Genomic DNA, 142,499 nt, shown 5'->3' with positions numbered 1-142,499 from the left:
AAACTCATTAAAAAAAAAAATGAACTCTAGAACTAAAAAATATAACTGAAATTAAGAGCTCAATAGATGGATTTAACAGGAGATACAACAGACTAAGAAGTAAGTGAACTGGAAGACAAGTCAATAAAAAAAATTCAAACTAAAGCACAGAAACAAAAGAAGGGAAGCAACAAAAAACAGTGTAAGAAACATGTGAAAAGGTCCAAAATATGTGTAATTGGAGGCCCAGAAAGAGAAGAAAGAATCGGACAGAGCAGTTAACAATATGGTGTTGTGCATGTCAAAACTTAAGAACACTCAACATGAGATCTACCCTCTTATCACAGAAACAAAAACACGAAGACATAAGAAATCTTGTGAAGGTGATTTGTTACCTCCATGATCTGTTTATTATTGGAGGTAATATGTTTATTACCTTGATTGTTGTGACGGTATCACAGGTCTGTGTATATGTCCAAACTCAAAAAAATTTATAAATTAAATATGTATAATTTTTGTACATAAAATATACCTCCATAGAGCTGGTGGGGGGGATGGATATTGACTATTAAATGTGAATTGGAGCATGGAAGAAGTCCCAGGATTTCAGCTTCAAAGGGAAGCCTTAGGTGAGCAGAGAAAGTAAATGCAGAGAAAAAAATATTAAAAATATAACAAAAACAAAAGAAAACAAAAAAACCCACACATATACACGTACATAAAATGGAATGCTAAACGTGATATTCACTGGCAGTGAACTTGAAAGTAAAATAAAATGCCAATAATTAAAAAATAAAACTAGACAGAAGTAATATCTGGAGAAAACAGCTGTGTATTTTCTAAAAGTGATGCAAGACTTCTACACACAGAATCAAGAAGCTCAGGGAGGGGCCGGCCCCATGGCTTAGTGGTTAGGTGCGTGCGCTCCGCTGCTGGCAGCCCGGGTTGGGATCCCGGGCGCGCACCGACGCACCGCCTCTCCGGCCATGCTGAGGCCACATCCCACATACAGCAACTGGAAGGATGTGCAGCTATGACATACAACTATCTACTGGGGCTTTGGAAAAAAAATAAATAAATAAAATTAAAAAAAAAATAGGAGAAAAGTGAAATAATAAAAAGTTTTAAACGAATCCCTAAGAAGGCAAGAACAGAAAAAAAAGATATGAATTGGAAAAATCAAACAGAAAACCGAGCAATGATGTATATATCAACTCAAATGCATTAAATACTGGGCAATGAAAAGACTAAGATCATCAGACTGGATTTACAAAACACACACACTAAATATATGCTGTACAAAGGGACCCACCTTCAGTAAAAGCATAGAAATGTTAAGGGTAAAATAGTGGAAGAAGATATACTAACCAAAAGAAAGCTGGTGTAGCTAGACTAAAATCAGATAAAGATTTCATCTCTAATAATGCTACTGCCTTGAATAGACCTATTTCATAATGATAAAGGGTCAATCTATAAGGAAGATATAATAATTCTAAATCTAAATACAGGGCCGGCCCCGTGGCTTGGTGGTTAAGTGTGCGCGCTCCGATGCTGGTGGCCCGGGGTTCGGATCCTGGGCGTGCACCGAGGCACCACTTCTCTGTCCATCCTGAGGCCGAGTTCCACATACAGCAACTAGAAGGATGTGCAGCTATGACATACAACTATCTACTGGGGCTTTGGGGGGGGAAATAAATAAATAAAATCTTAAATCTAAATACATCCAATAATTAAGTTTCAAATATATAAAGTAAAAATTGATTGAACTAAAAGGGCAAATCCATAACAATAGTAACATCCTTTGTACAATAAGTAATAAAACAAGCAGACAAAAACTTTAAAAGGATATAGAAAATCTGAACACATCTAACAAATTAGACCTAATTGATATATTAGAATACACCCAACAATGACAAATTATACCTCTTTTTCATACGCACAGAACACATTTACCAAAATTCACCACATGCTGGGTAAAAGCAAGCCTCAACAAATCTCAAAGGACAGAAATCAAAGTATGTTCTCTGACCACAGCAGTATTACGCTGGAAATCAGTAAAAAGATAACTAGAAAATTCTCAACTATTTGGATATTGAGTAAATATCCAAATAACTCTGGAGTCAGGTAAGAAATCACAAAAGAAATTAGAAAATATTTTGACTGGAATGAAATCAGCATATGACATAGAACAGACGGGACAAATTAGAAACCACAAAATAAGATGGTAGATTTAAACCCAAATATTTCAGTAATTATGTTAAACATAAACAGACTACATGCTCCAGTTAAGACCAATATTGTCAACTGGATTAAAAAAAAAAAAAGAGTCCAAGTATATGCTGTTTTTGTAAGATAAACATCTAGAATAAGGATACATCAAGAAGTCAAGATGGCGGCGTAAGCAGACTCTGAACTCACCTCCTCCTGCAGACACAGCCAATTTACAACTACTCGTGGAAAAATTACCCCTGAGACAGAACTAAAACTGGATAAGAGGAACTCCTGCAACAAAGGACAATCCTAATTGAGGTGGAAGAGGCAGAAACTCCCTTCTGGAGAGGAAAAATGCCGCCTCCACAAGCCACCAGCTTCACAGCCGCCTGGGGGGAGCCCAAAGGTACACAGCCCTCCCTGGAGGAGCGGGGCCCTGAGCTAGGGAGCGCCCCCGCTGTGGGCATTTTGTGGACCCAGCACAATCGAGACGAGTGGCATAATATCTGACTTTGCCTGCTACTAAAACATTGGGGAATACCCCCAGAAAACCTGGTTCACAAAGAAATTAAAACCGGCTCTTAAAGGGCCCGCACGCAAACTCACCCGTTTCAGAAAGCATCCTAAAATCACCAGAAAGAAAGGTGCATAGTGCTTTGGTGAAAAGAGACTCACCTGATAGGCCCTGAGTCCATCTGGGTAAGAGGTGAGACCTCTCCAGGGACTGGGACATTGGCGGCAGCCATTGTTGTGGCCTGGTGTGGGCCGGCTGACACAGATGCCATTGAAGTTCTCCCTGGGGCCTGCTAGCCCAGGTCTGCCCCACCCAATAGAGCACCGATTTAATCCAGCTCAGCCAGGGCGGGCAGCCCACCCTAGATACTGGCCCCACCCAACAACAAGCCCTCAGGCAACTTGTGGGCCTGCACAGACTGGTGACTGGATTCTCTGCAACCTGGCAACTGAGCCCACTTCAGTGGGGCAGGGCATGTACAAGGAGCGGGTGGAGAGTGTGGGGCAGTGGTGGAGTGTGTGGGGCTCCCACCGTGGAGAGACTGGGTCCACTCTGGGAGGTCGGGGGGCACACACGGGGCAGGACTGTGTTGACTGTGTGTGTGGACCTGTGGGTGGCAGGGCTTGTCAGCTGCAGAAGACATGTGCTTCTCAAAGACCCACATAGGGGGTTTGCCCCACCTTCCAAAGTCTGAAACAACTGGGTGCTCCTGTGCCTGAGGCTAGCCCCACCCAGCTGCAATCCTCAGAGAGCTGACAAGAGACCTAAAGGCTGGAGGCTTATAGCAATTGTAAGCCCCTGAGCCTAACAACCTGCCACTCTGGGGGCCTACTCACTTAAAAGAAATACTGCAACACAAATGTGGTATTAGAACTTGCAGCCAACTGTGCTGGGGCTCCCCACACCTGATAAAGAGACTGAAGGGCCCACAACAACTACAAACAGCTGAGCATTACAACAGCTGACCAGGAGCATAACTCGGCCTACCTGGGCGCATACAGGGAGAGCAAACAGGCCACAACAGGAGGACACACGTAGCCCACATAGGGGTCACCCCTGGAACATTGAGAACTGAGGGAAGCACACTGCAGGACTCCTAAGGCATCACTTGTATAAGGTCACCTATCCAAGAGCAGGAGATGTAGCTGACCTACCTAATACGTAGACACAAGCACAGGGAAAGAGGCAAAATGAGGAGGCAAAGGAATACATTCCAAGTAAGAGAACAGGACAAAACTCCAGAAAAGGAACTAAGTGAAACAGAAATGAGCAACCTACCCGACAGAGTTCAAACTAAGAGTGTTAAGGATGCTCACTGATGTGGGGAGAAGAATAGATGAACTCAGTGAGAACGTCAACAAAGAAATGGAAGATATAAAAAAGAACAAATCAGAAATGAAGAATACGATACTGGAAATGAAAAATTCGCTAGAGGGGCTCAAAAGAGAAAAGAATTAAAAAGAGTGAGGACAGTCTAAGGGACCTCTGGGACAACATCAAGCGCACTAACATCCATGTTATAGGTGTCCCGAAAGGAGAAGAGCGAGACAAAGGGGCAGGGAATCTATCTCAAGAAATAATAGAAATAATAGATGAAAACTTCCCTAACCTAAGGAAGGAAACAGACATCCAGGTACAGGAAGCACAGAGAGCCCCAAACAAGATAAACCCAAAGAGGCCCACACCAAGACACATCATAATCAAAATGTCTAGAATTAAAGATAAAGAGAGAATCCTAAAAGCTGCCAGAGAAAGACAAGTTACATACAAAGGAAATCCCATAAGGCTATCAGCTGACTTCTCAGCAGAAACCTTACAGGCTAGAAGAGAGTGGCACGATATATTTAAAGTGCTAAAAGGAAAAAACTTACAGCCAAGAATACTCTACCCAGCAAGATTATCATTCAAAATGGAAGGAGAGATCAAAAATTTCCCAGATAAGAAAAATTAAAGGAGTTTGTCACCAAGAAACCAGTGCTACAAGAAATGTTAAAGGGACTGATTTAAGGGGAAAAGAGAAGACCACAAATAGGAAAAATTATCTATTTCCATGATAAGAGGGCAATGGATACAAATGCACAAAAAAGGTTAGATATGGTATCAAAAACATAAAATGAGGGAGGAGGGGAGTTAAAGAGTAGAGCTTTCAGACAGAGGTCAAACTAAAGAGACCATCAATTCAGTGTAGAAGGAGAAAGGAACAGAGAAGGACTACTAAAACACTGAGAAAAAAAGTTAAAAAATGGCAGTAAGTACATACTTATCAATAGCTACTTTATTTTTTTTTTTAAATAATTTTATTTATTTATTTTTTTCCCCCAAAGCCCCAGTAGATAGTTGTATGTCATAGCTGCACATCCTTCTAGTTGCTGTATGTGGGACGCGGCCTCAGCATGGCCGGAGAAGCGGTGTGTTGGTGTGCGCCCGGGATCGAACCCGGACCGCCAGCAGCGGAGCACGAGCACTTAACCGCTAAGCCATGGGGCCGGCCCTCAATAGCTACTTTAAACGTCTATGGACTAAATGCCCCAATTAAAAGGCATAGGGTGGCTGATTGGATAAAACACCAAGACCCATATATATGCTGCATACAAGAGACACACTTCACACCTAAAGACACTCACAAACTGAAAGTGAAGGGATGGAAAAAGATACTCCACGCAAATGGCAATGAAAAGAAAGCTGGGGTAGCAGTACTCATATCAGACAAAATAGACTTTAAAACAAAAACTGTAAAAAGAGACAAAGAAGGGCATTACATAATGATCAAGGGAACAATCCAACAAGAGGATATAACACTTGTAAATATCTACGCACCCAATGTAGATGCACCTAAATATATAAAGCAATTATTAACAGACATAAAAAGAGAAATAGACAGTAACACAATAATAGTAGGGGACTTTAACACTCCACTTACACCAATGGATAGATCATCCAAACAGAAAATCAATAAGGAAACATTCGCCTTAAATGACACACTAGAACAGATGGACCTAGTAGATACAGACAGAGCATTCCATCCAAAAACTGAAGAATACACGTTCTTTTCAAATGCACATGGAACATTCTCCAGGATTGATCACATATTAGGCCACAAAACGAGTCTCCATAAATTTAAGAAGATTGAAATAATACCAAGCATCTTTTCTGACCACAACGGTATAAAACTGGAAATCAACTATAGGAAGAAAATCAGAAAAGCCACAAATACGTGGAGATTAAACAAAATGCTACTGAACAACAACTGGGTCAATGAAGAAATCAAAAAAGAAACCAAAAAATACCTGGAGACAAAGGAAAATGAAAATACGACATGCCAGAATTTATGGGATACAGCAAAAGCGGTTCTAACAGGGAAGTTTATAGCAATACAGGCCTATCTCAACAAACAAGAAAAATCTCAAATAAACAATCTAACAATGCACCTAAAAGAACTGGAAAAAGAAGAACAAACAAAGCCCAAAATCAGTAGAAGAAAGGAAATAATAAAAATCAGAGCAGAAATAAATGAAATAGAGACTAAAAAAACAATAGAAAAAATTAATAAAACCAAGAGCTGGTTCTTTGAAAAGATCAACAAAATTGACAAACCTTTAGCTAGACTCACCAAGAAAAAAAGGGAGAAGACACAAATAAGTAAAATCAGAAATGAAAGAGGAGAAATTACAACAGACACCTCAGAAATACAAACGGTTATAAGAGAATACTATGAAAAGCTATATGCCAACCAATTTGACAATCTGGAAGAAATGGATAAATTCTTAGAATCATACAACCTTTCAAAACTGGATCAAGAAGAAGTAGAGAATTTGAATAGACCAATCACCAGTAAGGAGATTGAAACAGTAATCAAAAACCTCCCCAAAAATAAAAGTCCAGGACCAGACAGCTTCCCTGGAATTCTACCAAACATTCAAAGAAGACTTAATACCTATCCTTCTCAAACTCTTCCAAAAAATTGAGGAGGGGGGGAAGCTCCCTAACTCATTCTACAAAGCCAACATTACCCTGATACCAAAACCAGACAAGGACAACACAAAAACAGAAAATTACAGGCCAGTATCACTGATGAACATCAATGCAAAAATCCTCAACAAAATACTAGCAAATCGCATACAACAATACGTTAAAAAGATTATTCACCATGATCAAGTGGGATTTATTCCAGGTATGCAGGGATGGTTCAACATTTGCAAATCAATCAATGTAATACACCACATTAATAAAATGAAGAATAAAAATCACAAGATTATCTCAACAGATGCAGAGAAAGCATTTGACAAGATCCAGCATCCATTTATGATAAAAACTCTGAATAAAATGGAGATAGAAGGAAAGTACCTCAAAATAATAAAGGCCATATATGACAAACTCACAGCTAATATCATCCTCAATGGTGAAAAACTGCAAGCTATCCATCTAAGAACAGGAACCAGACAAGGATGCCCACTGTCACCACTCCTATTTAACATAGTACTGGAAGTCCTAGCCAGAGCAATCAGGCAAGAAAAAGAAATAAAAGGGATCCAAATTGGAAAGGAAGAAGTGAAACTGTCACTATTTGCAGATGACATGATTTTATATATAGAAAACCCTAAAGAATCCACCAGAAAACTTTTAGAAGTAATAAACGAATATGGTCAAGTTGCAGGATACAAAATCAACATACAAAAATCAGTTGCATTTCTATACACTAACAACGAAGTAGCAGAAAGAGAAATTAAGAATACAACCCCATTTACAATTGCAACAAAAAGAATAAAATACCTAGGAATAAACTTAAACAAAGAGGTGAAAGATCTGTACACCGAAAACTATAAAACATTGCTGAAAGAAATTGAAGAAGACACAAAGAAATGGAAAGATATTCCATGCTCTTGGATTGGAAGAATTAACATAGTTAAGATGTCCATACTTCCTAAAGCAATCTATAGATTCAATGCAATCCCTATCAAAGTTCCAACAACATTTTTCACAGAAATATAACAAAGAATCCTAAAATTTTTATGGAACAACAAAAGACCTCGAATAGCTAAAGGAATCCTGAGGAAAAAGAACAAAGCTGGAGGTATCACACACCCTGATTTCGAAAGATACTACAAAGCTATAGTAACCAAAACAGCATGGTACTGGCACAAAAACAGACACACAGATCAATGGAATAGAATCGAAAGCCCAGAAATAAACCCACACATTTATGGACAGCTAATCTTTGACAAAGGAGCCAAGAACATACAATGGAGAAAAGAAAATCTCTTCAACAAATGGTGTTGGGAAAACTGGATAGCCACATGCAAAAAAATGAAAGTAGACCCTTACCTTACACCATACACAAAAATTAACTCCAAATGGATTAAAGACTTGAATGTAAGACCTGAAACTATGAAACTTCTAGAAGAAAACATAGGCAGTACGCTCTTCGACATCGGTCTTAGCAACATATTTTCAAGCACCATGTCTGACTGGGCAAGAGAAACAATAGAAAAAATAAACAAATGGGACTACATCAAACTAAAAAGCTTCTGCACAGCAAAGGAAACCATCAACAAAACGAAAAGACAACCTAACAATTGGGAGAAGATATTTGCAAACCATACATCTGATAAGGGCTTTATCTCCAAAATATATAAAGAACTCATGCATCTCAACAACAAAAAAACTAACAACCCAATTAAAAAATGGGCAGAAGACCTGAACAGACATTTCTCCAAAGAAGATATACAGATGGCCAACAGACACATGAAAAGATGTTCAAAATCATTAACTATCAGGGAAATGCAAATCAAAACTACAATGAGATATCACCTCACGCCTGTCAGAATGGCTATAATTAACAAGACAGGAAACAACATGTGTTGGAGAGGATGTGGAGAGAAGGGAACTCTCACACACTGCTGGTGGGAGTGCAAAATGGTGCAGCCACTAGGGAAAACAGTATGGAGATTCCTCAAAAAAATCAAGGATAGAACTACCATATGATCCAGCTATTCCACTGCTGGGTATTTATCCAAAGAACTTGAAAACACCAATGTGTAAAGATACATGCACCCCTGTGTTCATTGCAGCGTTATTCACAATAGCCAAGACTTGGAAGTAACCTAAGTGCCCATCAAGGGACGAATGGATAAAGAAGATGTGGTATATATACACAATGCAATACTACTCAGCCATAAGAAACGATGAAATCCAGCCATTTGTGACAACGTGGATGGACATTGAGAGTGTTATGCAAAGTGAAACAAGTCAGAGGGAGAAGGTCAAATACCGTATGATTTCCTTCATTAAGTAGTAGATAATAACAACAATAAACAAACACATAGAGAGACAGATTGGATTGGTGGTTACCAGAGGGGAAGGGGGGAGGGAGGAGGGCGAAAGGGATAATTCGGCACATGTGTGTGGTGATGGGTTGTAATTAGTATTTGGGTGGTGAACATGATGTAATCTATGCAGAAATAGTATGCAGAAATAGAAGTATAACGATGTACACCTGAAATTTATACAATGTTATAAACCAGTGTTACTGCAATAAACAAAAAACTAACAAAATAAATAAATATATACAGAAAAAAAAAAAAGAATAAGGATACAGAAAGAATGAAAAGTATAAAGTTATACCAGGCAAGTTGTAACTAAAAGAAAGTTGATAAAGTCACAGTAACATTAGACTAAATAGTCTTTTACGCAGCATTACAGTGGATAAACAGTGACACAGTATAACGATAAAAGTTTTAGTTCAGCGGTAAAATACAAGAATTTTGAATTTGTACGTACCTGACATTATATATTAAGATATATAAAGCACCAAAAATGTATAATCTGAATCTAATCACAAGGACACATTAGACAAATCCAAACTGAGGGACATTCCACAAACTAACTGCTCTGTACTCTTCAAAAATATCAAGGTCATGAAAGTTAAAGACTGAGGAACTGTATTGAGGAGTCTGACTCCATTTTTGTTTTTTCAACCATTAAAGAGAATGGCAGGGATTTTTGGGTTTTTGCTAGGAAAGATTTGCCCTGAGCTAACATCTGTTGCGAATCTTCCTCTCTTTTTTTTTTTTTCCCTCCCCAAAGCCCCAGTACATAGTTATATATTCTAGTTGTGAGTCCTGCTAGTACTTGTATGTGAGCCACCGCCACAGCATGGCTACTGACAGATGAGTGATATGGTTCCACAACTGGGAACCAAACCTGGGCTGCCGAAGTGGAGTTCACAGAACTTTAACCACTGGCCATCAGGCCAGGCTTGAGACTCCTTTTTTTTTTTTGGTGAGGAAGATCAGCCCTGAGCTAATATCGGATGCCAATCCTCCTCTTTTTTGCTGAGGAAGATTGGCCCTGGACTAACATCTGTACCCATCTTCCTCTACTTTATATGGGGTGCCACCACAGCATGGCTTGATAAACGGTGCGTTGGTACATGCCCGGGATCCGAACCTGCAAACCCCGGGGCGCCACAGTGGAGCATGTGCACTTAACCGCTGTGCCACCAGGCCAGCCCGAGACTCCGTTTTTTGATGTTTGACTGTTGACAGCTGTTAAGTCCCACCTCTCCCATTTCCCCTTGTGCACCACATCTGGGAAGTTAATATGAAAGTCTCAGCACTCCTCCTTTAGTGCTGGCAGGAGATTCAAACTATGCAAGGTCCTGCCCTTGTGCAGCAACTCTCACCCTGGCCTCATCCCCTAACCACAATAAAAACCCAGGCCAGTCTCCTTTCCTTGTCCTCTGAAACCATTTCAAACCTGTTTGAGAGGACTGCCCTGCTCTTCTCAGAGACCTAAATACGTAAGTTAACAAACCTTTTCAAAGCCTCTTGGTGTGTGTGGGATGTCATCAATCTTGACATCCAAACCAATTGAGAAGGGGTCCACCTGCCTTTGCAGGTGACTGTAACAGGAAATAGTCCCAATTAAAGACTACAGGACAAGTGAATGCAACGCATGATCCAGGCTTTTTCCTATAAAAGCCATTATCGTGGCAAGTGATATAATCTGAAGGTCATTTTAAATAACAGTATTACATTAATATTAATTTTCTAATTTTGATCATTGTACTGTGCTTATGGACCTGTTATTAGGAAATGCACACAAAAAGATAGAGGCACCATGTCTGTAACTTACCTTCAAATGGTTCAGAAAAAAATGATTCACAGGGCCGGCCCCGTGGCTTAGCGGTTAAGTGCACACGCTCCACTACTGGCGGCCCGGGTTCGGATCCCAGGCGCGCACCGATGCACCGCTTGTCTGGCCATGCTGAGGCCGCGTCCCACATACAGCAACTAGAAGGATGTGCAACTATGACATATAACTATCTACTGGGGCTTTGGGGGGAAAAAACAAAAAAAAGGAGGAGGATTGGCAATAGATGTTAGCTCAGAGCCGGTCTTCCTCAGCCAAAAGAGGAGGATTAGCATGGATGTTAGCTCAGGGCTGATCTTCCTCACAAAAAAAAAAAGAAAAGATTCACATACACATACACACACACACACACACACATATAGATACATACATACAAGGAGAGTGTGGGGGACCAGAATTGGCCACCCTAAAATGTGTTTCTTTGGCTTGATTATTTTTAAGAACAAAAGATTCTGAAAGAAACTCTGACCTTTCCACTAACTGCCTAAAAGAATTTAAGATAGAAGGCCTGTCCCCAGGACAGACCATCACTACAGATAACTCTGGGTATGACAGACTGGGAGGATCCTTGCTAAGCCCATTTTTATCAAAGTTCTCTCTCAGCTCACATTCTCTATAGATGGCCCAGCAAACACTTGGTTATCAAACATTTGCTTTTCCATCTCCATGTGAATTGCCTTCCTCCCCTTTGAAGTCCCAAAAAACTACCCCCGATATCTTCCTTTGTCTTTAGCTGAAGATGGTATTTAAGACGAGGGCTTTGGCCATTGTGGCAAGTTACTGATTTCCTGGGTTCCTCCCATGTAAACATGTTATTTAACTTTGTTTGATTTTCTCCTGTTATTCCGTCTTATGTCAATTTAATTCTTAGACCAGCCAGAAGGACCTAGACGGTAGAGGAATAGTTCTTCCTCCCCTTTGAGAGAGAGAAGAATAAGGCAAATGTGGCAAGATGTTAACATCTCAGGAATGTGGTGAAGTAGGTGCAGGAAATTTTTTGCATTATTCTAGCAACTTTTCCATAAGTCTGAAATTATGTTGGTATAAAAAATTAAAAGAAAAAATATAAAGTAAAAATTGACAGAATTACAATGCTAAATCCACAAAGTGACATGTTTTAACTACTTCTCTCAGTAACTGACAAAACAGCAAACAAAAAAGTAAGGGTACAGAAAATTTAAACAACACAATTCACAAACAGGAACTAATAGAGATATACAGAACACTTCCTGCAACTGAAAAACACATACATGCAATTGAGTGATGTCAGCATCACGGCAGAGTGAGCTCTTCCCTTAGACTTCTCCCCTAAGATACAATGAAAACGACACTCATAAACCAACAGAGAGAAGAGGATAGTCACACAACACAATAGACGCCTGAGAGATCCACGCAGCCATATGTCTGAAGGTAGGTGTGGACCCCCTGGGAGGCAGTGGAAGGAGGTAACAGGTAACAGGATCTCCTCTCCCTCCCCAAATGGCAGCAACCTAGGGTGCAGGACTGTGTGGTTCTAGGAGGAGAGGGGGTGCAGGAAGGCCTTCGCTTTCAGAGTTGCCTCCCAGCCTGTGGGAAAGCTCCAAACTGAGTAGGCTAAGCAATCGTGGTGCTTATTCACCAACCTGAGCAACCCAGGAGGACAGCGAGGGCAGAGCAGGAGTGCCCCCGGGATTGCACATGTGGAAAAAAGTGCTCCCCCGCACCTGGTGCACCAGCTTGGCCTGTCGGCCAGAGCAAGGGACCCCTGCCACAGTGCCTGCGCACACCTGTGTAAAGCAGCAGCAGCCAGTGGGCAAACGCAGACAGGCTCAGTCAGCATAGCTGTCAAAGGACAGGCACGGCTGTGAGGGACCGTGGCGGGCTCAGAATATACAGCTCCTGCCTACCCCCCAGTGGTGGCAAATGGAATCTGCGACCAGATACTAACACTATGCGAAGGCACAAATCCACTCCATCAAATAGTATGAAGAGGTATATTAACACTCCAGACCTGAAGGAAAACAAGAAGCACCCAGAAATCAATCCTGAAGGCACAGAAATTTACGATCTAAATGACAGAGAACTCAAAATAGCTACAATAAAAAAACTTAAGTTACAAGAAAACTCAGAAAGACAGTTCAATGAAATCAGGAATAAGATTAATGAACAAAGGGAATTCTTCACAAAAGAGTGAAACCATGAAAAAAAATCAGAAATCTTGGAGATGAAAAACACAATGAATGAGATAAAGAAAAATCTGGAGTTCTAAATAACAAAGCTGATATTATGGAGGACAGAATTAGCAATTTAGAGCACAGATATATAGAAATGCTTCAGATGGAGGAGGAGAGAGAACTAAGACTAAAAAGAAATGAAGAAATTCTCCGAGAAATATCCAACTCAATTAGGAAATGCAACATAAGGATTATAAGTATTCCAGAGGGAGAAAAGAGAAAGAAAGGAGTAGAGAGCCTGTTCAAAGAAATAATAGCTGAGAACTTCAAAACCCTAGGGAAAGAGCTGAAATTACAAGTAAAGAAGCTAATAGAACTCCTAATTACCTCAATGTAAAAAGACCTCCTCCAAGGCATATATTAGTAAAACTGGCAAAAGTCAATGACAAAGAAAAAATATTAAGGGCAGCAAGGCAGAATAAAATAACCTACAAAGGAATCCCTATGCAGCTTTCAGCAGATTTCTCAGCAGAAACCTTACAGGCCAGGAGACAGTGGAATGATATATTCAAAATTCTGACAGACAAAAACTTTCAGCCAAGAATACTTTATCAAGTGAAAATATCCTTCAGATACGATGGAGAAATAAAAACTTTCCCAGATAAACAAAAGCTGAAGGAGTTCATCGCCACAAAACCCCCTGTACAGGAAATGATCAAGAAGGCCCTCATACCTGAAAAAAAAAGAAAAGGTTTACAAAGCCTTGAGCAATGAGATAAATAGGCAGACAAAATCAAAAAACTGTAGCTCTCTATCAGAACAGGTTAGCAAATACTTAATTATAACATTAAAGATAAAGGTAAGGAAAACACCAAAAATAACTATAATCACTTCATTTTAACCACAAACTCACAACACAAAATGGAATAAGTTGTGACAACAATAACTTAGACAGGGAAGAAGAATGGGACGGAACCTGTTTAGACTAAGGAAATAAGAAGCTATCAGAAAATGGACTATCTCACTTACGAGATCTTTTATACAAACGTCACGGTAACCACTAAACAAACAATCAGAACAGAGACACAAATGTTAGAGAGAAAACCACCATAGAGAACCACCAAACTGAACTGCAGTCTGAAATACACAGGACAAGAAACAAGGGAAATACAGAACAACCAGAAAACAAGTGATAAAATGGCAGCATTAAGCCCTCATTTATCAATAATCACTCTAAATGTAAATGGATTGAATTCTCCAATCAAAAGACACAGAGTGGCGGGATGCATTAAAAAACAAGACCCAACAATATGTTGCCTCCAGGAAACACATCTCAGCTCTAAAGACAAACACAGGCTCAGAGTGAAGGGATGGAAGACAATACTCCAAGCTAATGGCAAACAAAAGAGAGCAGGTGCTGCCATACTTATATCAGGCAAAGTGGACTTCAAGATAAAAAAGGCAGTGAGAGACAAAGAGGGGCACCATATAATGACAAAAGGGAAACTCCACCAAGAGGACATAAAACTTATAAACATATATGCACCTATCACAGGAGCACCAAAGTACATAAAACAACTACTAACAGACCTAAGAGGAGATATTAACAGCAACACAATAATAGTAGGGGAACTTAACACCCCACTTACATCAATGGATAGATCATCCAGACAGAAAGTCAACAAAGAAATAGTGGAATTAAACTAAAAACTAGACCAGATGGACTTAATAGATATATAGAACACTCCACCCCAAAACAACAGAATACACATTCTTCTCAAGTGCACACGGAACATTCTCAAAGAAAGACCATATGTTGGGAAACAAGGCAAGCCTCAATAAATTTAAGAAGATTGAAATTATATCAAGCATCTTTTCCAACCATAATGCTATGAAACTAGAAATCAACTACAAGAAAAAAGCTGAGAAAGTGACAAATATGTGGAGACTAAACAACATGCTACTGAACAAGCAACGGATCATTGATGAAATTAAAGGAGAAATCGAAAAATATCTGGAGACAAATGAAAATGAAAATACACCATACCAACTCATATTGGATGCAGCAAAAGCAGCCCTAAGAGGGAAATTCATAGCAATACAGGCCCACCTTAACAAACAAGAAAAATATCAAATAAGCCATCTTAAACTACACCTAACAGAACTAGAAAAAGAAGAACAAACAAAGCTCAAAGTCAGTAGAAGGAGGGAAATAATAAAAATTAGAGCAGGAATAAATGAAATAGAAACCAAAAATACAGTAGAAAGGATCAATGAAACTAAGAGCTGGTTCTTTGAGAAGATAAACAAAATTGACAAACCCTTACCAGACTCACCAAGAAAAAAAGAGAGAAGGCTCAAATAAATAAAATTAGAAATGAAAGAGGAGAAATTACAATACACACCACAGAAATACAAAGGATTATAAGAGAATACCATGAAAATCCATATGCCAACAAATTGGACCATCTAGAAGAAATGGATGAATTCTTAGACTCGTACAACCTCCAAAAACGGAATCAAGAAGAAACAGAGAATCTGAATAGCCCATTCAACAAGAGATTTAAAAAGTAATTAAAAACCTCCCCAAAAATAAAAGTTCAGGACTAGATGGATTCTCTGGAGAATCCAAATACTCAACGAAGATTTAATACCTATCCTTCTCAAACTATTCCAAAAAATAGAGGAAGATGGAACACTTCCTAACATATTCTACGAGGCCAACATCACTCTGATACCAAAGCCAGATAAGTACAATACAAAGAAGGAAAATTACAGACCAATATCGCTGATGAACATAGATGCAAAAATCGTCAACAAAATATTGGCAAACCGAATACAGCAATACATTAAAAGGATCATACACCATGATCAAGTGGGATTTACATGAGGGACACAGGGATGGTTCAACATCCCCAAATTAATCAATGTGATACACCACATTAACAAAACAAGGAATAAAAACCACATGATCATCTCAATAGATACAGAAAAAGCATTTGACAAGATCTAACATCCATTTATGATTAAAAAAACTCTCAATAAAACGGGTATAGAAGGAAAGTATCTCAACATAATACAGGCCATATATGACAAACCCACAGCCAACATCATACTCAACGGGGAAAAACTGAAAGCCATCCCTCTGAGAACAGGAACAAGAGAAAGGCGCCCACTCCCACCACTCTTATTCAACATAGTACTGGAAGTTTTGGTCAGAGCAATTAGGCAAGAAAAAGAAATAAAAGGTATTCAATTTGTCAACGAAGAAGTGAAACTCTTGCTGTTTGCAGACAACATGATTTTATATATAGAAAACCCTAAAGAATCTATTGGAAAACTATTAGAAATAATCAACAACTACAGCAAAGTTGCAGAGTACAAAATCAACTTACAAAAATCAGTTGCATTTCTAAACTATAGTAACGAACTAACAGAAAGAAAACTCAAGAATATGATCCCATTTATAATCACAACGAAAAGAATAAAATATCTAGGAATAAATTTAACCAAGGAGGTGAAACCAACCAGTGAAAACTATAAGACACTACGGAAAGAAATCAATGACGACATAAAGAAATGGAAAGATATTCCATGCACACGGATTGGAATAATAAACACAGTTAAAAGGTCCATACTACCTAAAGTAATCTACAGATTCAATGCAATCCCAATCAGAATCCCAATGACATTCTTCATGGAAATAGAACAAAGAATCCTGGGCCGGCCCCGTGGCTTAGTGGTTGGGTGCGCACGCTGTGCTGCTGGTGGCCCGGGTTCGGATCCTGGGCACACACCGATGCACGGCTTCTCCGGCCATGCTGAGGCCGCATCCCACATACAGCAACTAGAAGGATGTGCAGCTATGACATACAACTATCTACTGGGGCTTTGGGGGGAAAAAATAAATAAATAAAATCTTTAAAAAAAAAAAAAAAAAAAGAACAAAGAATCCTAAAATTCATATGGGGCAACAAAAGACCCCAATTAGCTAAAACAATCCTGAGAAAAAAGAACAAAGCTGTAGGCATCACAATCCCTGACTTCAAAATATACTACAAAGCTATCATAATCAAAACAGCATGGTACCGGTACAAAAACAGACACACAGATCAATGGAACAGAACTGAAAGCCCAGAATAAAACCACACATCTACGGACAGCTAATCTTCTACAAAGGAGCGAAGAACATACAATGGAGAAAGGAAAGTCTCTTCAATAAATGGTATTGGGAAAACTGGACAGCCACATGCAAAAGAATGAAAGTAGACCATTATCTTTCACCATACACAAAAATTAACTCAAAATGGATTAAAGACTTGAACATAAGACATGAAACCATAAAACTCCTAGAAGAAAATACAGGCAGTAGACTCTTTGACATCTGTCTTCGAAGGATCTTTTTTAATACCATGTCTACTTGGGAAGGGAAACAAAAGAAAAAATAAACAAATGGGACTACATCAGACTAAGGAGCTTCTGCAAGGCAAAGGAAACCAGGAGCAAAATGAAAGGACAACCCACCAACTGGGAGAAAATATTTGCAAATCTTACACCTGACAAGGGGTTAATCTCTAAAATATACAAAGAACTCATACAACTCAACAATAAAAAAACAAACAACCTGATCACAAAATGGGCAGAGGATACGAACAGACATTTTTCCAAAGAAGATATACAGATGGCCAACAGGCACATGAAAAGATGTCCAACACCACTAATCATTAGGGAAATGCAAATCAAAACTACAATGAGGTATCACCTTACACCTGTTAGAATGGCTATAATTACCAAGACAAAAAACAACAAATGTTGGAAAAGGTATGGAGAAAAGGGAACCCTCATAAACTGCTGGTGGGAATGCAAACTGGTGCAGCCACTGTGGAAAATAGTACGGAGATTTCTCAAAAAATTAAAAATAGAAATACCATACAATCCAGCTATCCCACTACTGGGCATTTATCCAAAGAACTTGAAATCAACAATTCAAAGAGACGTATGCACCCCTATGTTCATTGCAGTATTATTCGCAATAGCCAAGATGCAGAAGCAAGCCAAGTGCCCAATGACTGATGAATGGATAAAGAAGATGTGGAATATATACACAACGGAATACTACTCAGCCATAAAAAAAAGATAAAATCCTCCCATTTGCAACAACATGGATGGACCTTGAGGGTATTATGTTAAGCGACATAAGCCAGACAGAGAAAGACAAACACCGTATGATTTCACTCATATGTGGAAGATAAACTAACACATGGACAAAAAGAACACATTAGTGGTTATCAGAGGAGAAGGGGGTTGGCAGGTGGGCATAAGGGGTAAAGGGGCACATATATATGATGACTGACAAATAGTAATGTACAACGTAAATTTCACAGTTATAAACTATTATGACCTCAATAAAATAGAAAAAAATTTTTAAAAAAACACATGCTTTTCAAGTGCATTACAACACTTAACAATATTCAGAGCCATACGGAAAACCATAAATTTCTAAAGATTGAGATCACAAGAGCATTGACCAAAATGCAATTAGCTAGAAATTAATAAGAAATAAAAAAAATCCTGAAAACTCACTGTGCTGGATAGAATAATAGTCCTCCAAAGATATCCACATCCTAATTCCTAGAACCTGGGAATAACAACGTTACATACAAAAGGTACATTGCAGGTGTGATAAAGTTAAGGATCTTCAGATGAGAGGATTATTCCGGATTATCTGTATGGGTCCAATGTAATTACAAGGATCCTTATAAGAGGGAGGCAGGAAGGTCACAGGCAGAGAAGAGATGTGATAACAGAAGCAGACAGAAAGGAAGAGAGGGAGAGGGAGAGAAAAAGAGAGGGAGAGGGAGAGAGAGAGGGAAAGATGCTATGCTGATGACTTTCAAGATGAAGGGGCCATAAGCCAAGGAATGCAGGCAGCCTCTAGAAGTTGGAGAAGGCAAGGAAATGGATTCTCACCTATAACCTCCAAAGGGAACACAGCTCTGTTAAGAGCTTGATTTTAAGACTGTGGCCTCCAAATAAATCTGTATTGCTTTAAGTCACTAAATTTGTAATTTGTTATAGTAGCAATAGAAAATTAACTCACTCCACACATTTGGAAATTATGTACTTCTAAATAACCCTAGAAAAGAAATCATAATGGAAATCAGAAAATTTATTGGACTGAATAATAAAAATGCTTCCTGTTATGGGCTGAACTGTGCTCTCCCTAAATTCATATTTTGAAGTCCTAACCTTCAGTACCTCAGAATGTGACCATATTTGGAGATAGGGTCTTTTTGTGTTTTTTAATTGATGTCTTAATAGTTTATAACGTTGTGAAATTTTAGTTGTACATTATTGTTTGTCAGTCACCATATAAATGCCTTCCTTCACCCCATGTGCCCACTCCCTAACCCCCTTGCCCCTGGTAACCACCAAACAGTTCTCTCTGTCCGTGTGTTAGTTTTGGAGATAGGGTCTTTAAAGAGGTGATTAAGTTAAAAGGAGGCCGTTAGGGTGGGCCCTGATTCAATCTGACTGGCATCCTTATAAGAGGAAATTTGGACACACAAGGAGACACCAGAAATGCGTGCACAGAAGAAAAAACCATGTGAAGACACAGTGAAAAGGCAGCCATGTGCAAGCCAAGGAAAAACACCCAGAAGAAACCAAGCCTGGTGAGACCTTCATCTAGGACTTCTAGCCTTCAGAACTGTGAGAAATAAATTTCTGTTGTTTAAGCCACCTAGTCTGTGGTACTCTGTTATGGCAGCCCTAACAAGCTAAGTTGCTTCCTACCAAAACTTAAGAGATCCACCTAAAACAACAGTTTAAATGGAAACTTATGATCTCAAATACATATATGAAAAAAAGAGACTGAAAACAAATGAGTTAAGCACCGATTTCAAGAAATTAGAAAAAGAACAGTAAAATAAACCCTAAAGAAAATTTTTCAAAGCAAATATAGATAAGAGCAGCAATTAATGAAATCTATAACAGAGGAGGTTAACAAAGTTCTTTTTTAAAGACTAGTAAATTCAACACACCTCTGGTGAGATTGATCAGTATTTAAAAACAAGAGAGAGATTAGGCAATGTTGGAACAAAAAATAGGACTGAAATAAATATGCTTCAGGCATTAAAATGAATAATTTCACACAAAATATATGTGCGAATTTAGATTAAATGGACAAATTTCTAGAAAAATATAACTTACCAAAACTGACTCAACAAAAAACCTGAACAGTCCCTATAACTATGAAAGATATTAAATTGGTAGTCAAAAATCTCCTAGGAAACCGAGATAACTTTGCCAGCCAATTATTTCAAACATTCAAGGAATAAATAATTCCTCTAATCTCATATAAAAATTCTTCCATAGTATAGAAAAAGGAAATATTCCTCAACTCATGTTACGAGGCTAGCATAATCTTAATTACCAAAATGTGAAAGGACAGCATCCAAAAAACTCACAGGTTACTTTCACTCATAAACATAGGGACAAAATTCCTAAACAAAATACTAGCAAACTGAATTAAGCAATACAAAATAAAAAAGACAATAGATCAGGCCCAAGTTGCATTTATTTTAGGAATGCAAAATTAGAAGCCAATTAATATGCTTCAAAACAATTACAGATAAAAGGAGAAAAATTATATGATAATCTTAACAGTACAAAAAGCACTTGTCCAAATTCAATACCCATTCATGACATATACTCTTAGCAAACTAGGCAGAGAAGAGAATGTCCTTAATTTGACAGAGGATATTTACCAAAGCTAAAGGGAAAAACCACACTTAACAGTAAAATGTTGAAAACTCTCTCTTGAAAATTAGGAACAAGAGGAGGAGATTCATTATCATCACTTCACGCAACAACAGTGGTTGGAGGTCTGAGCCAGTGCAGTAAGGCAAGAAAAAGAAACAAAAATTCTAAGGATTAGAAAGGAAGAAATTTGGGGCCGGCCCGGGTGGCGCAAGCAGTTAAGTGTGTGTGCTCCACTGCAGCGTCCCGGGGTTCGCTAGTTCAGACCCCGGGCATGCACCGACGCACCCCTTGGCAAGCCATGCTGTGGCAGTGTCCCATATAAAGTGGAGGAAGATGGGCACGGATGTTAGCTCAGGGCCAGTCTTCCTCAGCAAAAAAAAAAAAAGAGGAGGATTGGCACATGTTAGCACAGGGCTGATCTCCTCACAAAAAAAAAAGGAAAGGAAGAAATTTGAAGATGATGATTGACAACATAAAAAAATCCAAAAGAATCTATAAATTATGAGCAAACCAAAAGTGAAATAAAAAATATCATATGAAAATTGGAAGTATCTAAGAATAAACTTAATAAAAGCTGTGTGAGATTTCTATGGAGAAACAATATAACTTTACTGAAAAACATTAAAAATGATGTGAATACAGATTTATAGATTCATAGATTAAAAGACTTGATGATGCTAAGATCGTAATTCTTACCAGATTGACTTACAGAGTCCGTAGAATAAAAATCACAACGGGTTTCTTTTTTTTAAGTTGAGAAGCTGATTCTAAAATTTATATGAAAATACAAAGGGCCAAGAAGAGCTAGGACATTCTTGAAAAAGCAGCAAAAGTTAGGAGGTATGAATACATATTATAAAGCTATAATAATCAAGACTGTGTGGTATTGACATTGGAAAAGACAAAATGATCAACAGAAGAGTCCAGAAAACAGACCCATGCATAAAAGAGCACTTGATATAACAGACTGGGCATGTCAGATGATTGGGAAAAGGACAGACTTCTCAAGAAACCAGACTGGAACTAACTGTGCATATTATCACATCTAAAAAAAAAAAAAAAAAAAGAAATTGTATCCATATGTAAATAAATCAATTACGAGTCAATTAAAAACCTTAATGTGAAAACTATAGGATTAATTATCTTGATGACTAAAAGATTTCTTAAACAAGACACAATACGCGTTAATTATAAAGGAAAAGACTGATAAATCTAAGCACTTTACATAAAGAACTTCTGTTCATCAAGACACTATAAAAAAAATGAATAGACAAGCCACAGATTTAGAGAAGATGTTTGTGATACACTTAAGTGACAAAGGATTAATATCTAGAATATATAAGGAATTCCTTTTGTTTGGAATATCACCATTTTGCAACCCTAATGAACTAACAGATTTACGCACTGAGAATCGACAGCAGCTAACACCACAGAAGGAAACCATATATTACATGCCTTCTGAAGAGGAACCTAACATCTATTATGAAAAAGTCTTGGCAAAAGACAAACAAATGGAGGCTGATTCTGATTAAGCCTCTAGATCCAATTACCAACTGACAGCAAACACAGGGAACAGAAACATACAAATTACACGATGGGAATACTATCACAAAATCAGTATTATGGGAAGCTCCACAGGACAAATGACATAATTTTTCCATCAAATAAATTTCAAGGAAAAGAAAGAGAAAGAGGAAAAACCTACAATTAAAAGAGACAAAGAAGACATTTAAAAACACGGGCAAAACTAAACTATAGTGTTCAGGAATATAACCTTGGGTGATAAAACTTAAAAAAAAATCAAGTGATTACCATCCCAGTCAGGATAATGGTTTCTCCTAGAGAGGAAGGGGCACATGGAGGTTCCTAGGGGCCTCCTGGAAAGTTTCTATCTCCTGACGTGGTGTTTCAAAGGTATTCACCTTATAATCATTCACTAAGTTGTCCATCTGTTCTATGTAGCTTTCTGTATTTTTGTTATATTTAACAATAAAAAGTGTAAATATTAAAAGAAGACCTAAAAATCAGATGATAATAATTTGGAAGAGAGGAAAGGGAGGGGTAGTAATATAAGTATCAACATCCACGCTCTTATAGCAGGGAGACAATAGATAAAATCTTCAATTTATAAATCAAGAAAAAGAGGCAAAAGCACAGTATTTAAGTATTACTATACAACAGAGAACATCAATGATGCTGATAAAAACTTTAAAAAAAAGAAAGGTTTAATATTCCAGGTAAGGGATGAAGGCATGGCCTAAGATTATGGTAGGGCTGGAGACAGACAGAAATAGGTGGGTTTGACAATTATCTAATAAAAAGAATCAAAGAGGCTTGGTATAAACAAATACTGAACTTTAGTTAGTAGATTGGTTTCAAAGCGGTATGAGTTAACAATGAGGTAGAAAGTATTTAATATGTATCATAGGAGTAAAAACAAGTAAAAAATACGCTGTGGATAACAGGAGCCAGGTAAAAGGAATCTGTGGTGTTAAAAGTCAGGATAGTGGTTACTCTGGGTCAGGGTGGGATGAGTAAGGGATCAATTGTAATTGAAAGTGGGTACAAGGAGTTCCCAAGTTTTAGGAATGTTCTGTTTCTTGCTGTGGGTATTGATTACATAGATGTAAACTTCATTTTTAATTCTGTGAAAATTCATTGACCCATACACATATGATTTGTATACTTCAACCTGAAATAAAGAGAAAAAGATAGACACACACCCCTCTGATTACAACAATATAAATGTATATATACAGTATAGGCAAATACAAGGGAAGATGGACAAATTAAACGTTTGTTAATATAGTGAGATAATATAACTGTGTGTCAATTTTTAAAACTGTCACCCACCAGGGAACTGTGAGAAAGGCACTACAGGCATGAGTCTGGACACCGCCTCTATTTCTTATCCGTAGATAGCCGGCCCTGGTTCAGCTTAGACACTAGGTTGGGGGAGGGAGGGACCCCACAGACAAGCAGCAGTAACGATAAACAGTCAAAATGTAGAACCCATAAGATACTCCCATTAGCAGCCTTCCCAGCTCTGTTATAGGAATGGTACATTAATTCAGAATACAATTATTATAGCACTTAACATATTTATAAAAAATGACAAGGGCTGAGTCATTTCAGTTTATAGAATTATGTGAAACTCAGAAGAGACAAAAACAGAAGTGGGTACAGACAGCACCTTAGCACAGAGCGAAGGAGGAGAATTTTATTTGCAAATGGTTGTGACTCTCTGCTGCCAACAGCAGAAAAGAGGCCCTTAATCACTCAGCTGACTCTGGTAAAAAAGCATGTCAGTGCCAGGTCTATGTTTCTAGCTGCTGCAACCCTGACCCCTCGGCAGACTGTAAGCACTTTTGCTAACGGGAACTACAGCTTCCACACTGGCACACAACCTAGTCTCCAAGGACCAGACTTAATGAGTGCCCTGCCAGCCCTGCCAAAAAGTCAGACCCTGCAACTTCCCTTCTGTAACCTGTGTTCTTCCCAGGAGCAAGGGAATAGACTGCCTGCTGTGGCTGCTTCAAGTCCGAGTCACTGACCCACTTCAGAAGGGGGAGAAAGAGCATCAAGCAAGAGCTCTCACTTCATCATCTGCATCTAAGTCAATCTCAAGAATAATCTCCAAAAAGGTCACGGTGGGGAAGAGTGGGGATGTGATAATGCTGAAGCCATGAAAGAATTTTCAAACGTGCCTGCGCCCAACACAACATTATATTTTTTCTTTCTGTAAAATGGTTTATGAAGTGCTGCTAATTCATTAAGTCTGATCAGGGAGAAAGGTTGCCACTGAAGCAAAAAGAAAGTGGTTGGAAGACAAGCTGAGGATCTGGAATCCCCCTAGGGATGCAGCTATTACACAGCACATAAATCTGCTGTCCCAAAGCTTAAAAGCTCTCCTTTAATTCCTAGGAAAGAGCATGGTGCACTTCGACCATGTTGCTTGTTGAGAGCAGTCTGCAAACTTTCCTAAAGACTTTGGGTAACAGGCTATCATGTCAGAAGAAACATGCCACTTTCCGAGTAAGAGACTCCATCCAGGCCTTTCTCCCTCTGAAGGTTGCAGAGCATTGCCCCTTCATTTCCTCTCTGGGGAAATCCTAAAGATGGGAGGCTCTGCTTTAATGAAGAGTCTTCTCAGTTCCAACCTGAGAGATCCTCCCTCCTGCCTTAAGAAATTAAGTCTATAAACAAATTGCAAGATAAAAAAATGAGAGACACTGCAAGCTCAACCCTGCAGACATCAACCAATTGCAACGTACAGACTTAGTTGGCTCTGATTCAGATGAATGAACTATAAAAAAAAAAATACTGTAAGATAATTTCAGAAACTTAAACACTGACTGGATATCTGATGATAATGAATTTTTTAGATGTGATAATAGCAATATAATTCTTTTTTAAAAAGTCCTTATTTTTTGGTACACATTCTGAACTACTTAAGGATTAAATATGACTAACGAGGGTATACTTTTAAATAACTGGGTGGCAAGGAAGAGGTTAATGCAGGTAGATGAAACAAGATTGGCCGTGAGTTTTTTTTTTCTTTTTTAAGTCGGATTGTTTCCCTGGAGTCATTAAGACATCTGATTCTCCTCACAACAACTGAGTGAAAAGGGTACATTTTTTTCTTAGCTGATCCTATAAGGGAGAATACCACCCTAAACATCTCTGTCATAAAAACCACCTAAACTCAGGCTTAGATTCTCCACCAGGCAGAGGGGGTGCCCTGCCTGCTGTATCAAAGCTAGCACCCTGTCATTGTTAGTAGGTGTCCAGTAGCCAAACACCACTTTGTTCTTTGCTCAGCTGGCAGGGACCTGCTGCATCAACTGCTGAGGATGCAGGCAGCCTGCAGCAAGGTAACTCCCTGATGAACAAGTGCTGAGTAAAGGAGTCTGTGGCTGCGCCTCAGCCTGTCTCACTCCCTCCCCCAGACAGGCTCCTCCCTTGCCGAACTCTTTTTTCCTGCGTCACAAACACAAAATGGAGTTAGCTGGGAGCAAAAACAATCTGTCTAAAATGGCTGAATGCAGTAGGGAGTGCCAGGCAATAAAGCAAAGGGAGAGGGCACCCCCTGCTGTCCAACAGAGGGACCCAATTTTTCTTTCTTCACTATTTTTGCATGTATCAGAACAATCAATCTTCCAGAGTCCAAGCTAATTTTTTCACGAATCTTTATACCTATGTTGAATTCTAAAATTCAGAGAATAGAAACCGAGGCACAAGAAGAGAAAATAATTCTCAGTCTCTGAATACAGAGAACAGTCAAGGCACAGAGTCAGTAGCCCCATGTCTGTTATTGCTTGGTTCTGGTTAGTAACGGAGTTTCTAAGGGCCCACAGAAGGGAAAGGAGGTCTGCCTACAGCACAGTATTCCCCAACTTTGGTAATGAGCTAATGGCCTGGAGTCCCGCAGCTATAGCCATAACTTCCCCAGGAATTCCTGTTGCAGGCTTCTCTCAATGAAGACCACAAACAGGAAATGGAGGAGTGGGGAGTTGCCTGACATCCTGGAAACTAAGTTCTTAAGAATGCAGGTGGGAGTGAGTAAGTGGGGTAAGAAGAGGGACTTGGGGAAAATACTGTTGAGAACATAGACTGGCTCTAAAGCCAGTTACATCTGCAGGGCTGAAAGATTCAGGCTGAGCTCTAAAGCAACTCCACCTAACCTTAATTCTCACTCACTGACTCAGGATCACACACCACTTGCTCTGCCCAAGATGAAGCCTGTGGCATTTGTCCCTATTCTACAGGGAACACCCTCTATAATCTTACGCTGCACCTCCGTTGAGTAAGCCAAGTACTTTATGACTAAAAGAGAATACATGAGAAAGGTGGAAAAAGTGGAAACATGGTGAAAAATCTGCAGATCCAAGTCACCAATGGTTTCCACTACTTAAATGAGGTAGCACAAACGTGTGAGTTTATCCAACGTCCATGAAGTGAGATAATGGGGGTACATGCAACTCATATGAGCATAGAATCGTAATAGGAAGTTAAAAAAAAAAGTGGACTCTGGTACCACTATGGTTCTCTCTGAAGAAACAGGGTCTTTGTGGAAGAGTCTTAGATCTCCCTAGCATATCTGAAAGATTAGAATACTTAGTAAGATCCCTAGGAAACAAAACAAACTTTCTGTGAGGATAACATAGCTATAGAATCACCAAGTCCATCCAGCATACAATAAACCATGTCCACTAAGCTCTACACAGACTCTCTGATTCTGGGAAGAGGACAGAGCAAGAGGGTCCTATCATGTGCTATCACGTAAGAAGCTGCCCATGTGGAGGAATTCTACTATATATTCCTCACAGCTGTAATATATATGGGTGAAAAATTCAGCACCTCAAAGCCCTTCATAGGTATACACCACAGGGGGAAAACAGATAAACAGCATGCCAAGTGAACAACTGCTATTCTTGATCAAAGGTAATCAGATTCCCATCACTACCTCTTGGCCAAAACAAATATTTATCTGCTAAATCCCACAAAACTAGACTGTCACGGATGTGCAAGGTGTAAGGACAGATGGAACAAACTGGCAGAAACGGATAAACCTGAAGGACAAGAACAAAGCCAGACAGAATTCCAAAGCTATAAGAACCTAGTGCTGAGAATTAGGAAGAAGGGGGCAAGTGGAAGTCTCAAAGGGTGGCAGAAAAGAAATATTAGATATCTGGCACTTCACAAAGCATTTGATCATTCAGACAATATACTCATTGAGTTTAACAGACACTTTCCCAGCACACCCAGGATGGTGACTCAATAAGGGAGTGCTAAGGAAGAGATCAGCTTCAGAGATGTGCATGGGTGGGGACTAGAAGGAGAGGCACTGCCCCAAGCAAGTCAGCAAAGGGGTAGGGCAGGTTTATGCAAGGGAACCGCAGGGCTAGAGGGCAGGTGAAAAGGGCAAAATCAGGTGCTAGGAATAAAGCTTTTTCTTTTCTTAAAAAGTGAATCTAAATAAGGTCCATTCATTGCAACTGGTTAATGTATTTTTAAATTCTCTCTTAACCTTATATGTTCCCCTCCATCTCATTTTTCCCCTTGAGATTTGTTGAAGAAATCAGGACACTGGTCACTGGTGAAAAGCAAAGGGCACTAGCACAGTGCCATGGCGGTCCTAGAAGCAGGCAGCTCAGGTTTCTGTGACCATGCCTGCCTTCTTGCCACTTCCCTACACTAAATGCTGGATTCTGAGCCCAACAACTCTGGGGTCAAATTCTGGCTTGGTATTTACTTGCTTTGAGATCTTAATAAGCAAAAGATATATTAATTCTGTACTCGGTTATAAAATGAAAATAATATCTATTAGACAGCATTGTTTTAATAATTAGAAATAATAGGTGATAAGCCCCTATCACAGTATCTGACATTAAATAGGTATTCTTGAATAAAATGGAATAAGAAGGCAAAATACCTTCATCTTTTTCTAGATGCTTAGAGCAGTTTTAATTTCTGCTCTGTCTCACCCACATGTACCTAAATACTGAGTGAACTGCAGATTTCTAATTCATTCTCTGTAACAAAGGATCCTAGAAATACCCTCCATTTTATTCAGGGCACTGGGAGGGGAAGTAACAGGGTAAAAGCATAACAAAGAGAACAGATGGAATAAACACCCAGCCCCCAGCCTGAGTCCGCAGAGGCAGCTGCTGGTTTTCGTCATACTGCTGTTTTTTTCCCTTCTTTGTTCCTAAGGTGGAAGCCAGGAAATGGTGGGGAGAGAGGGGGGAGACAGGGTGGGGATGAGGGCAGGACCGTCATCACTGTTACCGAAAGTCACCTGATATTCTCCTCCAATCCCTGGTCTCTGACCTCACAATCTGGAACCTGAGCCAAAATAGCTCAACTGCGCTCCCTCCGTGGCTGAAAAGAAAAATGCAAGCAGAACGGGAATGCAAGCAGAATAGGAAAAGGGGAATATTCCTCTTGAAAGGATTTTAGCAGTTTTAATTGCCAAGAGGAAATTTAAACAGACACACACCAGAGTGTCTTATATTCTAATCTAAAAGGTCCAAAAGAAAAAATCACTGACTCTATTATTAGAACAGAGTAGGGATTACTGTAGGATCAGGAGGGAAGAATGATTCCATCCCACCTTGCAGACATGGGGTTATCAATGCCCTTCTGTTGCATAACTGGGGTTCCTTTACCCAAGGGAGCTGAGAGAAGAACAAATAGCTTTTTAAATTGGAATCTGACTTTTCAAAGAGAAGCAGGCTAGGATCAATGTGGAGAGTGAAGTAAAAGATGCTGTTATCTGCTCTGTAGAACTGGATATTAGCACTCTGCTTTGCAGAGATTAATTTATCAGGGCCAAGTACTTCTAGAAACCCCTTTTCCAAGCATCTTGGACACTAGCAAATTTCCTTCTCAACCCTTTTGTCTCTCCTATTATAAAAATAAAATGACTACATTATAGAAAAATTGAAGGAAAAAAATCTAGCATCATAACAAAATGAGGATAGATTACCTCATTACTACATTTTTGTTTTATCCTAGTGCTTATTATAAAAGCAATGCCTGCTTATGGAAAATTCAGATTTTTTTTTTTAAATGAGAAAGATCTCTATTTACTGACATGAAAAATCTTCAGGATATAGAAGCAAAGTATAACAGTATGTTACTTTTTGGTAAGGGGAGGGAGGATAAGATCTATATTAGTATTTGCTTATAATTGCATTTTTTAAAAACACTGAAAAGATAATCAAGAAACTAATAAAAATAGTTACTTCTAGAGAGTGCAGGAGGAAAGGATGGAATGGATGAATACTGGGTGGGAATGAGACTTTTTTATATTGTCTTGACTTCTGAAATATGTATAATACCTATGTGAAAAACAGATAATCGAAAAGCAGAAAGAAAAGCCCCAGAGGAAATATTCTGTGGTGTAGATATCCTTAGTACTCCCTGAAAACTAGTCTGTCTACAGTCATATGTTTATAATTTTTTTTTTATTATTCATTTATTTTTTCCCCCAAAGCCCCAGTAGATAGTTGTATGTCATAGCTGCACATCCTTCTAGTTGCTGTATGTGGGACGCAGCCTCAGCATGGCCGGAGAAGCAGTGAATCGGTACGCGCCCGGGATCCGAACCCGGGCCGCCAGCAGCGGAGCGCCCACACTTAACCGCTAAGCCATGGGGCCGGCCCTACAGTCATATGTTTAGAGAGAGATTTGTCCCATATCAGCAGAAAAGATCTAACAATTCCCAAAGAATGTAAGGGATCCTCAGAACAGTGCTTTTTCCTTGAGGCAGCAGTTTTGGGCTCCAGAATGTAGCCAAACAGCACTGGATCACTCTTCTGCTTATCCCAAAGCCCAGCTCTGCTCTGACGTTTCCTGGAGATCCCAGTCCTCCTCCTAAACACACCTCTGATCCCTACCAACTCCAGGTCTCCGTGGTGAGGGAATAACCACACCGGAACAAGAGTCATGTCTGCACAGCTGCAACAAATTGTGATCTGTACTTCCTCCAGTTTCTCACAACTCCATCTTTTTGTACAAGCCTGAGAGACCTCTAATCATCTGTCCTCCATCCATCCTCTCTAGCCTAGTTAGTCTCTAAGTGGTCTGCAGCTACTTCACTGACCCCAGAGAACTTCTTCAAAACATCCTTCTAAGATGCCTATTGAGACCTGGCTGGGAGGATGGCAAGAAAAGAATTTTGTAAAAACAAGTTCCCCTGAAGTAGCACCTCCAAAATGTTAGCAGTCAATAGAAAATGTCAAATTGTTTCTTAATTAAACTTGTTTGACCTCCATAAAAAAAAGGATAATACTTTTACAATGACCTACTCTGACAGAGACATCAAAATGTTATCATGAGAAAAAGTAGAGAACAGCTTCTAGACTATGGCAGAGAGTGGGAAGACAGCAAGTAGAAAATGGAAAAAGAAACACTGAAGCAGATCAAGCCAGATTAGTATATCTTTAACAAAAATACATAGGGTGCTTGTTAAAAATGTTCTCTTCTACAGTCCTTGTAACTTGGACTCTCTGGAGGTAAAGTCCAGGAATTTACACCTTTAACAAGCTCCTCATGTAATCCCTATGCACACTAAAGTTTGGGAATTACTGGGAGAAACAGACATTTAAGTATGGGGACTGACTGCACCAAGAGGAGAGAAGTTTAGGCAATGTGATTCCCCTACAAGATGGTCTAAGTCTGAGACAATGTCATTTAAAAGGACATTTTGTCAGAAATCAAATCTGGAATCTGCAGATAATGGCGGATGGTATCTTGGGTTTAAAAGATACAGTTTCAGTCTATATATGTCTAGAATAGTAATACAGGTACACACTAGAGTTTGAATAGCTAGAAAGAGGCTCTAAAACTGGGATTATCTTGGGATAATTAGGAGTTAACAAATGACACAGAAGGGTTGACTATAAAAAACTTTCTGCACAAGCAAATTCGACCCAAAGTAGGCCAGAGGAATTCCCTGAAGGAAATGAATTCAGTATAGTATCTCTGGGAAGTTATCAGTATATAATCAGTGTGTAGTTTTATTATGTGCTTCAAGCAGCTATTTAGTAGAAACTGAGACAGAGATGGGATTATGAATGTGTATATGATGGGGTTACAAATATGTATATAATGTATATAATTCTACCAAGGTAGTAAAATACAATCCTCTCTTTAAGCCCTCTGAAAGGAAAGTTATGCCTTCATGAAGCTATCATACAAAAACAAAACCAAAAACCTTCTCCAGCTTCTGAGACCTCCAAAGGAAACTAATGTTGCTCCTATTAAAAATACCAGTTGCAATGCAACAAGATCCTTTTGTAAAAGGGCAAGCTACAGCTTCTTGGCCTAATTTTACTGATCAGTCCTCCAAATGAATTTCCTGACAGGTAGAGGGCAGCATACCAAGCAGTTTGTATTTGAAAACAAGAGAGGTTGCCTCTCTCCAACGTGACTACATCACTAGCGGACGTAACAATGACATATCTAAAATAGAAGAGATCCATGTGCCATCTGGTGGCAAAAAGGAGAAGAGCACACTGCAGATACAATATATCAAATTCCTCCAGTTTAGAAGGAATTAAAGTTTAATTATCTTTATCTGATGACACCCTCCATAAATCTCCACCAGTAAGTCTTCCATGGAAACTACATCAGCAGCCTTCATGCAAAAGTTTTAAAGCTTTGCACTATTTTAGCTCTACACCCTCAAATACTGGTTGTAAGCAAGCAGCAACTCCTAGTGCCTGACCCCAGTGCACAGAAAAAGGAGAATGAAACTCAGACCAAGACAAACAAAACAACACAAGAACTTACTTATTTAGCAAGCTGTCAAAACAAAAGAAGAGTTTGAGATGATGACAGATAACACCCAACACAGCTTATGCAAGAAAAAAGAAGAAAAAAAGATAGTAACAGAATCAGAAGTTTACAACTGAAAGGTATCTTTAGGTTCATTTATCTCATTTTACAGATGAGGAAAGAGTCAAAGTATAAAGGAAAATCTCTGATGCAGTCTCATTGTGGTCAGATTAAAACAAGATATCACTTTTCCCCTATCAGACGTTAGGATAAATAACTTATTTTTGGTGGAAATGTTAAATTGGTACGATCCTATACCTAGCAATTTGGGCCCAGAAATTTTATTTTTAAGAATTTACTGTGGGGCCAGCCCTGCGGCTTAGCGGTTAAGTGCGCGCGCTCCGCTGCTGGCGGCCCGGGTTCGGATCCCGGGTGCGCACCAAGGCACCGCTTCTCTGGCCATGCTGAGGCCGTGTCCCACATACAGCAACTAGAAGGATGTGCAACTATGACATACAACTATCTACTGGGGCTTTGGGGGAAAAATTTTTTTAAAAATTAAAAAAAAAAAAAAAAAGAATTTACTGTGGAGTGGGCCAGCCCCGTGGCTTAGCGGTTAAGTGCGCACGCTCCACTGCTGGCGGCCCAGGTTCGGATCCCTGGAGCGCACCGACACACCCCTTCTCCAGCCACGCTGAGGCCGCGTCCCACATACAGCAACTAGAAGGATGTGCAGCTATGACATACAACTATCTACTGGGGCTTTGGGGGAAAAAAATAAATAAATAAAATAATTAAAAAAAAGAACTTACTGTGGAGAAACACAAGTATACAGAGATAAATATAAAATGCTGTTTCCTGCAGCATTGCTTGTAATATAAAAATTGGTAACTTAAATTCTCAGTAAGGGATCAGTTATATATATTCGTATTACTCATCTGACAAAATTCAACTATCCATTAGAAATAATGAGGCAGATCTATATGTAATGACATCAGAGATGCTGAAACATGTTAAGCAAAATGCAGAACACTATATACCATATGGGATCACACAGACTACATTTAAAAATGTGTATACCCTCACATTTCTATAATTTTATGTTTTAATTTTCCTGTCCCTTAATTTTCCAGTAAGGTTCTATTTGAAAATTTCCCAAATTTTCTCACATGAACTAAAGGAGAAAAGGATCTTGCCCATTCCTTTATTAGAACAATATATGCATATGAAAGGTATGGTTAACCATGGTCACTCTGAGGGGAGAGAGGTAGATTTTATATTTTCAGTGTATTCTATACATTTGTTGAAATGAGGATATCACATTATTCAGGAACTGGTTTCAGACAAGTCACAGAAAGAGGGTAAAATAATGGTAGAAGTCTATGAAGTTCCTCTTCTGCTTGAATTTTCTCAGTGAAGTAGAAAGAAAACATCCTCAACTGAGAATGAAGATGAGGGAGATGTTGCACCTTTTGAGGAGAGAAAAGGTGTGAAATAATCATTTAGGAGAGTAAGGAATTGAATGGACTAGAAATGTCTAACATCTGATTGCCTGGCAGCATCAAGGGCCAAGCAACACTGCAAATTGAACTGAGAGAGCCAGAGAAAGAATAGCCAGTGAGTGGGCCAGCCCCGTGGCTGAGCCGTTAAGTGCGCGCGCTCCGCTGCTGGCGGCCCAGGTTCGGATCCCGGGCGCGCACCGATGCACCGCTTCTCCGGCCATGCTGAGGCCGCGTCCCACATACAGCAACTAGAAGGATGTGCAGCTATGACATACAACTATCTACTGGGGCTTCGGGGGAAAAAAAATAAATAAATAAAATTAAAAAAAAAAAAAAGACTAGCCAGTGAGGTAGAAGAAAGAGTAAGAGCATCTGCTGTCCTGAAAGCCAAGTGAAGAAAGTGTATCAAGGAGGGCCAGCTGCATGTTTTTCTCCAGCCATGTTCACTTGCACAGCAACAGGTATAGGGTGGATAGAGATGGAATTAACCAGGACTGCGGTCTTGCCAATCACGTATGATGATGTGAGAGACAAGTAATAGAAGGAAAAAAAACAAGGGAGTGATTATTACAATGATTAACCATGGAATCTTAGCTGAGGAGGAGAGTGAAGTCATCGAGGGGACAAAGGACAGTGAAAAGGTGGTAAGACAAATGGACTGGAAGTCTCAGAGGGGCTGGAGGATTGCTGGGGTCAGAGAGCGAGGTAAAAAGACAGAACGTGGGTGATGTGAAATTCAGACTGTGGAAGGGCTGCAGTTATTGGTGATGACCATAGGAGGGAACAGGTGAAATAGGGTAGAGGACAAGATCACCAGAAAAATAGAATTCAAGGACTTGCGAGGCTAGAATATTGGTAGGATCATGACCCTTTTGCATAGAAATCACTAAGAAATAAGATAAGAGTGGTATTGGAGTACTGCAAAGAGTGGCCAGGAGCTAACTGGTTGAGACAGGAGGAGTGACTTGGGATATTAGTAGACGATAGCACAAAGACAGGAAATGGGTGATATAATTTGATGTTGTAAGAGTCAAAATTATGGGTTTTTAGGAAAGAGAAAGGTAGAATGACCTGAAAGTGGCAATGAAGAACAAAGAGGACATCTACCCCATCTCCAGGTCCATAGGGGTGACATTTATGGGAGGAAAAAAACAACCACATAAGATGGCAAGAGGGAAAGCGGTGTTGAGAGAAAGCCAAGTTTCTGGTAAAGCTGATGACACTGGAGATTTTGCTAGTAAGGGAACATGAATTCCAGAGGGCACGGTGGACAGGCTTCCAGAGTTCAGGTGGGATGAGAGGAAAAGACAAAATAGGAGATACACAGAACCTTACGGGGATTCGAGTATGGGAGATGAGGATAACCCGGTCTGGGGCCTCCTGTGGTTGAGTGACATAAACCAAGATAAAGGGCATAACATCAGATCCAGTGGATTCAAAGCAAATAGTGATGGCAAGGCTGGGAGTACAGAAGAGTATGTGAGGGGGTAGCTGAGGTTCTTCTTTTACACTACTGATGACGGGGAGATGACAACCCAGGAGGTGTGTACTTATTAAATGTGCAGCACTCCTCGTAACCCAGGTGATAGGGATAGATTTATGTTTTAAATCATAAGGGAGTACTATCTGATAGTATGGAACTTCCCAACTGCTTTGTGCTAATAGTCTAACCCTACTCAAAACCCAAGAGAAGTTAGTAATTAAAAGACAACAATCCCAACAAATGTTCACTTGAATAGAACCTAATCTTATACACTTAAGAGGAGTAAGGAACTGACAGAACAGACCCCTTTCTGACAAGAGACTCACTGAATAAGGTGGGGCATGTTGCACCCTTACCAAAATCTTATGTCTAGAGGTTAAAGTTGCAGAAGCTGTAAAGATTCACTAGGACATTTCCTGATAAAGATTCAACCGGGTGGATGCCACCTAGCAGACAGAAGAGGATCACAGGGAAAAGGAAAAAGACCCTTAGATCCCTTTTGGGAAAGAGGGGATTGCTTCCCCACCACAGGCTCCTGTTAAAGCCTGAACCAAGAAGGTTTTGGGAGAGGAGCAGATAGCTAAACCCACTCATTGCTGCCAACAGTTCTCACTTGTGAGACAAGAGCACAAACCTTGGGATTGGGACCCACACAGTCAAACCCTAACTAGAATACTGTTATTGTTTATGAAATTCTCAGCTCTTGGTCAAGATCTTAGTTTTTAGCAAGAGTTCTTTCTAAATTACTGCCACTAACTACTTGGAGAACTGTTCTGATGCTCACAGTTCCCATAATGCACCTCACACTTTAACAGGGAGAGGGTCTAATGCTACATATTGTCCATTGCACACCTACTAAGGGTGATTAGCTTGTGGATCTGGAGTCCAAAAGGTTTTTGGAAGGAAGGAATAAACCTAAAAAGAAAAACATCACTCTACTTAGGACATTAGTTATCACCATGTTTCAAGAGAGATTTTTAATGGGATCATGTCATCAACAAAAGAGAGTAAGAGTTAGAAGGAAAGCAGAATGAAAAACTAGTTATCTTGCACATATAAATAATGACCTGAGGTCACCACAGTGATAGAAATGCTCCCTAGGAGAAGATGAAAAAAAAAAATTTAACTACTGAACATGTTCCCAAAGAATTCAAGAAGCAGAGTCAACAAGGAGACCACGATAAACGACTCCTTGCTGAGCACCATAAGGAAAGTGAGAAAGTGAACAAGGACTAGAAGTTTTATAGCACTGTCTATCAAATCAATAGAAAACATTCCCTGGCAAAGAATAAATCAACTAAGTAAATTCCTAATTTATAGGAAGTCAAGAGTTCAGAAACAAGAGACTAATCCTTAAGAGAGAAAAATGTGTAAGAGAAGCTGTAATGTAAATCTCAGGACCAGTTCCTCTCTCTTAGCTCTTCTCTTAGTAAAAAGGCACACATCTTCCTGAACCTTAACGACGCAGTGGTTGGAGACCTTTGACTATAGGAGGCAGATGTAAAGAGTGAGGCGGGGGCCGACCCCGTGGCTTAGCGGTTAAGTGCGTGCGCTCTGCTGCTGGCGGCCCGAGTTCGGATCCTGCGTGTGCACCGACGCACCGCATCCCTGGTCATGCTGAGGCCGTGTCCCACGTACAGCAACTAGAAGAATGTGCATCTATGACATACAACTATCTACTGGGGCCTTGAAGGAAAGATAAATAAATAAAATTAAAAAAGAAAAGAGTGAGGCGGATATTTTCTTTAATGTACATTCCTGGAGGAGCCAGTAGGTATATGAGAGGTTTCAGGTATCAGTAAAATATAAGGGGAATACAGCCACGTTTAACAAAGAGCAGGGACTTGTGTTTAGCAAGTGAGGGAGGAAATACTGCAATATTATGAAAACCTAGTGTCCAAATAACTTCCTTATCAAGACTGGCAACTACTGGCCTGAAATCATCTAAGCAGGATTTCTACTGTACCAGATAAGCATGCCTGCTATCTCCAACTTGATAAGTTTTGCTACAGTTGAATGTGCCATAACCAGAACATTCCTCTGCTTCTTCAACCCTAAATATCCAGTATCTCACTTACTTTCCCTAATCTAATGTGTTCCTTTTTTGTACTCCTAAGAGTCACTGTCAATTCAAGGACATTTGTGCCTGAATGAATGAAGTGGTTGCAGAAGCCAGCATACACCTTCTTCCAGCTTTTTTCTGGATCTAAGCTCTCAGGGTGGGGACATACACTTCTGGAAAGCAGAGGGCTAGAGCATGGACTTCGGAGTCACGCAGTCTGGAGTCTGAACCTTGGCTCTGGCACTTACTATATAGCCTTGAAAAAGTTATCTAACCCATGTCTCTACTTCTAACATTTACAGAGCAGTCATGAGTATTTATTATTTAATTATATCATCAATATTAAGACTATGAATGAGAGACTTGGTAACAAACTGGTAACCTACTTGAAAAAAGGATTAAAGGAGAAGGTATTCTGAAATGTTACACTAGAGATGATTAAAGCAAACTGGAAGCAAAGTAAACCTTGCTTTCATACTGATAAGATCTGGGTCCTCTGAATCCTTACCTTTGAAGTTTCTAGAGCTTGAAATTCCTTATCTGATAAAAACCTAAACTCTAAGAAGCCCAAAGTCTTTTTCACTGAAGTATTCTTTCGGGGGCATGTTGTGAGGGGACCACTTGGGAACAGTCTGTATTGAGTTTGCCAGCCTGAGCACCAAGAGAGGGAGGGTCAAAATCGCATCTGGAAAGGCAGGGCAAGTTAGTCACCCAGTCACAGTGGGTGTTATACAAGGCATTGGGTCCATATGCAGCACTTCCATCTGCTACTTGATGCTCATACACACAATATCAAAGCAATTACTTGTCTCGAAGAAACACACATTAAAACAAGCCCTAACCGTCAAATACTGCTTGCATCACCACAGATTTACAGAGGAACTCGCAGGGAAAAAAGATAAGAAAATGTAGAAGAAAAAAATTAATCAGGCAACACTAAAGTCAGTAAAACATTGAAAATGCAAAGAAGAAATAATTTTTTAAAAGGGGATGTGTTTGTTCCTTGAGGGGAAATGACTAAAAACATACAGATGTAGCATGTGTGATGAGAAGCAGGAAGGTTTTGCTGCATCTGAGTGTTGCAGATAACTGTTAGAGTTGGGTGAACAGTAAGTACTTATGACTAGATTTGACAAGAAAAAAAGTCTCTTCCAGAAATTTTTTAAAATGATTAAGATTTAGGATGTCTAAAAAATTGCTCATGATTTAATAATTTTTGAGAACACCTCCTCCAGTGTCTCCTAATGGAAAGACTGGGAAATTAAGACAGTGTGCCAATTTAACACTTGAAGGTCCTAACTAAAACTAAGGATAAAGACTAGCTAGAAATTTCCTGCATCAAAATAGCAGCAATCTACTAGTGATGATTATTGCTACATGAAAATCAATACTGCCACTAAACTAAACTGACTAATTTATACATATTCTTTTTAGATTAAGATACAGAGATTTCTAAGAATAATTTAAGGAAAAAAACCCCAAAGCTATAGGAAGTTAGAACCTTCAATGAATAGAAAGTAATTTCCAGGGCAGAAATTGAGCTGAAGGAGCATTAAAAAGTTTGGTTACACTGCTGAAAATAACAAAAGATGAGAAAAGGTCTTGCCTGGGTATTTTAAAAATACTATATACTAATTCATAGCGGGAATATAATGCCAAGGAAGACTACTAAACTGCAGAAGACCCCACTACAATCAATAGTAACACAAAGGTACAGGATAAAAGAAGGATGGGGACATAACCAGGGAGGAAAAGGGCCCAATCCCTGTACAACTGCAGTGGCACTCAGAGCACAGCCACAAGAAAGGGATCTATCCCAGAGGCCAACACAGGGATAGATTCCATGAACTTACAAATTAGGAAATCATTTGATTTTGATTTTCATTGTTAACTAGTCTGTTGATATACTAGAGTAGTATAAGTTATCATTATCACAGTATTTTTAAGTAAGAGGGTGGAAGTAATCCCCTGGGCTGGACTTTAGTTCAGAAGGTGACAGTCTTCTTAAGAGCAAAAGGCCACTTTGCCCTGAATGCTAGGGCAACGGGACAGGCCTGAACACTGTGATCTTACACTCCTACATACACTCACGTAACTAGGGGCCACACAAAGCACCTAGCAATCTGTTAGGCTCCTTATTAGAACAAAGTGCAGCCTGGTTCCACGAGATCACTTAAGGAGAAAAATAATAATTGTCTTTAAAAATGCTTATTTAGGGCCGGCCCCGTGGCTTGGCAGTTAAGTGCGCGCGCTCCGCTGCTGGCGGCCCGGGTTCGGATCCCGGGCGCGCACCGGCACACCGCTTGTCCGGCCACGCTGAGGCCGGGTCCCACATACAGCAACTAGAAGGATGTGCAGCTATGACATACAACTATCTACTGGGGCTTTGGGGGAAAACATAAATAAATAAAATTATTTTAAAAAATTTTTTTAAAATGTTATTAAAAATGCTTATTTACTAGGTTGAAGATGGAGAGGGGAAATGCTCCAAAGTTACACTTAATTTTCGTCATAATAAATCTACAAATAAACAAAAAAGCTGGAAGTAGATGGAAATACAAAATTATTGGGCAATGATTGTCATTAAGTACATGACAAGATCTTTCAAATACTGTATCCCTCAGGGGAAATAACTACAAGTGTTCCATCATAATGCAGCACAAAACCACAAGAATTAGGTAGTGAAGAAAGAAGAGGGCAGAACAGATCAGATCTCCTAAAATGAAGGGGAAGATATGAAGGTGAAGAAGAAAAGCAAGAATTTATATTAAAAAAAATGGATCAAATTTCAAGATCCCTGGATCTGGTCATATAACCTTGGGCAAGCTACCTAACTGTTCAGTCTATATATGCTACAGAAGGGAGATAATACGCATCCTGCCTATCTCATAAGGTTTCTTTGCGTGTCAAAGAGGGCAACAGAAGTTAAAGCACTTTGAAAATGGTAAAACACAACCCAAATGTAAGGTAATGATTATTATTACTTAAGTTGTCCCTCACCTTCCAAAGAAAGAACAAGTATATGGTAGCTTCAACTTAAAATAATTTTCTTCCCTGTCAGTTAACATCACAGCTACCAGTCTTACTGGACTCTAAAAAAAACTAGCAAAAGAGAAATCAACCCCAATCTCTGGTCTCAGTTTTCTAAAGAGAAATTCCTTTATATCTGTTTCATTTTTACTCTAATATTCAAAAGACCCAACTAACAGGCTCTTCTGTATTCTTACCTTTCGAAGCTGCAGAAGCAAAGGGCCAGGAAGTTCCGAGAAACCATCAGATATTGGAAAGAAATGGAAGAAACAAAAGGAATCACACATGGTTCTTTGTTACTGTAGACAGTTGCTCAACCACAAGACCTATTGAGGACTCTGCCCAACCCTTGTCAATTAAGTATGTAGGTCTAGAGATGGCACCTTAAGGTAGTACCACTTAAGAGTATCATCAAAATGGGCCCAGACTGAGCTTCTGTCACTTTAATCTAATATCCCCACAAGTTACATTAACACATAATACCTACATGCAACAAACAGTTCTCTTTCCCAACCCCAGCATCCCCAGAATACAAAAATATATGATTTTCTTCTGAATGGGAAAACGCATCTCTCTTCAACCCTCACCCAGGGAAGGGAAAGGAGTGGGAAACCCATTTAAAGGATATTCTAAGTCCTACACTGACCCTTTGCATGAAACAGGAAGGGACTCACTCTTGGTCTGGGCAGAGAAGGTAAGGGTAAGTTTGGCAAAAAGTTCATTGTTCTCAAAGCGGTCCTCTTTCACCTTTGTCCAGAAGCAGTCCTGGGAAAGGTCCTCAGCAACAAACTGTGGATACAGGCAGGGTATCAAGAGTTAACTAAGCTGAACTCTGTACTTTCCATCCTAGAAAACTGATTACGATGCAAAAGAGGTGGCTGGCTGGTTATTAGCAATGTCATACTAGAACAAGACTAACCTGAGACACAGAGAACAGCTGTGTTCCTTGTGGTGGGATCAGGAGATGATGCTTCCTGTTTATTTATTGGTGATTATTCAAGAACTAGATTCAGTTATGCTACTTCTCCTTCCAACCCCAAATCCTCTAGTTTTAGAAGCATTAGGGATTTCACATCTTCCCTTGTCTTACATTACATTTATCCCGTCAATGTGGCTGTGTGCCAAATTTATTCATTTTATGAACAAATCCCTAAGCTCCTTTAACTTGATTTCTGTAAGCAAAAGCCTGGCACAGAATCATAGGGGTCTCAAACACACAGTGGGAGAGTGGAAGTAATTCCCTCTAACACACAGTGTGCCATGGAAACATATCCTGTGTAGCTCATTTACTGCGGGGTGGGGAAGGAGCTATATCCATAAATCCACAACTTTTGGATCAGCACAATTATCAGTAGGCTGCAGATTGGTGAAATGGCTATTATCAAACTGTGTTTCCATGGTACTCAGATCCTCAGAGAAAAGGCAAAAAACTAACTTAAAGCTAAGTTTAGGTTTTATAGCAGAGTACAGGGCTCAAAGAACTCTCCATGGTCATGTATGGCATAGGAGATGCCTCATATATGCTGAACAAACATAAGCATTAGTAGAACTTTAAGACAGACAGATGTGAGCCATAAGAAAGGGAAACCCACCCATGCACAAATGCAAAGTAGGAAACTGAAGTGATTTTTTAAGATCTACTGCTGAAATGGACAGAAATTCTCACCTTGGACCAGTTTGGCCTCCGGAGCTGCACCTCTGGCTTATAAAGCTTCTTTGGGGTTAATCCAAATGGCAGAACTGGGGCCACAGGAACTCCAAATCCAAAAGGGGGAGGTGGAGGCATACCCATTCCTGGTGGAGGTGGAGGAATGCCAGGGCCTCCAGGAAATGGAGGGGGTGGAGGGATTCCAGGACCACCAGGAAGAGGGGGGGGGGGAGGAGGCATTCCTGGTCCTCCAGGCAAGGGAGGAGGGGGTGGGGCGATGCAAGCACCCCCAGGCAAAGGAGGGGTGGGGATGCTAGCACCCCCAGGCAAAGGAGGGGTGGGGGATACTAGCACCCCCAGGCAAAGGAGGGGTGGGGGATGCTAGCACCCCCAGGCAAAGGAGGGGGTGGGGGGATGCTAGCACCCCCAGGCAAAGGAGGGGGTGGGGGGATGCTAGCACTCTCAGGCAAAGGGGGAGGTGGGGGGATGGCAGCACCCCCGGGCAAAGGGGCAGGTTGGGGGATGCCAGCACCTTCAGGCAAAAGACAGACTAGGGGGATGTCAGCACCCCCAGGCAAAGGAGGGGGTGCGGGGATACAAACATCCCCAGGCAAAGGAGAGGATGAGGAGATGCAAACCTTCCCAGATAAGACAAGGGGAGGTGGGGGAGGTGGGGGAGAAGGAATGGTATCACCCCCAGGAAGAGGAGGTGGGGGTGGTATGCTAACCTCTCCTGGTAAAGGAGGGGCTGGGGGTGGAATAGCAGTGCCAGAGTCACCAGGCAAAGGAGGGGCAGGGGAAACAGTAGCACTGCCGGAAGGGGCTACAGCAGTAACTGCGGTGGAAAGAGAAGCCATTTCTTTCTTGGCATCTTCCAGTTCCTTGGACAGCTTGGCAACCTAGAGAAACAACATCAATGGGAATACTTTTCACTCCACTTCAGGGAGTACTGTGCCTAGAAGGGACCTAAGACATTACTTAATCCAAACTTCTCGTTTTACACATGAAGGGACTGAAAGGAGTCAGATAAAATGATTTGTCTAAAGTCACATAGCTGTTTAGTGGCAGAGACAAAACTAGAATTCAGGTCTTCATGTTCTTAGTTCAGTATGCTTTGCATTAAAAAGGCAATTTCAGGGGCTGGCCCCGTGGCGCAGGAGTAAAGTGCGCAAGCTCTGCTTCGGCTTCCCAGTTCACAGGTTTGGATCCCAGGAGCTCACCGATGCACCGCTTGTCAAGCCATGCTGTGGCAGCATCCCATATAAAGCAGAGGAAGACAGGCACAGATGCTAGCCCAGGGCCAATCTTCCTCAGCACAAAGAGGAGGATTGGCATCAGATGTTAGCTCAGGGCTAATCTTCCACACAATAAAATAAAATAAATAAAAAGGCAATGAATTTCAACCTTTATATTAAACTCTCACTTTGATTAGAAAATGCAATGGTCAAGTAAAACAAATATTCTAGTTATATAATTAATATATGTGCTATATAGGTAACTATATAACCACATAAGTGATCAAGTTATCAGATATCACAGATCATTTAAATATTTACAATTGCAGAGAGAGTGTGTGGGGATAAATCTGTCCAGAGATGACTAAAATAAGAGAAAAACAGCAAATATGAGAATGGTTTATTCAGCTTTTGCTCCTAAATTTATTAGAAGAGTATTATCTTCATTTCTGGGTAGTACTGTGACTCATTTTATTCTTTATGTTGTTCTATATTTTCCAGATTTTCTATCTTATATACTACTTACCCCCAAAATAAAACAAAAAACAGGAAATGATTTAAAAAATATGTACTATCTATCTAACTAGATTACCTACTATTAGCTGAACTCTTCCTACGAGTAAGATGACTGACTCCTGCTCCAAGACAGGCTCATCCTGAGGCTGCTGACAGCAGTTACAGGCCACTCTGCCTTCCCTGCTCAGAAGTTACCTCTCCTGTGAGCTGAGACACCTCTGCTTCAAGGTCCTGTTTCTTTGTGGCAATTTGTTGCTTTTCAGAATCCAATGCATCCTTTTCACCCTGAAGATCCTGAAGCTTCTGCTCGAAGTCACTTTCCATCTTTTTCATTTCCACCTGTAGCTCGTGTCGGGCTGTTAACTCTGAGTCCAGCTAAAGGAGAAAGGAATCAGGCTCCCAGAAGCTCTCCATCTCAGCAAGAAGCACCCATAATTTACTGTTTTGTGCCAATCCTTGATCTATGGAGCTCAATGACCCAGGGAATGCCTGGGAAAAAGAGCACCTTAAATTTTTGACCTTAAAATCAAGGTTAAAGGAGGGGGAAACCAGGGATCATTTCCACTGTCTACCCATTTTTGGAATTATAATTTTTAAAAAGCCTAAGATTTTAAAGACATTTAACCAGGACAGCTATCATGCACAATCCCAGTAGTCTCTAGTATCAAAAACCTATCACCCACAATAGGCGATCTTACCAACCAAAGAAAAAAAGAGAATTCAGACATATTCCAGTTCCTGTTGTTCTAGGAATAAGAGGCCTGAGATACCAAGCAAACCTGAGTGCTGTCCCTATTATATAAGAGTGTCCTCTGTCTTTCCTATCCTGCCCAGAGGCCCAAGAACTGTGCAAACTCACCACTAACTAGCCCCTCATGATTACATCCACACCACTTTCTCCACTGAGTAACCTATACCAGAAGGATCTCCCCTAGGAACTGCTACTGCATGCTGAATGCTTTCAAAATATCACTGGTAATTGTTTCACATGTCAGAAAAATCATAATCCTTAGACAAAGAGAGATATACCCCAATTTTTTTTGGTCTCTCATACACACCTTCTTTTCCAGCTCTGTGGCTTTGGCTTCAGATATCTCCACCTTTGTTTTATCAATCATTTGATCTGAAAAGGAGAAGAGTCAGGAAGTAAAGCCCCCAATTTTCTTGACTTCCCCTTTCATGAGCTAAGTCCTTCAATATAACCAAAGGGCAGTCTTTGGTCCTTTTGTTTATTTTTATTATCCTTCTTAATGTTCTGCATTAGACAAAGAAGTGGAACTTGCAGTTAAATTCAACACATAACTTCTGAATGCCTGTTATGCAGTAAGGCCACCATGCTGCCTGGCGTGGAGAAGGCTGACAAGTAACTTAGGAATCTCTGAGACCAGCAGGAATCATAGATAATAGTTGAAGTCTCTTTAAAAGGTGGGGTGGTGTATGAGAAGGGATACACTTTCAGAACTGTGTAGAAATAAATTAAAGGCTTCTCTACTCCTAGCAAAAATATTGGTTATCACCTAAAAAGGGCAAAAATGGAAATACTTGGGGACTAGAAAGATATCTTCTCTGAAATTTTCACTGAAAGAAAGATGCAAATTAAAGGTAGAAGTGATGTTTTAAGGAACCAGATAGAAGAATATGCTTACCAATCAATCCCTCAATATCAATCTGGAGGTGCCGGCACTTGAAGTCCGGATCAGCCCCATTCTTATGCAGAACTATCTGAGAAATACATTCTTCGATCAACTTATAATACTGCGGTCTATGGAAGAAACAAAACAAGGTTATTAAGGGAAAACCAAAATATAATTTTCACAAGTATTCAGGATCAAGAAAAGTTAACTGCTTTGACAATAGAGGGACGTAAGGATAAACATTCTGGAAAAGACCTTTTAATAAAATTAACAGAAGAATCACTGCCATGCCAAGAAATCCCCCTCTTCCACATCAGCTACCCTATCTACTTCAGATAATCGAAACTTCTTGCCACCTGCCTCCTTGTGCCACTGCTTTCCCATCTAAGAACTGGAGCTTGATCTTTCCTATGAGGGATAGTACTATTGCTGAATCTCTACTTCCAAGCAATCTGAAAGAACTAAAAATTGCTACTTCCCTTTACAGACAATCTTTGAATTTAAGGATTTTGCTCTCTCCACTTATGCTCAAATTCAAAACTTCCCACAAGTATACCATCTTACCTGGCCTCATAGTCATTACGGACCAAGAGTAGGTGCTGCAGAATGGACAGGAAGTGTGGTTCTGCCTTTGAATCCTTCACTGTGTTTAAGAGAATCTGGAAGACTTCACTGAAGTCAGTGGAAAAGAGGCTAAGGAAAGTATATATTTAAAACCTGTGTTTGACAGGTGGCTTGTCCAACTATCAGGAAAAGTAGCAAGATGCCACTTCTATTCTAACAGCTGTTCCTCCTGTAAACATTGCCCAAAACTTTAAGCTCTATAAACTTCTTTTGGCCAAGGGACCAGTGAGTTGGGTGGTAGTATACACAGAGACAGAGGATTCCTTGCACCTGGCTTGAAAATAAAGCAGTAGTCAGAAACGAAAAGATAACTGCCTCAAAGTCATTTGTGGCAAATATCAATAGGCAACCAAATTACTCCCTCTGTCAGTCTCAGGGACACACAGAGGAAAACCAATTACAACCCCACTCCCCGACTTGTATGTGTTCTCCAAAACTGAGCTCTACATCATAGTAAGCTAAGCTATCATGTTCTAGGAGGCCTATACTAATTTTGATGGCTGCTTCCAAGCTGAGCAACCCTCAGATCACCTTTCCTAACTTCCCTGGTCCATGCTGAGGTAAATAAATCCAACAGTAATCAAAAGACACCTGCCTTTTCTACCAAGAAGACACACAGGCTGATGCCTTGTTCTGAGTCACCACCCCCACGCAATTCCATACAGGGATCTACAACTGAATGTCTCATCTGTCTTGAACCCAGTCAGTAAAAGGATATTCCATCTCCATTCGAATGTCATCCAGCCGTCCCTTCAGGTCATAGGAATCTTCTTCCCCTTGTTCATCAAACACAGCTAGTTGTACTCTCATATCATCATTTTCAATCTCTCGAAGGTCCTGTCAATGGCAAAAGTATAGCTCAGGAAACCCAGAAGTGTCCTAAGCTGGCTAGAAGAAACCCAAACCTTTCAACCTGGTTTTTAAATTGAAAGCCAAAGTTATCCCAGGGATGACTGGGCTATAAGAGTAAGAAGAAATCAACCCAGCCTCTCTAATGAAGTGTTGCATCTCACCTGTAACACTTGATGCAGCCCCAAGCGCATCAGTTCACTTCGGATGTGAACTCGGAAGTCAAGTTCTTCAGCTGGTGTGATGAGAGCATTGATGAGCTGTAGGCATCCCACCTAAAATAAAAAACATCAGCAGCTTTGTCAGTGTTAACTCCTGGAGATAAAGATTCCATTCTCTTGACATGCATTCTGAGGCCTCCAAATATAACCTAGAAGATGCAGTATAGAAACTACAAGAATGACTTTCTGTTACAGCAATATGACCTGGTTTGAGCACAGGTTTGGAGAGCTCAGAGGTCTAAATGATTCCAAGGATTTGATGATATAATTTGTTCTAGGCCTTGGTTTTTCTAGCTTGTAAATAGATACCATGCCTTTTTTCCATCTCATAATGAGGAAAACAGTTCTTTCTCTGCCTTCTTGGAGAGAAGGATAATCATTTTTCCTTCAGAACAAATTCTGAAATATAAAATATATAGTTGGGAACTACTCCAGGTGTTCTATTAAAAGGTCAAATGAACTCAAGTCTTTCCATCTTGAATTCCATTCTTGGGCCCAGTTTCAGGGGATATACATGCCTTGAGTGCAATGGAGGTCCCACTTTTTAATCCATCCAGCAGTGGCTGGAAACGTTCCACTTCATCCATCTCAGCTCTTTCTGTCATCGCCTCCAAAACCCTTTCATTCCTGCCCAAGAAAAAGGAACGTGAGAGAACTGCCCAGGTGCTCTGACACAGACATGAACAACAGGCGGACTATAGAGGGGCACAGATCAGTTAGGAAATAGAACATTATCAATGCTCTGGATTTCTCACATTATTCTTCTCATCACCTAGAGCAGAAGCTAGAACTGCAGAAAGCTAAGGGCCATCTCTTTAGAAAAATGTACTCCCTAAAGACCATCCATAAACTCCTACCCATGGATACTAAATTAAGACCCCTGTTCTATGGAGTATAAATTGGTACAACTTTTGGAGGGGCATTTAAAAGTATCAATTTTTGGGCCGGCCCCGTGGCTTAGCGGTTAGGTGTGCGCGCTCTGCTGCTGGCGGCCCGGGTTCAGATCCCGGGCGCGCACCGACGCACCACTTCTCTGGCCATGCTGAGGCCATGTCCCACATACAGCAACTAGAAGGATGTGCAGCTATGACATACAACTATCTACTGGGGCTTTGGGGGAAAAAATAAATAAATAAAATTATTTTTAAAAAGTATCAATTTTTAATGCACATAACATTTGGCCTACTTGTAGAAATCTATCCAACATAAATGCATAAATATGAAGGAATATATGTACAAGGATATTCTATTATAGTACCATTTGTAATAGTAAAGACTCTTTTTATCATCTAGAGTAGGGACCAGAATCTGCTTAAAAAAAAAAAAAAAGTCTACTTAAAAGTCTAACAAGGGAGGAACTGTTAAATAAATTATGGGACATAAATACTATGGAATGCTAAATAGCCACTAAAGATAATAAGGTAGATCTAGAAGTACTGCCATAGAAGGATGTCCAAGATCTACTGTTAAATAAAAAGAAACAAGTTGAAAAGAATGAATGGTATGATTTAGCTTTTTCTAAATCAAACTCCTCCACAAAAATAAAAATCTATCCAATCATGTGACTGGTTTTATAGGCAAAAGCCATCTTTTCTTTGTTTTAAGATACCATCTTTTGCAGTGGCAGAAGATGTCTTAGAATCTAGGAAATGCAATATATTTGTCTGTGCTAGAAAAATGTCTATGAGACTGTACCAAACCATTAACAGTGGTTACCTCTGCAGAATAGGATCTGCCAAAGGGATGAGGTTGTTAAACTTTACTTTATATACTTCTATATTGTTTGAATTTTAAAAATAATGTTGAGTTATTTCTGAATTAAAAAGAAAAGTAAAAAGAAACCCTTGTCCTAGACAACACAGACATTAATGGAGATCTAGGAGATATCCTGCTATACCTCTGATAATCAGTGCTCCACTCAGAACAGCCCCCATCACTTAAATATTAAGATTCAGTGTTCGGATCTGGGAAGAAATACAGTCTTACCCAGTATTTAAGACCAAGCAGATACCCAAGCAACTCAATTTTCCTCTAGACTAGGGAAGATGGTAAAAAAGAGAATGGAGAGGAGAAATAATTCCAGTCACATACATGTCCTCTGGCTGTGGTAGGATACAGAGAGCAGAAAGCAGCTTAGCTGCATCAATCATCATGTTGGGAACAGCAGGATCCATGGCTCTGACCAGCAGCAGGATTCCTTCTTCTGTCTCCAACATGGTCTTGATTCCAAACTGGAAGGACAAGAACAGAGAAGGGAGGCTTAAAGGTGACTGCATCCAAACAGGGGCAAGTTTAGGAGTCGTTATAAGTTGAATGGTGTTTACCCCGCAAATTCATATGTTGAAGTCCTAACCCCTAGTACCTCAGAATGTGACATTATTTGGAAATAGAGTCATTGGCAGATGTAATTAGTTAAGTTACAATGAGGTTATACTAGAGTAGGATGGGCCCTTAATCCAATATGACTGTTGTCCTTATAAAAAGGGGAACTGTGGACACAGACATGCACACACATGCCATGTGAACACAAAGGCAGAGATTGGGGTAATGCGCCTACAAGCCAAGGAATGTCAAAGACTGCCAGCCACCAGAAGCTAGGAGAGACGCATGGAACATATTCTCCATCACAGCCTTCAGGAGGAACCCACCCTGCCAACAGCTTGATCTTGGACTTATAGCCTCTAGAACTGTGAGACAATAAATTCCTATTGTTTAAGACACCCAGTTTGTAGTACTTTGTAACAGCAGCCCTAGCAAACTAATACAGGGGTAGAACGCTTTTCCCAATATGGCTAAACAGAGATGAGCATAGCAAAATAATTTTCTAGTAGATACAACAGAATTCTATGTCTTCCAAGAATAAAAATCTTTGATTCTTATGTTTCTTTTTAATGCCCCCCCCAAAGGAATAAGTTAATTATAACAAAATCAAAATATAAGGAAGATAGATTTGTACTTGGGAAAAAATAATTGTGGGCTCCCTGGGTTTATATTCTACACACACAAAAAGATGATTTGAAAAGATTCTACAGTAGGAATGGTCTGGGAAAAAAACACACATATAAGCAGAGAATAAAGTAAACCTTCCAAAAACAACAACTTACAGGCCAGGAAATTCAAGAATTAGCAAAAGAAAGTATAAAAAGAGGAAGAAAATCGAGCCTACCTCCGAGACAGACATGAAAACGGGAAAAACGTCCATAGAAGCATGTATATAAGGCAATCAGAAAGTCATGATATTAAAAGGGAAAGCTATAAGTCTTGAACCTCATATTCCTAGGTCCTTTTTGGAGTTTGCCAATAGAGGAGAAAGAATAGGGGTACCGACGGGAACTGGAACGAAAATGGGAAAAATCTCACCTTGTTGTTCATAAAAGCTTTCAAGCAGCGAATGATCTCATGCTTGTTACGGCTATCGTAGCTTCTGCACGTAGAAGACATTATCAGTGAAGTCACTTTATTCTACACCCCTCTCCCATTTGACTTCAATCTTGCAAACAAGGGTCTTAGGAATATCGCAAACTAGTAGTTGAGTAAATTCTAGCACACAGAACTTTGCCCTGAAACACCAGCAAAAACAGGCAGCTGAAGAGGGATCCCCAGCAGCAAATATCTTTGGTTAATCCTCTCTCAATCCAAGAATTTAGCATTACATTAAAATCTTCCCTTAACTCCCTCTAGACTCTTAAGTGCTAAATTCTATCAGGATAACATCCATCTATTACTGCTTCCCTCACTACTTCAAAGGCTTCAAGTCTGAACATTCAAGAGGTATAGGCCCTGTGTTTGTTTTGGAAAGATCCCAGGAAGTAGGGAAGTCACGTTGGGTCAGGCTGGCTTCAGGGTAGCCTAAGACAGTCCAAGGTATCCCTAGTATTATTCCAATCCTAAAGACTGTCATAAAACTAGTCTCAAACTGATCAAGTGTATTATAAGACCTCCAAATGAGCTATGACCCAGACCAGATCACATGGGAACTCTGGACTAAACCAGACCCTATTTCCAGACTGGATAAAAACCTGTGCTGGGAGACTCATAGTCTTATGTGGTATATATCCTGTGTTATTCACTGTGAAATTTAAGTTCCTCTTCCTTTTCCTGTATCTATAATCATCATTCATCCTCTAGTCACCCCTACAATAAACCCCATTCTCAGCTAACAGCATATTCTCCAAGTCTATATCTTTACACTTAACTGCTATTTTCTCCTTTAGAGCAAAGAGCCAAGTCCCCTACTACCCTCCACCTAGAAGATGTCAAAACTTGGAAGTCCTCACCCAGCAGTCTCTTCTTTCTCATCATGAAGTCGTTTAAGGATATCCAACAAGGAGGCCAGGCCCTCAGCACCAAATGTTTGCACCCAACTATAAGGAACAGATAAAGACAATGCAATATCAAATCAAACCGATAAATACTTATTCACCAAAACAAAGATTAACCTGGCAACTCTTTACTCCCAATCCAGAACATTCTCATACTTCCCTGACTCCTTTGATATTCAATCCCCACCAGTGAACTTTAACCTTGGGCTCCACTCCTGTTACCTCCTCAGAATCCTCACCTGACAGGGTTGTTGTTGAGAGAGACACGAAGGGACTCCAGGCAGCTGAGTAGAGGCATATCCCGCAAGCCTGACCTCAACTCCTGAATGTACATCATGGCGGATCTGGAGCTCTCCTTTTGGCTCATGCCCTAGACAAGAGCACATAGAGAGATTAGTACACACTGGATGCAGTCATAAATTGGACTAGTACTAGTCAATACAGTTTACAGAATATCAGAGTAGACACCCATCATACACACCACCAAACTATGTGAGACTCAGAATTTCCCATCCCATTCCACATAACATACGTCATGAAGATTGAATCAGGCAAAAAGTATGTAAGAATGGTAACTCAAATGAGAGTAAACAATAAGTAGGCTTATATTACAGAACAAAACAGAACTGATATAGACATAAAACGTTCTATAAAAGTGGCAAAACAAACAGGTCCAAGATAAGGGCACAGTCTCCCATGTCATGGGTACCTGCCCCAGGACTCACAGCCTTGGAGGTGTGCAAGTATTGGGACACCATCTCTCTCTTGATGATGATGTCCTTCTCCCTCAAAGGTTGCTGTTTCTCCTCATTCAGGTTCATATCCAGCTAGTAGAGGGAGAAAAAAAGGAAAAAAACAAAATTGCCTTGAATTCCTTACAAGTTTTCAATGTTTAAAATTTAGCATACTTAATGAAGAGTTGATCTCACATTAAATTCTTATTGAATATATAAATTTTCCTGATCTCTAGGGATTTAAGCTATTACAGATGATGAAAGTTCCTCGGGGATAAATGTGGTTAACATTTTAGTAGAAATCCCTACAGACATTTTTATACACATACACTTACATTTTTCCTAACAAAAATGGACTCAATATAGAAGAAAAATTTATTCTGCATTATTGAAAAAAAAGGACGCATAATATTTTCTGCACTTAGGATGGACCTTAATAATCTCTTCAGACTGAAGCACTGGAACACTGGCATCATCCGAACACCAGCAAAACCACACTAGGGCCTAAACATCCGTTACCCCTGGTTAACTCAGTCCCTGTACAAACTCCTTTCCCACAAAGAAAGAACTGGAAACTCTGTGATAAAGCCCGTCAACAGACATAACCTGGAGTGTGGTATTGGGGGAACAGCTCTGCTTGAGCCTATGACATGTAGAACCACGTGTCTGAGCCCAGTACCTCAGTGAGCACAAGTTTAACTCTAACAAGTCCAGAATATTATTTGAAATGGGGAAAATAATAGGTGGGGTAAAAAGTGGATATATCCTATTTCTTCTCAGGGGTGTGTGTGTGTGAAGGAATTGTTGCCATCGTTGCCTCCAAACAGGAATATTAATTTGACATTTTCTGATTCAATTCCTGATGCTTTTTTCCTCTTTTTACAGATAAATTGAATGCAGAAGTTGCACAGTGGTGGCCTTCAGGTCAAATCAGACCCAAAGATAAAGTATGTTTTTCTTGGCTAGCTCAACATTTTAAATTTGGGAAACTTCACATTTAAATATGGATTTTTAGCATCAAGGGATGCAATCATCAAATTTCAGATTATGAGAAACTTTACAGGTCAAACAGTTTCTTCAACAAATTTTTAACAGCAATAGCAAGGACAAATAGAGGGAGGAAAACCTACAGATTAAATGAAACTTGAGAATATTAGCACAATGGATCTTATTTGGAATTGTGACTTAAACAAACTGTTTTTTAAAAAATGACCTAATGGGGGAAATTTGAATGCTGGCTATTATTTTTGATGCTATTAAAGAATTACTGTTTTTAAAAAATTACAGATTTCTGGCTTCTTTTGAAAGATAGAAATATCTGGCACTACTGGGCTAGCAACCCCAAATGGAATGCTACAACACCTGTCGGAACTGATCTGTGGCAGGCCTTTCTAACCATACCAAAATGCTTTATTTTCCCACAGTCCCTTCTCCTTTTTATCATCTTCTATCTAGCCTGGTTAACTTATTTATGCTACCTCTCTGGCCCTAAAGACACTTAAATTTGCAATCCAAGGCCAAGAGATTGTCTTGATAGATCATACTCTTAGACTCTTAATGCACTTGGATTATTAAGAGACAAACTGAAAGCTTCAGTGAAAAATAATACTAGTAGTACTGGTTGAGTGTTTACTATACACCAGGCCCTGTGTTAAGGATTTTAATCCCATGCTTTTAATTAAGTTAGGCCTGCCATCAGTCTCTATTTGAATCTGAGATCACATATCCAGGCAATATACAGGTCTTATGAAACCTTATAAGCATGTACTCAAAACTTTCCAAGACTTACCACTAGTGGACATTCACTGAGTGTCTTCCTCACTCAGTGTCCCTCAATAAGGACAGCAAAGTTAAGTCACATCCATGTATATTTCATTACTCAACTGACATCAGCTACAATCTTGAAAGGTCTTCTAGTGATTATAGCATCAGAATTCTCTTTCCAGATTCACCACTAAATAGAAGACCTCGAGCAAATGATGCCTTTCCATTCCTCAGTTTCTTCTTTGTATAGCATTCATTGTGAATGCTTCAAAATTTTATCTACTCTGGCTAACCCAAAGGTAGTCTCCACACTACCATATGAGTTGGTCCACTCATCCTACGTCTTTGTGGCTAACGTGTTGCTGGGCAGAAGGACGTTAACAAGGCAGTCAGTGATCAGATATTTCCAAGCCTAACTCAGAGATTCCAATCTTATGGACTGGTGTTTGTATATTTAGTCCCTTCATTAACGGGACTGCTATTAAGAAGTTCCTTGTTAAGCCTAGAATTCTGGGTAATTAAGGGCTACTTAAGGGGGACCGAGCACAAAAAAGGGTCCACCACGCCCATAAATGCATTTTCAGGAAGAAGCAACATTTTCGGGTGGGACCTTACCAGCATCTGTTCAAAGAGTACTAGAACTTGCTCATCTGAAACATCTTGCAATGACTGTGCTGTGGGATCATCCCCATACGATGCAGAAGAATTTCTATGAGCAGAATTGGGCTTTTCCTTCTCCTTCTTAATTCTCATGCTGGTAAATCTCTCCAGCTGAGAAAGAAAAAGAAGTATTAGCAGTAATCCATTTTCACTTACACAACAAACCACACGTCAAATAGCCAACCCTCTAACCTCTTACGCATGCATGGTTCCTCTGGTTTGTGGGCAGTTCAAGACTCTCCTTACATGAAAAGAAGAAATCCGTCTTCCTCATATCTAATTTAGCATACTGACCCTGTACTCTCATCTTCATCCGTAGATAAGAGGACCGAAGTATTAAGATTTGGAACCTCTCTAAAAAGAGAAAACTTTCTCCTTGAGCTCCCTTGCCATTTCTAAGCCCTCTAGCAGCACAGAACTGAAAACATCTCATCTACAGAGCTGTCTTCATAAAATGCCCTGTTTCCCTCCAGCTTTCCAATAATAAATGTGGCCAGGCCCTCAGAGGATCCCCCCCTTCGAGAGGTGAGTATGACCATAGATTTTAATAGATATAAGTCATACAGAATAAACAAGTAAACGCCTTAAAACCAGGAACCATTCCTTTTTCTTTCTTCTGTACACTCCATAGCACTTGTGTTATGTAGGCAGCAAAAGTTCAATACATATTCTTCAAAATCCCCTTTGCAAAGAATACAATGTACTTCAAGGGAATATATGCCATCTCTCCGCCAACCAAATGCTTATGAACCATTCCTCAAACCTCAAGTACAGATGCTCAAATCACAAAGAGCCACCGATAAGCTGCAGCTCATCAGCTCCATCTGTTTGAAAATAACAGAAAACATCTGCAAGCTTCAAGTGACATGAGTGGCAACCAGCCTGCAAGTCAGCTTGGAGTTTAGAGAAAGTGCCTAACCTTGGAAACCAATGAACATGCCAGAGAAATGCATGCAATGGGACAAACACAGAGCAAAGAGTTAGGAAAAAGCTTTGGGGTGCTCTAAGAATAGAACCTGTCACCATTACAAGCTATAGAAAGTCAAAGTTATGGCAACTTGTAAATGTCATAGGAAATGAGCTAGAACATGCACATGCTGAACAAAAATTTCCTTACCTCATCTGCCATGAGCCGCTTCAGAGTCTAGGAAACAGGAAAAAAGGAGGGAGAAGAAAGAGAAGAGAGATCAGTGAAATGCTGGGAAACCTCCCAAACAACAGAAGGGTTGGAGGGAAAGAGAAGAGAAAATAAGTTGAAAGGATCTAAGCTACTTCCCACCGGCTAAGATTTCTGCCAAACTATTCCTTAGCACATTCCCTTAGGTAAGGGGCAGGAAGAGTCTTAAGGTCACTAACAAATGAATGGAAAAAAAGATGGAGAACTGAAAAGACTCTATATGTGATGACCAGTAAACCTATGAAACATGCTCAACTTCATTAGTAAACAAGGAAATGCAAACTAAAACCACAGTAAGATATTTCGCACTCTCAAAATTGGCAAAAATTTTCACGTCTCTCTAGTCATAGAGCAGCAAGAGCTCTCACACACCGTGGGTGGTGATGTAAATTGCTATGGCCACTTTGGAAAACAGTACGGTATTATCTAGTAAAGTTAAACACACACATACACTACAACTCAACCCATCTATTTCCATATATCTACCCCACAGAAACTTGCACATATGTAGCAGGATGTGTATAACAAGAATGTTCACAGCAACACTATAAAACAGAGAACAATCCAAATAGCCATCAAGGGCCGGCCCCGTGGCTTAGCGGTTAAGTGCGCGCGCTCCGCTGCTGGCGGCCTGGGTTTGGATCCCGGGCGCCCACTGACACACTGCTTCTTCGGCCATGCTGAGGCCGCGTCCCACATACAGCAACTAGAAGGATGTGCAACTATGACATACAACTATCTACTGGGGCTTTGGGGGGAAAAAAAGGAGGAGGATTGGCAATAGATGTTAGCTCAGAGCCAGTCTTCCTCAGCAAAAAGAGGAGGATTAGCACGGATGTTAGCTCAGGGCTGATCTCCTCACAAAAAAAAACAAAAACAAATAGCCATCAAGAGTAGAATGGGTAAACTGGTATATTGCTACAGTGGAAAACTATCACACAAAGAGAGTAAATGAACTTACAGCTACTCATAAACATGAAACTGAACGTGTTATTTCATTTACATTGAGTTTAAAAGCATGCAAAACTAAATTCTATTATTTAGGATATAAAATAATAAAGGGAATGATTACCACAAATGTCAAAACAGTGGTTACTTGGGGAGGTGGAAGAGTTGTGACTGCAGAACGGGACAAGGGGGCTTCTGGGGAGCTTACAAGATTCTATTTCTCAACATGGATGGTGGTTGCATGGATGTTCGGTTTATAATTATTCTGTACGTTTTATGTTCTCTTCTGTATATATGCTATACTTTACCAAAAAAACAAAAAAAAGCCTGAACAAGCAGGTGTGAGAAAGCAGGATTCTTCTTTGTCCTAATGCTTAATTTTAACCTGTATTTCTTTTTGCTAACGTCCTTAGAAGACTATAGTAAATGCATCTTGACTAACCTTCCTCAACTAATGAAAAACTAGTTTTGACCCTGCCACAAAGCCATTTTACTAACTTTTTTATGGACAAGAAAAATCTGTATCATTATGTTCATGTTCCCCATGTCAGAGTTTAGTTAAATCCAGTGTAAACTGTGAATCTTAGCTTTGCCCTCCACGGTCCAGAGGAGGTCAAGCTTCTGCTGACTGAGTGCTAATCACTCATCAGAAACCATAAGAACCTTGCTCAGCGTCAATGGAATTTAAAATTACTTTGCATGTGCTACTTACTGGGGAGTGAAGGCAGAAGGACGGTGAGGCAGAGAGAGCAATACCTAAGGAGACCAACAGTTCCTTTTGTCACCACCCTAAGTCACCTGGCACATACAGGTGAAACAAGCCATAAAAAGGATGTGTGTATAGTTTAGGTTGCCATTACCACTTACGTTAAACTCATTTGCTCCTAGAGCAACTGCTTCCAGAACCTTGTCCTCCAAACTCAAATGTTCCCTCAGAACCAAGCAGCAACCCAAACAATTCCAGGATGGATGTAACGTTAGAGAACCCGCGTCTAATGAATCAGTGCCAGCTGGATTGTTAACAGACGCAGGTTAAGTTAAAGAAAGGAGAAACCAGCAACCCGTTCTTTCTGCCTACAGACTCAATTTATGTCTCTCCATGGCACTACCACTACCCAAGTTCATGCCATTATTATCTCCTGCTTGATTTATTGCAATAGCCTCATAACTGATCTTTCTGCCTGCAGTCCTGTCTGCCCCACACCAAATCCATTCTCCATACTACATCCAAGAGTAATCTTTCTAAAATGCCAAGCTATCCACGTTATTTTCCCATGTAAAATCCTTCAAGAGCTCCCCAGTGCCCTCAGGTTAAAATCCAAATTCCTTAGCATGACATATGACACTCCTGGCTTCTTTCCCTAGACTCATCTCTCAACCAACTCTCCACCTCAAACCCTGTCTTCTGAGCATCTTGAACTAGCTGCAGGTCCACAAACAGATCATGCTGTCTCTACCCCAGACATTCCCTAGGCTGCTGCTGCCCTCAGTCTAGATTGTGCTTTCAAGGCTAACTCCAAGAGGACCTGCAGGATGATATCTGTGTTTCCACAGGAATAACTACTTACCTGTCTCATAGCACTAGCAGTGAATTACAATTATCTTTTGATTGTCTGCCTCCTCTACCCCTTTCCAGACTAAGTTCCTTCAGGGCAGAGCCTGAGACTTAGTCATTATGTCTCCTATGAACAAACACCATAATCTGGGGCTGCTTTCCAAAAATACCAATCCCTGGAGAAGCCCTCAAATCTATCCCACCTCCTCATTGTATCAATGAAGAAACTGAAGCTCAGACAGGTGGAGTAAATCTTCGAGGTCACATGATTAGGAGCAAGCAGGGTATGGAATTCAGGTCTCCAGATTCCAAAGCCCAAACTCTTTGCATTCCCCAAATTCTTCTGCATTGTTCCCATTTAATGCCCACTAACTCTTGTCTTTAGATACAAAAGTAAACATATCTTTTCATAAGAAGGAAGATACCAGTTTCCCTTGCTTTCCTTGGTGCATCATTAGAAACAGATTTAATTCTTTGAAAAAATTATCCACGTTTTAGTGCTCAATTTGAGTAAGGACAGCGCAAGGGATCCAAGCAAGATAAAAGCTGCATTTCCTCAACTTGTCCAACAGAGGGCAGCAACTACCAGCAAAGTGAACTACAGTGCAGTATAGGCAAAACAGTTTCAGAACCCAATAGAACACCCACAGCAAGCTCAATTCAATTTTTGAGATGGAACCTGCTGCTACAGTATATTGCAGGTGTATGGTTTACTTATTTAATACTAAGTGTGTTTTCCTTACAGATCCTATGTATACTGTGTTTGCAAACAGTAAGCTTTGTTCAGTTTTTTTAAATTGTATCATTAGTTGTTTTGTGGATTCTCTGAGATATGAAACAAGAGGTTCCTAGATCATGAGAAGTAAAAAGAACCAAAAATAGTGGAGTCCAGGAAGACAAAATGCTACTGGAGCTACATTTATGCTTTATGCCTCAGATGTCCAAGCTTTTTTATAAAGTCTCTAATCATCCTATCTATCTCTAATGCTTCTACTCTCATCGTTCTCCTCATTTGCTGTCAATTCTCTTCTGCCCCCAAACCAAAGCCTTACTGTCCTAGCCCGGCTGCACTAAATACTTCACCTTCCTGTCCCTCCTACTGAGTCTTCCAATAAAACTATCACTAAAACCTTCAACAACAAATATAGATACTGATGGAAGCATAAATACTGAATGAAATTTTTTTAAATATCCAAGTCACCTCATGAAAACAGATTAATAGGAACCTCTAGGTAAAAGACGGTAGACTAAATCAAAGCATCTAATTTCTCCCCTCTAACCCTTATAAATCTACAGAAAAGGAATTTTTAGAAAGAAAAAAATGATGGAAGGAAGGAGACTACAAGGTTGGGAAAAAGAAGAAAAGAGCAATTGCAACCAAATTTTGAAGCTGGGGAATAAATAGAAGGACTGGTGGTAAACCCAACAGACCTAAGAAAGCTGAGTCCTATCAGAAGTAGGAAAAGCCCCAAAACAATCCAAATTATACTTAAGGATCCTCAAAAGGCTCAGAATTAGTGTCACGAGGTACCTATGGAAATAGAGGTTGGATGGATATTGGTTGAAAGCTGTTTAAGAAGCTGTTAGATCTGTAGATCCTTCCACACCACCTCTACCACCGCACCATTGGGAGATGACTCTCCCTTACTCCAGCAGAAGTCTGGAACTTTATTCTTAGACGAGGGTAAAACAGAGGGTCTCTGGACTGGGTGATGCCAGGCATAGTTGTGGGCAGGGACCCTATACCAAAAAGAAAAGTAAACCTATGCATACTATACACTAAGATACTCAGCACTTTCCCCCTTCTAATTTCTCAGAATCCCAGCAGCCTGGCCCTTACCCTTGAGGCAGAGGTTGGAAAAGTCTTCTCTGGGGAATCGAAAAATGCCCTAAAGCTACTGACAGAGCCTAAAGCTAATGATATAGTCCAAGCAGATCACCCTAGAGCTCTGCGTACAATAAGGTAGCCACTCAGTAGAAACTACTGAGCACTTCTAATGTGGCTAGGGCAAATGAAGAAGGAAGTTTTTACTTAATTTTAACAAAATTTAAATTTAAAAACAAACATTTTATTCTTATTGTTAAACTTAAGTATGTTTGGAACACGCTGGGTATGTGAATCTTTTTCATTTGTAAATTATGAAATCTAAATACACATCAAGCATTTTTTAAAAAAATTTATCATCTGAATTGAGATGTGCTATAAATATAAAATATACACTGGAGTTCAATAACTTAATATGAAAAACAGAATGTAAAATATCTTAATAATTTTATATTTATTACATATTGAAATATTTTAGATATTTGATTAAATAAATTATATTATTAAAATTAATTTCACATGTTTCTTTATGCCTTTTTTAATGTGGCTACCAGAAAATCTAAAATTATTTACGTGACTCATATTATAATTTCTATTGGACAGGCTCTCCTACAGTAAAGGGCATACATAGCTAACAAACCCTACCCATGCATCCCGAGTTTCCCATCAGCTTTTTAGTCCCTCATTCTTAAAAATGAGCAGACAACCCAGGACTATCAGACATCTGAGGAAAGCCACTAATATGAGAGAGAAAAAGAAAGAAGGAAAAAGGCAACGTCATATTGAGACTATGCAAGGAGAAGAAAGATTTAAAAAAAAATCACTGATATCCACAAGACAGAACATAACGCCATTTTAGCAAGAAAGCAAGAAATATTCAAAACAAAAAGAACCCTTAGAAGTTAAAAATATGAGAACAGAAATTAAAGCTCAATAGAAGGACTGGAAGATAAGAATTAAGGAAATGATCCAAAAAGTAGAGCAAAAAGACAGAGTTGGAAAAATAAGAGAGAAAAGATAAGAAAATTAGTAGATCAGTTTGGGAGGTCCAATACCAAATAATAGGAGGAAACCAAGAAAGTGGAAGACTTGATATATAGGAAACAGGAGACCTAACACATGAGAGAGGTAAAGGAAATCCCTAGGACACAGATTCCAGGATGACTGTTCTGTGCCAGAGAGCACAATTAAATGGGAATAATGACACTTGAGCCAGACCTTCAAAGACTGTCATCACCATCATCCACTTTTATTCTGGCTTTTTAAACTGACAATACCTGATGAGCCTGACCCAGATTCTTGGCTTGCCTCAACCATATGTTAATAGTTTCTTCCTTCCCTTTTTTGCTCTACTGCCTAGACTGTCAAGGACACTCATTCCACTCCACAGAATTTTCTTACTTTAACTTATTCAGGAGAGCTGAAGGTTGGCCATGGTGAGCTTAGAAGCAGAAAATACAGAGCACTGTACTCCCCTGGTCATATTCCTGCTGGATGTCTAGTACTTGGCCTTCATTGCAGCCTTGCCAGATGCTCAACTGTTGTGAGCCCTATGTTCCCCAGGTCTCACTTATGGCTTGGCCCACTGATATCCTAAGAGGGAGCCCTTGCAAACAATCAGAGAATCTAAAGTTAGACTATGACTCCAGGGTAGTATTCAGTTTATCTTCTCCTGGGAACCTCCATTTAACAATGGCAAGAGTGTCATTTACACAGTCTAGATCTTTGCTTGGTACTTAATTTTTATAATAATCCTTCATTTATATGCAAACAATTATTGATAGAAGCATAAAATACTTTTATTTTTTATTTTTTTGTGAGGAAGATCAGCCCTGAGCTAACATCCATGCCAATCCTCCTCTTTTTGCTGAGGAAGACTGGCCCTGGGCTAACATCTGTACCCATTTTCCTCCACTTTATATGGGACTCCGCCACAGCATGGCCTGACAAGCAGTGCGTTGGTGCGCACCCAGGATCCAAACCCTGGCTGCCAGCAGCAGAGCACATGCACTTAACCGCTAAGCCATGGGGCCGGCCCGAGCATAAAATATTTTTAAAAGGGGTAGAAAAACATTTGTTCTATAGGCATTTTTTATTCAATAGAATTAGATGAGTAAATAAATTTCTAAAGGTCCTTAGCTGATATAGGAAAAGAGCTTAACAAAACTGCACTTATTAAAATGAGCTTCATCTTCTCCAAAAGATTCTCAGTATTATTAAATCTTACTTAAATCAACATAAATTGCTCAAAAGTGCACTGCAACAAAAGTAACAGCATCAAAAATAAATATACTTGGCTGGGTACTGCTCTGCATTAAGACCATCATCAATCAACATAAAAATGAAAAGCTGTCCCTTCTCTCCCCTTCGAGAGAGTAATTCAAAGCTCTGATTCAGTCACCACATCCTAATGTAATATGTGGTAAGATAAATCTTTTGGTTACCATCTATAGGAAATAGGAAACTTCCTAGACACTTTACAGTTTGGTTTCTATAAGAAACCAAAAATAAAAAAGTCAAAAGATCCCAAGGTATGCCAAGTGAGGCCAAACTAATTACAGTAAATGACTTAATGAGTCTGAATGATCCCCTGATCAATTATTATATAATTAATCATAATAAATCAAATCATAATAAATGCAAATGAACAATAAAGCTTATTTTCCATAACTGGATTTGTGGTGGTGGTGGTGGTGGCAGTTGTATCTATTAATACTTCAGATTTTAAAAAGTGGGCCAATGGGACTAAACTTGGCAGTCTTTTGGACAGAGGTTCCCTCTGTTTGCCTAGTAACAGAATCTGAACTATTATAAACTCAAGGATATGAGAAAATTCATCCAAGGGGACCGATTACCTCTAACCAATTTCCTGAATCTTGAACTTTTCCCTCTAGTCAGAAAAAGGGCACAGATTTCTCAAACAATTAAGGATGGTCTCTTGGCACAGGGTGCTCACGCAGCCAAACAAAAGGTAAATCAGGTAGTATCCTTAGCAGCAGAGAGGTTGGCAGGGATCTAATAAAAGATTATGATTAAACATTACTCTGAACACAGAGTACATTACAAAGCACAAAGTGTTTCTAATTCCTACCATTGTGCTTCACAAGAACAGTTAAGAACGGACAATAATCCCGTGAACCATGTGGCTAGCACACAGGTAATATAAACCTACAACTGCAAGCCTGTATCTCAACACTTTCTAAAGATTTTGTTCAGGCTAACTTATACTGGACAACTACAACTACGTCTGAGCTCTTGACTAACTGACTACCACCAGAACGCCACAGCTGAATGCCACTTGGCCGCCATTCTGTGATGACTCTAGGAAGCCTAGGATCCCTGGGAACTACAGGTTTTCTTATAATACCTATAATCACAATGCAAGGCACTAATGCCTCAGTATACTCAATTCCTACCTCTGCCTCTTCTGACATCCACCCTTGCTCATGGGCTGTCTAACTCAGTGTAAGGGAAATGTTTAGTGTGGTAGGTAGAATTCTAAGATGTTTCTCAAGATTCCTAGCCTGATGTACACATTCTGTATAATTAGCAGGACTATAAATATGATAGGACATCACTCCTATGATTAGGTTACGTTATTTGGCACAAGTGACATTTAAGAAAGGGAAGTTATCTGCGTGGGCCTGATCCAATCACATGAGCCCTTTAAGGGCCAGAGGTTAGAGACACAAGGATTCAGTATGCCATTTCTGGCTTGAGCATGAAGGGAGCCAAATGGCAAGGACTGCAGGCAGCCTCTAGGAGCTTGAGAGCCAGCAAAGAAACTGGGCCTCAGTCCTACAACTGCAAGGAACTAAACTGTGCCAACAACTTGAATGAGCTCAGAAGAAGATTTCCCCTAGCACCTCCAAATGAGAATGGGCCCAGCTGACACTGATTTTGGCCCTATGATACTCTGAGAACCCAGCCACACTGTCCATGCTGGACTTTTTACCAACGGAACTATGAGCTGATAAGCAGGCTTTGCTTTGAAATCTTGAGTTTGTTACATAGCAGCAGGAAACTAATACATTAAGCAAACTGACAAAATCTAGAATTTATCTAGAACTTTGGTTAAAGGAAAAAGACCACGAGTCCTGATTTTACTTCTGGCATCCTAAAAAACTGCAAGTATGATTTTGAGCAAACCATTTTATTCTTCATGCTTCAGTTGCCCTATTTATTAAAAAACAAAATCAGGGGCCGGCCCAGTGGTATAGTGGTTAAGTTCTCATGCTCCACTTCGTTGGCCAGGGTTTGCAGGTTCGGACCCCGGGTGCAGATCTATGCACCGCCTGTCAAGCCTTGCTGTGGCAGGCGTCCCACATAAAACAGAGGAAGATGGGCACAGATATTAGCTCAGAGCCAATCTTCCTCAGCAAAAAGAGGAGGATTGGCAACAGATGTTAGCTCAGGGCCAATCTTCCTCACACACACACACAAAAAAACCCAAAATCAAACCAGACACACACCTCTTGGGACCACCGAGATCATAAAACGGAGTGGTGAGAGATCATTCTGTAAAGGCAATGGTGCTGTTATTACTACAGCAAGACTTCTTGTAAAATACACACTTGAAGAGTGGACTAGTTGACGCTGCACTCCAACAACATGGCATAATGAAAAAGCTATTCCTCATCTATAAATTATACACTTAGCCATAGTCAATCGTTTCACAAAAAAAAACTAAAGAACATACCCAAGCCAGGCTCTAAATATTTTATATCAGATCCTTTTTCAGATCATTTATTGTAACTGTTCCTATGGACCAGATTGTAAGTTGCTGGGGGACAGGAACCCATGTCTTGTTCATTTGATATGCCCAATATCTAATAAATATTTTTAAAATTAGCACCACTATAAGTTTAGGAGCATCATCCCAAGCACAGTATACTCATTCATTCATTATCTTATTTAAATTGAGCCAAATGAGGGAAAACGTCAAGTCAAAGTCTATGACAGTACAGTATGATTGTTATCATACTCAGTAAGCTATCAGACCAAACCTTCCAGAGTAATGTCTTTCCCTGTGAATGCGACAAGGGGACACTGACTGGTGCTTCAGCCCACATGACACATTTGAGTTGCCCTTGGGGAAAATATCCAATTACGGGACACATGTCACCTAGGGAGTCTTCCACCTCCTTTAAAAAGCAATAAGCTGGGCCAGCCCCGTGGCTTAGCGGTTAAGTGCACGCACTCCGCTACTGGCAGCCCGGGTTCGGATCCCAGGCGCGCACCGACGCACCGCTTCTCTGGCCATGCTGAGGCCTCGTCCCACATTCAGCAACTAGAAGGATGTGCAACTATGACATACAACTATCTACTGGGGCTTTGGGGGGAAAAAAAAAAAGGAGGAGGATTGGCAATAGATGTTAGCTCAGAGCCGGTCTTCTTCAGCAAAAAGAGGAGGATTAGCACGGATGTTAGCTCAGGGCTGATCTTCTTCACGAAAAAAAAAAAAAAAGCAATAAGCCATCAATAAAGACACAGGCTACCTACAGGTAAAATGGGAAATAAGTGCCACTGCAGCAAACAACAATTTTCTTTCAGATCCTAATCTACCTACCCAGAAAGGACCAGGTAAGGTATATGTCATCCAGAATCACACAGAACAGAGAGCAGAGTCTGCCTGATTCATTTCTTCACTCTATCACAGGACTGACATTCAGTTCCTTAGGCAACAGAAGGTTAGAACATGGACTTGAATTCAATTACCAATGAATTCTATTCCAGCTTTGCCACAAAATTTGCCACACTTCCAGTAATGGACAGTAAAGGCAGGGTAAGCTTTTCTTTTTATCTACCACAGTTTTAGTCTTCCTATCTTTAGGACTATGTTGTCTCACAGGACTAAAGTGAAGGATAAATAATAAAATGGATGTAAAGCACTTTGTTTTGCAAAGTGCTTTGTAAAAGTTAAATAATATATGATGATGGAACCAATAACACTTGCTAGTCTCCTTCAATTCCCACTCCTTATACGGAGTCAATTAGAACTAGAAAGAAGGAAATAATGGATACCTTCAAATGTAGGGAAGAATTTTCCCTTCCATTTTCAAGGAATGGCCCAAGGATGACATCGAATGAGTCAATATCTCATCTACTATTTACAGAGAAACAAACTAGATTCTGACATCACTACTCATTGGTGCCAACAGCCTAACAGGAGTTGTGTAGAACTGGAGCACCCACTTCAAAAAACAAAATATAAGAAAAAGGGTATCTCAGAGGAAAGGCAGTCTAAAAGAGAAGCACAAAATAACAAAGAATTGAAAACTATGAACTATAAAGCTAATTTAACATTATAAAGTTAAACGTGTTTAAGGAAAAGAAAACTGATGATTATCTAGCGATCCCCAGAAATGGAGATGGCACACTCATATTCTCCATGATTACTAAGGAAAAAGTGCTAAAGGAAGAATTAAGACTGGCAGCGCATCCATTTAGTTCCATGCTGCCTCAGCAGCCCCACAGCTAAACTCAGTATTAGAACATTAAACTCGTTAGAATTCATACGAGACAACAAAGGGAACAGAGTAGAGTCCAAGATCTTTTATTCCTAATTAAAAGAGTTCTTTGGATCTACCCCTGCCTTCCAGAATCAATATCTTTTTCCTGATACCACCCATGGAGCCCTGAAAGATTCCAGGCTGTGGCACATGTCAAGCACAAACTAGAAATGCCATATAAAGAGCATTAGGTAACTGTAATCCATTCCCTGCTTCAATAATTTACTTACAAATTTGAAGCAATTTACTTATAAATTCAAAGCAACAAACTCAATTTCTCTCACAACTGTCTAAAACTGCTGGTAAGAGTCTGCTTTCCAATAAACCACATTTCCCAACTATAATTAAAATGATGGAAAAACTCTCTTAATATTAGGATTCAATCATCTAACAGACAAGTTCAGAATATGTTCTAATAGTCCTCTAATAGTCCAAAAAGGTAAGTCTCTTGGGGAAAAGGAGAAGGTAACTTTTCGCCTACAGCTTAGCTTATCTTGAAGCCCTGGGACAAGCATAGCCTGCATCCTAGACAGCTGATAGCCTAGAAGGAAGAAGGAAAGTCCACTCGGGTTTCAGTATTCCAACTCAGCAGACAGGTGGAAATCAGGCTGGGAACACTGCAGTCCTCCTACAAGTCCATCCAAGCAAACTGCCAGTCCATCCAAGCACTCAAGGGTCGGGAAAACAAGCTGCCAATAGAGCAAGTGCTCAGATTGTGGAAGTCCTAGTTTCCTATCAAGTATCACAAGGTGCGGCAGACATGCCCATCTCCTTTGCTGTCAGGAAGGAGGTGCACACATATTCTGCCATCTGGTGAGAGAACAGTAAACAAAGCTTCCTCTCTTCCAAACATCCTAAGGTTCTGATAAAACTTCTGAATACATATATAAAAAACAATAAATAATGTTAACCTATTTTTCCAAAGTTTCAATATATTTCTAAAGCTCCGAATACTGATACTTGTTCTTTACTTTCTTACTAGGCCTCTCTCTTTACTGCCCGAGCTTAGAGAAGATTGTGATTGTTCCTTTAAAAAAGGGGTGTTGTCCACTCATTTGGAAACAGTCAGTGACTCAGGAATGCTGTTTCCCAATCTCCGTAGCAACTGTCTTCTCCTCCCATGTTGTGATGTGAGTAGCAGGACCTCTACTCTTCCTCAAGGGTGAGCACGTGTATGACACACCCAGCCTGGCAGACAGGAGGTTCCTGCAGCTGATACCGCTTCTACATATGAGGCCACCTTGTTTTAAATCCCATTCTCAAACCCTTCATTTCTAAATGGTGGTTACATCTCTTTTTTTCTATCCTCACACATCATTCCCGAATACCCAGAAATAATCACAGCCTACTGATAATAGCTTAACTGATCCAAAAATTACACCACTACTCAAAAAGCCAGACTTGATCTTATAAAGCCACAGTAAATACTTTCTGGCATTTTACAAATCTAGAAGAAGGTTTTATTTGGAGAAAATCTTGGGGCGGGGGGACAGCATGAGGGGAAATCTCATTATTCCTTTATCACCAAAAACACAAGCAAGAGTGAAAATAAGGTCCTTCTGATACTTCTAGCAAGCATACTTGTGTACAACTACGTTCTAACACAAACACAGAATTTCATACCACAGTACTTAGGCTCCAAAGAGACTTCCATGTATCACATATTTTTCTCTTTGGTTCTAACTATTTAAAAATATAACTATAATTTCTGGAAAACGAGGCATGGGATTGTTTTACTCTATTTTTATAAACATCTATATTTTCTTAGAAAAATATATACTACTTTTATAACAAAAAATACATTTGCATTTCAAAAGTAGCAACTTTCAAAGATTAAAAAGCTGGAAAATGTTTGATATATTGTTTTAAAAGCAGAAAACGTGTTAACTATAATTGCAATGTTGTAAAAATATCTGCGCATGGACATAATGACTAGAATATTCAAATACTAAGTGAAATAAAAATGAAACATAGAAATTTGGGGTTCTTAGATATTATTTTGAAAATGTATGTATATGTCTTTTAAAAAAGAAAAACATAAAAAAATCAAGCACAGCATCTAAGCAAAATAACATCATCCAATTCTCATATTCAGAATGCCCACCAGTTTACTCTTCTCCAGTAGTACTTTGCTTAAGGAAACACTCTGGCAGGGCACAGTTACAAAATTTAGAGGTGACCACGCAATGTGAAAAAGAATAATGAACAGTTAGAGGAGTCTAAAAGCTAGCTCACCTAATTACATGACCTTGAGCCACTTAACACCTCTAGGCCTCAGTGGCCTCCTCATATTAAGATAAGGAGGCTGGGTCAGACCATTTCTAGGGTCTCTTCAAGGGACCTTAAAGATTGTGCTTAGTTACTACTGCTCTTTTTTTGAGGGCAACCCAATGCCTGCTGCTTACCCGATAATACATATCCCTACAGTGGCTTCTCACCACTTCTTCTTGTGGTTTCAATCACAGGAAACAGACGTCACCCATGGGCCTAGAAGTAAGTAACGAACAAGCCCTGGCGGATGCAAAGAGCTGCCAACTAAGGCCAACTCCCATCTTTTTAAAATACAAAAATCAAGAAATCACTAGAAACCTCTCTGTCTGAGGAGCTTGACACACATCTTTCACAAAAACTAACAAAACTAAAAATATCTCTGCAGGCCCCATGCAAGCATGATGAAATAATTTTAGAACAATCCAAAACTACTTCGCTTCTATGGCCAAATGAAGGAACTGAAGGAACTCTATAGCTATGGGTAGGAGTATGTGAGTTTAAGAAAAAAATTGGGCACTCCTACTGCCACACTAGCATTTTTTGTGGAGATCCAGACATATCCTGAGGACTTGAAGACTCATCCTTGTCTTTTTTATTTAATATTCTATGTAAACCGTCTGTAGCCATGAAAGACTAGGATACTAATAGATACAAATAATATGGAGACTTGGCAATTATTCACTTTAAATATATGTTAACAATCCCTAGAGCACTGGGTCAAATACTGCCCTCATTTATAAAATTAGCAGCCTCGTACCATGTGAAATAATGCAGAAATTCCTAATCCTATAGACGTGTTTCTTCATTAAACACAAGACAAAACTAAAAGATACTATCTCTGGAGAAAAATAGTAATCTTTTCTCAACAGAGTTCTTCTGGTCAGGTATAGTTATGTTAGCGGTTCTCTCTGCCTCATAGTTACCTCGGTGACAGAGGACTAATGTTTTCAAAACTGTCAATCTCCTACATTAGACCACAGAAATGGAGAGACTTGAAAATAATCTCAAGATTCTTAAGACTAATATTAAAACTAAAATACATAAAAGGAAATTTTTATGTGAACACCACCACTGCTCTTAGGCACCTTACAAGCTAGATGGGAGATGAGATCCCCAAAAAAGATTTCTCTCTCTCTCTATTTTTTCTTTTTTTTTTTGCATTCACAAAAAACTAAAGAACACTTCAAATAAGCGTGCAATAAAAACCCACACGGCACCATATACTAGAGAACATTTAGAAGAAACAGTAGGGCCCAAAGATAGGCTCGGATTGTTCCCACAATGGCATTTCCCACCTGAGCCCACAATTTGGCTATAAAGCTTTGAGATCTAGCTGGACAAAGTCACATTTTTTAAAATCTAGATTAATCTCTGAAAGTCTGAAAAGATGGATGTATTAAAATTGATAAGGATTAGAAATCAAACAAACAACTATTTAAACTCCATCTAGACAGCAGAAATGATTTACTGGAACCTTAACACTAAGCTATTCATGTTCTTGGATATGCTGATTAAAACTGTCACCATCACACATTCACATGGCCAAAAACTGAACCAACATGCATCAGGACATGTTACAAAATGCTAATTTTCAGTCCTGCTTTCTGCAGGTTTCTACAAAAAGAAAACTTAAAAGCCTTTCCCAGGGATAAAATAATCTCTATGAAGTGGCTTCACCTTTCTTAAATGATTTATCTCCCATTAATCCTCTAGACTGCTATAACAGGGTCACTTCTCTTTACTACAGCCACACATTCGTATCTCTGAGCCTCTGTTCACACTGCTCCTCACCTCATGAAATCCCTTCCCCCTCTTCTCTACCAATCCTTGGATTGCTTCCAGGGCCTGTCATGTCCCCCATCTTCTGTGAAGCTAACTAGCACTGCCCACAATTATATTCTGGATCATAGATAGAATTTGGGACATAAGTATAGACTTCTGAAATCATTCATGCTAACACTCTAATTTTACAAGAAAAAAACCAAGAAAAGTGGAGTGACTTACCTAGAGTTCACATGGTTAATTAGTAGCAAGGTCAGACTAAGCAGCAATATATGGAAAAAATACTTCAGGGGGAGTGAGAGATAGGGTTCTAGTCCTAAGTCTAGTTGTAAATTTGGACAGATCCCTTCTCTAGGCCCACATTTCTTAATGTGTAAAACAAAGGCTTTGAACGAAATAATTTTTAGCATCCTTTTCATCTCCAGCATTCTACGATTCTGAAGCCTAGGTCTTCTGACTCTCAGTCCAGTAATCTTCCCACTTAATTCCTTTACTTCTCTGAATTTCTCCAGCTTTTAAAGTCTAAACTCAGGGCCTCAAGAGCTTTTCCTACCCATTCTTCTATAGACATGGCTGAGATTACAATCTCTTAAAAAACAAGGACTGAACTTGATAGGACAACCACATGACTTCTTGATCAGCCTTTTGGATCTAGGGTAGATCCATGTAGGTTCAGACAAACAAGAGAAACTCTATTCTCTACTCTTTGCCACCAGTCATACAGAAAATCCTAGTTCCAGGTACCTGGATCTCGGTGTCAATGCCTTAATTATTAACTACAGGCAAATAACTGCCAGGTCTAAAGAACAAACTTCAGCAGTCCCCAGACTCAGAAGAGACCCTGTAGTTTTTAGCCATTTGCCATCCTTACAGTCAAGTTTTAGGGCCATAAAGAGAGGTCTCAAAGAACACCACATGCCAACTCTAAAACATAGAAAAGATAACTATAGAGATGGTTTAGCAACAGCTCCCTCCTCCCCTTTCGTCACCACTACCTGCTGCTCTCAGCAATTTAAACAACTAAAATTCCTAACAGGTGCCGCTTTTAGAGCTGTTCTACTTAAAAAGGAGATAAGGTTATATTTAAAAAAAAAATAATTGACAACTTCTTAATAACTCATGAGCCAGGGGGAAAGATAGGTTTTGCATGCACTGTAATAGCTACTTTTTCATCCCTAAGATAAGAAAGGTTTAATTAAGATTCTTGCAATGGTTTCAAAGTCTAAATTACTAAACGCAAACAGCAGTTAGGCATTTAGCCACTGCACTTTGTACATCTAGACCCAATACTTCTTTCCCACCAACTGATCTAGAGGAGAGTCCAGTTTTAATAGACCATAGTTGTCAAAAGAGATACCATCAAAATTTTCTATGAAATTGCTAGCAATGAATACTCTTTTATACTGCAGGCACAAAAACTGGGCACTTGTAAACTGTCAGCACAATGTGGTGAATAAGAACATGTTGTCTTTTAATCAGCTAGACCTACACTTGAATCCTAGTTCTATGACCCTAAGCAAGTTGCTTGATCTCACTGAGTTTAATTATCTATAAAATGCGAATAACAATAGTACCTGTTTTATAAGGTAGATGTAGAGATTAAGGAGATAATGAATCTAAAGCTCTTCGGCACAGGGCTAGAGCAACAGTAAGTATGCAACAAACAACTATTATTACTGTTACTGTTATTGTTATTATTACTCCCTGTCCTTCCAGTCTGGAATGAATTAATCTTCCTATCCATAAAGATGCTGAACATTCACTAATATTTATAGATAGGAAGATTGCCCTTATACAACCTGTAGCACACTGAGTACAGGAAAACAAAAGGTTTCTAGCACCACATAAGAAGATGAAAATGCTTCCAGGATAAATGGAATCTCTAAGGTCCTCAATCCTAAGAATATCAGAAATGTTCTGTCTTGCCTACGGGGGAAAATTTACACCCCAAAGAGAATGTGTGGAATATAGCTCACATCCACAGTGGAAAAGAGGAGAATTTAAGAGCAAAATCTACATCATTTTTAGAAGAAAACAGAGGAGAAAATCTTAGTGACTGTGATTTTAGCAAAGATTTTTGAAATAAGACACAAAAAGCAAAAAAATTGGTCTTCATGAAAATCAAACACTTTTGTTCTTAAAAACACACTGTTAAGAAAACAAAAAGGCAAGTCACAGGAGGAAGAAAATATCTGCAAAACATATATCCAACAAAGGACGTATATTTAGACCATAATAAAAAAATTTAACCCGGCAAAGATTTTGAACAGACGCTTCAAGGAAGATATGCAGATAGCAAATAAGCACTTGAAAAGACATTCAACATCATTATGGAAACGCAAATTAAACCCAGATTGAGATAGCTATACACAACCAGTAGAATGGCTAAAATTTAAGACTGATCATACCAAGAGTTGGGAAGGAACCAGAACTCATATATTGCTTGTGGGAATGTAAAATGGTACAACCACTTTGGAAAACAGTTGGGCAATTTCTTAAAAAATTAACATAGCCCTACCATATAACCTAGTCATTCCACTCCCAGGTATTTACAAAAGAGAAATGAAGGCATATGTTCAGACAAAAACTTGTATATGAATGTAAACAACAACAACGACAACAAAAAACAACCCAAAACTGGAAACAACCCAAATGCCCAACAACAGGTAAATGAATAACCAATTATAGTAAATCCATTCAAAATGAATTACTCAGCAATAAAAAAAATGAGCTATTAATATATTTTAACAACATATATTACGCTGAAAGAAGCCAGAAACAAGGGTTCATTTTGTAGGATTCCATTTACATAAACTTATAGAAAATACAAACTAATCTATAGTTACAGAAAGCAAATATCTAGTTACCTGGGGATGGGGGCACAGGGAGGGATGGGAGGGAGAGATTACAAAGATGCAGGAGGAAACTCTTGAGGGTGACAGATATATTCATTATCTTGATTGTGGTAATGGTTTCACAAATTGTGACTAAATATATGTAGTTTATTATATGTTAATTATACATCAATAACGCTGTAAAAAAAAAAAATGGTAAAGACCCCTGAATAAAGAGTGACCTACTCCAGGAAAAAAAAAAAGAAAGTGAGGGTTATCCTTTTTACTTGATCCTAAAGTTCTAACATAAAAAAAAGGCAGCTATATCTGAGATGTAAGCCCACTACCAAGGTATTCTCCTTGGTTTTGTGTGACCTTTAGGATCAAAGATGGCTTAAACATCATCCTCTGTTGGGTCCTTAAAGTATGTGAAATCTTAAAAGAAAACGCAAATCCTATGCTTTCACACAGTACTATTCCTAAAACAGGGAATAAGTCACAGAATCAGAAATTCAGAAAAATAATCCAGGACACCATAAACTCTACCTATATCTGCTACCCTAACAAAATGCTCAAGTAGCTACTGCCTGAGGACCACTTATAACCACCACCAAGGATGGAATTTCCCATCATCCATACAAGAATGTTTCTACATAAGAATGCCATGTGTTCCTCTTAATTCAGTTCTGTTATGCTTGTTCTCCTTTGTGTCCCCTTAGGTGTTCTGTCCCCCTTCTTGGAGGAAAGAAATTTAAGCAAATATTTAAAGGACAAACTGACACTCCCTAATTGTCACAGAGCCAAGCAACAGAAAGCCAATTTCTTCGATCTTCTCCCTCTCAGTCTCATAGCTTTTGGTCTATCTGTTCCTCTCATATAATCCCTTTCTACTACTCAAGCTACTCCAAGATCCTGAAATTTACTAAAGGAAATGTAGAATCCAAAATTTCTGTTTCTCCTCCTCCACTCATTTATCCAATTTCCACCCCGTAGCCCCCTGATGTTTCCAACCTACAACTGTAAGAAGAGATTGCTGCACTGAGTGGGTGTTTGGGCTTGATGACATTTAGAGTCCTTCCAACTCTAAAATTTTAAGGCTACCATTCATAGCAAGCTTTAATAATGAATGGAAGTAAGAATCTCAAAGTTGAAAGAACAATGATTCACCCAGAGTTATCCTGTAATTGGTGGTAAAATTCATTAAAATACTGGTCTCATATTTCTCTTTTCCTTCAGTAACTCTTTTATTTTCTTAAAAAGAGTTTCCTGATTCTAAAAACTGTTTGTAAAAAAAAAAAAACGTAGAAAATAAAGTAAAATATGTTCATAGTGATTAAAATATTCTTTACTTGTTGTCAATTTTAGCTTCAAGGTTTTAAGAAATCTTAGTTATCAACAGCTTTTACCACTCCTGATTCCCCAAAGGCCTGGCTGTCCATGGGACTCCAACGAGCCCCTATAAGAAGCAGGGAGGGAATGCAAACAAAGAGGGAGGGGATGATAGGCAGCTTTGTCTGCAAGGGGAGAGGGCTGGCTTTGTCTCACCTAACCCTAACTAGGGGCAAACACCCCATGCTGCTTTGCTAGGTAGCAAGAGGTGAATTTTTTCCTACTGCTTTCAAACAAAAGGATTGAGAATAGGAGGCTCAACACAACAAAGAAAAACTCTTAAGTAACACAGTTTGCTTCAAAATGGGGATACTTTTCGTAGTCATAAATCATTTCAGCTAACTGAGCTATAAAATGGGAGAAAACACCACGTGCATATACAAACCCTTTGTTTCTCTATAATACCTAGTATTTCTTATTAATAAACATGATTTTAACCTGTTCTAAATCATATGTGGCATAACTTTATCTTTTAAGCCTCTATTACGTTTCACTGAAAATATACCACTCTCCAAGAATAACGTTGGAATCCATTTATAAAATACACTGAGGGCCCCAGGGGATATCAAAGGTTATTCTATCACACAGGAAATAAAATTAGCCTATTCTGACCCCTATGCCCATCAACAAAGTTAAATCACTTCTCACTTCACTTACAACTATTTTCTTAGCTTTTATAATAAACATAATTTACAGGTCATAAAATTTACAGCTCTTTTTATAAAAGGATCCTAACATTTACCAACTCTCCCAAGGCAGAGATTTTAATTCAGAGGCATTCCCTCAGTTTCACCTCCTGTGAGGAAGGATTTCCCTTGACACAAGTAAAAGTAACATTATCAAGTGGATCCTTGGTCTGCCTCTTTAAAGACAAGGCAGGAAGAAGGGCAGAAATTTTTAAGGTATCATTCTGTCATCTCAAACATCTAAATAACATTCCTGTAGGCTCCCCTCCCTCTTTCCAAAATAAGTAATCCCTGTGTTTATCATCTTTCAAAAAAACCCATGTGACTTGCATAAAGCTCTCTGTATACTCCTTGGTTTTCTGCAACCTTTTGGATCAAAGTTAATGTCTTCTTTAAGAGGAGAGAAGCAGATATCTGCACGAACAACTCCACTTCTTTCATATTCTCTACCTTTCCTAATATCTGTTTAAAATTCTGCTTGGCATCCTTCACCTTTGCTGTCATTGTGGACAGAACTAAACATTTACACTTCCACTATCAATTTGCTTTTAGAAGGGCATGAAACTGCAACATGGTAATAATTCAACACAGGCATCCAAAATTAAACAAGATTTAAAAAATTATATATCTATTCTCTCTAACCCTACACTAAAATTCATGTTTTACAAAATTATGCTCCTAGCTGAATCAGGCAGCAACATTCTTTCTTAGAATGTATCAGCTTCCTGATTGTATGAGAAGACAGGCAGTCTGTAAAATGTAGGAACACTCTGCAGTCTCCTAACATCCTGGTTATACTCACTCCCCTTACACACATTTCAGAAATCAGTCTATTTGACACCCACATTCATCACTGCTGAAAAGTCAGAAAACACTCTATTCATTCAGAATTTTTATTTTCCTTCATCTTAAGGACTTCTGAAAGGAACTAGAATAATGCCAGAGAAGGGATAAACATGCTCATGGCCCAGGAGAAGACAGACTTATGAAGAACCAAGGGGGAAGAACCAAGGGGGAATACCAAGTAGCCTGGCTTCAGCCACAAACGTCAGAACTCTAACCACCACGTGTTTTTAAAAGATGATTCCCAACCACTTTTTAAGCTCAGACTCCATGTCCTTTCCACACAAATGCCTCAGGAGGTAATAGATCTTAGGCAATTTGTGAGCTCTGTTCTCATCAGCTGATCTGTATTTAGAACCTGCATAAGCCTGGAAAGGTACGCAGCAGCTAAAGAGATTAGTAACCCCTCAGATGCAAACAAATAACCTTCGCACACACTAAGTCACAAACCAGTGCAGTTTCATAAAGTACATTCTTAACGGAGTTCCAGAGGACACACTCTAGAAAAGGTGGAGTAGGCGAAACAGCTTTGAGTTCACTTTTAGCCTGTAGTTCAAGAAAACTAAGCCATGGGTAACAAAAGCACACCAGCCATCTCACCCACTCCACCCACCCACATATACATACACAGCCACAAAGAGAAGTGGATTGCAACGCTCCTCCTAGTCTCTCATTTCCACTGAGTTCTCATAAAAAGAGCAATGAGAAAGACAATATTTTGATGCCTTGAGGTACGTTATAGTTGGCAATAAAGGGGGTAAGAAGCACTACTTTCCTAGAAACTTTCCAATCCCCTAGCTATCAGTCCAATTCTCCTCAGTGCAATGTTACATACATTTTAAAATTCAGCAGGTTAAGAGTTAAGACCAACACCTAAGAAAAAGAGAACTTGGTTCAGCTCCACCTTCTTCCAAAGCAAATACCAACAGCTCTGAGCCAAATCCACTCAGCATATACAAGACTCCATGGACATTCCAAAAAACAGGTGAAAAGAAGTTCAGCTTCCTCAGGTATCTGAGGTGTTTCAGCACCACATACTTAGTAGATTTCACAAATTTGTGAAACACACAAGTGTTAGATCAAAAAAAAAGCACACATAAAATTCTATCAAGTACTTGAAAAACATTTACAAGTCACAGAGGTCACTATAAATCAGCAGGAGTAGCTGGAATTCGGGTGAGGAAGGTCAAACAGTACCCATGGAAACAAAAGCAAAACAAAAAGATACAGAAATAGAATAGGGGCCCTAGAACTTAAGTCTTAGGAGGAAAGCTCTCTAACTAGAGGGTTGAGTCTTATCCTAAAGAAACGAGGAAATGTTGCTTTAGTCACCATATGGGGAGGGTCACCACTACTATTTACATTTCTGGAAAAAAAGGTGTTGGCCAGATAAAAACAGGCAGTTACTAACAGCCTGTAAGTCACTGGAAAGGACAGTCTAGAAGCACCTGCCTTGCTAGAAATAGGAAGAGATGAGTCACTATTTTAATTCTGTTTAGTCCCCTCCACGCTTCAACCCTCTAGGTCCCAAAGCAACACTTTCTTCCTGTTTCCATCACTTTATCAGTTTTCTTCTCAAACTTAAGTTGGGTCAGAACGCTAAGAAGTGGGGATAAGAGAAAGACAGAGGAAAGAGAAGCCATTTGGTTAGTAAAAAGAGATACTGGCGGGGCCGGCTCTGTGGCTTAGCGGTTGAGTGCGCGCGCTCTGATGCTGGCGGTCCGGGTTCGGATCCCGGGCGCGCCCCAAGGCACCACTTCTCCGTCCAGCGCGAGGCCGAGTCCCACGTACAGCAACTGGAAGGATGTGAACCTATGACATACAACTATCTGCTGGGGCTTTGGGGGGAAAAAAATGAATAAATAAAATCTTTAAAAAAAAAAAAAGAGATACTGGCGTAGGGGTGTGACTACCTGGAAGAGAAGACTAAGTAACTACAGGTACAACTAGCAAATGATTATTAAGATACAAGACTCTCCCTCTCTTGGATAGTGCCCCATATCTTTCAAAGCATTTACCGTAAGCAGCAAACAGCTCCTTGGAGAAAGGAGTAAAAAAGAGCATTTAGTGTGGGCAAAGGTAAAGAAAAATGACAGTGTTACATGAATATCAGTATTCCTTCAGACTCGGATTGGAAGTAACTGGCACCTGAGGAAAGCAACACTCTTCTACAGGTGGGAAAAGGGATCTCAGTAGCCTTGGGGCACAAGAGGTGGCAGAAGAGTAGAGGATGGTTATCATGGGAAATGTATAAAAAGCAACTCAGTTACCCACAAACTTCTTGGACTTGCCGTCTAACTTCCTCCCCACGGGGGAGGTTTATCACCATCCTAGCTCAAGAAGGGCACGAGCATGAGAGAAGCTGTACCTCCCTGAAAAGTGATAAGCAACAGGGCAAAGAGACAGGTTCTCTGGATAGAGAACTACTGGGAAGCAAATTCACGTCATGCCCAGTGACCACAGCACCTGGGCAGCAACCCATTCCTGCAATCGTCAGGACACGTCCAAGGGAGGAGGGCAGGTAGGGCTCAAGTCACGTAACATTCCTGAGGGGAAGAATTATCAGGTGACACCGGGCTGAGGGCCCAGAGGTGGGACTCGGGGGGGAGGAAAGTTAGCAGGTGAAAGGGATCAATCTCAGAGAAGGAAGTGACCTTTGGAGAGGCAAAGAAGAGCATACCAAAAAGGGGGGAAGGGTAATAAGCGAAAACGGACCCGGAAAAGCACAGAGGACCAAGATAGTGATACCTCGGGCAATAGAGGAAGAAGAAAGGAAGTGGGGCTGAGAGGGAAGAGATGGGGCTGAGACCGGCCGGGGCTATGGGGGCGGAGGGCAGAGCGTGCGGGCTAGGGGACGAAGGAAGCCCCGAGGTTGCCGGGGCAAGAGCCGGGTGGGACTCCGGGGCTCCCTGAGGTCCCGGGGGGTTAGGATGTTGGGCTGCGGAGCCCAGGACCGAGCAAAACCAGGAAGGGAGGCGCGGAGGCGGCTCCCTAGAGACCGGCGTGCACCCCTGGGGCCGGCTGCGGGGATCTCCGGGGTCCAGTGGGCGGTTACGGGGCCAGGCTGAGGGAGCCGGGCGGGAGGGACACTCACAAATTTCTTGGATTTGCCGCCGTCGCCGCCCGCCGAAGGCAGCTCGTCCGGGCTCCGGCCCTTCTTCTTGTCCCGGGACCCGCGGCCGGGCCCCAGGCCCCCGCCCTGCGGCTCCATGTCCAGGTTCGCGCTGGAGAGTGACCCTGCGCCTACGCCGCTCCCGCCCGGCAGCTCTGAGCAAGCTGCCGCTGCCGCCGCCCAGCAGCTCCTTAGCCCGCCGCCGCGCCCCGCCTTATTAGCATGCCGGCTGCGCGCGCCTCATGAATATACAACGACGACGCCTAGCTCCCGCCCGCGTGCCCCACTTCCGCCCGGACCCGCAGCCCCTACCAATGGGGGAAGGGACAGGGGTGGAGGGAAGCCGCGGAAACGCGCTACCTGCCCGGCGGGCCTAACCATTCGGATTCACGTGGGGGGGTGGTGAGCGGGCGGTGCAACTCTCCGCGGCCTCAACAGGGAACGGCGCCCCCTAGCGGCTGGAGCGGCGCAGGCCTCCCCGCTCCCACACAGTGCCCACGTGGCTGTAAAACCTGGACCCTCTGACGCCCCAGACCAGGATATTATCTGAACCAAAATTCGCATAAGAGACTGTTATCTTGGCAGAAAATGTAGTGCCAGGCTTTCCAGGATAATACAGTTTTTATGTGGGCCATACCTATGGAGAACATGAAAAAATAAAGAAGTAACAGCTACCATTTATTGAAAGCTATGTGCCAAGAACAGAGCTTGGTGCAGGGCAAGTGCTAGACTGAACTCGACTGGCTCTGGAGTTAGATTACCTAGTTTTGAATCCCAGGTCTGCTATTTTCTAGTTGTGTTTCTAATCTGGAAAAACTACTTACTGCCAACTTATGCCTAAACAGTAATAATAGTTACCATTTACAATGCAGTTGCTCTCTGCCAGGTACTATGCAAAACACTCTACAAGTATTTTTTTTTTAATAATTTTTATTTATTTATTTACTTTTTCCCCCCAAAGCCCCAGTAGATAGTTGTATGTCATAGCTGCACATCCTTCTAGTTGCTGTATGTGGGACGTGGCCTCAGCATGGCCGGAGAAAGCAGTGTGTCGGTGCACGCCCAGGATCCAAACCCGGTCCGCCAGCAGCGGAGCGCACGCACCTAACCGCTAAGCCACGGGGCCGGCCCTCTACATGTATTTTCTCACTGAATCCTCACAATGCCATGTGATCGATTCCACTAGTCTCACCATTTTACAGATAGGAAATTGGAACTTGGAGAGTTGAAGTGACTTGGCCAAGGACACATAATTGATAGAAAATTTAAACCCAGGTTAGTCTGACTGCCAAGCCCTATGTTTAACCAGGATTCCCTACTGACATAAACCAAACCTGAGTGAAAAGAACAGGTGTTCTCCAAGAGTATGTTCTTTGTTCTACTAGCTTGATTTCCCCCTCAGTAATTTCATCCATTCTCCCAGGTACATGTCTCTTGTGTGAAAAGTAAGTGGTACCTAGTAGGGCCTCAAAGTATGGACCGCATTATCTTGCTCACAGCTGGCAAAAGATTTCAAATGTATGTCCCTGGAGGGCAGAGTCAGTGACTTACTCTGGAGCCCCCAGTGCTCAGGCTAGGGCCTAGTATACTACAGGGACTCCGCCAAACTGGCTGGATCCTAAATCTGGCCTTTACCTCGTGTTCCACTTTCTATTTGCTTGATGAAAAGTTGCATAGAACTGTTCGGCCCACATTTTAAACTCAATTTGTCCAAAACAGTTCAAAAGCTACTTACTTTCTAAGCTAGAGTGTTGAGAAGCAGACAGGATCCAAGCATGGAAAGAGTGACCCATCTATTACTCTTCTTTCTTGTACCACTGTCCACATCTGCTATAGCATTTATCTCACTCCTTACTGGATTGTAAACTCCTCCAGGGAAGGGACCATGTTTGTGGGTACTACAGTATCTAGCACTGTTCTTCACATAGACAGTTAAGATAATGAGCAACTACTTATGGCAGGTACTGTGCTAAGCACTTGACATATTTTATCTCAGTGTATCTTCACCAACCAGCATCACCATTCCAAATGCCCAGGTTCAAAAACCTGAAGTTATCCTCTGCTCCCTCTCTTAAGCTAGTAATCTGCCCAGGTTTGTCTAACTCTTAACCAGAATGCTCTATTAACTCCCTATATATGAGTAAGATAATCCATGTAGAATACATATACCTAATATAAGTGCTAAATGAATGTTAAGTATGATTTTTATTATATACATCATCACTTCCATTTCCTCTCTTGTCATATCTGGGCAGCTAGCAAAAATTAAGAATATTACCAGAAAGGCAAAAGGTACAAAAAATACCAACTTGGTTTATTGGATAAAAACAGTGGTAAAATGGACATAAAGCCAAAAGTCAGAACAGGACATTTTCACATCCTCTCCCAACTCAAAACCGCACTTCTCATCATCTGGGCTCAAGGTGTTAGGGAGCCAGAGGCCCCTAAAATCCCTCAATCTTCACCTGCACCGGAAGTAAGGCCTGCAGTTGGACCCAGGAAAGGAGGAAGTCAGAGGCAACCTCAGTCCTGTCTACTCCTCAGCCCTCAAAGTCCCTGGGTTGGAGGGAAGCAGGGAAGGAATAAGGGGGTCAGAGGGGCTGGTATTGGCTTGTAGGGCCCACTGCTTAAGATGTCCTAGAGACAGCTATCCTTGTCCCCACCCAATCCTTAATAGGTACCATTGTCAGGCCTTGGGAAGGAGAGGAAAGGGGATAGTTGGTTTGAGAACCAGATGTGGTCTCCAAACCCTCCCCTAGCATTGGTAAAAACCCAGAAGGTGACCGGTCCAGGGCTAGGGGAGCCACACCTTTTCCCTCCCACCCAATCAAGAGGTAAAAAGGAATTCCTTGGGATACAGCAAGCCTAGCCGCTCTTAAATCTCCACGTCGCTTTCCTTGTCGTTGTCATGGTCTCCATCATAGAACTCATTGGGTGCCTCTGGCCTGCAAAGCAAGGGGAGAGAGGTCAGGGTCCCACTCTCCAAGTTCCAATCTTCTCCCACATAGGCACCCTCTCTGGAGCCATTTCTCAGGCCCCCTTTGTCAGAGAACCACTCTTCTCCTTCTGTTGGTAGAGACTGATCACCAGTCATTCATCCATTCATATAGTCAATACCCATTTATTGAGAGACTGCTCTGTGCCAGACACTGTCACAAGCCCTAGCAATACAGTAGAGAATAAGTCAGACAAAATTTCTGCCTATCTCAAAAAACGTACCTAATAAATGAGACTGACAATAACCAACAAAGTAAACAAATAAACATGATAACTTCAGATGGTGGAAAGTGCTATGAATAAAACGAAATAAAGCGATGTGACTGAGAGTGATGGGAGGAAAAGGGTAAAACTTCAGACAAGATTATTAGGGAAGGCTGTTCTAAGAAGGTAAGACCTGAAGTCTGAGAAGGAACTGGCCAGGCAAAGATCTCAGGAAGACCATTCCAAGCTGCAAGAAAACCAAGTACAGAGGTTGTAAGGTGGAAGGAGATTGATGTATTCCAGTAAGAGCAAGGAGACCAGGATGGCTGGGAGTAGTGTGCATGGAGCAGAGTAGTCAGAGATGAGACCAGGGATGTAGGTATGGGCCAGCATGCAGGGCCTTTGAAAGCCATGGTCAGAAATCTGGATTTTCTTCTAAGTGCAATTAGAAGGGAAGCTTCAGGGCCGGCCCCGTGGCTTAGCGGTTATGTGCGTGCACTACACTACTGGCAGCCAGGGTTGGGATCCCGGGCGCGCACCCAAACACCGCTTCTCCAGCCACGCTGAGGCCGCGTCCCACATACAGCAACTAGAAGGATGTGCAACTATGACATAACAACTATCTACTGGGGCTTTGGGGGAAAAAAAAGGAGGAGGATTGGCAATAGATGTTAGCTCAGAGCCAGTCTTCCTCAGCAAAAAGAGGAGGATTAGCACGGATGTTAGCTCAGGGCTGATCTTCCTCACAAAAAAAAAAAAAAAAAGGGAAGCTTCGAGCAGAGGAATGACATGATATTATAAACCTGTAGTGGGTGAAGGGATGTGAAAGCAACACAATAAGGGTCCAATAAGTATTCAATACTGGTTCCTTTCTTTTTGGAAAACTATTCTCTGGGAGAATATGAATAACTCATAACTGAACTTTCTTGCCCACAGCTGATAACTGAGAAAGAAGGGAGAAAGTCATCAAAGAGAAGTTGGGGAACTAAGTCAGGAAAGGCCTTCTCTGCCTGGTAAGCAATGTCTCAGTTACCTCTGCACAAGGGTTAAAGGTGTGGAGTCAGAGACTCAGGTTTGAATCTCAGCCTTGATATTTAACTAGCTGTGGGACCTTGGAAAGTTATTTAACCTCTCTGAGCCTTAGATTCCTCTTCTGGTAATTTAAGGATAACAGCCACCTCTTAGGGTTGTCTGACGGCAACAGAATGATGACAGGATGATATGTATGTTTTAATATAAAGCACTTAGCATTGAGTCTGGTGCTTAGCAAACCCACAGAAAGTGGTAGCTCATTATTACTACTCTGCAAATGATATGCAAGCTGGAGCTATAAACATCAAAGAACAGGAACTCAGTGGGTGGTCTGACAGTGAGGTAAGGCTTAGGACAGGAAGAGGACTGAGGCTTCTGCTGGCTGTTGAGAGGGGGTGGTATAATGCAGAGACTAGGCCCAGATCCCAGCCTAGTCTGGAACTATAGGTGAAAAATCTATAGCCTGGAACTATAGATGAAAAAGCCCAACTTTACCAAAAGGAAGAGCTTAAAAACAAGTTTTTACCTGTTTTTATGACAAAGAAAATCTATTTCCAAAGTCAAGCCTCAGAGACCTAGAGAAGTTGAGAAGGAGATGATGGGTCAAAAAGGAATCCCTGAGGCCAGATGTTCAGGTACCTCCTCAACCAGGAGTGGGAATAAGGGGGTATTCATGGAGGAAGAAGGTTAGAGTGGTCCTAAGGGTCTGAGCAGTAAAGCCCAGGTCCAGAGGAGAGATCTGGAAGCCTGAACTCTAAGACAGAGAAGCAGATTCTGGAAGGGACTGAGAAACCCATCAGACTGCAGCAGAGCCAGCTCAAACCTCTAAAACTGCGTGGGAGCAGGACCAAGCGTCCTGCAGGTGTCCAGCTGTGGTTATCCCTCAGTCATGTAACGAAATCTGTTCTCCATTAAGTGCATCTGTTTCTGCACTTCTGGGTTCTGTTGTATTTTCCCTTCATTTTTCAGAAAAGCTTGTTCAGGGATTTAAAAAAAAATTCCATCCAGGTCTCTTTTTTCCCTAATTCATTACATCTGTAAATATTTTAGTATGTATCTCAGAAAGATAAAGACTTAAAAAAAAAAATAACCACAATACAATTATCACACCTGAAAAAATTAACAGAGGAAAGAAATCAAAGAGCCTTAGAGAGCAGTACACTGGCAGTGACCTGTCCAGCTCAGAACCGAAGGAGGGAGTAAAATGAATATAAAAGAATATAAAAAGAATATAAACTATTACAGACTTTTTAGAAGGCAATTTGGCAGAAAATATAAGAAATTTTAGTGCACACAGCCTTTGACCTAGCAGCAACAATTCTAGGAATCTAACCCACTCAAGCATGCAAAGAGGTATACCTAAGGGGGTTCATTGCCACATTCCTAGTAACAGTAAAAAAATGGGAAATAATGTAAATGCCCATCAGGGGTACTTGGTTAAATTATACTACATCTACACAATGGAATATTATACAGTTGATAAAATAATGAAGTAGGTCTATATATATTGACATGGAAAGATACATTGTAAAAAAAAAAAAAAAGGAACCAGCTGTAAGTTGTAGAGCAATATGTATAGAATGACCCAACTTGCATTAAAAAAAAAAAACCTGCACAAACTCTGAGAATGAGTGTATGTATGTGTTCGTGTTTATATGTGCATGTTGAATAGTCTACTTGTAATCTATAGAAAAAATCTATCTGAAAAGATACAAATCCAACTATTAACAGTGGTTACTTTGTGGAATGTGTCTGGGATTATGTGAAAGCAAACAACATATTTTGGTGCTGTTTAAAATTTTTACAATAAATATGTGTTACTTATGTCATTAAAAACAGGGCAAAAAAATTGTGGAATTGCGGCAGACCAAACAGTAGGCATACCGAAGGATAAAAGTGAGGGACAATTAGGCTAATGCCTTCCAATTTACTTTTTCCCTCTGGACCTTCCCGACGAGCCTGCTGGAATCCCCTGCTCTCAAGTCCCTGCCCCCAGACCTGCTGTAGTTCTCCTCGGGACCCCTCTCCTCTGCATCAGCCTCATCAGTCCTGTCATAGGTCAGGAGGTCTGCAGGCACATCATGAATCTGGACACTAGGCGCATGGTTCAGCATCTTCAGGTTTTCAAAGATTGTCTGGCGGATCTGGTCCAGATACTGGTTGGGAGTGAGGAAGGAGAATGAGCAACTCCCAGTGATTCCCAGGGCATCCACACTTCTAGCTGCCTTTCACCCCTCCTAGTTCGAGTCCCCCACCTGATAACTGTCCCTCCTCCCAACCCCGTTTGCCTCTACTTTAAACTGGTCTGCCTCCTAGCTGATAACAGTGATAGTGATGGCTGAGAACTTTCTTCTCTTCTCTGGTTTCTCTGATTTCCCACATCCTGAACCTCTCCTGGGCTCCCCAACCCTAGTGCTCAGCTTCTCTGAGCTGCAGACCTGGCGTGAGTTCTGATTCTCGATGCGGGTGCTGACATCCGGATGGAGCGTGAAGTCCGGGGCAAAGTACTCGAAGTATTCTTAGGGGGGAAGGGAGATTAGGAGGAAAAGGTATGGCTTAGAGAGAGACAGGTAGGTCCCCAGACTCCCAATCTCTTTCGTTCCCATTCAAAACCCCTACACAATAGCTGCCCAATCTTTTCCCTGCTCTAAGCCCAGGGGTTTAGTCTGCAGAGCTCTGAGAGTGTCAAATTTCCCGTATGCCTTCAAACCAGGCCATTCTGGAGTCTTGTGAGAATGGCCTTCCTGTTGTGGGGGTATCCTGGGATGCTCCTTACCACTGTAAGGAAGCTCCTCACTAATGGCCTCTTCTACCAGCAGCGATGTCTCATATGTCCTGAAACCAACCAGCAAAGGAGGGCAGGCTGAGCAAGTGGGCTGAAGGGCTCACCTGGCCGTCTCTCAGGAATACTATAGCTCACACACTGGACAAAGGGCAGGAGGAAAACCAGGGAGTGTGCTCACCAGCAACGGGCAACATTTCGGACAGTATAGCCACCACCACCTAGCACCAGTAGAGGAATATTGAAGCTCTTGACATATTCGACGCATTCCCTGTTAAAAGGAACCAGAGAAATGGGCGGAGGAAATTATCAAAAGCCAAAGTATATACCTCTAGGTATTGCCTGGGAAGGGGAACAAGGGAACTAGAAATGTTCTACATCTTGATCTAGGTAGTGAAATTCATTGAGTCACAGCCTTGAGATACATGCACTTAATTGTATACATGTTGTGTCTCAATAAAAATTTTAAAATACAGTGCACTCCCACCTCTCTCCTGCTCAACACCCACCTTGGCACCCCAACTATTAATCAACTATTCTCATCAATGCACCAGCAAGTACTGTCAGTTCTAGCCTCCAAAATGTAACTCAAACCATCTACTTATCTCCATCGCTACCTCCTCCACCTTAGCCCAAGCACCATATCTCCTGCCTAAACAACACCAACAGCTTCCTAACTGGTCTTCCCATGTCCATTCCTGTCCCCCCATTCCCACCCCAAACCTTTCTCTATTCAGCAGTCAGAGCAGTTACTTTAAAACATGAGTTGGATCATGTCACTTCCCTGCTTAAAATCTTCCGAATGTTTCCCATCATATTTGAAACATAATCCAGCCCCCTGACCAGGGTCTAAAGGCTCCGCACAACTTGCCACTGCCACCTTCTCAGAGCCCCCTCAAACCACCTCCAGCTTGTTCCCTGCGTTCTTGCCTCACTGGTTTTACTTCATCTCCTCTGCTACACTAGCTCTTCCCTGCCTCAGAGCCTCTGCACGGGCCCTTCTCACTGCTTGGGACAGACTTCTCTTTGCTCCTCTTATGGCTCACTCCTTTTAGCATCCAGGGCTCAGCTGAAATTTCACCCACTCAGAAAATCCTTTCCAAATCATGCTATCTAAAGTAGATTCCCCACTGTTATCCTGCATGTTACCTTTCTATCTTTTTCCTCCATAGGATTTATAACAATCTACTTATTTTGTTGGTTTACTCATTCTTTGTCTGTTTCCTAAACTAAACTGTAAACTCCGAGTTTCCCCATTGCATCCCCATCTCCTAGTACAATGCCTGGAACATAATAGGTGCTTAATAAAAACCTACTGTGAATGAATGGCCAGCTGGGGAACCCTGTTCAAGGTGACATTTCTGGTTCAAGTACAATTTGTAGCTATTTTTGATTCCCAAGAACAGGTGAGGCTCATTCTCCAACTTTCCTCACTCCATCTATTGAGGCCCAAGGCCACTTGAAAACCTGGGGGAGTGGAGGAAGGCAAGTCTCACCCATGTCCTCGAATACTGAGGTTGAAGCAGCCCAATCGATCACAGCCCAGAGAGTCAGCTCCACACTGCAAAAAGCAAACCCCAAGCCGCTGCAGTGGGACAACTGAGCAGAATGCCCCAGATGTCCTTCATTTCCCTTCCCCCACCAACCCTGAGGCTCTCCTCTTCCTGCTCTCTGTCCCCAAGCCCAGGCAGAGTCCCCTGAGGGGGCACTGACAGTATTACCTGGAGCACAATGCACGTGGGTTGGTAGAAGTCCACCACCTGGTTGATGACTGGCTGGAAAAGGTGCTTGTAACCTGGGAGAGGGCCAAAGATGGGCACCTGGCACCCCAAGGGGATGGGGAGACAGGGAACAAAAGGAAAAGGGGTTGAGAGAGCGTGTAGCCCAGGAAAGGGGCAACCCAAAGAACCAAACCATTGGTTCTGAACTTCTGGAGGGGGTCCCAGACCCCTCTGAGTGACTGATAAAAGCTAATGACTCTTTTCCCAGAAAAGTGCACATACACACAATATGTTGCATATAATTTCTGGGGGGTTCATAGTCCCTCTGAAGCCCATTCATCCTTAAGGACACTTGGCTCAACAGCAGACAATACCAGGCAGAAGAGGTTAATTTCAAGGACAGAAAGAAGGGACCCAGTAAGCAGGGAGAAAACTTCAGTACTTACTCTGGTCATCAATGCCATCCCGCAGGGGCACATTGAGACAGTAGTAGCGGCCACTCTCTGCTCCAACTTCGTACATGTCACCTATAGGGAAGTGGGGGGTGGGAAGCGGCAGCCATGCATAGGAGGCATCCACAACTCAGCTGCTTCAACCCCAATCCGCACTCTGAGGGCCTCTCACTCCATCTGCGTACCGCCACCACACACACCCTAGAGCCACTAAGTCTCTTGCAGCTTGCATTCATTCAACCGATACTTTTTGAGGGCCTACTATGAGGCAAGCTGTGTACTAGGCACTGGGGATACAGCAGTAAAGAGAACTAATGAAATCCCACCAAGCTCATATTCTTGGGGGTAGGCATGAATAGGAGGGAGACAGTAAACAAAACAAAACACCACAATAAATACAAACAGCAGTGAGTGCTCTAAGAGAGACAAGCAGAGTGACGTGATAGAGTTATGGGAAAGGAAGTGATTACTTTAACTGGGGTGGTCAGGAAAGGCTTCTCTGAGGAGAGGCCATCTGAGCTGAGACCTGAAGGCTGAGAAGGAGGTAGTCATGGCAAAGAGCTGAGGGGTGCAAAGGGGGACGGTCATTCCTATTCCCATACCTGTGCCAGGGAAGAAGTAGTTTCCGTACTTGTGGAAGGACACTGTCATGACCCGGTCAGTGAGGTAGAAGGCTTCCTGAACCCCGTCACCATGGTGGATGTCAATATCAATGTAGAGCACCCGAGGGTGGTACCTGGTGCGAGGGCAAAGCCAGGGTCTGAGGCAGAGGTGAACCCCAGGAAGAAAAACCCCTCAACCCACTCCCACCAAACACAAGGTGTGGAATTATGAAGAGTCTGCTCTGGCCCAAGTCACCCGAAACCTAATACCACCAGTTCCCTAAGGGCAGCCCTGGGGCTCCAGCCTCGAGGCAGGAACAGGACAGGGATGTGCAGAGAAAGCTGAAATGTGAGCAGGCAGCACAGAATCTGCAGCAGAGTACAGGAAGAGGCAGTCTGAGGAAAGCACCAAGAACTTGGGAGAAGCTAGTGTAGGGGTGGAGGTCAGGGTCAGGGCCAGGGCAGTCTGAGAGACCTCCTCAGCCAAGAGTCTCATAAGTCCCCCTCATCTCCTCCAGGGCTACTTACTTGAGCAGCTCCAGGATGCCAATCACAATGTCATTGACATAGCAGAAGCCAGAGGCCTATGGTGAGATAGTGGTCTTACAAAGAAAGGAACAATTCCTCCACCCAGCTGCCCCCGACTGTCCTCCTGACCACCTTCCCTAGGGTAGCCATTGTCTCCCCCATCACCTCCTCACTCACCTCAAACTTCTTGGCATGGTGCAGACCACCAGCCCAGTTAATGGCAATATCACAGATCTGAAAGACAAACACACAACTCACAGTCCTCCTGCCCATTCCCAAAGCTGGGAGCTCAGGGTCAAGGTTGAGGCCCTGAGCCCAGGCACCCAGAGGAAAGGGGGAACAGGACTCAAGCTATGGTCACCTTGTTGTTCAGCTGGGTTGCTCCCTGCAGAGATGCGCCTGTGTAACGAGAGCAGAACTCAAAGAGTCCGGGAAACACTGGGCTGCAGGAAAGAGGAGCAAGTTGGAGCCCTTTTACCTTTGTCCAGGTCCTTCCTACACCGCTCTCCCCGTCCCAAACCCCTCCAATTGCCATTCTTCCATAACCCTCTCTCCCCCTCCTACACACCTGAGTTATCTGCAAATTGATTCAACAAATATTTTAGACCAAACCATGTACCAAGCCCTGTGCGAGACACTAGGTGGGAAGTAAAGAAGCATTTAACTCTGTTAGGGAGTTTATAACCTAGCTGGGGAGAGAAGTAGGCAGCTTCTAGGTACTTGAGTATACACACAAAAAGGAAATAAGCTGAAAGAGACCAAGAACTTTGTTTTTCTTAAAAGATTCTTCTATGTGTATCACATTTTAACATAATATTAAATAATATTCTTTATAGTCACACGTTTTTAAGAAAGAGTTTTATCCCTACGTATATGAAATAATAATAATGAAGAGGTAACCCATAGAAAGCCTTTAACACAGTGAACGGCACCTAGTAAGCCTTTAATAAATGTCAGCTATAATTATTACCATCTTCATTCTTTATAAAAAGGAGAGGCTTGAAGCCAGACGCAAAATGTTATATACTATATGGCTCCATTTATATAACACTCTGGAAAAGGCAAAATATAGGGACAGACCTCAGATCAGTAGTTGCCTGGAGCTACGGTGGAGAGAAAGAACTGACTACAAAAGGGGTATGAGGGACCTTTGTGGGATCATGGAAATAATCTATACCTTGATACATTCTGTCAAAACTCTCAGAACTGAATACCTAAAAAGGGTGAATTTTACTGTATGCAAATTATGCCTTCAAAAATCTGACTTTTAAAAAAGGAAAAGCTTAAAAAATCCCTAGTTATAGGTCTCCAAGAAAACAGTGCAGCTGACACAGTTGACCATGTGACAAGAGAACTGTAGGGAGTTTTAGAGTTTCTCAAAGGGTTTGGGAAGAATTAGTGATTGACACCTAGAAAACTAAACAAATGAAAAAACAATGCAATTATCAGCTCCAGGAAAAACAGAAAGTTGTACAAGAAAAAAGATTAAATCATAGTATACTATTGGGCTCCATAGTAAATGAATTTTTCAAAGTTATAATAATGTAAACACAGAATACTTATTTAATAAAAATTGTGATATAACTATATTGTGAAGCTGGGAGGGGAGGGAAAGCCAGGATGATGGTATAAGAGACTAAATGCTCATCTCCCATACTAAGAGCTTGACAGACAATGCCTAAAACTGATAAATGAAGAAATAGCAATATAAGCAAGTTATAAGAGGCAGCACAATGTGATAGCATGATTAAGAGCCCAGATTCTGGAGCCAGACTACCTAGGTTCAAACCTTGACTGTTTAACACCTACTAATGATCATGAGGTTGGGCAAGCTGTTTAACCTTTTTGTGCCTAAGTGTCTTGTCTGTAAGAAGGAGACAATAATAGACCCTGCCTCATAGGGGTTGTTGAGATTAAATGAGCGAATGGCTGTAAAGCATTTAGAATAGTACCTGACACATAGTAGGCATTACCTAAGTATTACAGATTATTAGTAACAACAGTAGATTACTATTATTATTTTGAAATCCAAAGATAAATACCAGAAGAAATAGCTAAAGAAGCTGAAAGTGGCTGCCACTGGGGAAAGGGATTTATAGTGGGGAGAGACAGGTCTGGGACTACTTTTTTTTTTCCCCCATTAAAAGCCTTATAGTCCAATTTGGCTTTTTATATTAGATTACTTTGCAAACAATCATAAATTAATTAAAAGGAAAGAAAAAAAAGGAAAATCCCTGATTCTCAACTGAAGCACAGATAAGCACAAATGTAGCTTAAGTTTGCCGAGGACCCAGTGGTAGTATTGTGTAACTGCACAAAGAGCATTCACAGGGCCCCAGCTGTGGCCTGAGGGCTGACTCTGCGTTCCCAGACCTATAAAGTGAACTCAGAAGTAGCAGCAGCAGCAATAACAAGAAATCAAGAACTTCCCAAGATAGCATGTGACTGAACACCAAATGAGCAGTGCAGCATGCGCAGGACAGACCTCTGTGGCTGGTGTGGTCAAGAAAGGCTTCATGGTGTGAAGCCTCATGGTGGTGTGATGGCTGGGAAGGCCTTGGAGAGGCTGAATGGGGAACAAAGGGCATTGTAGGAAGGGACTCTATGCAGCAGGGGTATGGGGATAAGGTTGGGAAGGTGCTCAATGCCAGCCTAAGGAGTTCGTTTCTGTCCTCCAGCCCAGGCTGCTTCTATTGGTAGGATCTTTCAGGGAACCAGATTAGTGTCGTGTTTAAAAACCTGGGGTCTGGATTTGAATCCTGCCACCTGCAGTGACTAGTTATGTGACTCAGGCTAAGTTACCTAAATCGCCTGAAACTCCAGTTTACTTATGCCTAACATCAGGAAAAGGAATATTATATCTCAGGGTTAGTGTGAGAATTTAGTGGATGTACCAGCAATCCCCAGCATAGCAGTGTAAGCATTCGATAAATGGTAGCTGTTGTAGGAAACTGCAGGATCTACAGCCTGGTTTCTTCAAGAAATAAATTCAAGGAAGAAAAGGAAACATTACAGATTAAAAGTCTTAAGGGCCGGCCCTGTGGCTTGGTGGTTAAGTGCGCGCGCTGCGATGCTGGTGGCCCGGGTTCGGATCCCGGGTGCGCATCGAGGCACCACTTCTCCGTTCATCCTGAGGCCGAGTCCCGCATACAGCAACTAGAAGGATGTGCAGCTACGACATACAACTATCCACTGGGGCTTTGGGGGGAAAAATAAAATAAATAAAATCTTTAAAATAAATAAATAAATAAAAAATAAAATAAAATAAAAGTCTTAAGAGGCGGAATACATACAACCAAATGCAATGTGTGGACCTTGTTTAGATCCTAATTTAAATAATTCCACTGCAAAAAAGAAAAATTATAAGACAATTGAAGAAATCTGAATATTGATTGCAAATTCAATGATATTAAGGAATTACTGGTAATTTCTGAGATGCCATAATGATATTGTGTGGTTTTTTTTTAAAGAGTATCATTTGGAGATACACAATAAAGGATTTACAGATAAAAGGATATGACATCTGGGATTTGCTTTAAAATAATCTAACTAACATAAGAGGATACAGATGAAGTAAGATTGCCCATTTGCTCATAAGTGTGGCAGCTGGGTGATGGATATGTGGGGGTTCACTGTGCTAGTCTACTCTCAGAAATGTTTGAAATTTTCCCTAATAAAAAGTTTAAAAATAAACTGAGTAAAGGTAGCTGTTATGGTCACTGTATTTTCATGGATGTATACTAGAATGTAAGCAAGGATCATGGCTTATCGTCACTGTCCACTCCCTTCCCCACAGGGCCTAACTCTGAGTCTTCTTGCTATGATACAAGCTCAATGTAAACCTGATCATGTCAGATCACCCTCTTGCTTTTTAAAATACTTCGATGACTTCCCTCTATTCTAGGGGTAAAAACCCCAATTCATAATAGGGCTGTTTACTTTTTAAAGGCCCTGCCTACCTCTAACCTCAATTCAGATCACTATTCTCTTCAGATTCTGTGGTCTGCCTTTTTTCTGTTCCTCAAATGAGTTACACGTTATCCTAGCACAGATCCTTAGCACATGTTCTCCCTACTGCCCACAACATTCCTGTCCCTACTCTCTATCTTCCCAACCACCTTTCACCTAATTACCTCCTCCTCCTCTTTCTTCAGATCTCAGCTCAATCTTCATTATTTCCTCTAGGAAGCCTCCACTGACTAGCCCACTCCCAAGCTGGATAATTCTTCCACATATACACTCCCATGGTCTGTCATGTGCCTCTTCTTCATAGGACTTAGCACAACTATAATATTAAAATATTGCTGCTGTTGTTTATCATTGCATCCCCAACACTTAACACAGGACCTGGCCTACAGCAAATGACCAGTAAATATTTGTTGAATAAACAAATGGGTAAATGATGATTCACTGACAAGTAGGCCTCTTCTTGTCTTCCCACTGCTGCCACAAGACCTCACTCAAGTATTCTCCTTGAAATGCCTGGCATCAAAGTGCCTGGCATCAAAAGTCCCAGTCCTCCCCTCACCAGTCATCGCCCACGTTGAAGGCATTAAGGCTCTTGGTGAAGCCTTGCATATTGGTGGGGCTGACTCTCTGCAGGAAGTCGATGTAGTCCTCTGAGTGGAAGCGGCACATGTCATGCTGGGACGCCTGGTATGGCTTGAAGACCTCAGGATGGAAACACAAGATGAACCCAGGCAGGGTCAGTCCCACTAATGGGACTGAGACCACCCACACTGAACCCAGCCCTGGGGACTGTCCAAAACTACATACAGCAATCCCTTGACCCCTCAAGCCGTGTTATTCTAGGAGGCAAAGGTCGGTGAAGAAGAGAAGCTCCAATTAGCCAGGTGGTTTATTATGGTCAAGCCCCCTAAAGACCATGGGGGTTGGCTTCTCCTTCTCACCTCCAGTCCAGCCTTTCCTACTTTCTCAACCTTGAGCCCTGATCCACCTGCCCTGTTCCCCGGATCTCCTATTCCTGCTTCTTTCCATAGTCCTCTCCACCCCTGGACTCTGATTCTGTCCTCTCTCTCCTCTGAGTTCTTAATTTCAGAGTCAAATAATATGGGATATATGACAACCTTCTAACTAAAACCCAAAGTGCCAAGGTGCTTAGCCAGAGATTTATTATCTTTTGAGGCGTTTACACACTTCTTTAGAAATTGGACAGAACAAAAAGCTTTTCTCTCCCCAAAAAATGCACACAGGTACATACAGCGGCAGACTAAATTTCAAGGGATTCATAGATTCATGCACTAACATCACCTCAGTCTTTTCTACGACCAGTTCACTTCTCTGTGCCTCGGCACAAGCAGTAGACACTCATACTGTTGACTAATTCCCCTTGTAATGCATAAGGGCTGAGCTTAACTGTTATAATTGCATATCACAGCAGTAAATTCTAAGGTGGGGACAGACAGCATGTGAGGGTTGGGTAGTGATTACCCATGTAGGGGTATTCTAGGTTGGAAAGGGAATACTCAGGACATCTCCTGCTCTCCTCCACACACACATACACACTCACACACAGGGCAGCAGAGTCCTCCCTGGAGCTCTAGCTCCTTGGAGGCGGAGAGAGGTGGCAGAGAAGGGGTGGGAACTGAGAGTAACCTCACACCCAGATTCAGTGATCCAGCCCCTCTCCCTTTCCTGAGGCCACAGCACTGCCCACATCCTAAAATGCGAGGGAGGAAAACACCTTCTGTCTTCAAACCAGCCCCACTCCACCCTAACCTAGGTCAAAGGTTGGTCCACCTGAGGTCAAAGGGTGGCTGACCTAAGGTGAAAAAGTAACTCCTATTAAGTCAGGGGATGCACCCACCAACACTTCGCATATGGGGGATGCTCCTGGTTCCTTCTATCCAGCCCCCCCCCACTTCAGGGGTGGGTCGTACTTGGTGCATTCAGTGCAGCCTACCTACCCCTAGGGCCACAGCTCGCCCCCACCCTCAAATCCCAGCAGAGACGACGGGACTCACGATCATCTTCTTATAGAGACCGTAGTGCAGGACCAGACTATGGGTCAATGCCAAGCGATGGGGCTTCATAGGGTGCCCTGCCCCTGGGGGGTGGGAGAAGAGAGTTCGTCAGCTCCCATCCCTAGAGTTGTAGACCTCCGCGTCCCGAAACCCCTCGCGCATAACCTTCTTCCCTCACCGTAGTGGAAGTTGCCCACGTCGGGGTCGTAGAAATAGGCCACGGTCTTGGCCATGGTTCCGGCGGGATCAGGCCCCGCGCCTCCGCCACCCGCCGGGCCGCCTGCCCCACCCCCCGTCGTACGTGCTGCGTAGGCACGCAGCCGGCCTCTGCGGAACCGGGAGGTCCAGGCCCCGCCTCCCCTAGACCACGCCCACGCCCAGACCACGCCCCCTGCGGAGTTCTAGCAGTTGCCCTGCTTCGCCCTTCTAGGTTCTGGGGCGTGAGCGTCTGGGCCTGGGCGGAGGACGGGGAGCATTGGTCCTAGGATGCGAGGGCCATTTCCTTCCAGGCGGGGGTCATATCCTCGGGAAGCTGAGCCATCCCATCCAGCCACTTGCCCCAAACGGGGCGCAGGCCGTGGTCACCTCTCTAGGAGGCTCCGGAGAACCGGCCACGCTGTCCCTCTCGGGTGCAGAAAGCCGACTTCCCCGGCCCGCTGGGAAGGTTCCCGGCTATCCACCCGGCCTGGGCATCTGAGGGCGGGAGCCGCGCCAGGCGTGCCGGATAGACTAGTGGAGAGCACTCTCGCCTGACTGCCTGTCGTCCCTACCCGGACCAGGACCCAGACTTGGCGCCGCACACTCCCCCGGGAGGGGGGCCCGGCGCAGTCACGCGCGCACCACACTTGCGCTCACAAGCGCGCAAGGCTCTAGCTCTCCGCCCTGCACACCTGCGCTCCGCCCCCTGGTCCTGGGCCGGCGACGGGCGAGGGCATTTGGGAAGCAGGGCGACTGCGGCGCCCCCCAACTCCTCCCCTTCCCAGGGCCGGAGTTGTCCAGAGCCTGCCGCCGCTCCCAACCAGCCCGCATCCTTCTCCATCCTTCCCTCCCCCCGCCTGCCGCGGCACCGGTATCTGCAGCCGCAGCCCGGAGCCAGTGAGGCGGCGAAGGGGGGAGGGGGAGGAAGCAAGGGATGAGCCCCGGGAGGGCGTCGGGGGCCCTGAGCCGGACTAGCACGCCCCTGGAACCGGAACCCGAGCCGGAGCCGGAGCCAGAACCAAACCACCGGTACCGGGTGGGCCAGGCGGTCAGGATGGGAGGAATCGAAAGGGAGGGGTGTGCGGGAGTACAGGCAGGGGAGTGGGCTGCAGAGGCCTGGCTCAGGCCGGCGCGGAGGAGGTGCGAACGCTGACTCAGGTGGGATTCTTGCGCCGGCCGCCTGAGAATTCCGTCCCATCTCACTCTGCAGTGTCCTTGGGAGGGACGGAAGCGCAGGACAAGCTGGAAAGGGAAACCCTCTGGGCGTCGGGGAAGCGGGACCAGGGTCGTGGAAGAGGGCTTGCGCAGCCGCCGTCTGGCACCCCTGGTCCGGACCAGCACCCCTGACACGGACAGCTCCTTGGTTGGGTAGGGGGTGGGGCCGGACCTGGGAGGCTCGCCTGTTTCGGATCTTGAGGACGGCATTCCTATCCCTCCCCACATCCCTAGCTGCAGCCCCCTAACCCCAGGAGGCGCCCTGGCCCGCGCTCGCCCCCCAGGGCTTCATGTCGGAACCACAGCCTGATCTGGAGCCGCCCCAACATGGGCTGTACATGCTCTTCCTGCTTGTGCTGGTCTTCTTCCTCATGGGCCTTGTAGGCTTCATGATCTGCCACGTGCTCAAGAAGAAGGGGTACCGCTGTCGCACCTCGAGGGGCTCGGAGCCTGACGACGCCCAGCTCCAGCCCCGTGAGTGAGGAGCCTAGAACCTGGCTCAGTCACCTTTCTCCCTTACCCCTCTCCCCACACCTCTTTCTGCCTTCCTGGCCAACAGACCCAGGCCAAACCGACCAAGCCTTCAGGAGACCTAGTAATGCTTTCTTGAGTCAGCAAGTGGGGGTGACACCACCCTGAAAGCAAGGCTAGAGAAGGCAGCATTAGTGGGAAGGGCCCACTGATGGTATTCTTGGGCTCCCATTGATTTCCGTATCTTTTCTGCCCTGGCCACTGAAATGCTAACATCCAGCATGATGGCAAATAGGTAAAGGGGTATGTCTTGAGCAATAAGCCACAGAAGCCACCAGGTAATGTCCCCTCAAAGCTGACTCATTTCCTGCTTCCTTGCCAACCTCTTTCATCCTTCAGCTGAGGACGATGACATGAATGAGGACACAGTAGAGAGGATTGTTCGTTGCATCATCCAAAATGAAGGTGGGTGTAGACTGGCCCCTTGCTCCCCCCTCCTCGACTTTCTCTTGCCCTGACCTCCACCTCCACTGACTCCCTCTTTTCCTTCTCCCTTCAGCCAATGCTGAGGCCTTGAAGGAGATGCTGGGGGACAGTGAAGGAGAAGGGACAGTGCAGCTGTCCAGGTGAGCTGGAAACAAGTGCCAGCATGACTTAGCTTGCCTTGGAGAGTACCCTCTCCTCCAGCACAATCCTCACCAAGTCTCCTCGCATGTCTGGGGTCAGGGGCGAGAGCAAGGCTGGCTAAGCTATAGGAAGAAAGAAGTTGTGTAGAAGTCCTGAGTTCTTAAAACCCTATGTCCCATCTGGATGTCATCAAGCCTAACATTCACCCCCTGTGCCACTCCTTTGGGTTAAGTACTGCTCTCTTTTTAGCAAAACAGCCGTGGGAGGGAGAACGCATGGTCACTAACATCTTAATATTGAGTTTATTAGATAAAGACAAGAAAAGAATGTTGGGGCCTGGGGAAAGTGGGGCATCTGGGGGTTTAAGGAGCACGCTGAAAGAATAGAAGAAAATGGATCAGGAAGGGAAATGGGAATGTCACTCCTTCTCCCTTCCTCCCTACTGTCCAGCATGGATGCCACCTCCAGCCTGCAGGACGGAGCCCCCTCCCATCATCACACAGTGCATCTGGGCTCTGCAGCCCCTTGCATCCACTGCAGCCGCAACAAGAGGCCTCCACTTGTCCGTCAGGGACGCTCCAAGGAAGGAAAGAGCCGCCCCCGGCCTGGGGAGACCACCGTGTTCTCTGTGGGCAGGTGGGGATAGAGTACCCCAGGGAAAGAGAGGTTGAGGTGGGGTCCCCAATGATCAGGCACCTGACTCCAAAGGTTGGCCCCGGCTTTCTTCCTGGACTGTGAGCTATGAGCTACAGCAGGAGTCAGGCTGCACAATGTGCCCCTGAATCTGAAGAGGTCTCCCCTGCCCTAGGCCAGAAGGAAGTGGCCATAAAACCCAGAATATCCCTGGCTGGAGGAAGGGGCCAAGCAGCCTCTGAGTTGTGGTCCTAAGCCCCAGTGTTCCCTCCCCTCCCAGGTTCCGGGTGACACACATTGAGAAGCGCTACGGGCTGCATGAGCATCGTGATGGCTCCCCCACAGACAGGAGCTGGGGGTCTGGTGGGGGGCAGGACCCAGGGGGCGGTCAGGGGTCTGGGGGAGGGCATCCCAGGGCAGGGATGCCTGCCACTGAGAGCCTGCCCCCCGAGAGGCCACAGCCCCCAGCCATCACCAGCCCCCCAGTGCAGAATGGAGGACTCAGGGACAGCAGCCTAGTCCCTTGTGCACTTGAGAGGAACCCTGGAGCCTCTGTAGAGCCAATGCTAGGGGCTGGAGGGAGGGGCCCAAGCCCAGGGCTGGCCAGTCAAGAGGCAAATGGACAGCCAAGCAAACTGGACACCTCAGATCACCAGGTATGAAGACATGGCCAGGGCTATGGTGGCCTGTGGTGGGCTCAGCTCTTATTGCCCCCTATGCTGGGGGACACTAATATGACCCACGTCCTGTTCTCCCATTGTTGACCCCTCCTCTCTCTCAGGTGTCCCCACCACGGGGAGCAGGGGCTGTGTGAGGTGAGTCTACCTGCCCCAAATCAGAAAATTTCATCCTCCCACCCCCTACTTAAACTACCTAAGTCCATTGGCTCCCTGTATACCCAGGGTAAACTGCAGGCTTAGCCTTTGCTATAAATTCCTTGGTTTGGTGGTGGGGAGTGGACATGTGCTCCAGGGGATAGGGAAGGTCCTGCAGCCCCGGGGAAAAGCTGGGACACAGCTTGAATAGGAGGCAACTCTGTTACCTTTGCTCTCCTCCAAGCCTCCTCCTTCGTTGGGCTGATGGACTACCAGCTGGCAGGGCCGGGGATGGGTGGGCACGAAGCCCCTCCTCTCCACTGGACAGCACTGCCCCCCAGCTGAGGGAACAGCCCTACTTTCACCTGGAGTTGCACAGTCTCAGGCTGGGGGACCTCGGGAGAAGTTCCCCCAACCCCCGGCTCTCAGTCTGTTCCCTTCCCCCGCCTGCCAACAGGCCGCCTGACCCGCCTTCCCCATCACCTCGCTCCATATGCTAGAGTGTGGCAGCTGAGAGCAGGCCCCTGCCCTTGGTAGGCCCCTAAAGCAATAGCACCTCAGTCCCCTGCTCTCTTGGCACAAGAGGCCCAGGCTCTGGCTTGGGCTTCGTGCCCTTTATTCACTGTCAATAAATCCGCTCAGACCATTACAGCTGCTTCGCATACTGGCTCCAGCTCCTTCTGACAGGCCTGCCCCTGTCCCAGCCCCCAAACCAGTGGCCCTGGCATCTGGAGTGGGGTGGGTCACAGAGCCAGGGTGGACACACAGATGGGCCAGAGCCACTCAAGACTTTGAGGGATGGGTTCCAGCCCCAGAGATTTCAGGATATTTCACCACCTTAGAGATGGATGGGGGAGAAGAGAAAGGAGTAGTTCCAGCCTTAGAGACAGCAGCACGATGGGGAAAAGAGAGTGGGTTCCAGCCCCAGAAATGGGAAGAGGAGAAGTTTCTACTCCTGGAGGTGAGAGTGGAAATGGGGGAGATTCCCGCCTTTGGCTGTATCACTCTGGATCATTGAGGGGGTGTTCTCTGACAGTGTGGAGATAGGGGCAGCAGCGTCACTGGGGGGCAGAGATACCCCTGGCTTCAGGTGAGGGGATCTGGGTGGCCAGGATCCGGGGCTTTGGCCGGTGGGGGAGGTGGTGGACGCATCTGTAGGGAACACACAGTCAGGGCTCCACAGGTCTCTCTTGGAGATAACCCGTCCATTCCCTCAGCCCCGCAAACAAAACAGGACAAGTCGGAATGACCCCTCTCCACACAATCTCCTCCAGGGGAGGGGCCCTTACCGGCCTGAGGCGAGGTGCCATCATATCCAGGGGTCCAGGGCAGTCCAGGTCTTGGTCTAGAAACAAGAACCACAAGTCAGTCTTCAGCTTTGTTTTGTTCACTGCTGTTATCTCCAGCACTTAGGACAGTGGTACTCTCTAAATATTTGTTGAATTAACAAATAGTCACCAACCTGGCCCACAAAATCCATCAATCCATCCTCAACACTTACTGGGCACCTGCTGTATAATCAGCCCTGCTCAAGTTAACAGAGAAGGGGAGGTCTGATCCACAGTACCCCCGCCCCCCAGGGGCTGTCAGGAACCCAATGATGAAAACACCAACAAACATGATGAATGACTGAGTGCTAAATCATGCCAAGTGAACTACAGGTGCTGGAGAGGGGGTGCAGAAAATGCACAGGGGGCCCTAGGGTCAGAGAGGGAGGCTTGGTGAAGAAAGTGAAAGCACCAGAAGGTTTTAGAAAAGGTGGACATTCCAAGAAGGAAAATGATGACACAAACTGAGGTGTTTGCTAAGAGTACTAAGAGTAGAGGAAGCACATTGGGAACCCTGTGGGAGATGCTGGCTAATTTTTAAAGTAATAATAATAAGAAAACAGCTACTATTTGCATGCTTGCTCTGTGCCAGGCACAATGCTGGGCACCTTACAGACATCTTTTTAACTCTCACAACAACTCAACGAGGTAGAGACCTTTCTCACTTTGTAAAGGCCCTGACAAGTTAAATATCCTGCCCCACATCCCCACGCTAGGAAGTCCCAGAGTAGAGTTTGAACAGGGGTCCTAGCTCCAAAGCCCAAACTCTTCTCACCATCATGCTTCAATGAGCCCAATGGAGGAGGTTCCCAAGGGCAGGCAGAGGAGCCGAGTGTAACACAGGAGTCCCAAGCATCCTCCTCCTTCCCATCTCTTTCCCTCCCAGAGCCCCCAATTCCCTCTACTCACCCCTGGGTAGGACAGATGCAGGAGGACCATCCAAGGCAGAGGTGGGTGCAGGAGGGGAGAAGCTGGGAGGAGAAGGGGATGGCAGCATCTGGGGATGAGGGGAACACAGAGTTACTCCTGGCATGTAGGAAGGTTTCACCAGCTTTTCCTTTCATTCCATCTTCAATTCATGTCCCATCTCTTCCCAATACAGAGTGGCCAAATGCTTACATCTGGGTGGACTGTAGCTGATAAGCATTTCTACAGCCAATATGTATTGGCACTTGCTATGTCCCAGGCATTCTGCTAGCACTTTACATGCACTAATTCATTCATTCCTCACCACCACTCCGTGAGGTGGGGATTTTTATGATTCCTACGTTAGAGGCGAGATTTGGGTTAAGCCATCTATCCAAAATCATGGATCCAGTTAGTGGAGAGTCCTGGCTAGAACCCAGGTCTCCTGGCTCCCACTCCTCTGCTTTTCCTGCTGCATTACAACAATAGGTACCCTATATGAAAGCACCTCCTGTGGGCCACTGTGCTCAAGCCTTTACGTCCATTACTTTTGATCAGTATAGGTAGCCTGTGGAAGCAGGTATTATTATCCCCGTTTTACACATGAAGAAACAAGCCCAGAGGTTAAATCCCTGCCCAAGGTAATGCAATAGGAATCTGAACTCAGATCTAACCAGCTCTCTCCACCAAACTCTTATGAAGACTGCCTTGGTTTCCCTTTGCTCTGCCCAGCCAGAGGAGACAGGGAGGCTCAAGCCACTATAGGAGGTAAACCTGGAGAGGCGAGGGGGCATGAAGATGAATCTGGGGCCTCGCTAGGTTGGAGGGTCAACCCAGAGGTGCCTGGGGACCCAGAGAGAAGGAAGCCTCACCTGTTCAGGATCTGAGAGTTCAGGTGGCCCTGGGGGGCCAAGCAGCTCCTCCACCAGCAGGGAGGGGAAGACCCCAACATGGCCCCCAAATTCTCCCCTCCAGAAGCCGTCATCCACTCCGTCCTGGGCTCGGGGCAGCAGGCGGATGAGCGCTCCCTCAGGGAAGCTCAGCTCCTCTGCACTCTGTCCTGTGTAGCTGTACAGGGCGCAGGCCAGGAACGCTGCCAAAGCCCAAGAGAGATGAGGAGGCGAGGAGGTGGGTGGTGGTGCCCAGGACCATGAAGTCCCAGGGCCACAACCACTCAGTAACTCTTCTCCATACCCAGGGTCCCCTGACCCAGCATTTCCCTTTCTTACCTGTGGGCTCTACTCCCAAGAGATTGTCGCTGTCATGGCCACTCTCAGGGACGGAGAGGTCCGGAAAGTTGAGATACCGCTCAGGGACAAAGCCTACCTCGCCGTATTGGTTCCGAGCCTGCTCACCCAGCAAGGTGAACAGATAGCAGACTTGCCTCAGCAGTCCATGGCCCCAGCCCTCCTCCACACAGGCTTCTAGGTTTGCCTGGGTGGGTCTTTGCAGGCCTCAGAGAAGTCCCTCCTGCCTCCCTCTCCCCCTGCCAAGTCCCTCCTGCCTCCCTCTCCCCCTGTCAAAGCCCAGGGTCCATACCCACCTTGACCCATTCGTCAGCATCTCCCTCCTCTATGACCTCCAGCCACTCACCCTCTGTGATGGTCAGCTCGTCCTCACGCCCTGCCTGGGCCCCACAAGGAAGGATTCAGGACTTGGCTGTCCCCCATACCTGCCCATCTGAGGTCCCCACCCCCATTCACACCTGATAGCCAAACACCACATGTGCAGGGCAGGGGAGGGGCCTGGTAGCAAGGGCCGGTGGGGCAGGCTCCTCAAAGAGCTCCCCTGTCTCCTCACATTCCTCAAAGTCAGAGAGCTCAGCATCCTCAGCCTGGAGGGGGCAGAGAACAGACATCATTGTGGGGCCCACTCTCAAGTACCCATTGTATCTCGCGCTCCTCCATCCTACCCTTAAAGAACACGGCAGATCCTCCTCCAAGGTAGTACCACCCATTCATTCACCATGTATCACAAGCAAAATCACAACAGAGCAGGGTAACACTAACAATAATGGCAGAGTTACAGTATTTGTGCTTACTATGTGCCAGGCACAATGCTAAATATCTTATGCATGTCACATATGATGTATAATAACCCAGGGTTGTTTTGTATAACTATTAACCTCATTTTACTTATAAGGAAACTAAGGCTCAGATAGGTTAAGTCACTTTCCAAGATCACACAGCCAATAAGTGAGTGGCTGATACTTGACCCACTTACCGTCTTACTCCTAGAACCTCAGTTCAAACCACCATCCTATACTCATAATAAAAGTTTGTTGAGGACTCTATATGCTACAAACAATTATCCTTAAATGATTTCATTTATGCCTCACAACTATCCTTTGAGCTAGGTACTGTTGTGATTCCCATTTTACAGGGTCTGCCTTCCACTGGGGAGTTTTACCCTCCTGGGTGCATATGGGTAGGGAGTGGAGGGGGCTCACCGTGGGAGAGAGGTCCCTCTGGGACAGCCGAGCCTCACTGAGCCGTCGCTCCTGCTCCACCTCGTCCTGAGCCTGGGTCATGGCTGGCTTCAGCCAGTGCTGCACATCCAGGCCAGCCCCCTGCAGTAGGGCCAGCCGAGCAGCCCCCTTCACCTGGCTCACCTGACATGGGGAAGAGGGCTCACTCAAGGCTATGGCTGGGCCTGCCTTTGGGAGGTGAGTGGAGCCTCCCCAAATATGTCCACCCTCTACCTCCCGCTTCCCCCCACCCCTTCATCAGACAGAGGAGTGGAGGGGAGTGTTGCCTGATGGGGTGGGATCTTAGTGGCCCTAACCCCCAGGGCTGTGCCTCACCTGTGCCCGCCTGATGCTCTCCCTCACTTCCTGCAGCCGCTGTTCTATGCCTGGAACCTCTCGCTCTACAGCCTGCTGCCGCCTCTGCTCCAGCCGCTGCAGCACCTGTTGGGAAGACAGAGGACAGGGGTGGGTGGAGATACTATGGGGAACTACTTACTGTGGACCTGGCACTTTGCTACTTGCTTCACATGCATTATGTCATTTAATCTTTCTATGAGGAGGGTGCTATTATTAGCCCCACTTTAATGAGGAGGAAACTGAGGTCCAGCGAGGTTAAGTCACTCCCTTACTCACGGTTACATAACTAGGAAGCAACAGAGCAGGATTGGAACTGAGGTGGGTCTAACCCCAAAAGCTGTGCTCTGAACCACTGTGCCACACTGTTGGCTTAAAATACCTTTCCCTCCCCTCCTGCCTGCAGTCCCAAGACATCCCCAGTGACTCCAGGATCCCTGTCCTCGTCTCTTCTTGCCCACCCACGACCCCTGCACCCCCCACCTCACCCGATGCCCATGGTTCTGGATCTTGTAGTCGCGGGCAGCTCGGCTTGTCCAGCGTTGAACCTCTTTCTCCAGGCCGCTCTCCCCAGCCACGCCTCCTGCACCCCCTTCCAGCTCCAGGACACACACCTGATGACCGGGGTGCTGTGAGGAGGGCCTGATGCTGCTCCTTCTCTACCCCCCTTCCCTCCAGTTCCCTCCTCGTTTTCCTCTCTCTGTCGTGGCCTCCAGGGACAGGGACAAAGAGATGGGGCACACACCTATGTGTTCCGTGGACACAGGTGTGCATTTGTGTGGACACATAGACACAGAGTCCCAGGAATGGGAACCGGATTGAGGGACAGAGGTGGAATGAAGAGCACAGTGCAGTGAAGGGACAGAAAGGTGGAATGAAGTATGTAAATTTGTGTCCTGGTGGGAAGGAGGTGAACTAGAGTTCTGAAACTCCCTCTCTATGGTTTAACAGTCACTAAGTTAATACCAGGACAAGGATAATGGGGAGGAGGCCTAAACCACAGTCCTCATTACATTTGGCCTGGTTCCAACGAGCAGGGAGGTCTTACCTGATCAGTCCCTGCTGGCTGAAACTGCTGAGGTGGTGTGGGGGAAAATACTCCAGGCTCCTGAAGAAAGAACTTCAGATCCTCCTCCCAGCTCACCTGGGGGTTGGAAAAAGTCAGTCACTCACTGGCTCCCTCTCCAAGTCTATCCCCAGGCCCTCTTGGAAGAAAGAGGACAAGGCGAGAAGGAAAGGGGCAGACATGCAGTGGGTGGTCTGTGTTGGGAGAGAAGGGTAAAGAGGATCTCTGGGGAGCTCTTATAGGGCACAGCCCTCACCTGGGAGGTTGCTTGCCCCCCGCAGTGGGCATGCTCCAGGGCCGTCTCTGCAGCTTCCAGCTCAGTGCGGCTCAGTAAGGTCAGGGCGTCCCTCAAGTGTTCCAGCAGCTCACTGACCAGGGCCTAGAGAGAACCCCAAGATACTGACAACACCCTTCCCCCAGGCCTCTACTGCAAAACAGGCTCTCTGTCCAAGTTTGGATGGGTGATAAGCATGAGGTACGGGAAAGAGGGAAGGAATAAGACATTATACTGCTTCTAATAATAGGCCCTCATGTGTGCACAGCACTTAACAGTTTAAAAAGCATTTTCATATCCATTCTCTCCCTTGAGTCCCATTAGCCTTATAAAGTAGGCAGAGCAGAGGTTATCCCTGATGAGGAAACTGGAGTTCAGAGGGGTTAAGTGTCCTGCATAATGTTATGCAGCCAGCTTGAAGCAGAACCAAAATCAGAACCTAAGTATGTATCTTCTCCCCACTCCAAGCAGGCTAGGTCCCTAGCACCACCCAGCCTCATGGTGGTGGGAAGCAGGGAGAAGCCCTCCCCACTCCCCGCTGAGAGGCAGGGGTATCTGGGCTGGGACTGGCCTTGAGCAGGGCCGGCAGTTCCTCCTGGTAGTAGTGGTCAAGGTGGGCATTGGTGGCCACCAAGTTGAGCAGGTATTCATTGCGGGCCACTCTCAGCTGCTGGGAGTACTGGGCCGACTGGGCAGACAGCTAGGAGGGGAAAATAGTGTCAACAGCGAGCCCTGGACCTTCAGGGTCCTTCCAAGGCTAACCTGGATCCAGAATGGATTCTCACATTATTGAGATGCCTGGCACTATGCTAAAAATTTTACATACTCACAACCCCTGCTCAAAATCCTCTAGTGGTGTCTCCATACATTTAAAATAAAATCCCAACTGCTCCTAACTGTGGTCTACCAGGTCCAACATAAGCTAGCCCCCGCAACCTCTCTGACCTCTTGTCACAGTGCTTGGCCCCTTGCTCACAGTGCTCCAGCCACATTTGCCTTCTCTCAGTTTCTCATGCCTACAAAGTTATTCCCACTCAGAGCCTTTGTGCTCACCATGTCCTCTCCCTGGAATGTTCTTCCTCTAGATCTTTGCATGGCTGGCTCCTTCTTAACACTCAGGCCACCTGCTCAGAGAGGCTTTCTCTCTAAATTACACTCCTTTTACCCTTTATCATAGCACTTTGTTTTATTTTCATTTAATCTGATTATTCATTTATTTACAATCTGTCTCCCCTCACCAGTCTGTGAGAGCAGCAACTCCATTGGTAGTGTTCTCCACTGCATCCCAGTGTTTAGAGCAATGCCTAGTACATAGAAGTCCTCAATAAATGCATATTAAAGGAATGCAAAAGAAAAGTACTATTTCCATTGTATAGATGAAGAAAATGAGGCTCAGAGAGATCAAGTAAGTTAACCAAGGTCACAGACCTAGGAAGCAGGGGAGCCTGGATTCAACCCAGTCTCTCAGAGTTATGCCCCTGAGTTCCAAACCACTAGACTACTCTGCCCACCTCTTTACTGCCCCCTACTCATGCCTGAATCCCCCGAACCTTGGTGCTGAGTTTCTGGAGACTGGTCCGAGTGTGGAAGAGCCCATGGTCACTTCGGTTCAGCCTGTGCAGGAGAGGGAGAAGGTGGAGGTCAGGCCCAGCTGTGGTGCCTCAGCTCCACCGCCACCTCTACCCAGGATTCCTAACTCCCACCTGGCCTGGACATCAGCCGCCTTCTCCTGTGCCAAGGCCCACACGCGTTCCCGCTGCCCATACAGCTTCCGACTTCGGCTCAGCTCCCTGACAGACTGCAGCACCTCACCCTGTGCCCTCTGGAGGTTCTCTGCTCCCTAGGGGTATAGACACACAATGTCCTGACCCACACCACCTCCAGCCCCGAGCCAGCCCTTCTTTCACCCCATCCACTGAGCCATACCTTCCTAAGCACCTGCTCCTTGGCACTCCGCCCTGTGCCCCCTGCCAGGTCACGGTATCGGTCAGATGCCTGGAGCCGGGCTTGGCCCCCAGCCACAGTGGCATCCAGCAGGCAGCGCCAGGCACCAAACACCATCCTGCCTCTCCCCAGAGAAAGTCTATGTTGAGGAGGGGAACACTACAAAGCTTCATGAGACCACCCCCCAAAACACCATGGGAGACAGAGTGCTTTCCCATCCCCCCTCATCTGGGAGCCCATCAATCGATCAGCCCATTAGCTCAGCCACAAGGATCACTCACGCCCTCCACCCCCACCCACAGTGTCCTTGCTGGGTCAGCTCCTCTCCTACTGCTGTGTCAGCTCTACCTGCAGCTCACGTGCCATCCCCCCTCACTGGGCCTTCATCCCCATAGGTTCTGGGATTGAGCTCTTCATCCCTTCTTGGCCACTTGCCCCCCTCCCTCATGAGACTCACCTGCTGTCCATCTCCCCGCTCCGGTGCCCTTCTCTCTTCAGGAATGGCCCAGCCAGTTTCTGGAGTGCCTAGTGGGAAAGTCATCACAGACCCAATTCCCTTTCAAACCTCCCAACTGGGAGATCGGGATCAGAGTATAATAATGCCATTCACTGGATGCATATTACGTGCCACTCACTTTGCTAAGTGCTTTACATACATTAACTTATTCCATCCTTACAACAACCCTACATGAAGGTACAATTATTATTATTCTCATTTTATAGAGAAAGAAACTGAGGCCAAGAATGACTAAATAACTTGTCCAAGGTCACAAAACTAATAAGTAGCACAGCAGAGATTTGACACAAATCTGCCTGACTCTACACATTTACTCTTGACCAGAAGAGGGGTATGTGTGGAGGGGCATCGCTGGTGGTGTAGAACAAAAGGGAAGGTCCAGAGAAAGGAGTCCCATACCTGCCCATACTCTCGTTCAATGGCTGCCCTCTGCTTGCTGTAGGATCTGTGGAGATTAGGGGGTAGGGTGGTGTTACTGTTTGGTCCTCTTCTCCCACCTCAATCCTCTCCTCAGCCTGGGCAGGAGGAAGAAGCGAGCCAGGCCTAGAGTGTGACTACACCAGGAGGGAATGAGACTGAAGAGAGAGAGTCCTTGAGATCACCTCGGGCAGCCATAACACAGGACAACCTCACCTCACTGCTCAGAGCCTCAGCAGGATCCTCCCTACCCCTGGAGAACCATCTGTGGGCTTGGAGGTGAGGACTGATGGGGGCCTGGGTACAGTATCCGCCAGCCTTCCAACAGGTCTGGAAGAGGGAGGGGGGATTCTGCCCTAAGCTCGATTGTGGAGGTGGAGCGAGTGGTGTGGAGTCAACGGGTTTGAAGGAGAGTCCCCGTGTGTGTGTCGGAGTGAGAGGGGGGATAATTCCTATCCGGTATCTGGAGAGGCAGGCCTAGGCTGAGGGCTGTGAATGGGCAGGCTAGAAAGCTCTTCACCTTCGCCCGCCCCCCACCTTCCGCCGCCCCGCCCCGACGATGTGTGTTGGAGGACAGATGGAATAGGCGACCGCGAAGGTGGGGGTTTGTGGAGGGGGCAGGAGGGTCAGGGGCTACCTGATGTCCTCCAGCAGATCCGCCTCCCTCTGCTGCCGGGTCTGAAGGATGCTCAGCTGCTCCAGGAAGCGAAGCTTCACCTCCTGGGCCGGCTTCACCTGTAGGGGTAAGAAGAGGTTGAAGACCCCCAGCGCGGGGACCTGAAAACCACTCCGCGCAGGGAACGGAGAGGGGGCGGGGCCGGGGAGGGGCTGGGCTGTTTCCTCGGTTACTTCTGGGCTGGGCCCTGACTCTTTCCCACTCCTTGTCCCCCCCGCGGGTCTGATGCCCCTCCTGGCTCCCTCCACTCCCCTAGCCCGCCAGGAGTCCCCATTCCCAGGCGAAGCTTACTTTTCGGGGCGGCGGCTGCATCTTTGCTCTGGCCCAGGCGTCAACTGGACTCCGGAACTCGAGGAAGCCCCGCCCACGCCTAAGCCCCGCCCCGGACCTGGCCCAGCTCCGCCCTCGCCCCGCCCACGTCTGGGCTGGCTACGCGCTGCCGGGCTAAGCGCTAGGGGGCCGCGGAGGAACTACGTAAACCTGTGCTATTGCAAATACCCCGGAAAGGGTCCGGGCTGCCGGGTAGACGCCGCTTCCGCTGGGCAGTAGTGGGAACCCCAGGTTTCTGAGTCAAGACGACGCCTGGCTTCTATTTCTAGTGGAGCCGCTGACTCAGCTCGTAACTATTTCTAATCATTTATTTACATATGCAGATCTCCAGTCTCGGCGAGAAGGGTGAAGAATGGCGAGGAACTCAATCTGTGACTAGGGAAACTGAGTCACTGGATGCCTGAGCGAAGATGTGTCTGACCAGGGAAAGAAGGCTGGTCCCACACCTTTCCTAATTCCCACTGAACTGGAAAAGCCAGCGTGAGCGGGGGTGAGAAAGACGCCTGGAGCCAGGAAGGAGCCAATCTCAGAGGAAAAGACAGGTACATCCCGGGCCAGTGGAAACTAAACAATACCAGCGAGTGGGCGTGAGCTGGGAGCTGAGCGTGAGACCTTTCAGTCCAGAAAGCCCCCTCACCTTTAGGATCTGCCCTTCAGGCTCTGTACCCCAGGATTTATCAGCCCCAGCACTGCTTTCTGAGGATCCACACACCCTCTCCTCATCCCCCTCATCTATCCTTGGCCCAGCTCGGGTCGCCACACCGCCGACTTGGAAAAGGCAGTGTTCTGTGGCCCCAAACTCCAGATTCACATATCCAAAGGCTACTGACACCTCCATTTGTATATCTGATAGGTACCTCAAACTTTTAAAACGTCTCCTTCAACCTGATCCTTCCCCAGTCACCTCCCCCAGTAACATACTAAATGGCACCACTCTCCATCATTAGTAAATTCAGAAACCCAGAGTCAGTGTGCTATTTCCCCTAACCCCACATTCTATCCATCAGCAAGTCCTATAGGTTCCTATAGGTTTCTGTTTCTAAAATGTGCTTCCCTCAATTTCCAAAACCACCAACCTAATCCAAGCCCCCATTAGCAGTCTCCTGGTCTAATATCTGCTCTCCTTGCTTCCCCTCTTCCCCACTACAACCCATTGTTTACAAAAAAACCCGAGTCATCGTTTTTGTTTTTTTTTTTTAAAGGAAATAAGGTCTCATCACTCTTTTCCTTAAACCTCCTCGATTGCTTCAGAATAAAATCCAAATGCCCTAGCATGGCCTACAAGTCTGTGCATGATCGGGCCCCTGCCAATGTTTCCCTCTTCAGCCCGTTCTCTTCTCCTGCTCCCACTCACTGTGCTCTGGCCCCTCCAGCCTCCTCGCTGTTCCCCCAACAGGCCAAGTCTCTTCCCACTGCAGAACCTTCATGCCTGCTGCTTTCCGTCTCCAGAGGCTCCTTCTCCCAGCATGCCACATGTCTGGCTTCCTACCTTAAGTTTCAACTCTTCGTAGAGGCCTTCTCCATCCACACAGCCTAAAGGCCACCTCCACCATCACTCTCCAGCACATCACTTTGGTTTAGTTACTTCACGGCACTGAATTTGTTTGTGGGTATTTTCTATTTTCTGTTCCCCCTTTACAGTGGAAGCTCCATAAGAACAGGGACTCCATCTGTTTTGTTCATAGTATATCCCCAGGACCTGGCACCAGTTAGGTGCTCAATACATATTTGTTGAATGAATGAATGAACAAACGAACAAATGAGTGAATAAAAGAATAGTAGCCTTTTGGTTCTACGATTTATTAACAATGACCCATCCTTTTGGCTCCTCTTTGCCTCAGCTCCCAACCCCAGTCAGCCTCCCCCCTCTAGGACTCCAGTGTAGTCTCTGAATATAGGAGGTGGGGTAGGATAGACTTAGAGTCATTCAGATCTCAGGCTTCCAAATCTTTTTTTTCTTTAATGCAGTAAAACCATTCTTTTAAAACCCCAACTCTCTCACAGAACCCCTACCTATCAAATATATAAAGCAAGAGTTGCCCTTGTGAGGGAAAATACGTGGGGCTTACAGCTCTCAGAGACAGTTTGACCTTCACTGTTCTTCTTATTTTAGTTACCTCATGGCACAGATAAGTGAGTGGAGGCTCACTCCCTGGGCAGGACACAGCCTCCAGAGCCCTCAGTCCTGTGCTCCTTCCACAGTACCACACTGGATTCTAGAGTCTTTTCAGCCAGAGCAGAAGAAGCTCCCAGCAATGTCTGCCATGATGAGAGTCTTTTGGTAACCTACTCCCTCAGACTGTGGTCCCAGGGTCATGTGAGGGGCTGGCTGGAGGGTGGACTAGAAGTGCAGGGAGGTTGGCTGGGGAAGCCAGGTGTCTGTGTTGGAAGGTCGCTGGAGCTCAGGGGCTGGGGGCTAGAGGGCTGGGAGGGGCTGCCCGCGCCTATGGTGGTTTCTCCCTTCCTCAGGATGAGGCTACTGAGCTCCTGGAGCAGCTGCTCCTCCAGGGACCCATGTGCCTGGGGGCTGCCTTTTGAAGGGGGGCCCGGAGGAGGCTCAGGTGGCCTCTCCTCCTGGCCCAGGGTGCCTGGCTTGGAGAGAAGGAGTTGATCAAAGGACCTCTGGCTGGCGAGGGAGGTCTCTGACTTGGCTGTCCGCTCCCACGTGGTGGAAAAGGAGGTGGAGGTGTCCTCGGTCAGCTCGGGGAAGGCCCCCACTTCCTCGTACACTGGCTCTTCATACACAGGCTCCTCCAGTTCCTCTTGCTCCTCCACCGACCCCTGGGATGACTTCATCGGCTGGATGGGAATGGGGTGGCAGGAGGCAGGCACAGCGTTAGAGTTATCAGACTACTAATCACTCACATTTATTGAGCTCTTCTTCTCAACAAGATGCTGCAAAATACTGTGCATATATGATATCAAAACAACCCTGTACAATGGGTTACCACTGCAGGTGACTGACGTGAGGTACAGAGGGGTTAAGTAGGTTGCCCAAGATCATACAGGGAGTAAATTGTAGAGCTTGGGCTTGAACCCAGGTCTGTCTGACTCCAAAATGCATTCACTTAACCACTTTCCTTCTATTTCTCAGATCCTGAGACTACTTGCCCCTTTCCTCACCACAGCTTACCATCCCTCATTTTCCTCATTCGTTCTGGCCCCAACACTCACTCACTGACTCTCTCTCTCACGCACACACACACACACACACGCCGATGGCCTGCATCAGGACAAATTCAGAGAGCACACCAGCTCAGGCAGCACAGAGGAACACAGGGCTGACAGGCACACAGCTGGAGAAGGCACAGTACTCACAAAGAACATGGACAGGGTCCTCCGATTGTGAAGTCGCCGCTGGGCAGAGGTAAGGTAGGGATGAGGGGAGAAGAGACACAGAGACACAATGAGGCCTGGCAACAAGAGGCGAGGGTGGGGAGTGGGAGCACAGAGAAGGCAGAGGGGGGCACCAGGCTGGCAGGCACACCACTCCCTCCTGTAGTTTGGCAAGGGCACGGGCAGGGATCAGGAGGGGTTGGGGCAGGCTGGGGGGACCTCACCAGGGTCTGATTGGCAGAGAGGAGGGTGGCCCCACTGTCATCCCCACGGATGGGCAGCAAAGGCATGGTGCCAAACTTCTGACGGGCAAGGTCAGAGGAGGAACGGCGTCGTAAGACCACTGGCTGCTGGTCGTCATGCTGGAGAGAGGGTGAGGGATGGCAGAGGTGGGCATGGGAAGTACTGAGGGGTAGAGCTGGGACCACAGACCACAGACCTAGCCCTCAGCCTTCTCCTTCCCCTCACCTGGGCTTTGAGGATGCTGGTGGTCCAGTCCCACATCTCATCCTCATCAGTGCAGGACAGGTAGCTGGGGGTGATCAGAGAGGAATTAGTAGGAGGGGAGGGGTCACAGCTATAGGGATGGAGGATAGAAAAAGCCAGGAGATGGAGGATGGGAGCAGGGTTGGGTCAGAGAAGAAGCCAGGGTGGGAGGTACTCACAGGTGCATCTTCTCCAGTATCAACGTGAAGCCCCACCTAGAGGCAAAGGAGAATAGTGATGGAGTGATCAGAAAGGCCATGAGGTGACGGCAGGAAAGCCCTGGAAGTGTGGGCTGGGGAAGAAAACTCACGGCGTTGGAGGCTTTAACTTCTTGCGGATTCCCAGGTAGACCTTGGCACCTTCCAAAGGCCATTCCCGTTCTGGTTTAGAGCTCTGAGAACATGAAGGGAGTCAGTGAGGTTGAGAGGTGAGAGAAGGATCATTGTTAATGAGGTCGGGAAGTCACGCAAGCATTGGGGTTATGGGATCACAGGGTCAGAGAGGTTAAAGAGCCAGGAAAGCAATGAGATTGATGACAGTACGGGCTGTGGAGTGAGAGGGTCCATGCAGTCGTGGCTTCTCTCACATAGCCACCCAGTGTCCCTCCCCGCTGGCCCCAGAGCCCCACCTTCTTCTCCTTGAGCAGCAGCAGGCAGCGGCCACGCAACAGAAAGAACCTCTCCTGGAAGCGGTTTCCCAGCAAGCGAGGTGGCTCCTCCCGACACCGCAACAGCCCTACCCGCGGGCTCTCCCGCCGGATACCTGACACAAATGGGCAGTGCTAGGTGGAGGGTCCTGAGGGACAGGCTGGGGGTGGGGGTGCTGGGCTGAAGGAGGAGGCTCACCTGTGAAGAGGCAGCCGGCCTGGGCCAGGGGGACTTTTCTCAAGAGCAGGGAAGCTGAGCAGGGCTCTGGGAGCTGGCACCATTGTAGGGCCTGCTCTAGGACCCTTTCCTTGGGGTGCAGTGGCCGCTCTAAGGGGCAAGGTGGGGATGGGTGTCAACTAGTATATCCATCCACAGCCTGGAGCCCCCAACTCCTCTCCCACCAGTCACTCATTCATTCATCCATTCCACCATCCAGCCACGGACATTTATTTTAGCATTGACTCTGCCAGGCGCTGTGTTGGCCCTGGGGATATAGTGGTGAGCATCAAATACAAAGCCTGCCTTCACAAAGCCCACAGCCTAGTCAGGGAGCAGACAGTAATAGATAAGTCAACAAGATAATTAAAGACAAATAATTATTTTGAAAGAAACAATAAGAAGCTGAGAGAGAGTAATGGCAGCTACTGAGATAGGGGGATCAGGCAAGGCCTTTCAGAGGAGGCATTTGGAGATGAGACTTAGAGGCCTGAAGGATTAGGAAGAACAAGCCATGCTAAGATCAGCGGGAAGAAGATTTCAAGCATGACAAGATGCAGGAACAAGGGCCCCAAGTCAGGAAAGATGTGTTTGAGGAACTAAACAGCTAGAGTGGCTGGAGCAAAAAGAATGAGTTATGCGAGAGGAGGTCTGAGAAATAAGCAAGGGCCAGACATTCAGGGTCTTGTGGGCCATAACAAGGAATTTTATTTTAAGTTCAATGAGAAGCTGTGGAAGGTTTTAACCGTGGGAATGGCATGATCTGATTTCTGCTTGAAATGCTCATTTGGCTGCTGTGGGGGAAAATGGATTGTTGGGAGGCAAGAATGGAACACTGGCCAGCTATTCCCTTTCTGGGACCAAATATTTTAGTGGTTGACGTTGGGGAGCAGAAAGATAATGGTGACTTCCACCAGGGTGGTGGCAGTGGTGGAAATGGAGAGAAGTGACAGATTCGAATAGACTAGAGGACTAGTTGATTGGGTTGGGTATGCAAATGAAGGAAAGGGAGGAGTCCTAAAGGACTCACAAGTTTCTGGCCTTGATAACTGGATGAATGGTAGTGCTACTGATTGAGTTAGGTAAAACTAGGAAATGGCCTCAGCTTTTTGTTAGGGGAGGGGGCTGGGAATTGAATTTGGTCTTAGATGTTTTAAATTTGAGATGCTTATGAGACGTACAAGTGGAGGTGTCAAGTAGGCAGTTGGATATGTGGGTCTGGAATTCAGAGGAGAGGTCTGGGCCAGAGATAAAAATCTGGGGCCCAGCTTATTAATGACATTTAAAGCCATGGGAATGGATGAGCTCATTCAAGGAGAAATGTAAACAGAGAAAGGGAAAAGGTCCAGGATTGAGCCCTGGGTCCCTCCAACATTTGGAATCTGGGCAAAGGAGGAAGAGAAGCCTCGTTTGAGGTGGAAGGGAAACCAAGGGTTTGTAGGGTCCACAAAAGCCAAGAGAGGAGAGAGTATTCAGAAAGAGGGAGTGGCCACTGTGTGGAATGTCCCCTCACATGCATGAAAACAGTGTCTGCTGTATTTGGTAACACAGAAGTCATTGGTGACTTTGACCCCCCCCACCACACGTGCACACACATACACGTGGTCATACTTACCAAGCTCCCCATGCTCAAGAATCTCAAACGTCACCCACAAGTCCGTCCCAGCTGCTGTCCCCCGCATCTCCAGTACCTGGTTAGTCAGCTCTTCGGCCGTCAGTGTTGGGGACACCTGGGGTCAGGGCAAAAGCAGAGGACTCATGCTAGTCAGGCCATTGCCCCCGCCCCCCATCCTCTCATCTCCGCTCCTGTCCCCTCAGGACTGACCTTCAGAGTGACACAGTTGTCTGGGAGCTGTTGCTCTATATAAACCTCCATGATGAGGTCTCCAGCCTGGGACAGCTGAGGGGAAGGGAAGTCAGGAGGACACAGAGGATGCAAAGAGTCAAGGTCAGAGGTCTCTTCATGTTGCCTCATAAGTGCTTCCCCCCCACAAAAGTCTTCTCCCAACTCTCAGCCCCAGCATCATTCAGGCCCTTAAAAGGGAGAACTCCAGGACTGGCGGGACCCTCAGGCTGTGCAGGTGCTTCCCAAGCCAAAGCAGCTTAGTGCTTGGGGGACAGGTTTGGAGTCAGACTGTGCGGGTTCCAACTCTGCCACTCGCTACAGTATGACCTTGAATAAGTGACCCTCAAGGCCTCAGTTTCTTTATTGGAAAACACTGGGACTACCTACTTCATGGAGTTGTGTGATGCTAAAGTGAGATTACGGGTGCTTGGACTATGATAAGTCCTCAGCTGATTGCTACTGTATTTATTATCATTACAGTAGTCTCACCTCTTCGTCTACCTTAGCTAACTCTCCCTTGGATCTCTTACATGTGGAACTGAGGCTCGTCTGCCACCATTTTGTAATGAAGAATCCTCATGGTGGAATAAATGGAGCAAATCCTAAACCAAAGCCCCCTCCCCCAAACACTCCCCTCCTTGGGTTTCCCCTGTGTCCTGGAAAGCCGAGGGCCAGTGTCCTGTAGCAGAAGGTCAGCTTCCTATCTTGATGTCCCCTCCTGGCCCACTCAGGAGTCTAGGGTCAGGACAAGTTACCTGCACATCCTTCCAGGTGGTGATAAGACTGACCTCCAAATCAATCTGAGCTACCTGGTCAGAGTCGATCTGTGGAAGAGCCAAGAGGGAATGTGTGTGCGTTGCCGGGGTGGGGGTGGGGGGTACTGGGAAAGGAGGGAAGCAGGGAGAGAGTGCAAGATCACAGCACCCTATGAGAAGGTTAGAGGCCAGAAGAGCTAAGAACCAATGGAGCAAGGATGTTAGGAGCGAGGCTATGGGAGGGAGGGGCCCAGGACTCTGGGAGGTGGTTCCTGTTGCAGAGGGCCTTCAAAGGGCTGGACTAGGGGCTTGTTGGGGTAAGCAGGATCCAGAGTCCAGGAAGAGAGACTATAGGTCAGGGGTCATGAGAGCTTACATCAAAGACAGAGACGTAGCCATCGATGAGTTCCTGCAGCACTCGCACCTCGTGCTCCCCCCGCCCATCTGTCTGGAACACGCTAGGTGCAAACAGCAAAGCCAGGTTCTTCGTGCACATCTGGTTTAGAGCCGCACACTTCTGCACCCTGCAGAGGGTGTGAGGGTCATGAGGACTGCAGCTTGTGCTCACCCGCTCATCGACCCATCCATTCATTCAGAAAACACTTACTAGGTCCCTACTGTATGCCAGGCCCTGGGCTAAGTGCTTGGGATACAGCAGTGAGTAAAACACAAGCCTTGGGAAGCTCCCAATCCAGGGGAGAGACAGACGAGGAGTGGGTGATTCTAAATAGAGTAGGGGTCACCAAACTTTTTATGTAAAGGGACTTCTAGGCCATACAGTGTCTGTCATAACTCCTCAGCTCCACTGTTGTAGTGTAAAAGGAGCCATAGAAAATATATAAATGAATGGGCATGGCTTTACATTTTATGTACAAAACTTTATTTACAAAAACAAGCAAGGGCTGGATTTGGCCCACGGGCCATCATTGGCCAGTCCCCGTGATAGAGTGTAATCAGTATAGCACAACTGGGGTTCATCCTAAAATCATTTAAAGACCAGTCGACCTGTCTCCCCAGTCGACTGGTAAAAGTAGATCTGCAGGGCCGGCCCTGTGGCTTAGCGGTTAAATGCGTGCGCTCCGCTACTGGCGGCCCGGGTTCGGATTCCGGGCACGCACCGACGCATCGCTTCTCCGGCCATGCTGAGGCCGCGTCCCACATACAGCAACTAGAAGGATGTGCAGCTATGACATACAACTATCTACTGGGGCTTTGGGGGGGAAAAAAAAAACCTTAAAAAAAAAAAAAAGTGGATCTGCATCTTATTCTTCTGTGTCTCCTACATCTAATCCTTTGCCTGGCATAGAATAATAAAACAAAATAATATTGATTGCTCACCACTTAGTGTGGACTACATACCTGCCAGGTACTGTAGTAAGAATTTACCAGGATTATATTTAACTTTCATGTAACCTATGAGGTGGATGCTATTCATTACACCATCTTCCTCTTACAATTGAGGAAACTGAGACTCAGAGAGAGCAAAGAACTTATCCAAAGTCACATGCTAGAACAGTGGAGCCAGATTAAGGCCTAGGTCTGTCTGACGCCAAAGTCCATGCTGTGAACCTTTACGGTGTGACACCTTCACTTAACAACTGTTTGTGGGGTGAATGAATGAATGTAAGCCAGGGGGTTGGACAGAGATGATGAGGGAGGGAGCTTAGCCCAGGGCCTGGCATACAGTAGGGACCCAGTAAGTGTTTACTGAATGAATGGATGGGTCAATGAACGGGTGAGCACAAGCTGCAGGGAGGGAGCCTGCAAGGGGTCTGGCTATACTGACCGATAGAGATGCCCAATGAGGGTGGCCAGTGTGCGACGGTTGACCCTGGGCAGGCAGCCGATCACTTCTTTGTATTTCTCCAGCCTCTGATTTTTCTGGGGCAGCTCTGGGGTGGAATAGGGGAGGGTTGGAGAGGATCAGGGAAGGGAGGGTGGAGGGATTTTTACAGGAAAAAACCTACAGTGGACGGGTCTCTGCCCCCTTCCCACCTTGCCCTGAGCTGAGTCCCTGGGCGATCCTCGCAGGGGGAATGGGGGTGGGAATGCTGGGGAGGGGGTGCTGCCCCATTCCACAAGAGAGCCTCAGGGATTCTGGTGGGGTGGGTGGAGTTCCTGATTGGGCCTTGGTTGCCTGGGAGGAGTTCTTAGGGAACTTGGGAATACCGGCAGCCTCTCTCCAGCGAGGCAGCAACCGCGCAGAGGTCACAGGGTCATCAAGCTCTCGAAAGAAGCGTTTGAGAGTGTCAGTGACATCCTCCACAAAGTGCTCTCCTGGTCGGAGCTTCACTGACCGGGCATCCCGCCGGAAGTCCGCCAGGAGCCGCAGGCTGCGGGCACGGGCGCCCCCTTTCCGGTATACGCCCTCCAGCCGGAGCCCTGAGAACAGCCAGCATATCAACTCACCACTGCCCAAAGACCCCCACCACCCGCCCAGCATCCCATCCATGACCCCCCTACATGGTATGTGGCTGTTGGGGTGTAGGGGGGTCAGAGAGGAGGAAATATGCCTCCGTGCTCTTGCTTCTCAGGTAGGTCCCTGCTGGAGTCTTCATCTTCAGAAAGTCCTTCCCTAACCGCCCTATCACACACAGCAGCCCCCATTACTCTCTATTTCCTCACCACTTTTATTTTTAAATAGCACTCTCTGAAAACACATTACAGGTCCTCCTTATTCGCAGATCATCATATTTGCAAATTCATCTACTTGCTAAAATTCATTTTTAACCCCCAATCAATACCTGTGGCACTTTTTCAGTCATTTGTGAACATGCATAGAGTGGAGAAAAATTTGAATTGCCGGATGAATATGTTCTCAGCTAAGGGCTCATACAGTAGACAAATGTCGTCTTCATGGTATATTTACAGCCATGTTTTTTGCATTCTTGTGCTTTTTTTGTGTGTGTGAGGAAGATCTGCCCTGTGCTAACATCTGCCAATCCTCCTCTTTTTTTTTTTTTTTTTTTTGCTGAGGAAGAGTGGCCCTGGGCTAACATCCGTGCCTCATCTTCCTCCACTTTATATGGGACGCCGCCACAGCATGGCTTTCCAAGTGGTGCAATGGTGCGTGCCCGGGATCCGAACCGGCGAACCCCGGGCCGCCGCAGTGGAATGCACGCACCTAACCGCTTGCGCCACTGGGCCGGCCCCTTCTTGTGCTTTTTTTGTTAATTTCACTGTTTAAAATGGCCCCCAACTGTAGTGCTGAAATGCTGTCTGGTGTTCCTAAGCACAAGAAGGCTGTGACGTGCCTTATGGAGAAAATACGTTATGTCAGATAAATGTCTTTCAGGCATGAGTTACAGTGCTGCCAGCTGTGAGTTCAAAGTTAATGAATCAACAGTATATATTAAATAAAGTGTCTTTAAACAGAAACACACATAAAACAAAGTTACATATTGATCGGTGGATGAAAATGTGATCAGAGGGTTCCAAGAATCTCAGCCCATATTTCCACAGGGGCAACGATTCAGTATTCATTGATTCAGTGTTTGCAGTGACCTTATAGAATACAACTACCGCGAATAATGAGAACTGACTGTACCTGTTTTCTTATTTATTACCCATCTCTCCCACTAGTCTCTGAGCTTCATAGAACCTTCCCTGTTCACTGCTATATCCCCCGAGTCTGGCACATGGGGCAGCTCAATAAAAATCTGTTGAATGAAGAGTAGTGGTGTGAGGACTGTGGAGGAGCAGGTATGAACACCCACCCTCTTTCTCCAGGGCTTTTCCCTGGGCCTCTGACTTCAGTCCTCCTCTGAACACGAGGGAGGCTGAGAAAGGACAGGGGTCCAGTGAGTGGGGGAAGTCACTGCAGGAGGCTATTGCCAAGGCATGGAGAATGTCATGAGGCCCTGACCAGCTACTGTCCAGTTTAGAAGCACAACTATTTGTAGGTTCGTGGATGTGCCTTTTTTCCCTTACTGCCCTCCTTAGTTTTCTGTGAATTTTCCTTCTCAAGAGTCCAGCCTTCTCATGGGGGTTCGCTGGGGAGATAGATTCCACTTGATCCTTACTGAGGCTTGAGAATAAAGCAGAGGCCGAAAACTCACAAAGAATTCTGAGAGCCACTTGCATAGCTTATCCTTTATGCCTTGAAAACCTCCCACACAGAATAATTGTGCTCAAACCTTCAAGGATGTGGCTGCACAGCTTGGCTCTTGCCTCGTAGCTGCCCCCTCTTTGTTCTCCATGGCTGGACATCTCCAATCAGATTGCAATGCCATGCTCTCTCCATGCCCACGCCTGGGCATGCTACCTGGAACAATTACTGCTACCCTGGAACAATTACTACCCACCAGGTCCTGTGCTAAATGCTTTACATGTGTTATCTTACTATCACAACTGTCCTGGAAAATGAGGACTGTTAGTAGCCCCATTTTACAGATGAGGAAGCTGAGGCTCAGAAAGGTAAAGCAGTTTGCAAAGGCTATCAGGCTGCAGTCTCTGGAGGCAGAGGTCTTACAGGGAGATCACCCCCCTGGCTGCACCCATGTTCCCCATCCCCCACTGGCTCAGTATCGGCCAGTACCCACTCACCATGCTGGGTGACAAAACTGATGCAGGCATCAACGATGATGGGGATGTCACCCCGGCTCATCTGCTGCTCCTGCAGCCCTGTGCCGCCCCCGCCGGCTGCCCCTCCAATGGCTGCACTCCATGCTGAGAAGTCCAGCCGGCCCTCCCCCTGCAGATACAGGGTCCTGAGACCCAAGAAGCCTGAGTCAGAACCAGCTCCAGAGGCCCAGGATCACAAGGACCAGACTTCTCAGAGCCACCAGCAGAGGGCAGCAACACCCAACCCAGACAAGGCCCCTGAACTAGGGAAGCGACTTTGAGGAAGTGGGCAGTGGTCCAGCGGGCCAAGGTGGAGGATGTGGGCTGGGCTCTAGAAAGGGCGGCCCAGGGTCAAAGGTAGAGGCAAAACGTACCTTCCTGTCTCCACCAGGACCAAATGCTCCTTCTTGTCTGGGGTATCAGCTGCGGAGACCACACCTGGGAGGAGAATCATCAGACGTTATCATCATCATCTTCATCACAGTAACTGATATTGATTAAGTATTTAAGGTATGTAGGTGCCAGGCTAGGAGCCTTACAAACAACGCTGCATTAAACCCTATGAATTACATACTGTTATCACCATTTTACAGGTGACACATTGAAGCTCAGAGAGGTTAAGTAACTTGCCTCAGATTACTTGCTATAAAATGGCAAAGCTGAGCTTGAACTCAGGTCTCTGTCTCCAAAGCCCTAAGACATTATCCTACAGTGTTCCTCTTTTAGGAAGAAGTGAGAATACCCAGTCCCCTCTCCCAGTCCCCAACCAGCAAGTGACTCCAGATAATGATAATAACCATAACATTTATAACATATAACATTTATTGAACACTTACAAGATGCCTCCTGCCAGGCTCTGTGATAAGTGTTTTACACGCATTGCCTTATTTGAAACTCACTACAGCTCTATTATTGTGCCCATTGTAAAGATGAGGAAACTAAGGCACAGAGAGGTTAAGTAAATTGTCCAAAGTTACAGCTAGGAAGTGATGGAGGTGGGAATCTAAATCTGGGCAGTATGACTCCAGAGTTTGTGCCTGAATCCACTGTGTTCTGCTGTTTCCCATAGGGACCCCCAAATAGATGAAGGTCCACTACCCTCCACCATGGCCACCCTTCATCCCAATCCCCACCCCTGCTCACTGATCTCCTGTAGCCGGCGCAGATGCACCATGTCCTCAGGGGCTGGGGGGCCAGGACCCGGTGCTGGACACAGGAAGAGGTGGTCACCACGAAGAAGTCCAAACCCTGACAGCCAGAGGCCAGGGGCCAGGGCTGTATGAGAGGGGGACCGCAGCCACAGACGGCCCAGCCGCAGCAGCCCAGGGCCTAACAGCTGGTGACAGCTCAGCGGGGAGAACCACTGCGAGGCAGGAGGAGGACACAGAGAGGAGGATGCGGAAAGAGACAAAAGGCAGGGGTGAGAAATAAGAGTGACAGGGACAGGGAAAGGCAGAGAAAGACATGAAGAGAAAGCAGAAGAAAGAGAGGAATGAAAAGGGATGGGGAGAGAGCAAAAGAAAGACCCAAGGAAAAGACAAGAGATGGATGGAGAAAGACAGGAAGGATATTCAATTCAATTCAATTTGCTCCAGCCAACACAGAGAACACCCCTGTGTGGCAGCCTTATGCCCTTAATTGGGATGTAGGGGTAAGAAAGAACAGGTATAACTATATGCTATAACTGAAGCATCATGATGCCCTGGGAAGTCCCACCACCTCAGGGAGCTGGGGAGAGCCTTCTGGGAGGAAGGAGTGTTTGAGGTGAACCTCAGAGCAATGCTTCTCAAACTACCTGTGGTGATGACACAGGGAGTTTTTTCTTTTCTTTTTTTTTAAAAAATTTCCAATCTGTCACTAACCAATATAAAACACAATAAAAATGAATTACTAGAAAAATGAAAGGAAAAAAAGGAAGACATACAAAATATAAGCCCCCAGTTTTCATAGTTAGATTCCACACATAAGATCACTCTGTCAAAATGAAAGATTCTAAATGTTGACTCTTGAGTTCGGTACTGATCGTGTCATGGGCCATGACGAGGAGTCCGTGGGCCAGTACAGTGTCACAGTCTGCAGACCACACTTGGGGCAGCACTGCCTTAAAGGATGGGTTGGATTTGGGGAAAGCATAGATAACAATAAGAGGAGACTTGGACTCGGCTCGGGGTGCCACAACAGAGCCCTTAAAGGATATGGAGATAATTTCTTGGTGTGAGGAGTTAGAGGAGAACCAGGAGAGTAGGGTCAGAAGCCAGAGGAGTTGGGCATTTCCTACAGAGGAGTGTCAGATGCTGCAGAGATGACCTGGTGAGGCCAGAAGGAGGCCCTGGAACTTTGGCAATGGGAAGTCACTGGCCACCCACACGGTAGCAGCTCAGAAGAGTACAGCAGAGGAGGGCAGCTGCAAGAGTTAAGGAGGAACTGCAGGCTGCCAGGGCACACGACTTTCTGAGAAGTCTGAGGGAAAAGCTGTTTAAGGATGAGAGTGACTGTCATCATCATCACAATTACTGTTTCAACACCCACAGATGGAGGGCTTGCTGTGTGCCAAGCAGTGCAGGCCTCACATGTCACTTCATCCTCAGCCCTAGGGGATGGGTCTTTTACACCCACTCTACCCATATGGAAAAGCTCACAAGGCTGAGAGTTGAAGGACTCAAATCCCAGGATGTCTGACTCCAGGGCCTGAACTTTTTTTTGTGTGTGTGAGGAAGATCAGCCCTGAGCTAACATCCATGCTAATCCTCCTCTTTTTGCTGAGGAAGACCGGCTCTGAGCTAACATCTATTGCCAATCCTCCTCCTTTTTTTTCCCCAAAGCCCCAGTAGATAGTTGTATGTCATAGTTGCACATCCTTCTAGTTGCTGTATGTGGGACGCGGCCTCAGCATGGCCGGACAAGCGGTGCGTCAGCGCGCGCCCGGGATCCGAACCCGGGCGACCAGTAGCAGAGCGCACACACTTAACCACTAAGCCACGGGGCCGGCCCTAGGGCCTGAACTTTTAATTCCAGGGAGAGGGTACAGGATGGAGAGAGATTGGCTTGCCTGGGAATGGAGAAGATGGGACAGATGAAGGCAGCTTTGCCTCTGGACCTGGAGAACTGTTGGGGAGGGTAGCGGGAGTCAGAGGCAGCCTCTCTGTGGTAAGAGGTCTGGCACAGCGAGGTTTGGGGCATGCGCTCTGGAGACAGAGGCCCGATTTTTGGTCCTGTGCTCTGCTGCCTCCTAGCTCTGTGACCTTGACCAAGTGACTTCATAACCTCTGAGACTCAGTTTCTTTATGTGTAAAATGTTACTAATCCTTACCACTGAGGGTTGTAAAAATTAAATGAGGTAGTGAGTGGGCAGTGCTCAGCACAGGGCCTGGCACAGAATAAGCACTCAGTTAACCTTAGCTGTTAGTGGAAGGGGTGGGAGTGGCTGTAGGAATAAGAGAGGACAGGATAGGGGCAGGTGGGGACAGGGAGACCCTGAGCTGTCGGGGAGGGGTCTCGGCTATCTCACCTTGCCCACGGCACTGGTCCAGGCCTCCAGACTATCAGCTCCATCGGTGCCAAAATGCTGGATCCTCCCTCCAGTCAGGATGAGCTCAAACGAAAAGGGGAACCTGGAGAGAAGGTGAAGTCAGGAAGGAGAATGGGAGCCAATGAAGGGGCTTCGGGGTTGGGATCAGGAAGGAAAAAGGGGAGCTCAGTGAGCATGGGGGCTTTTACCTCTCGAGGTCACCTGGGTCAGTGGGTGGGGGGCTCACACCCAAACAGACAACATCCTGGGGCTGGATGAGGCTGAGGGGTTCAGGGCTGCTTTCTGACGCAAACATTTCCAGAGCCGCTCCCAGCACACACCACATTCGGTGGGGAGCTAAGGGGGAAACGGATGGTCAGCAGGCAGAAGACCTCTGTCCCCACTGTCAGAATTCTCATTTATCAGATATTTATCTATGCCAAGCCCTCTGCCTATGTATGATCTCGTGTAATCTTCACAACAACCCTATGAGGTGGGTATTATATTCCTTCCTGTCTTGCAGATGGGGAAACTGAGGCTGAGAATTTGAGTAGCTTGCCCAAGTCACATGGGTAGGAAGTAGCAGAGCTGGGATTTGACCCCGACAGTCTGACTTCAAAGCACAGGCTCTGAACTATCACCCAGTGCTGCCACCTGGCATGGTCCCTCTCTTACCCCCCGCATCCAGCCCACTCTAGGGCATGGCCCCACTTTTCCCTGTCCCTCTGTGGTACATTCGCTCCCACCCCCGTTTCTAACCCTGTCTTTTCCAATCCCTTGGCTCCCCACTTACCATCCCGGCCCCTGCGAGGGGGTGGGGGTCCAGCTTTGTTGCTGATGGGACCACAGTACAGGAAGCTGCTATAAGTAGCAGGCACCACCACCTCATTGTACACACCAGGGGAGGGGTCTGCAAGGCGAAGGAGAAGTGGTCAGGCCAGGCCAGTGCAATAGGATGGCCTGACCCCCTTGGGGAAGAGGTCGAATTGAGGCAGACAGTGGGACCCAACTCCACTGGCAGCATGGCCAAGCAAGCAGAGCCCGGGGCTGGACCCCTCACTACCCAGATTAGAAAAGAGGGTGGAATGAGGCCTCTAACCCAGCCCTTGCCCACTGCCTATCCCCACCAGCCGGCCAACTGTCAGTTCCAGGTGGGGGCTTCAGAGCATGGGCCTTCCTGTAAGTGTCTTAGGTCCTTTGGCCTGACTCCTGGAGACCGGCCTCTTTAAGATGACCATTTCTATGATCAGACTGCCCCCAGGGAGATGAGACCTGGCTTAGCGGTTGACCCTGTCAGGGGTAGACCAGCACTAACACCTCAAACATTCAGATCCACCCCAGGCAGTGACCATCGTTGGTCATTTCATGACATCAGGAAATTGGCCCCGGAGGATCTGGAGGGTTGGGAAACCGCCCAGGCTGGCCCATTGAGATGGGCTGGGTGAGGGGGGACAACCAGGGCACAGGTCAGGGATGAGATTCTTGGGGGAGAGAAAGGAGGCACTTGCGGGGGTTACCTGGGGGCAGGAGACCAGGGAAGCTGCCATCGAGGGCTGAGGGAGACCAGGGCTCCTCGCCCTCGACACAGAGGAGCTGGGTCATGTTCTTCAGCAGGTTGGGTCCTGCCACAGCGGCACACAGCGCCTGCAGAGAGGGAAGGGTCTGTCAGCCCCAGGACCTTTGGGGAAAGTCCTCCGGTCACCAAAAGCAGCCCCCTGTCCCAAGTCTAGGCATTTCATCTCAGAGGCTGCTTCTCCCTGCCATCAGCCCCAACCTGTCCCTCCTACCTGGAGAAGCTGGCTATGATCTGGATACTGAGGGTGGGGCTTCCGGAAGAGACCCAGCCGGTACTTCCGGGAGATGAACTCTCCCCGGGGGCCAGGGGTTGTATCTGGATGCAGCCCCTCACCTGGGGGTAGTGCCCCTGCCCAGAAGCGGTTGGCACGATCATTTCCCAGGACAATGAACAACTACAGGAAGACAAGGGGCAGAGGCAAGTGACAGGAACTCAAGGGTCCCCAGACATTCCAATCCTGTCCCCAAGCTAGACCCAAGGCCTTCTTTTGGATGCTCTCCTTCCATCCCCCCACCATCTCCCTCTTCAGCCTCCTTACCTGCACTATCTCATTACTCCAGACACTTGTGTCCAGCTTCAGACTCTGCACCTTGGAGATGCCGGAACCCAGGGCCCGGTGCTGACCTGGTAGGGTGTGAGGGGCATGTGGCATGGGTACCCTGAGCCCCCTGCCCCAGCCCCCCTCCCTCTCCCCGTTTCAGCTAGAGGTCCCGACCCTCACCTGCACACTGCTTGCAGATGACCACCCCCAGGTTGACAGCAGCCCAGTCTGGGCGGGAGGCCCCACAGTCCGCACAGTGCCGGTTTGCCCGATTGGACCAGATCTTCTCAGCCACCTCGTAGTCAGACAGGGTCTCGGTTACTGCTTCCTGCAGAGCGGCCGCCCAGCTCTGCCGAGCCCCCACAGACTCGGCCGTGAAGCTGAGGGGTGGACAGCCAGTCTGTGGGCATGGACACCCCCCTACCTGTCCCATCCCACTGGCCATTCCTGCATGAGCCACCACAGGCCACATCTGGGCCAGCCCAGACCCTCCTGACATCCTTGACCCTGCCCACTGGCCTCCCATCCATGCACACCTACTGACATCCTACTGACGGGGCCTCTAGTCCTCTGCACCCCTGTGCCTCCCCCTAGTCTCTCCCCAAGCCTTGCCTCCTGCCAGTCGGGGCCCCACCTGAAGCAGCGATGAGGTGTGAGCAGGTCGAAGCTGCGACTCTTGGTCTCCCGGACACTGCAGCCTTGCAGTTCAATGAAGCAGATCCCAATGCCCAGAGAGAAGGCCTGGCAGAGTCAGGGGTAGACAAAGTGAGGCCAGAATGGGCTAGGCCAAGCCCCTCAGCCCCAGCCCGGCCTTCCTCACCTGCTCACTCTTGTACAGCGCCAGCTCGCCAGGGCTCAAGGCGGCAAACACCTTGGCCTTGTGTCCGCGCAGCTCCAGCATGCCCGTGCGGAGGGGTCGGGGCGGCTGTGGGGGCCGGGGGTGGCCCAGGAGGCGCTGCTCCTTCAGGCAGGATTGTAGTGTGGAGCACCACGTGTCCCGCTGAGCTGGTGGGGGACAGGGAAACAGGTCAGCAGACTGTGTGCTCACACAACCTCCTCGCCCCCACCCTACCCCAGTGGACCCTGGCCCTCACCCTCGCTCTCTGTGCGGAACACAAACACCCTCTGGCCGGTGATGACCTGGAACTTGTTGTCCTTGCTGCCACGGGTCATCTCAATGGCAGTCAGAGGGATCACACCCTTGGGGAAGGGGTCCTGAAGAGACAGCCCAGTGACCCACGGGGACAGGAACTCAGGCCAGTGCTTTTTTTTTTTTTTTTGGTGAGGGAGATCAGCCCTGAGCTAACATCCATGCTAATCCTCCTCTTTTTGCTGAGGAAGACCGGCTCTGAGCTAACATCTATTGCCAATCCTCCTCCTTTTTTTTTTTCTTCCCCAAAGCCCCAGTAGATAGTTGTATGTCATAGTTGCACATCCTTCTAGTTGCTGTATGTGGGATGCGGCCTCAGCACGGCCGGAGAAGCGGTGCGTCAGTGCGCGCCCGGGATCCGAACTCGGGCCGCCAGTAGCGGAGCGCGTGCACTTAACCGCTAAGCCATGGGGCCGGCCCCAGGCCAGCGCTTTTAATGAGATCAGCACTCATCCCTCAAGCAGTGGGGTACAGCTGCTAACCTAGCTACTTTAGATGCTGACATCAGTCATGTGGTGGCACCCCCATCATCCTTCCAATCCTCAACCCTCTCAGCCCTCCCTCTCCCTCTCCTTCTCCCCATGCCCTATGTGGCATCTCCCTGACCCGCACCTTATCACTGCCAAAGTACATCAGACTCCTTCCGTTGAACTGCACAAAGCGCCTCTGGAAGACGTAGTTTCTGGGGAAGGGAGGGGCCAAGATTAGTGCGTGGAGGGGGCTGCATCCTGGGGGTTCCGAGGGTCTGGGAGCACTTGAGACCTGACCCCCCTCACTGCCCAGCCTCCCTCCCCTCCCTCCCCTTCCCTTCCCAGCAGCCCCACCCCTGAGGGGAGAGCTTGTCTAGCCATCCACTGAGCAGGGGCATGGGGCGGTCTGCCGTGGAGGAGAAGCTGGCATAGGGTGAAATGAGGTCATCACTGGTCTCCTCTGTGTCCAGGGTGGGCAGCGAGAGGGTGGAGTCCCCGGGCAGCTCAAGGCTGGCATAGCCAGTGTCTTCCCGTGCCTCTAGATCTTGCCTGCTGAGCCTTGTGGGGGCCAAGACAGAGACGGGCACACATTAGACCCAGCTCCCTGGACATCCCTACCCACAGCACCTAGGAGGATGCCTAGCAGGTACTGGATCTGCTTTCTAAACAGGGGACTAGGGAGGTTGGGAACCCAAAAGATTAGCATGGGGCTTCTTCCCCCCCAACACTTGGACTTTTCATTTGGAAAATTTCAGTCCCTCTCCTCTGCCATTAGTATTACTTGGTGGAAAAGTTGGGAAGGGGTGTGTAGATGGCTCCCTGCCACAGTTGCCCACATCTAATCAATAATCAAAGTTACTGGTTCTTTCTCCAAAAAGTTCTTGACTTTCTCTCCCTGGATGAGGTTCCCATCAGTTCTCACCAGGTGATATGAACTCCCTGTCACCTGTTTCCACACTTGCCCTCCCTCCCCCATCCACTCTCCCACTACCCCAGAGAGCTCTTTCAAAACTGCAGATGAGGTCATTTCACTCCCTGGCATGAAACTCTGCAATAACTTCCCATTTGCACTTAGAATAAATACAAATTCCTTACCATGGGCTGCAAGACCTTGTATGATGAGACCCATGGCTACTCCCTGACCTCATCTTGATCCCCCCACCCTTGCTTACCACAGCCCAGCCACATTCTCTTCCCTTTTTCAGAGCCCTTGCACATGCTCTTCCCTCTGCCTAGAACATGCTTCCCTAGGCTGCTTTTTTCTTTCAGGTCTTTGCTTATACCATCTTCTCAGAAAATCCTCTATTATTCGCTATCACTTTCCAGTGGTTCTTAACCTCAGCAGCACAAAATCACTTGGGAAACTTAAAAATACCAGTATATGGGCCCCATACCAGACACTTAAATTCGAACTTCTGGGAGTGGGGCCCAGGTGTCTGTAATTTTAAAAGTTCCCCAGGCTGTAGTGCAGCTAAGGTTGAGAACCACTATTCTACCCTCTGTTTCCTACTTCACTGGGAAATTGAAGCAATCAGATGAGAACCCCCACAGACTCCCAGTGCCTCACCTACCCAATTTCACACAAACTCTGCCTTCCTCCTGTTACTATAATAAACACCCTGTCTACAGCCAGTCCCTCCTCTGTGCACTTGATGCTATTCCTCTCACCTACACGAGGACACTGTTCCAGACTTTCTCCCCTCTCTCTCTCCTACATCAGCTAAGTTTCCCTCTCTACCAGGTCATTCCTATTCACCTATAAACATACATAACATTCCATCCTATAAAAAACCCTTTCTTGACTCCACTTCCACTATCAACAACCACTCCAACTTTCTGTTCTTGGCAGAAAAACTCCTCAAAAATGTTGTCTTTACATTTCCAACTCCTCTCCTTCCATTCTCTCTTGAGCCCACTCTGATCAAGCTTTCATCTCCCTCACTGTCAGGGTCCCCAGTGACCTCCATGCTGTGAATTCCAGAGGTCAAGTCTCAGTCCTCATCTTACTTGTCCTCTCAGCAGCACTGACACAGCTGACCTCTCCCTCCTCCTCATATGCTCTCTTCACTTGGCTCCTGACATCACAATCTCCTTCACTAGCCATTTCTTTTCAGCCTATTTTACTGATTCTTCCTCTTCTCCCAAACCTCTTGATATTGGAGTGTTCCAGGCCTCTGATCTCGGCCCTCTGTTCTATCGACACTCACTCACAGCTACATACACCCATCTAAATGCTGACAACTCACAAATTTAGCGCTCCAGCTCAGACCTCCCCCAGAGGATGACCTATTTGTCACCTCTTCTTGGGTATATAACATACACCTCAAATTCAACACGTCCAAAACTGAACTCCTGATCTACCCCCATCTCCCTGCTCTACGCACAGCCTTCCCCATCTCAGACCATGGCAACTCCAGGAACTTTCAATTGCTCAGAACAGCGCTGTCCAACAGAAATCAATGCAAAAGCCACATATGTAATTTTAAATTTTCTAGTAAACACATTAAAAAAGAAACAGGTGAAATTAATTTTAAAAATATATTTTATTTAACCCAACAAACCCAAAACATTAACATTTTAGTATGTAATAAGTATAAAAATTATTAAGATAATTTATATCTATGTCGGTTATATTCATCCAGTATTGCTTTTTTCGTACTCAGTCTTTGAAATTTGGTAGTTGTTTTACAGTTCCAGCACATCTCACTCCAGATTAGCCACATTTCAGGTGTTCAGTAGTCACTTGTGGCTAGTGGCTACCACACTGGACACACCGGACAGTGCAGGCTCAGGCTGAAACCCCTGAAGTCATTCGTGACTGCTCTTTTCTCTCACACCCCAATTTTCTAGAACAGTGTGCCTTCAAAATGTACCAAAATCCAACCACTTCTCACCATGTCCACTACCATCACCCTAGTCTGAGATGTCTCACCTAGATCACTGCAATAACCCCCTAACTGGTCTCTGCTTCTGCTTTTGCCGCCTACAGACCATTCCCAACACAGCAACCAGAGGCATTCTTAAAATATAAGTCAAAACCCTTCCAGTGGCTTCCCATTTCGCTTAGAGTAAAAGCGAAAGTCCCTACAAGGTCCTGCCCGATCTTGCCCCTTTTACCTCTGATGTTGTCTCCTCCCACTCCTCCCACCCTGACCCACCCTGATCCACCCTGCCCCAGCCCCGCTGGCCTTGGCCTCGTCACTGCTCCTGGATTCCCCTGGGCACACGGCCTCCTTGGAGCCTCTATTCTGGCCACGCCCCCTGCCTGGGACACTTTCTCCCAGACATCATCATGGCTACCTCCCTCACCCGCTTCAGGTTTTTGCTCAAATGTCATCTTCTTAACACTCTGGCAACTCTTAATGAAAACTTGCAGTCCACTCTCCTGATCACTCCATCCCAGCCCTCTTACCCTGCTCTATTTTTTTCCATGGCACTTAACACCTTTTAACATAGGATGTAACTTTTTATATCTATTGTTAACTGACTATCTCCCCATGAGGGCATGGATTTCTGATCTATCCCAAGTATCTACAATATCTGGCATGCAATAGGTGTTCATAAAGATCTGTTAAATGAAAGAAGGAAAAGCACTTCTCCCTATTTTAAATTATATATCCATTTGTTTGTCTACTGTTTTATTTCCTGTCTGCCCCACTGAGTCACGAGCTGCCTGAGGAGGGGACTGGGTCTGTTATATTCGTCTTGTACCTTGAATACCTGGCTGGCACACAGTGGACACTCAATGCACATTTGATGAATAACTGGATACATGGCTGCCACCAGCTCAACTGTTCCTCAAGCTTCCCCTCTTCCTGCCATCACCATCCCACTGACTACTTACCTGTGTTCAGCCCTGTCCTGACAGACACCTCTGCCTTCTCTTCTGTCAGAGGTCCCTGGGACCCCCACAGGCTGGACACCGTAGTACAGGCAACCAGGATCCATGATGTGCACTGGCAAGGGGAGGAATGGGGGAGACAGGGAAGAGGAGATCAGGTGGGAGTGTCTGAGGTCCTGAAGGGCACTGTCCCTCTCCCTGAACCCATGATAATCCACCTACCTGTGCCTGTTGTGGGCCTGAGGGCAGGGGTGGGGGCAGCTGTCTGGGAGCTGGCTGGGGCCCTGAGTGGAAATGTCTAGTGGTCATTAAGGGAGTGAGGAGGAAGGACAAGCCCTCTTGCCCTGCTCCTCCCTGCCCCCACCCAGTACTGGATCCCCAGGGAGCCAACCCACTCACATGTCCTGAGCTGTCTGTGCCCTGCCTCTTACGTCCAGGCCAAAGTAGATGGCGTTGGGCATCATCTCCACAGTATTCAAGGCTGAAGGCTGCTCAGAGGAGGAGGTGGGGAGAGGAGGGGACCTTGGGCTGGATTCTGGGCTCCTGGACACTTCTGGTCTCCCGAGGGCTGGGCTCAACCCAGGCCTCTGGGTGGCGGTGGGCCCACTGAGCCCACCAAATACCGTCCTGGGCTTAGGCACAGGCTTGGGGGGCTGGGCTTGGGGGGCTGAGCTGGGGGATGGCTCCATGGCACTATCCGGTTGGGGATCCGGGGCGCCCTCTGCAGCGCCCGCCTGCAGCAGCCGCAGAATGCGTTTCCGGTGCCCTGTGGCGCTGATACCCAACTGCCTCAGCTCCTCATGGCCCAGGCCCCGGGCTGCACCTGCTGTAGCCAGGCCATGCTGCCGGAACGTGTCTGCATACTGCTCCAGGTGCACCGTGGCCAGCCACACAGCGATGTCCAGGTCCTGAGGGGCAGCCATGGGGGCTCAGTCCATTGCTGGGGGGAGGGGGTAGGTGAAGGGAGGGCTCAGGCTGAGATTCCCCCTCCCTGTCCCAAAGTCTGAGGCCTGAAAAGGGGGTACCAGACTCCAGTCTTCCTCCAAAGAAAAATGACCAGAGGCCTGCTATCTGGAGGCAGAGCCATCCCAGAACATCAGAAAGGGCTTTCTCATTAGAGGAGAATCCCTTCATTTGCAGATGAGGAAACTGAGGCCCAGAGAGGAGAAGAGGCTTGCCCCAGGCTCACAGCAAGTCAGTGGTAGTGTTGGCCCCCAAGCTCCTGCCCACCCTGGGTCTAGGTCAAAGCTCTGCCTCTGCATTACTGCACACTCAACTAAGTAAGCATATGACAAGATGCTGGAACCCTGTAGGGGCAGAGGGAGGGGGATGGTGGGGAGGAGGGGGCCCATGATGTGGCCTGATCCCGCTGTGGCATAAGGTGGGAACAGGGGCAGCTGTGGCATAGGAGGAGGGAGGAGGTGCAGATCCCCCTCTCACTGGTTTCCAGAGCTGAGGTACAGGCTGGCCATCCTAATCCTGGTCATTCCCAGTTCCTCCTCCCCTTCCACCTATTGTCTCTGCTCAGACTTCCTTCCTGTCCCTCCAGCCCTAGCCACCCCCACATCCTGCCTGCCTTGGTCAGGCTTCCCAGAGAGCCCTAACTAGTCCCAGCATGGGGGATCCAGGCCCTGGGCAGAGACCACTTGGAGAGTTGGGATGGGGTAGAGAACTGGGCGAGAGAGATGAGGACCAGAGGCCAGGGGTACTCCAGGGTCTTCACTCTGCACCCACCTGCAGCATGTTCACACACGTGTGTGTACATGTGAGCGCTCACCCACCCTATAGGGTCTGAGCAGTGTGAAATGACATCCTCCTACCTCTGCTTTCTCCAAGCCTTCCTTTTTCTGCCCATGTCCTTGGGCTCAGGTCTCTGACGCTCTGTCCCATTCGGCCACCTTGACCCTGACCTTGGTCTATTCCCTGGACCTCTCTCTGATTCTATCTCCCCTGAGTTTTATCTCTCTGCCCTGTCCCTGTCTCTACCCCACTCCATCTTCATCTCCACCTGTAAATCCATCTTTGTCTCTCTCCTTGTTTAGCTCTCTGTCATTACGCCTCTCCTTGCCTCAGTCTCCAATTTTAACTAGTTTTGAAGTTGTATCTGTGTCTCTGGCCATCTCTGACTCTGGGTTTCTGTCTGCGCCTCTGCCCGTACGCTCTCTCCCTGTTTCAGCTCTCTCCGTTTCTCTCCTATGGAGTCCCGACCAGCACTCACTCTTGCCCCAGCATCAGTTCTGGTCTCTCTGCCTCTCTGCGGCTGGGCCCCATCCTCAAACTAGGGCCCCGGTACTGTGCCTCGGGCCCTGACTCAGAGCCCAGTTTCCCAGTGACTCAGGCCCGGCCCGAGGGCACGGGACTGGGAACCAGGAGGTGAGTCGGGCAGGAGTGCTGGGGGCGGGCCTGGCAGCGCGGGGCAGCGCGGGCTGAGACGAGGGAGGGGGGATGGAGGGAGGGGGCAGAGGCCGGACAACCGGAGGGAGGGGCGGGTCGCGGCGGGGAGGGGGAGGGGGAGGCCGCCGGAGCGGAGGGGGCCTGGGATCCCACGAAGGCCCACGAGGAGGTGGTGGGGAGGAGTCTGGGAAGCCGGGGCCCGGGGGCGCGGGAGTCCTCACCTCAGTACGCGCGGCCGTCCGCTCCCCGGTGGCCGCAGAGCGGTTCGAGGCTCCGGGTCCCGCCGCGCCGGCCCCGCCTCCACTCAGCCCTCCCCCGACGGGCCCCGCCCCGCCCCGCCCGGCCCCTTCCCTCCGCGGGGCCCCGGCCTCTCCTTGTGCAAGCGCCGGTCTTCAAAAGATTTGGGCTCCTTACCCAACCACAGAGCTTATCTCGGGGCCTGGCCCGCTCTGCCCTCTTAGGGGCCGAGAAAGGGACCGGAACAGGGCTGGAGGCCGAGACAGCCTTGGAGAGAGGGACAAAGAAGCAGAGACCAGAACAGAGAGAGGGACGGGGGTAGAACCAGAGGGAAAAAGAGAGTGCAGCGGGGACGGCTTTACCTCCCCTCCGCTCTTCTGTCCCAGTCCTGCCAAAAAGGGAGGCAAAGGGGTCGGACCCTAAGCCCCCAGGGCGCATCTCCCACGCCCAGCAGGGCGGCTGGACCCTGACACCCAGTTCATGAGGGAACGGAAGCCGGCATCCAGAAGTCACGGATAGCCGCAGCCTTCCAGGCTGGGGAGCCCTTCAGGAGCCCAGCGGTCTGACTCGGGGGAACAGGGGCAGAGGCGCAGCGGAAGAGTCCCCATCCGCTTCTCCCTCCCCCAGGGCCCGGCCTAGGTTTCTTCCCAGGGATGAATGTCAGCAGGGCAACACCCCTACTCGCAATCCAGGGTTTGGGGCTGCCTTTTTGAAGATAAGGCTGGCGCCCTACAAGCACAGTGACCCAGCAAGCAGCCTGTTCATCCTTGGGAGAAGCCCCTTCTCCCCATCCTCCTACTGCAATTTTTTGCGGGCGTGGCGGGGTGGGGCTGAGGAGAAATTGCTCCTCACCCCTCCCTGGATCTTGCCGGGAGCCCCAGTCTTGGAGCTTGTCCCACAGAGCCTGAGGCACTTCCCTCTCAGAGCTGGGCTGTCCTTCAGCTGTATGTGGTGTTGGGGGGGGGGGTGACGAGGGCGGGGGGCCGTTGGCCGGCTGTGTTTTCCTGTTTGTATGAGAGGAAGTTGGCTGTGAGTCAGCATACGCAGGAACTGTCAGTAGCTAAGGGAAGACCCCTGCCTGAGGGGAAGGCCAGGGGAGTGTAGGGAAGTGGTACGCCTTCTCCCAGTTGCCCCAGCTTGGAGAGGGACTACCCATTAAGCCTCCTGGAGCCCTTCTCTCAGAGAAAGAGAATTATAATAATAATTAATAATTAAAGTGGCCATAATAATAGCTACCAATTATTGAGAGCTGACTATGTCCCAGGCCCTGTGCGAACATTGCTTTCCAAATTTCTATTAATTCTCACAACAACTCTTAAGATAGGGAATTTTATCACCTCTATCTTACAGATAAGGAGACATTTTTTTGTCTGGGAGCCATAGGGCCAGAAGAATGCTCCTCACAGACCTTCAACTCTAAGGAATGAAAATTGACCAAGGGCCTCAGTTGCTTCTCTGAAATCCATCGTCTCCTACTCTTAAGGCCAGCTTCCCACTGGGCTGCTCCCAGCTAATGACCAAGCTCAGCGGAGACCCTAAGGCAGGTCTATTCCTGGGAGATAGGGGACTCCTCTGACAGCTGATGTTGGCTCAAGAATACCTCCACGGCCTTGCTGAACTTTCCTTCTACTGCATAGTGGTCTAGGATGCTTCCTTCCAGCCTTCCTTCCTTCACGCTCTCCTTCATAGCTCTCCCAGCCCCTGGTTCTCATCTTCTCTCACAGGCATTTCCCTTAATCAAATCCTTGCACGTTTCATCCTGCCTTAGCAGCTTCTTCTTGGAGGACTCAGAATAACTCAGCAGGAGAGAGGAGTAGGGTAAATTAGTACAGGGCACAGGGAGCTTGCAGGGATGGGTGCTGGGGGATCCTGGTCAGAGGCCAGATGCAACAGTTCTGAACCTTTTTTATGTCATGGTCCCCTTTGGCAATCTGGTAAAGCCCATGGACCCAGTCTCAGAATAATGTTTTAAAATGCATAAAAAGAAATATGTAGGATTACAGAGGAAACCAATTATATTGCAATGCAGTTTAAAACTATTTTAATGTGATATAGCAATATATGTGCTTCTTTATTAATGCTTTAAATAAGATCTAGCAGTAGGTTGATACCTCACATAATTTTGAAGCAGTGATAAGCATAAATGATATTTCAAAATATCTGCAATACTGTAATATGAGACAAAAATATATGTGATTTTTATTGGTGACAAAGCCATAATTATGGCTAATATGACTGGTTTGTTGCTACTGTCACAATTGAAGGAAATGCTAAATTTCAGCTAGAGATTAGTGAAAATAATGTAATTTTTTTCCCATCCAAGTTCAGTGTCTCCAAATTGAGGACACTTGAGCCAGAGGGTCAGGGCAGAGCCACAGACCCAGCTCCTTCCCTCAGACCCCACTTCCACTCTCTGTCTCAACACTTTGGGGCAGGTGGAGCCTCCAGTCCTTGGGTTATATCTTCCTTCTCTCTTTCTCCCTGGCTCTCTTTCTCAGTTTCTCTTATCTCTGTCTCTGTCTCTCTCTACCCCTGGCCCCCATCCCTATTTCTCTTCCTATTTCTGTCTCTTTTCTTCTCCATCTTTCTGTCTTCCTCTGAGTGTATTTCTTTCTTCATTCTGAATCTTCTTGTGGTTTGCACTGTGTGTCTATCTCTCTTTCTGCCTCTGTGTGTCTCTATCTCACTGTACGTGTCTGTGTCTCTCTCTGTGTCCCCATAATCTGTCACGGAGGGGACAGGACAGACTCAGGGGATTCCTGTAGTCTGAGCACAGTGGGGCAGACAACTCTTTGATTCTAGGGTCATTGGGAGCTAGAAAAGGGGGTGTCCCTGGATCTTGGGGCCTGGCCAGGGTCTTTCCTTCCCTACCCCCTCTTCCATTCTCAGCCTTCTTAAGGGCAGAAACAGGTCAAGATAGAGATGAGTGAGAATGAAGGAAGGGATGAAGGCATCCCAGGCTTTGAAAGACAAGGGCTGAAGCCTCTGTGACCCTGAACTTGGGTACAGTGGATCTTTCCCCAAGCTCCACTCTGTGGAGCTGCAGTCCAGGAATGCAAGTGCTGAGGCTGTCCTCTGCCCTCCCCCATGCCTCGGGGAGGGGGCGGGGAGCACTGACCAGGTCTGCTCTGAGGGCACAGGGACTCACGGAGTAAGCCTGCAGGAGATGTCAGCCCTGACCCCTGAAGGATCGGCAGAAGGGAGGGCAGTGGGCTCAAGGAATTGGAATGTGGAATTCTGGGGTTGATCTTTTCTCTGAATGCTTAAGAATGGGGTAGAGCAGCAAGTCAACTGTTCCCTTGTTGGGGTGTATGCCTCCCAGGATGATTTGGATGAGGGGAGGGCTGTTAGTCTGAGAAACAGGGAACAGAGAGTGGTCACGAAATGTCCTGAAAGAGCTGAAGGCATCCTAGGAAAAGAGCAAGGAGAATGGTAGTGTGTGAGGTGAACCATTTCGCAGGAAGGAGAGTGAGACCGTGTGGGTGGCTCTGGTCCCTTAGAGGGCTACTTCCCTGGGAGGCTGTCTTGAGTCTCAGACTTCCTTCATGCTTACTGTCCGAGGAGTCCACCTACAGCAAGGTCAGCAGTGCCAGGCTGAGCCAAGGAACTCACTTTACACCAGGGACAGCTGTGGCTGGTAAGCTGGACTGAGCTGCCTTTTCCTTCTGGGGTATCGTCTGTGATTCCTTCAGGGCCTGGTGGGCAAAGGGTACTAGGAACAGACCCTCTCCAAACCTTAACCCTGGACCCCCTAGTTCACCCTGGCTGCATTATTGACCATCATCATCTGATCTCCCTGCTCTGGTCTAATCCAAATGTAAGCTGCACGGAGCCACAGTTTAAAAATTAGGTACAGTCCAGGGCCGGCCCCGTGGCTTAGCGGTTAAGTGCGCGTGCTCCGCTGCTGGCGACCCAGGTTCGGATCCCAGGTGCGCACCAACGCACCGCTTCTCCGGCCATGCTGAGGCCGCGTCCCACATACAGCAACTAGAAGGATGTGCAGCTATGACATACAACTATCTACTGGGGCTTTGGGGGAAAAATAAATAAATAAAAATTATTAAAAAAAATAATAATAAGGTACAGTCCAGAAACCAAGAAGAATGAACAGGTTCTCCAATGTTTCATCTCTTAAAAGACCTTGTAACCTACAGCAACACTGCTGTGTGGCTCACAAACCTCCACTGTCTGGGACTTCTCCCCCTTCGATACCCCATCTCCCAAAGTCTTTCCCACAGCCAGCCCAGTCTTTCTCTCTCCCATGCTCTTTATTGTGTAGTTTGATTCAGTCTCTTTGGCATTTTGCAGGGAGAGGGGAGTAAGAAAGAACATGACATTAGTAAATCTTAACCCTAACACACGGGACAAAAGGGGCATGAGCCGGCAGAGGAAAGGGCAAAACCAAACAATGAGGGGTGCAGAAGGGAATTTTCCAATACACTTTCCCGTGTCTCTCTTGGCTCCTCCTCCTCCCCTCCCAAATCATGGGCTACTATAGTCACAATCACTTAGGAGGCCATTTTGTTCACGGAAAGGAGGTGGTATGATGTAGTAATTAAAAGCAAAATCTCTAACATCAAATCCTGACCCCACCTCTACCAGCTGTGTGACCTGAGCAAGTTAGTTAATCTCTCTGTGCCTCAGTTTCCTTTTCTGCAAAATGGAGATGATAATAGTGCCTCCCTCACAGGGTTGTTGTAATGTTGATCCATGGAAATATGGATATGTGGAAAGGGCTTGATGCACAATAAGTGCTCAATAAATGTTTCCCATTCCTTGTTACTATGTTGACTAGTCACTTCCATGGTGACTCTGAATTAAAACTAGCTGGCCTGTTACCCCATCACTCTGGTACATCCCATGATCTTGTTTTAATCAATCATCCTGTGGCATCCTATTGTCAAATGAGACCACACTGCACTCCTTGTATTTCTACCCAGTTGTCGTCTTGTCGGTTCCACCACTTTCGTTACTCCTCATCCAATTTCCTGTCACCCCTGCAACTCCTGATCACCTCCATTGTTTCCAAGGGACTCCAGGTCTCACTCCTTCCCCTGCCTTCCCTCTCTGGGTGGTAGAGGGCACAGCCATCACCCACATTTGATCCTGAGGAGATGGGCCAGTCGGGGTGGGGGTGGCTCTGAGAAGCATGCTTCTTACAGGAGGGAACTTCCATTCAATCATTTCATTTATTTCTCATATTTTTATTTAGCATCTCTTCTAGAGCATCCACTGCTCAAGAGTTTAAAGATACAACAATGAGCAGACATAGACTATGGAAAGCATGGTCTACTAGGGGAGTGAGCCGTTTATCAAAGAACCCCAAAAGAAATGTTTATTTACAAACTGAGGTGAGTGTTCTGAAAGAAAGCCCTATAAGAACATATAACAGAGGAAGCTGACCTGGCCTGGGAGTCTGGGAAGGCTTCTCCAGGAAGCTGTGCTTAAACCGAGATCAGAAAGATGGGCAGGAGTTAATTGGGGGTGGCAGGGAGAGTGTTCTAGGCCAAGGAACCACAGGTGCAAAGATCCTGAGATGGGAGCAAGTCTGGTGAGTAACAGAGACAGAACAAAGAGACGGGGAGTTTGGGGCCAGCTGAGATTAAGGGACCTCGGGGGCCAGGCCATGCAGACCCTTGTAATTCTTGGTTGGGATTTGGTCTCCATTCCAAGAAGAGTTTAAGCATGGGGTGATAGGTTCAGACTTGGATTTTAGGAAGATGGCTGCATGGAGACTGGTTAGGATCAGCACAGCCCTCCCCACTCCCAATTTCTCTGGCCTGAGGACTTTGCCATCTCCCCACCCACATCCTGGCCCCCCACCTTCCCTCCCCTCCCCACTGCCCTTCTCACATTTTTGTGAGGATGAGGTCATCATGGGGGAGGGGAGGGAGTTCCAGGCCTCTAAGCCTCCTTTATCCTGGAGGGCTGGTGCAGTCCTGAGGAGTGGGGAGGGGAGGAACAAACAAAGAACACCCTCCTTGCCCCATCCCCACCCTCCCTGGAGCCCTGTCTCCTTCCACCCTGGGCTGTTGACACAAGCTGTATCTATGAGGAGATATTTTTATGCAATTTTACTGCAAGACATTTTATGAAGGGCATCTGGTCCTCCAGCTACCACTACTCCCCTTGGGGGCCTTGGGTAGGTTACTCCTTTAGGTCTCAGTTTCTCGATGCATGAAATTAATGGGCACAGATCTAATGTTCAGCATGGTGACTATAGTTAATACTGTATTGTGTATTTGAAATTTGCTAAAAGAGTAAATCTTAAATGTTCTTATCACACACACAAAAATATAACTATGTGAGGTGATGTATGTGTTAGCTAACTTCATTGTGGTAACCATTTCACAATATATACATATATCAAGTCATCACATTGGATACTTTAAATTCATACAATTTTATTTGTCAATTATACCTCAATAAAGCCAAAATTTTTTTTTAAAGTTAATGGGCAGCATTATGTCCAATAGAACCTTCTGCAATGATGGACGTGTTCTATATCTGTGCTGTCCAGCATGGTAGCCACCAGCCACATGTAGCCACTGAGACTTGAAATGTGGTGGGTGAGCCAAAGGAGCTGAATTATTTTATTTTATTGTAATTAATTTAAACTGAAATAGCCACATGTAGCTAGTGGCTACCATACTGGACAGCACAGGGAGAACTTAAACTTTTATGAGCATCTGATGACAGTTATGAACCGCTCCTTAGAAAAACATCCATGCATTCTACCAAAGATGGCCTCCTTCCGTCTCATTCGTGTATTCCAGGCAGGCGGGGCTGACTGGCTGGGGCTCAGGTCCCTCTACTCTGCCCCTCTTTCTGCTTTGAAAATGCAGGAAAAGTGGGGCCCTGCCTGCGGGTAGAGTGACTGGGATGACCCCAAGAATGAGCAGACCACAGTTTGAAGCCAGGACTTCTGCCCCAGCCTGGGACACTCCCCAGGGTGGGTACGGGGGTGACCTTAGGGACACTTGTTCTCTCTTCTCAGTCTCTGCCTGAACTTCCTCCTGCCCTGCCTCTCTGCAAACCACCAAATTGCCGCTGGGCTGGTCCCTCCTGGGGCACACACCTCCACTGGAGTGTGAGGCTCTGCTCTGGAGGGGGTTGT

At 45.1% G+C, this 142,499-nt stretch overlaps 5 protein-coding genes across 12 annotated transcripts; 1 reads left to right on the top strand and 4 right to left on the bottom strand.

Moving 5' to 3' along the window:
• Positions 1-40,259: 40,259 nt before the first annotated feature.
• LOC101407382 (protein diaphanous homolog 1) lies at positions 40,260-79,452 on the bottom strand. 2 transcript variants are annotated; one of them, XM_087429645.1, is made up of 19 exons: positions 79,259-79,452; positions 55,460-55,486; positions 54,298-54,453; positions 51,910-52,011; positions 51,424-51,554; positions 51,140-51,226; positions 50,223-50,286; positions 48,954-49,093; positions 47,381-47,489; positions 46,806-46,916; positions 46,511-46,629; positions 45,733-45,849; positions 45,181-45,296; positions 44,593-44,657; positions 43,730-43,909; positions 42,178-42,682; positions 41,802-42,076; positions 40,810-40,924; positions 40,260-40,341 (listed from the first exon to the last, which is right to left on the bottom strand). In XM_087429645.1, the coding sequence occupies exons 1-19, from the start codon at positions 79,373-79,375 to the stop codon at positions 40,295-40,297; spliced, it is 2,583 nt and encodes an 860-aa protein (XP_087285771.1). In that variant the 5' UTR covers positions 79,376-79,452; the 3' UTR covers positions 40,260-40,294. The 2 variants fall into 2 exon arrangements, with proteins under 2 accessions (XP_087285771.1, XP_087285772.1); XM_087429646.1 differs by lacking the exon at positions 55,460-55,486.
• Positions 79,453-81,569: 2,117 nt separating this feature from the next.
• HDAC3 (histone deacetylase 3) lies at positions 81,570-95,894 on the bottom strand. The gene is made up of 15 exons (XM_004420058.3): positions 95,757-95,894; positions 95,579-95,661; positions 94,123-94,265; positions 89,956-90,037; positions 89,772-89,828; positions 89,595-89,650; positions 89,067-89,200; positions 88,459-88,539; positions 88,013-88,086; positions 87,788-87,852; positions 86,473-86,562; positions 86,286-86,344; positions 85,948-86,027; positions 85,508-85,665; positions 81,570-82,221 (listed from the first exon to the last, which is right to left on the bottom strand). Exons 1-15 carry the CDS (start codon positions 95,809-95,811, stop codon positions 82,152-82,154), a joined length of 1,287 nt encoding a protein of 428 aa, XP_004420115.1. The 5' UTR covers positions 95,812-95,894; the 3' UTR covers positions 81,570-82,151.
• Positions 95,895-96,041: 147 nt separating this feature from the next.
• Positions 96,042-99,840, top strand: RELL2 (RELT like 2). 3 transcript variants are annotated; one of them, XM_087429644.1, is made up of 8 exons: positions 96,042-96,805; positions 96,987-97,144; positions 97,376-97,465; positions 97,862-97,927; positions 98,022-98,088; positions 98,540-98,725; positions 99,003-99,378; positions 99,504-99,536. In XM_087429644.1, the coding sequence occupies exons 1-8, from the start codon at positions 96,711-96,713 to the stop codon at positions 99,534-99,536; spliced, it is 1,071 nt and encodes a 356-aa protein (XP_087285770.1). In that variant the 5' UTR covers positions 96,042-96,710. The 3 variants fall into 3 exon arrangements, with proteins under 3 accessions (XP_087285770.1, XP_014650572.1, XP_087285769.1); XM_014795086.2 differs by lacking the exon at positions 96,987-97,144 and having other exon boundaries at positions 96,690-96,805; positions 97,226-97,465; XM_087429643.1 differs by lacking the exon at positions 96,042-96,805 and adding an exon at positions 99,782-99,840 and having other exon boundaries at positions 97,135-97,465; positions 99,504-99,537.
• Positions 98,373-109,845, bottom strand: FCHSD1 (FCH and double SH3 domains 1). 2 transcript variants are annotated; one of them, XM_014795060.2, is made up of 20 exons: positions 109,778-109,845; positions 109,448-109,545; positions 108,793-108,838; positions 108,334-108,401; positions 107,859-107,994; positions 107,636-107,772; positions 107,483-107,546; positions 106,504-106,632; positions 105,915-106,037; positions 105,641-105,736; positions 105,081-105,206; positions 104,575-104,679; positions 104,221-104,382; positions 103,477-103,605; positions 103,315-103,398; positions 103,001-103,118; positions 102,644-102,864; positions 101,775-101,862; positions 100,827-100,882; positions 98,373-100,689 (listed from the first exon to the last, which is right to left on the bottom strand). In XM_014795060.2, exons 1-20 carry the CDS (start codon positions 109,796-109,798, stop codon positions 100,624-100,626), a joined length of 2,073 nt encoding a protein of 690 aa, XP_014650546.1. In that variant the 5' UTR covers positions 109,799-109,845; the 3' UTR covers positions 98,373-100,623. The 2 variants fall into 2 exon arrangements, with proteins under 2 accessions (XP_014650546.1, XP_087285768.1); XM_087429642.1 differs by lacking the exons at positions 107,636-107,772; positions 107,859-107,994.
• Positions 109,846-111,592: 1,747 nt separating this feature from the next.
• On the bottom strand, positions 111,593-135,443 carry ARAP3 (ArfGAP with RhoGAP domain, ankyrin repeat and PH domain 3). Of its 4 annotated transcripts, none has more exons than XM_004420055.3 (33): positions 135,367-135,443; positions 133,151-133,691; positions 132,974-133,035; positions 132,755-132,866; positions 129,265-129,468; positions 129,053-129,122; positions 128,385-128,505; positions 128,111-128,295; positions 127,925-128,031; positions 127,471-127,670; positions 127,288-127,373; positions 126,961-127,143; positions 126,691-126,817; positions 125,967-126,083; positions 125,383-125,530; positions 125,174-125,276; positions 122,809-123,028; positions 122,040-122,103; positions 121,648-121,811; positions 119,272-119,484; positions 118,889-118,994; positions 117,479-117,626; positions 117,103-117,171; positions 116,327-116,401; positions 116,117-116,231; positions 114,484-114,612; positions 114,267-114,400; positions 113,949-114,031; positions 113,818-113,853; positions 113,621-113,684; positions 113,377-113,514; positions 113,135-113,173; positions 111,593-112,615 (listed from the first exon to the last, which is right to left on the bottom strand). In XM_004420055.3, the coding sequence occupies exons 2-33, from the start codon at positions 133,672-133,674 to the stop codon at positions 112,130-112,132; spliced, it is 4,632 nt and encodes a 1,543-aa protein (XP_004420112.1). In that variant the 5' UTR covers positions 133,675-133,691; positions 135,367-135,443; the 3' UTR covers positions 111,593-112,129. The 4 variants fall into 4 exon arrangements, with proteins under 4 accessions (XP_004420112.1, XP_087285766.1, XP_087285767.1 ...); XM_087429640.1 differs by lacking the exon at positions 135,367-135,443 and adding an exon at positions 134,572-135,096; XM_087429641.1 differs by lacking the exon at positions 113,135-113,173.
• Positions 135,444-142,499: the final 7,056 nt, after the last annotated feature.

Source organism: Ceratotherium simum, chromosome 4 (assembly GCF_057802395.1).
Source record: "Ceratotherium simum simum isolate JZ-2026a chromosome 4, ASM5780239v1, whole genome shotgun sequence".
Lineage (NCBI taxonomy): Eukaryota > Metazoa > Chordata > Mammalia > Perissodactyla > Rhinocerotidae > Ceratotherium > Ceratotherium simum.
The sequence above is the reverse complement of the archived record's forward strand: the minus strand, read 5'-3'. Positions and strand labels throughout refer to the sequence as shown.

Coding starts and splice junctions, on each gene's coding strand:
- LOC101407382 (XM_087429645.1), bottom strand. CDS start 79,375: ATGGAGCCGCAGGGCGGGGGCCTGGGGCCCGGCCGCGGGTCCCGGGAC. Junction 55,487..79,258: donor GCGGCAAATCCAAGAAATTT/GTGAGTGTCCCT, acceptor CCTGTTTCCTAG/ACTCTGAAGCGGCTCATGGC. Junction 40,925..41,801: donor GGAGGCCAAACTGGTCCAAG/GTGAGAATTTCT, acceptor CTGTATCCACAG/TTTGTTGCTGAGGACCTTTC.
- HDAC3 (XM_004420058.3), bottom strand. CDS start 95,811: ATGGCCAAGACCGTGGCCTATTTCTACGACCCCGACGTGGGCAACTTC. Junction 94,266..95,578: donor GTCTCTATAAGAAGATGATC/GTGAGTCCCGTC, acceptor TTCCATCCTGAG/GTCTTCAAGCCATACCAGGC. Junction 86,563..87,787: donor CTCAGTATTCGAGGACATGG/GTGAGACTTGCC, acceptor TCCTTTTAACAG/GGAATGCGTCGAATATGTCA.
- RELL2 (XM_087429644.1), top strand. CDS start 96,711: ATGAGCCCCGGGAGGGCGTCGGGGGCCCTGAGCCGGACTAGCACGCCC. Junction 98,089..98,539: donor GGGACAGTGCAGCTGTCCAG/GTGAGCTGGAAA, acceptor CCTACTGTCCAG/CATGGATGCCACCTCCAGCC. Junction 98,726..99,002: donor ACCGTGTTCTCTGTGGGCAG/GTGGGGATAGAG, acceptor CTCCCCTCCCAG/GTTCCGGGTGACACACATTG.
- FCHSD1 (XM_014795060.2), bottom strand. CDS start 109,798: ATGCAGCCGCCGCCCCGAAAA. Junction 109,546..109,777: donor TGCAGCCGCCGCCCCGAAAA/GTAAGCTTCGCC, acceptor TTACCCCTACAG/GTGAAGCCGGCCCAGGAGGT. Junction 105,207..105,640: donor AGCCAGCAGGGACTGATCAG/GTAAGACCTCCC, acceptor CCCGGTCATCAG/GTGTGTGTCCTGGAGCTGGA.
- ARAP3 (XM_004420055.3), bottom strand. CDS start 133,674: ATGGCTGCCCCTCAGGACCTGGACATCGCTGTGTGGCTGGCCACGGTG. Junction 126,818..126,960: donor ATCATAGCCAGCTTCTCCAG/GTAGGAGGGACA, acceptor CCCTCTCTGCAG/GCGCTGTGTGCCGCTGTGGC. Junction 126,084..126,690: donor CCCTGGTCTCCTGCCCCCAG/GTAACCCCCGCA, acceptor TTCGCCTTGCAG/ACCCCTCCCCTGGTGTGTAC.